At 34.2% G+C, this 144,179-nt stretch overlaps 1 pseudogene; it reads left to right on the top strand.

Annotated features, from left to right (window-relative positions):
* The first annotated feature begins 57,148 nt into the window (after nt 1-57,148).
* Nucleotides 57,149-140,956, top strand: LOC127538607 (ribonucleoside-diphosphate reductase subunit M2-like; annotated as a pseudogene).
* The last annotated feature ends 3,223 nt before the right edge of the window (nt 140,957-144,179 follow it).

The raw sequence follows: 144,179 nt of genomic DNA, 5'->3' as shown, positions 1-144,179 counted from the left end.
TGTTGAAATTGGGAAACTGGGATAGTATTACATGGTTGGTGGAATTGTGAACTGATCCAACTATTTGTACAGCAATTTGGAACTATGCCCAAAGGATTATCAAAATGTGCATACCCTTTGATTTGGCAGCGTTTCTATCCCAAAGAGATTTTAAAGAAGGACAGAGACCCACATGTGCAAAAATGTTTGTGGCAGCCCTTTTTGTAGTGGCAAGAAAATGGAAACTGAATGGATGCCCATCAGTTGAAGAATAGCTGAATAAGTTATGGTATATGAATGTTATAGAATATTATTGTTCTATAAGAAACAATCAGCAGGATGATTTCAGAGAGGTCTGAAGAGACCTACATGAACTGAAGCTGAATAAAATGAGCAGAACCAGAAGATCATTATAGATAGCAACAACAAGATTATACAATGATCAATTCTGATGTATGTGGCTCTTTTCAACAATGAGACAATTTCAGGCCAGTTCTAATTTATCTTGTTGTTTTATCTACACCCAAAGAGAGGACTGTGGGAACTGAGTGTGGATTACTACATAGCATTTTCACTTTTTTTGTTGTTGTTATTTACTTGTATTTTGTTTTCTTTCTCATTTTTTCCCTTTTTGATCTGATTTTTCTTGTGCAGCAAAATAATTCTATAAATATGTATGCATATATTGGATGTAACTTTTTTTTAACATGTATTGGATTACTTGCCATCTAGGGGAGGGGATAGGGGAAATGGGGAGAAAATTTGGAACACAAGGTTTTGCAAGAGTCAGTGTTAAAAAATTATCTTTGCATGTTTAGAAAATAAAAAGATTTAATATGAAAAAAGAAAAATGAAATTAAAGCAATTTATAATCATATGAAAAATACTCTAAATCACTATTGATTAGAAAAATGCCAATTAAAACAACTCTGAGGTACCACCTCATAGCTTTCAGATTGACTAAGATGACAGGAAAAGAGAATGATAAATGTTGAAGGGAATGTGGGAAAATTGGGACACTAATGTATTGTTGGTGGAGTTGTAAAATGATCCAACTATTCTGGAGAGTAATCTGGAACCATGCCCAAAGGGCTATAAAATGTTTGATGTATATCCTTTGACACAGTAATGCCATTACTGGGAAATCATTAACAAGGGGAAAGGACCCACACTTGCAAAAATGTTTGTAGTAGCTCTTTTTGTGGTGGCAAAAAATTAGAAAATGAGTAGATGCTCATCAATTGGAGAATGGTTGAAAAGTTGTGGTACATGAAGGTAATAGAATATTATTGTTCTATTAAAAAATCATGAACAAGTTGATTATAAAAAGGTCTGGAAAGATTTACAGGAACTGATGCTGAGTGAAACAAGCAGAACCAGGAATACATTGTACACAATAATAACAAGAATATGCGATGATCAACTATGGAAGACTTGGTTCTTAGTGGTTCAGTGATTCAAAACAATGCCAATAAACTTCATCCAGAAAAAGAACTGAGGAGATTGAATGTCAATCAACACATGTTATGTTCACTTCTTTTTCCCTTTTTATTTTTTTAATCTTCCCTATGGTTTTCCCCATTTGCTCTGATATTTGTCTCCCAACATGATTCATAAAGCAATGTGAATGAAAAATAAATAAACTTACTACAATAAAAATAATTGCTTCATCATAAAAAAAAAAGTTTAGTTTTAAATACTTATCTTTAATTTGAAAAGAGGCTTTACTGATATTCAAATGATGCTTTGAAATATACAAAAAATGTTGTTAAATCATTTTTATAATAACTGTGTTAGAAATATTTATGGGCATTATGACTGAAGATGACCAAATATCCCACAAAATGATCTTTCCTATGGTAATAAAACCAACTTCACCTATTTCTTTATTTACTTCTCCAAGATTAAGAAGAACCTATAAATCATTTTATTTTAACTAGAGTCCTTTTCACTACTAGTTTCCAATAGAATAAGAATGCCAAGATTTATTTAATTCAGTTCCTCCAGTTTGAGAAATTATTATTTTGATAATGTTATTAATCAATTATTAAATTAGGATTCAGATTTTTTTCCTTTTATTTTCTCATTTGAGACTCAATTCCTGTAAAAGGTCAGTCAATCTTTGAAGGGCATGACTGCTAATGAGACATGCTCTTCCATCTTGGCCTGGATCCCATCCAACTAGAGATCTTACTTCTGTTTGGAGTATAAAAAGAATCCCGTCTGAGTGAGCTCTTGCCTCAAGGTTATGAGGCCCTGTCTTTGCATCCCTTCATTGGAATTTAGGGTGACAGAACTCATGAAGGAAAATTCCATCCAGAAGGGTATGGAGATGGAGTCATCTATCTAGCTTGCTGGAGGCAACTGAGTCTCATAATTAAGACATGTTCCCAGAAAGAAGATCTGAAAACTTCTAGCCCACCTGCTCATTAAATGTCCCACAAACAAAGTTGCTTTTCACTTATCAGGGGCATCCCTTTTTCCAAAAGCTACTATCTTTGGTCATCATGAGAAACCATTGATAATCAATTTATTGATTATTAGCTTGACTACTTAATAAATTATAAATTTGCCAGAAACTCTATGTCTTGGGGTTTTTCATTTGTAACAAGTAAGTATATTCAGTCATTGTTAATAGTTTAAAATTGGTGTGAATCTTAGCAGTTTTGCTGAGAGGTATCAAAATAATGATCGAGTTAGAGACAGATCTCTTTTTTTTTTTTTTGAAAACATGTATATTTTTATTACACTTATCATAATTTTCTTTTTCTTTTTTTTTTTTAAATTTTTTATTTAATAATTACATTATATTGACACTCATTTCTGTTCCGATTTTTTTTTCCCCTCCCTCCCTCCACCCCCTCCCCTAGATGGCAAGCAGTCCTTTATATGTTGGATATGTTGCAGTATATCCTAGATACAATATATGTTTGCAGAACCGAACAGTTCTCTTGTTGCGTAGGGAGAGTTGGATTCAGAAGGTATAAATAATCCGGGAAGAAAAACAAAAATGCAGATAGTTCACATTCGTTTCCCAGTGTTCTTTCTTTGGGTGTAGCTGCTTTTGTCCGTCATTTATCAATTGAAACTCAGGTCTCTTTGTCAAAGAAATCCACTTCCATCAAAATATGTCCTCATACAATATCGTTGTCGAAGTGTATAATGATCTCCTGGTTCTGCTCATTTCACTTAGCATCAGTTCATGTAGGTCTCTCCAAGCCTCTCTGTATTCATCCTGCTGGTCATTTCTTACAGAACAATAATATTCCATAACATTCATATACCACAATTTACCCAGCCATTCTCCAATTGATGGGCATCCATTCATTTTCCAGTTTCTAGCCACTACAAACAGGGCTGCTACAAACATTTTGGCACATACAGGTCCCTTTCCCTTCTTTAGTATTTCTTTGGGATATAAGCCCAATAGAAACACTGCTGGATCAAAGGATATGCACATTTTGATAATTTTTTGGGCATAATTCCAGATTGCTCGTTAGAGACAGATCTCAATGTGATCACCACCAAACAACAGAAGATCAGAAAAGTTACTTAAAGATTTAGCAATTTCAAAAAAAGAAATTTAAAAAAAATTTTAATTCCCAATTGGCATTAGATGATAGTTAATAAACTGACTAACCACAAGGAGTTAATGGGAAATGGGAATTAAAATTTTTTTTAAATTTCTTTCCCAATTGGCATTAGATGATAGTTAATAAACTGACTAACCACAAGGAGTTAATGGGAAATGGGAATTATACTATTTTTTTTAATTTATAATTAAATACGAATAAGAAAAAACAATAGAAAAGACAGAAAATAAAAACAAAACATTGTCATGTGCCCAGCATACATTAAAAAGGATTCAAAATATGTAACAATAAATTTCCATTTCAAGAAAGTATATATAATAATAAAAGAAATGATATATTCATGATTGTTCCTTTTTTCCTCTTTTTTTTTTTTTTTGGCTTCCCTACAGGTTATTATTTTGTTCTGTGCGGTGCACTTTTTACTCTATTCTTTTTTTCTCTTTTCGTGCTCCCATCCCCCGAGCAGGCTATAGTTAAGCATAGGTAGTTTTATAAACCTATAAATATATATGTATATATATATATATATATATATATATATATACATATACATATATATTTATACATTATATGTAAATATATACATGTTTTATATGTATTTTTCACACACACACATATATGTACATACATATATACCCCTACATACAGGCACACATAATATACATATACATTTACATATATGCAGACATGCATCTTAAATAATATTAATATGGTTATGTATAATATAGATTTCTCTCTTGGTTTTATCTTTAAATTTGATCAATAATTACCACTAGTCCTACCTTTTTCCTAATTAATTTATTTTCTAATTAATTTGAATTAATTTTTTATTAATACTCCTAGTCCTTGTTATAATGCTTGTGCTATCCCTGCTAAATCTTCTACTTTAATTCTGCCCCTTAATTTGCCTTGCTATTATTTAACCCCCGCTACTCATGGATCCCTGACTTATCTTCTTCCCTGACCTTTTCCCTCCCTCTTTACCTGAAATCTATTTATCTACAGACCTTATAAAAGTCTTTCTGTGCCCTATATTATCCTATGCCATCCTTTCCCTCCCTCTTTATCCCTTTCCCATTAATCTATGTAACTTGTCCCACTGCCATAAATCTATACACACATCTATAACTGACCTTATTCTATTTCTTCCCCTCATATCTTTATGAGTGCTAAACTCATCATAGTGTATTATGTATATACACACCTATGTATATATGTATACATGTATTCCCTATTTAATCCATTCCCAATATGAGTAGGTTTTCAGAACTACCAAATGATTCCCTCTAATGATTCTGAGTTGGCTCATTTTCTGTACTTCATTCTATAGCATGATTACTATTTTTACCTTTTCCTAGACAGTTTTTCTTTTTTAGAATCAGATCATAGACAGCTCTGCCCCAATCTTTCTTTTGAGCTACCCAATTACTGATGTCAGTCTTAAATAAATGGTATATATTCCTATGTAAAAAAACATAATTTATTGAGTCTCTTGAAACTAATTTTTGATATTGAATCTTATATGTTGAATTTTCTGCAATTTTGGTTGAGTTCAAATTTGGTTGAGACCAAAGTCCTGAAAATCTGTTTGTTGAATGTCCCTTTTTGTTTGTTTAATATTGTGGTTAATTTTGTGGGATATATTTTTGGTCACAGGCCTAATTCTTTGATTGTTAATATATATTACTTAAGGATCTGTGGTATTTTATTATATCTGTTGATAAATCCTGTACAATTATAATTGTAACTCCAGCATATTTGAATTGGATTTTGTTGTTGTTTGTTTTATTTTGTTTCTTGTAGAATTTTCTCTTTGTTCTGGATATTTCAAAATTTTGCAATATTTCTGTGTATTTTTCCATGTAGGATCTCTTTGAGATGGTAATCAGTGGAATTTTTGCTGTTTCTATTTTTCCCCTGATATTCTATCACTCCAGGACAAATATTTTTTGGCTTGCTTTTTGCATTATTCTGCCAATTTGTTATTGTTGTTGTTGTTGTTGTTGTTGTTGTTGTTGTTGACAGTATCAGGTAATCCAATTATTCTTACATGCTATCTTCTTCCTCTATTCTCCAGATCTATTGTTTTTCTTAAGGAGATTCACATTCTGTTCTATTTTTTTTCATTCTTCATATTTTATTTTGTTATGTCTTGGTTTCTTGTAGCTTCCCTGGTTTCCCCTTGCCCAACTTTAATTTTCTTCTTTAAGATTCTGTATCTGCTTTTCTAGTTGGTTAACATTTTTTTCAGAATTCTCTTATTTTTATTGTATGGTTCTTATTATTTTTAGCTTTTCTCAATCTTTCTCATTTGATTTTTGAACTCTTTTTTTTTTTTGAGTTCTTCTATAAATTCTTTCTGGGCAAGTAGCCATTTAACATTACTCTTTGGAATAGAAGCTTTTTTTACTCCACTGTCCTCTTCTGAATATGAACCTCACTCTTCCCTATTTTTATTATAAGTTTCTATGATTGCTGGCTAAGATGACAGGAAAAGATAACAATAAATGTTGTAAGAGATGTGGGAAAACTGTGACACTAATCCATTGTTGCTGAGGTTGTAAAATGATCCGACCATTCTGAAGAGCAATTTGGAACTATGCTCAAGAGCTATCAAACTGAACATACCCTTTTTCAAAGGGCACTAGTTCTGTTTGTATACCAAGGAAATCAGAAAGAAAGGAAAAGGACCTGCATGTGCAGAAATGTTTGTAGCATTTCTTTTTGTGATAGCAAAGAATTGGAAAATGAGTAGATATCCATCAATTGGGGAGTGGCTGAACAAGCTGTGGCACATGAAAGTAATGGAATATTATTGTTTTATAAGAAATGATTAACAAGCTGATTACAAGAAAGCCTGAAAGATTTACATGAACTGATACTGAGCAAAACAAGCAGCACCAGGAATACATTGTGCACAATAACAGCAAGAATGTGCGATGATTAACTATGAAAGACCTGATTCTTCTCAATGGTTCAGTGATCCAAAGTAATTCCAATAGACTTTGGACAAAAAATTCCATCTGTATCCAGAAAAAGAATTGAGATTAAATGTATATCAATACATGCTATATTCACTTAATTTTTCTGTGTTTTTCTCTCCCCCATGGTTTTTCCATTTTATGCTAATTTTTCTCCCCTCCCCCCCAACATGATTCATAAAGCAATGTGTTAAAAGTAAATAAACAAACAAACAAAAGAAGTTTCTATGATTGGCTTCTTTCTTCTTTGCCTGTTCCTTTTGTTTGTTTTTAATGAGAATTTTAATTCTCTAATACTTCTAATTGTAGAAGGTGGGAATAAGAGGGAATGGTGCCTCTAGTTTTACTTAGCTCTCCCTACTGACCTGTTACCCCAGATTGAAAAGTCCCCCCTCCTGCAAGAGATTGCAATAGCTTCCCTGTCCCACTGCTTCTGCACTCACCCCAAGGGTGCTGTACCTTCTCCCCTAGGGCACCATCTCAGAAGCGAAGCAGGGCCTGGTATTCCTGATCAGCAGAGGTTCCCTCAGTCTTCCCAAACTCAGACCCAGGACTCCGCATTGTCAGGGAGGTAAAAGTTTCTGTAGCTCAAGCTGACACTACCTCTGAATCCAGCTGGTCCCAGGGATCCCCATTACTGTTTCTGCTGAGATAGCCTGGAAGTATTTACAATTTATACTAATTAACCTGGGTCCTGGGATGTCTTGGGTTTTTTGGCCCCAGGAGGGCCACTGTTCTGCCCCATCTTATTACATTATTTAAAAAAAAAATTATAATTAAATACAAAGAAGAAAAAACAAAATAGAAAAGACAGAAAAGAAAAAGAAAAACAAAACATTGTTATATAGTAAATGACAAAGCATTAAGAACAATAAGGGAATTACCATCTCAACTCCCCTCTTTGTGCTCACAATTTCTAGATCTTAAAACTTCAAAGCCATTTTCTACTGAGCCCTCTTTTATCTCCAACATTAGCATCCTAGACCCGGTTCTTCCCAATCCTCTCCCTACCATTATCCACCCCTGAGCCAAGGAATGGAAGTCTCTCTTGGAGAAGGGTGGCTGAGGAAGAGCTTAGAGATGTCCGTTTGCATCCCACGCGAGCTCATACAACCACAGCCCCTTGCCACATCCGGTTCCTTTTGTTAGGCTTCCTTTAAGTGTTCTGCCTCAGTTTCCCTGAATTGTTCTACTTGTTTCCCTGAATCGTTGTGCCTCAATGGCAACCCTGCTTCCCGACCATGAGAACTGATATACATTAGGACAGAGATAACTAGCCCTGACTACTAACATTCCACACAGCCCTACAATGCAGCTGGCGGGAACCTGAGGAGACATCCTGGCTCCCGGCCTTCCAGCTTATCAGGATTTAGGATCCTTCCCCCCAGTGTGTCAGAACTGAATCATGGTCCCTTCCTGGAAGTTCCCGCTGGCCGGAGCTCTAACCCCAGCCTGCTTCCTTCCCTGATCAGGGGAGCCTTAGAAAAGTCCCTAGAATCTTCACTCTCTGCTGGATCCTTCGAGACAAGAGTCTTATTCAGCCCTGGGGGCCACGTGGATCCTCTTTTGCCCCCAGCACAATCTCTCCCTCTCAGATAAAATATCAAAAACTCTCTACTCTCTATCTTGCCTCAGTTTCTCTGGCATTACTTCCCCCACTCTCAGTACTGAATGGAACTGATTGATCCCTACTCCCAGAGCCAGAAGATGAGATTTCCAACACTGTTTTGCAGGGAGTCACGTGGTTTCTAAAAGTCAGACCCTCAGAAAGTTACCGGAAGTGATGTGACCCCAGGAAGCAAACAACATTGGTGACCCTTGGTCAAAGATGGCTACTTCCTTTTAGTCTATCCAATGAAAAGGCTTGGGTCTTTTCCCATTTAACCAGGTGTTCTACTTCCTGCTGGTCAGGTTGACCCCATGGCAGGACCTGGGATGCCACCTGGGTGCTGGGCCTCTCCCTGCAGGAATTACATAAATGCTTTCTTTTTTGTACCTGAAGATGTCTCTGATTAGCTAATTTAGGAAAAGGGGCCTAGTTCCTGTTCCACAGAGTACTGAATGGAACCAGGTGAAGGTTCCTCGAGTCTATGACATAGATTAGGTCAGGCCTTAGGCCTGAGTTGTAGGAAGTCATGTGATCCCTATTCCCAGGAGTCTATAGGGCAGGAAAGGTCAGACCCTAGGCCTAAGTCTCGGGAAGTCACGTGATCCCTATTCTTAGGGGTCTGTAGGACAGAAGAGGTTAGACCCTAGGCCTAAACTGCAGGAAGTTACATGACCCACAGGAAATATACAACATCGCTGACCATTGGTCAATAACGGTTACTTCCTTTTCAGTCCATGCACTGAAAAGTCTTGGGTCTTTTGCTATTTAACCCAATTCACTATTTCCAGCTCACTAGGCCAGACACAGTGCTGGAGTTGAGAGCTGAGAGGCTCTGAGTCTGTCAGGTTTGCTCGGGCCTCTCCTTGCAAGGACAGAATAAATGCTTCCTCTTTGTATCAGAAATGCCTCTGAGTAGTCAATTTGGGATAAGGGGATCTAGCACCATCCCACACAGTACCATCTCTTTACATGTGGGTCCTCTGTCATTAGGAATATTATTTTTGGTTGCCTATTTTTTAAAAACATATATTTTAAGGTTTGGGAGCTGGATTTTTTTTCTAAAAACTGGCACAATTTACTTTTTCTCCACAGTTGCTTCAGTATATTCTCCCTTCTCCGCCACCAAGCCAATAGGGTTCAAATACAGCTACTAGATGAAATCTTTAAATCCAAATCACTCAGACTTTTCTTGAATAGTCATAATAGGCCCCAAGGCAAGCCTCAGAGTGTTGAGGTCTAGCTTTGGGGTACCTAAATGAAATTAGGGTTAAGGTCTAGTAGCAGGTTTGGGGTACAGATTTGGTGCAAGGGGGTCTAGTAGCGGCGCGAGTTCCCAATAAAAGCATTTATTGGCCCAGAGAGCTAGATTGATAAAAGAGGTTTATTATTAGATAAGCAAAGTTAAAGTATAGGCGAAGGTAGAGATAAGGAGGGCATTGGACAGAGGGTCCAGTGGACAGAGGGTCCTCATGTGGCTGCCATGTTTGGAATCTCTGCAAAGAGGGGTTCCCAGCGTGGACTTTTTATAATAGGAGACTTAGCTCGAGGGGCTTTCGGGTGTAGCCCCAAAGTTGGCTCATATCCGGTGGGGCTGGGAACAGGTCAGATCTTCTATTGGAATTCAAAGGGACCAGGATTTGTGAGTTAAAGGGCAATTTACATTATTAACTAGGAGAGGGTGGGAATCTAGAAAGGAATCTTTCCCGAATCAAGAGGCTCAAAGTTTTGATGGCCTAAAATGAGTGTAAATAGCAATTGTTTTCTCTTTAGTCTAGAAACTTTCTTTCCCAGATTGCTATTTATGTGAGGATAAATTAGACCATCTTTTGTCTCAATTCTGGCTTAGCCAGCTTAGTCATTGAATGGGCTTTTCCTCCTAGTAACAGGCATGAGAAATGACCTTCATTTATTTATTTTTTATTTTCAAAACATATGGAAGGATAAATTTTCAACACTGACCCTTGTATAGCTTTGTGTTCCAAATTTTCCCCTCTTTCCTCCCAACCTCTCTCCCAAATGGCAATCCAATATATGCCATACATGTCAAAATATGTTAAATCCAATAAATGTAAACATATGTATATAATTATCCTGCTGTATAAGAAAAACCACATCAAAAAGGAAAGAAAATAAGAAAAGAAAATGCAAACAAATAACAAAAAGAGTGAGAATGTCATGTTGACATTCACACTCAGTTTCCACAATCCCCTCTCTGAGTGTAGATGGTTCTCTTCATCACAAGATCATTGCAACTGGCCTCGATCATTTCATTGCTGGAAAGAGTAACATCTATGAGAATTGAGTGTCATATAATATTATTGTTGCCATATGCAATATGATCTCCTGGTTCTGCTCATCTCACTTAGCATCAGTTCATGTCAATCTCTCCAGACCTCTCAAATCATCCTGCTAATCATTTCTTATAGAACAATAATATTCCATAATTCATATACCATAATTTATTGAATCATTCTCCAATTGATGAGCATCCACTAAGTTTCCAGTTTCTTGCCACTACAAACAGGGCTACCACAAACATTTTGGCACATACAGGTCCCTTTCCCTTCTATAAGATCTCTTTGGGATATAAGCCCAGTAGAAACACTGTTGGATAAAAGAGTATGTGCACAATTTGATAGCCCTTTGGGCATAGTTCTAAATTGTTCTCCAGAATGGTTGCATGTGTTCACAATTCCACCAACAATGTATTAGTGTCCCAGTTTTCCCACATCCCCTCCAACATTCATCCTGAGACGAATCTGAGAGGTAGATAATGATATCTCAGACTTGTCTTAATTCACATTTCTCTGATTAATAGTGATTTAGAGTATATTTTCATATGACTAGAAAAGATTTTAATTTCTTCATCTGAAAATTGTCTGTTCGTATCCTTTGACCAACATGACCTTCATTTAAAAAGACTAAGGTCATTCACTGCATTGCATGTTGCCAGTCACCTTGACTTTTATCTTGCCACTGTACTTCTAAAATTCTGAAAGGGAGATTGCAACTTGGCACAAGTCTGACTCACTTCAACTCACCTTTGAAGTCTCTGTTCCTCTTTGAAAACAAAGGCCTAAGCCCTGTTTATAGTGGCTAGAAGCTGGAATATGAATGGATGCCCATCAACTGGAGAATGGCTGGGTAAATTGTGGTATATGAACGTTATGGAATATTATTGTTCTGTAAGAAATGACCAGCAGGATAAATACAGAGAGGACTGGAGAGACTTACATGAACTGATGCTAAGTGAAATGAGCAGAACCAGGAGATCATTATATACCTCAACAACGATACTGTTTGAGGATGTGTTCTGATGGAAGTGGATCTCTTTGATAAAGAGAGCTAATTCAGTTTCAATTGATCAAGGAAGGACAGAAGTAGCTACACCCAAAGAAAGAACACTGGGAGATGAATATAAACTGCTTGTATTTTTGTTTTTCTTCCCGAGTTATTTATACCTTATGACTCCAATTCTCCCTGTGCAACAAGAGAACTGTTCGATTATGCACACATATATTGTATCCAGGATATACTGTAACCTATTTAACATGTAAAGGACTGCTTGCCTTCTGGGGGAGGGGGTGGAGGAAGGGAGGGGAAAAATCGGAACAGAAGTGAGTGCAAGGGATAATGCTGTAAAAAATGACCCTGGCATGGGTTCTATCAATAAAAAGTTATTATAAAAAAAAAAAAAGAAAGAAAGAAAAAGAAAACAAAGGCCTAGTAACAACAATCACTCAGCACACTAACTACTTCTTGTGGCCCAGAGTCTCCCTGTCTTTAAACCTTCAGGATCCCAAAGAAATCAACTATCAAAATGCAGAGAGTTCAGAAAAGAATTAAATTTGAGGAAATGGAATTGGACTACAATTTGGCAGCAAGAGAAAGAGAGAGAGAGAGAGAGAGAGAGAGAGAGAGAGAGAAATGAAAGAACAGGTTGGAAAAAGAAAAACGAATATTCTGGAAAAAGACAAAATAATGTAGAAGAAAATTAAGTCATGAGGATATAAAATCTCAAATAAAAAGTTTAAAGGGGAATGCCTCTTACTCTGAGTAGAGAGAGAATGGATGATTATATAAAGAAATAATTATCTATTGATATGAACATGAAGAAAGGTCACTTATTTCATATAATCTCAGTATTTTTTCCAAAGGAATAGGTTTGATTTGACAACAGAAGAGAACAGGTAAAGGAGTTGTAGTTTTTGAAGAAATCATAGCACATATCCATTTTCAAAGCTCATTTTATTTACATGTGTTTTTAAAGTTATAAGCTTATATAACTTTTTTGTCATTATAAACTTATAAAAAGCAAATTGTACAAATTGTCAAAGTCCAGAGCTTCAGCATTAAAAAAGAGATTCTGAAAATAGCTAAAAATTTTATTTATCAAGGTACCCCAATTAACTAGATAAGATTACTTAACAATCTCAAGAAAATAAAGTAATATAGCTCAAAACTCAAGGAGAAATTATTAGGCTTTACTCTAGAATCACTCATCCAGCAAATTTAGGAATAATATTTTTAAATTTAAAACTATGTTTTTAGTTTCCACAGCATTTCCAAGCATATCTACAGGGAAAAGAGTAATTTGAGCAGGTCTTTGAAATGCAAATCAACCCAAATACACGTCTCTAGGTAATTACTGGAGAGGTCATGCTAGCTGGGGACATTAGTTATGTAAATCAATGGTGAACTTCAAGTAAAGATAGATTTAAAATTCTGAATCACCAAATTACTGAGAGATTTAATATAAATGTTGTTTGAGGTTAGCAAAACAATAGTGGGGGGAGGGGGGATCTGAAGACTAGAGATTGTATCTGGGTGGAGTATGTAGAAAGAGGAATGATCAAGTTATATATATTCCTTAGGATGAGGAAAACTTCAACATGATTTGCTATTGGTCCGAAGGAATAGAGGGAATAGCTAGTTGCAATGGCCAGTAACTATCTAGAGTTGGAATGCCAGAAGAGAGCCCAGAGTAACAGTAAATTTAAGTATGATTTCCTTAATTGGAGCCAACATAAGTGAATTTGGATATTTCTGTTGACAACTAAAGGTTTGAAGATAAAAGGAAGAGATAAAGAAAATGATGAGTTACAACAGAAAAAGAAAGGAAGGGAAGAGTGGGAAAATATTATTTTACAATTATGAATTAGTAATATTGAATAAATATTGGAAAATTAGGCAAAAAAAGAAAAAAGAGTAGGTAATCTGAAAACAGAACTCATTTCATAAAGGTAGGAAAATGGAAAGTATAAACACTAAAATGAACTAAAGAGTAAGCAAACAAAAATATTTAGTTCTCTAGATATAGACAAGTATATATGGAAATAAGGCTGGGAATAAAACTGCATCTTATTGCTAGGATTGCAGGTTTATATTAACTTCTCTTTGTAAAAGACCTTGGGGATTGTACTAAAGGAAGTAAAGTCAATCATTCATTTTCTTGATAGAATAAAAAATATTTAAACATGAAAATAAATAATATAATTAAGTATGAGGTAGTAGAAACCTAATATAATAAATAAAATCTTACCATGAGCCATTCATTAAATTAAATATAAAGAAAATTGGTAATAGTATAATTTTTTTAAAAAAGAAAAGACCATATAATATATTGCCTGCATGAAAGGATCAAGACAGAAAGAACTTACAGGTTCAAAATGAAAGGTTGGAAAACATACATTATGTCTCAGCCAGAAAAATTAGTTGTTGCAGTTAAGATTTCAGGTAAATCTGATTGTAAGATAGAAATCAATGAGAGTAAAGTATAGCAACTCTACCATTATTAGCAGCACCATTGGCAGCAAAAGTATTTCTATCCACATGCATACCTAATGAAATAGCAAATGAAGTATTAAAGGAAAAGCCTGAATTGGCTGAGGAGAGGAGGGGAGGGAAAGAGTCTATGTGGAAGAACAAGAATATGCAGAACAAAAATGAGTTTATTTTTTTAAAAAATCTATTTTAAAAATATATTATATTTTAGGGCATAAAAATTTTAGAAATGCAGAAAAGCAGAAATTTTAATTAATATTTTACAATTTATAACATAATTAAAGTAGTAATTATTTGAGAAGGATAAACAGAAGGTACAGGCCTAAAGGAAAACTAAAAATTATTTGCTTAAGCATGATTTAGTATATAAAAAAGAATAGAAAGAAGTTCAAAAGAAGACACCAACAAAGAAGGCATTTTTGATGCTGTCATATTGAATTTAATGTATACTTCACATTGACTAAGTTATTCTCAGAATACAGTGATCCAAGATAATCCCAAAGGACTAGTGATGAAGCATACTATCCTCCTTCACAGAAATAACTGATGTTGTCTGAATATAGACTGAAGCATGCTATTTTTCATTTTCTTTTATTTGAGCCTCCTTGTACAAAATTACTAATATGGAAATGGTTTATATGATTAGACATATATGTGATTGTTTACCTATATCCGATTGCATACCATCTCAGGGAGATGGGAGAGAAAGAAGGACAGAATTTGAAAATCAAAAACTTTATATACATATGTACATATAGACAGGTAGATATACACATGTGTATATTTACATACATATGTTTCACAAATAAATTATATATGAATAAACTGTGAACATAAACTTTATAAACATACACGTAAATATTTACATACATATTTTGCAAAAAGATAAACTATATAGTAGAAATTCAAAGAACATATGGGAGTAATTTTAAATTGCAATAAAGATAATAGCAGTGCTAAAAACATATCAAAACTTATGGGATGGAGCTAAATTTTATTTCCTTTAATGTTTATAGTAAGAAAAGAGAACATGAATGAGTGGCTTATAATTTAAATAATTGTGTAACCAAAAAATTAATGACCCCTAAATAATAAAAAGAAATGGCCAAAATCAAGGGATAAATTAACAGAATTTTCAAAATATAAAAACTAAAATAAAAAAAAATTAAGAGTAATAAAGTAGCGAAACTTCTCATTTGATAAATAGAAGAAAAAAGGCATATCAAAACCATGAAATTTTTAGGGTGAAATTTATAACAATTAATAAAGCAATAAAGAAAATGAATATACTATAGCTGGGAAGAATAAGACCCCAGCAAAAGACTATGTCCCTGCTAGCCTCTAGGTGAGCCTTAGAAAGGAATATTGATAAAAGAAGGCTTTTGTTAAATTTAAGTGAAATTTAAATGTATCTTTCTTGCAAAGAGCCCTACCTAGTTGAATTCCCATAGCTATTCCCTAAGGCAAACAGAGAAGAGCAATGACAGGATTATTTTTTAATTCCTCTTTAATTCCTTGCATTGAGAAAAAATCATTTGACCCTATAATCATTGTAGCCAATCAGAAGGGCAAGTTATGATGTCAACTCCTGAGGTTTATTCTTTTTGATAGAAGAACCTACCTATATCCCAATCCCTAGCTAAGTCCTTTTAGGTTTAGCCCATCCTTGTAATGCTCTCCTCCTTCAAATCCTTTTACCCCAAATACAATGACTAACTCCTTTTCTGATTAGCCCACTTATTCCCCAACATTTGGTGGATTGTACAGTGTCCTAAAATCCTAAAAATTTGGGGCGTTCAGCTTTTATACCCTTGTATCCATCACTATTACATGAAATAAAATTCCAACAAAGTAAAAAAATTCAAAAAGACTTAATATATAATAAATGTATAAAATACACAAAGTAACAAAACTAGATATTAAGAAGCAAATCAATTATTTCAGAAAAACAAGTTGAAGTCATTAATGCATTTCCATGTTAAACATATGATACAGTAGAAAAAAACCCAGATCTGTGTAATGTCCAGTCTCCTTTCTGGAGGTCCTCTGGAAGGGCTTTGGTCTCAGCAGGATAGACACCATGAGAATGATCAAGAATAGAGTATAGATTCTTTATTCTGGCCCAGTCTTGATCTTAGTGCAGGAGGCTTGAGAGCCACCAAGAGGCTGGTCAAAGATAGAATGTCTCATTTCCAGTCCTCTTAGCCCTTGTATATCTCAGTATAATTATATCACTACAGCACACTGAGTATGTGTGAACTAGAGAACCATTGCATTACCATATTAAGTATATATAAACTAGAAAACCATTATCTCATCAATTCCACTGAGTTAACACCTTGTTGTAAGTATCCTTGTTTCAAGTATACTTCTCCAGAATTCTGGCCCTCTACAGACCTGGAATCTAAAAATGCTAGCCATATCAATAAACAAGAAAATTTTAATTCAACCAGCATTTATGAAATGTTCCAGAGATTGTCCTCGGTTTTCGAGATACAAATATAAAAGGAATAGCATCTCTCTTTAAGAAGCTTGTTTCTACAAAAACAGGAATTTTTTAAAAGCCTCAAATCTGTGAATTTTTTTTATTTCAATATTTTGATGATTGTATTTCTGTATGATTGGTTTCCTTTATAATTTTATGAATTTAAAAACCATTATTCTGAAAAGCATTCAAGAGGTTTTACCAATGTGTGGTTAAGAAATGGTGAGGGGCACCATTTAATAAAAAAAGGCTGGAGAGATCTCTAGAAGCAAAGCAAAGTTTATTATACATTCTCAAGAGAATTGGGCGTCCCACCCTTGGAGCAGACAATGGGAGGGAGGAAGCCCCCTAGGGGGCAGGGTCAATATTTTTAATCCCTGACACAAATATCCCCTATCACCACTGACCCTCATCTTTATTGGCTGAGGATCTTACATTCTAAATGTGGAAACTACCCAAGAAATTGAACTTGACCAATAAATACATAGTTGTCCAAATTTAACTGAAATGGGGAGAAAATGATGTCATGGGAAGATAGCAGGAAGGGGACTTAAGTATGCCCTTGACTCAATGCTCTAAAGTCCTTCAGGCCTACTCAAACTCTGAAGTAGATGAAGCCTTACTCAATTTTCACAACTATCTTGAAAGATTTCACCTCATCTTGTTCACCAGACTATTGAAGGGATCTATGACTCAAAAACGATTAAAAATTCCTAAGGTAGGTGATAGTAACATGTATTTGGATAAATAAATTCAAAATATATACAAAATAAATATGGTGAGGGATGGTTTGCTAAAAACAAGTAAAAGAATCAAGAAAGGCCTCTTTAAAAATAGTACTCAACCTATGCCTTGATAGAATCTAGGGGCAATTAGAAAGAGAAAAAGACATGTAAAAAGTAAGGATAGCTGATAGATAGTTTGAACATTTTTATTTGTGAATAATGTAATGATTTACATAGAAAACCCAAGAAAAGCAACAAAAAATGTTAATTTAAAAAATTAAGCTTTGAAAAAAAAAAAAGACAGAATAATAAATCTACCAAAAATATTAGCAGTACTGCACATTGCCATAAAGATTTAAAAAAAAAAAAAAAAGGTGGTAGAAAAAAATCTATTTAAGATTATTAGAAAATGCATTAACCATCTCTACCTGTCTAATATAGGTCGCTATCATCTCACACTTGGACTAATACAATAGCCTGCTGTCAGGTCTTTTTTTCCTCAAGTCTCTCCCTAGTCCAGTCCTTTCTTCATTTAATTACCAAATGATTTTTCTAAAGGTCTGATCTCATCATCTTCCCTACTCAATAAATCCCAGTGTCTCCTTATCCTTATTTGTAAAAAAAAAAAAAAAAAAAAAAAAAAAAATTATAAAATCCTCTCTTTGACATTCAAAGTCCTTTATAGCCCACCTCCATTTTACCTTTACAATTTTCTTTCTTCTCACTCCCTGCTACATATGCTTCCATCCACTGACATTGGCCTCCTGGTTGTTTTATGAGCAAAACATTCCTTTTCTTTACTCCAGGCACTCTCTGGCTGACCCTCATGCCAGGAATGTTCTCCCTTCTCCACTTTAATTACTGACCTCCCTGGCTTTCACTAAGTCCCAAATAAATTCTCATCTTTTACAAGAAGGCTTTTACAACCCTACTTCATTTTATTGCCTTCTCTTCTAATTATTTCCTATTTATCTTTCTGTAATCTGCTTGTATCCATGTTTGCCTATCATCTCATCTATTAGACTAGGAGTTCCTTGAGGGCAGAGATCAACTTTTACATTTTTTTTAATCCAAAATGATTAACATAGTGTCTGGAATTTTGTAGCTGTCTAAGAAATGCTTGTTGACTGGCGAATCCATAGATTCATACTAAATTATGAAAAAAAAAATGACTATTTCATATATTAATAATAAATTATTGAATTTAGAACCAGAACTTTTCCCCCCAGAAGTACGTTATTCTGTCTCTGAAGAGCATTGTTGATAGATGAGATTATCCAAATCCCCAGATACAAGCTTTTGTCCTGGTTTGGAAACTCAATCTTAAAAAGAATTTAATCTAGGTGAAATCTAATCTATTGTGTTCTACTCAGCTAGGTCTGAAAGAGGTGGACCCCCTTTTGTCTAAATGTCTCTGAGCAAGGTAGTCTGGATTAGAGATTAGATTCTATGTCCAAACCTGAAGGTTCAGAGTCACATCCCCTAGCCCCTCATTAAAATAAACCCACCTTTCATAATATTCATTGTTCTCGTTGTTAATTTATCAGAATTAATTGCCACTCAGAAACAACTACTCTTTTTTTTTCTAAATAATAGCTTTTTATTTTCAAAACATATGCAAAAACAGTTTTCAATATTCACCCTTGCAAAATCTTGAGGAATATCCAAGAGCATACAAGCATTGAGTAGGTTCCATAAGGGGCATTCAAGAGAACAATTAAATGATTAATTACCCAGAAACCTTATTTCTCAAACCTTTTATATGTCACAACCAATCAGAATTATAATAGCACACTATATAAAATTGGGTAAAATTATGACAAAATTTATTAAAGTAGAAGTAAAAGTTTTTAAAAGGTAATATCAAGGTGTGAAAATATTAAAAATATCATTTTTATTTCTACTGAAGCATGGACAGATATTTCTCTATTCTAGTTATCCTTTTGGCTTTTCTTTTTAGGAAAGTATGAGAAATATCGAAAAACAAAAACTAAGGAAAATCAATTATTTTAAGAGCAATAACAAAATTTAGCACATAAAACTAACTCTTTTCAAATTGAGATGATCCTTTTTTATCCCTGGAAGGATGATATTTATGACCCATTCATCGATAATACATCTTTTCCCACTCTAAAGGGATTAGGGTACAGATCACAGGGAAGGGGGATCTTTGTACCCTTTGAAATGGCCAAAAAGGGGAGTTAAGAAGGCTTAATTATTTTATTAGATCAGAAGTTCTTAATTTTCTTTTATGTCATAGTCTGATGAAGCTTATGAATTCTTTATCGGAATATTGTTTTAAAATGTATAAATGACATTAAATACAAAAGAAAAGAATTATGTTGAAATATTATTTATAAACATGTTCATGGACTATAGGTTAAGAAACCTTATATTAGATGAAATACCATGTTATTTTTAAAACTATTTCAATCATACTGCGAACTTATCCTTGTACAAATTACCTAAAAACATTATATTATACTATAGTGTATACAATTATATTGTAGCACAAAGATGTCTGGAGGCATAAGAGACTATCCCAGTTTAGAAATTTCTCTCTAAACTAGAAATACTTGGATTTAAAGAGAGTATTAAATTGCTTTTAAATATTTCTGGTAGACTTCATGTGGTCAAAACAGAAAATACAGTATTTTTATTCCAGAAAAAGAAATTATAAAAAAAAGAAAAAAATAAGATGACGAATTTGGATTTTGCAAATGTTAAAATGCTTCATAAGTACAAATTATTATTATTAACAATCTCATTTTTCTTTCATTTTGTTTGTACATTTTCTCAAATAAATATATTTATCACTGGAAATTAGAATAAAGAATATACATACCTATATTAGATATATAACACATAATACAATTAATATGTATATATATTTTTATGTGTTTGTATAGACATGCGTACACATACACATATCCCTAGTGTTTGATGCTGTGAAAGAATTGCTTTTACATTTATAATTCCTAAGTTTAAAAATCAAAAGTTGGTTCAATACAAGTTGATCATTAACTACTATGGGTTAAACCAACAATTCTTCTAGCAATCTTCAAATAAAATATGGTGCCCTGTTAGTCAACAGTCAACAAGATTTCTTACAAAACTATGCTAAAACTTGGGAATACAAACACAAGCAAAACACAATGATTCTAATGAGTAAGATAATACATAAGAAGGCAGCTGAAAAGGGAATGGACCAAGTCGGTCAGTCTATATCCAGGACCATGGTCAGTCACCGGATCTAAATTTTGCCACATGTATTAGATGGCTCTGGAGGACATAGTGAGGTTGGTGACTTTGCACAGCCATCCCTCACGTAAGTGATGGTGTCATGGTCTTCCACAAGAACATAGGACAAAAAAACAAAGACCGCAACATTAAGTATTTACTATGTTCTAAGTAGGGGCAACTAGGTGGTTCAGTGAAGAGAGCATCAGGCTTGGAATCAGGAAACACTGAGTTCAAATCCAGACTCAGATATATACAAGCTGTGTGACTCTGAGCAAGTCACTTAATCCCTATTTGCCTCAGTTCATCCTCTGTAAAATGGGATTACACTGAAACAGGAAATGATAAATCATTCCAAGAAAACCCAATGGACAAGTACATAGGGTCACAAAAAATCAGATATGACCGAATAAAGGAACAAAAAAGTTTGTATTAGGCACCATGGGCATACAAAGAACGGCAAAAGATGATCTCTGCCCTTGAAATGATCACTAATTTAGGTCTAACATGCAAACAAGTTATGGGGAATTCCTCAAGAAAAGGGGAGAAAAGGGAATTTTCATTTTTATAGCATCTACTATATCCATGTTAAGTGCTTTCTACAAATACTGTCTCATTTGATCTTTACTGGCAAGGTAGGTACTATTATTATCCCAATTTTACAATTGTGGGAACTGAGGCAAACAGAAGTTGTGACTTACCCAGGACTACATAGCTAGAGTCTCAACCTGTATTTAAATTCATTTTTTTTTCTACCTCTGTCGAGTTCTATCCATTATTGCTACCTAGCTATCTGTACCCAAAAATCCTAAGACCCTCCCACTGACTTATTTCTTTCACCTTGCTCCACTTGACTGGTGGTCAAATAAAGTGATGCAAGGTTTGAAGATTAAAAAGTTGAATTAACATCAATTGATGGTAAGTGGAAGACAAGGGGCAGACCAAGAGAGGCACATCTCTATAAGGTTCTATAAAGCTTTAGAGCTACATTACAAGTGGCAAAAGATAGCCATCTGCCACTTCCTTTCTTGGGAAATTGAGTAACAGAGAAAAGATGTTAGGTGATTTGGATGAAAGTGTTTTCACTTTGGGTTACAACAAGTCATCCTTGGGGTCTTGGGAAGACCATCAGTAGGATGTTTTCTCTGAAGTTAATCTTATCAGATATTCCCTCAGGAAATGTATAAGATAATGAAGACTCCTTCAAGACAGAAATCTGTAAGATTTATCCAGACCTTGCCAGGAAGTTCTCTATTTATAAATAACCCCATGGCCCTGTTTTGACCTCCAAGATTACTTTTTTCTAGGGAGAAGATATTTCCTCTCAGGAACTCACAGGATATAGTTCTTATCCATATCTTCCCCATAAAATAAACAGAGGGAAAGCGTTAACATCAAGAGATCTTAGGAAGGGCTTTTTAGAGGAGGGATTGTAGCTAGGATTTGAAAGAAGCAGGGAAATGAGACAATGAACAGGATTGAAGAGAGAAAGCATTCCAGGTGTGGGAAATCATCATCAAAAATACCCCAGACAAGAAGTACCATATTCTAGGAACAGCAAAGAGGCTAATGTTACTGACTGAAGAATAGATAATGGGGTGTAAGTGTAAGAAGAGTAAAAAGGTAGGGAGAAGTTGTGCCTTATAAAATTCAGTACATATCAGTTATCAGAAATATGAAAAAAAAATTCCCCTTCTCATCTCTAAAATTCTAGTTTACCAATTTGTTGAGTTTCTTCTAATGAAGACATATAGAAATTTAGAATACTTTTAAGAAGATAATATTCCTACAGAACTTCTGAATAAAGTCGGTCCCATTTTGTTAACAATTTTCTCTTTGTCTTCATGTGAATTTGTGTGCCTTACCCAGTTCAGAGGCTTTAAAAGGTTTCAGCCCTTGATCCAGGACTGGGTTGTCTTATCTGTTTTCTGAAAGAACAGAGTTCCATTGTGAAAACCCACTAATCTCTCTGTGATACCAAGGGTAGCTTGCAGGAGTCTCTCTTTGAAGTCACCAAGCATCTCAATTTGTCCTTAGGAACCCACCTTAGAAAAGAATAACAGAGTAGTTAATAATTAAATAACTTCATAGATCATTAGCAAATTCTATTTATTACCTTCAGTTTATTGTTTGAAATAAAAATGCTATATAGAACAAGATTTAAAGAAATACAATATGTCTACATAAAATTATCAGCTTCTCTCACTAAACTTCAATTACTTTTAGTCATTATGTAAAATAAATCCGGATTCATTTTTCAGGCCTAAGTATAATTTGCCCTAATCTTGCACATATGGTTAGAGACTTTCATTACTGTACTAATTTAGACATTCTCATAAAAGCTTTTCTCTCAGACTTGCTTCAAGTACCTGACAATTGTAAGTAAAAATCAAAACCTTTTGTTCTGTCAGAGGCAATACATAAGCCTCCCACTGCAAACTCTAATCATTTAATGTCCAAAAGAGGAATTTGATCTTTCATTTTACTACTCTGCCTAGTTTAACTCTAAATGGACATTTCAATCTTCTTAACTTGTAGTCAACCATATCTCAAATACATTTGTGTTATAAAAAGAATAGCAAGAACATAAGGCCTTTCAATACAAAGGGACCTTACAGGCTATTTAATCTAATTCTTATTTTAAAAGAAAATTAATCATAAATGTAAAATAACTTGCCAAAGGTCAAACAACTAATATGCTTTATTTTACAAAGACCCCATCATTTCCCAATATGTAAAGAAAATGGTGTTGGCACTTATTCTAGTTAATGCTTGGCCCATCCTTTATTCCTCTCCCCAACCCTATCAAGTCCTCCAATTAATCTATTGACTATGGGGTTAGTTGTTTTGCACATTTTATCTACTAAGTGGACTATCAATCAGGTAACCAATGATTTGTTTCCCCTACCACCACCTTTTTAAAACCCTTATGAAAAACCCATACTGATTTGTCTCCTGAACATTTAAAAACACTATTTGAGCAGTGCTAAACAATTTTAAATAGACATGTTCAATGTTTTCTTCAGAGTTCATAAAGGATTACAAATTAAGCCACCAATATCTAGGTATTATATACTTGAAGCAATAGAATACATTAAAAGCTAGCTGCAGGGAGATAAATGGTTGGAAGTGAAGCACAATATTCCTGCAACATCATACTTGAGTAAAAATTTTTGCTTTCCTATGTGACAAAATTAAGACACAAAAGAATGGTGGGATTTTCTAGCAGATTAGCAATATTAGGAAAATTAAATAAAGCCAAATTTCATGGCTATGATATGTCAATCAAAAATTTAAAGGAATTTGCCATCAATGATTTGCATGCCCAGTTGGCCTGATTCACCCAGGACAGCAGAGAAGATAAATGTCTGACATCAATTAACTTTTAGTGAGGGAAGTATGTAGTTCATAGGATCATATTTCTTAAAAATCCTTAGACTGAAGATTAAGAAGCCCTGTCCTAAAGTGTGTCTTTGAATAAAGTCAATAAGTAAAAGTTTATACATAATTTTAATAATGAGTTTTAAAAGATTTTTTTTTAAATAAAATAATAAAGTGAAAAAACATGCTATAATTCTTCTGTTTTCTAGCTATTTAGACAAATAAAATTTATGTGGCAGAGTAGGCTGGAAAATTCCAAGTTCTCCAGATCTTTTCCATAAATCAGACAAAACTGTGCCTCCAGCAAATGTAGAGGAGTAAAAATAAATAAAAGTTGGGATATAACTGTAGTCTTCCTGAGATAACCTCAGAAGATCTGAAGAAAGACCCTAAACCTCAGGACTGAGGTTTGACCTGTGTGAAGTATAAATACCTCCAGGCCATTTCCACTGAAATAGAAAACTGTACACCCTGGGGCTAGCTGGATTGTGAGACAGCTTCATGCCCCAGACATAGAAATTTTCGCCTTCTTGTTAGTGTAGGGGAGTCCAATGTTATAGTCTGCTAATATTGAAGGAACATCTGCCAGTAAGGAACATCAGGTACAGCTGTGTTTCTGAGACATGATCCTAGGTGAGAAGGATCCAGCCCATTCCTGGAGAATATATAAGCAGGTGCAGACTACTTCTACCTGTGGGCACTTACTAGAGAGTGAAGTACTGGTAGAGTCTAAACCAGAGGGGAGAACTGAATGAGGACCTGAGACCAGAGCCACCATCCCCCATACCCAGTACTAGAGATGATTAAAATAGTTCCTATTAAAAAAAAAAATTTAAAAGAGGAGAAATAATCCAATCATAGAAAGTGGCTATGGGACTAGAAAAAAACTTGAGTTCATCATCATCAGAGGATACTGAAGCAAAAACCTTCTATCCCAAAGAGTACCATCAAATGGTCACTTGGCCAAAAAGAACTCATAGAATTCAAAAAAGACTTTAAAAATCAAATGAGAGCCACTGAAGAAAAAACTTTTTTTTAAATAAGAACAATCCAAGAAAAACAATTAAAGTCAATCAACTGGAAAGGAGATCCAGAATTTTAAAAATTATAAGGAATAAAACAACTTCTTGAAAATTAGAATTAGGCAAGGGGAAGCCAGCAAAATTATAAGGGGCAAAGAAATGATAATATAAAATATAAAGAATGAAAAAATAGAAAAGAACATGAAACATAAGAAAAACAACAAATCTGGAGCATTGTGAAAACATAAGAAAAATCAGCCTACCTGAAAACTGTAATATATCTCTAGATGCTTACTTGCACAAAATAGAAAAAGAGAAAATCAATGAATTAGGCTTCCAACTAAAAAAGCTAGAAAAAGAGAACTTTCCACTAAAAAAGAGAAAATTAGAGCACTAATTAGGAGTCATTTTGCCCAACTATATGTCAATAAATTTTGATAATCTAAGTGAAATGGAGGAATACCTATAAAAATATAGATTGCCCAGATTAACAGAAAAGAAAATAAATTATTTAAATAGTCCCATTATAGAAAAAGAAGTAGAACAAACTATTAATCAACTCCCTAAAAAAAAGTCATGTGAATTCTACCAAACATTTGAAAAACAATTAATTCCATGATTTCAGAAAGGCCTGGAAAGACTTACATGAACTGCTGCTGAGTGAAATGAGCAGGACCAGGAGATCATTATATACTTCAACAACAATACTATATGATGATCAATTCTGATGAACATCTACAGCAATGAGATGAACCAAATCAGCTCCAATAGAGCAGTAAGAATTGAACCAGCTACGCCCAGCAGAAAACTCTGGGAGATGATATGAATCACTACACAGAATTCCGAATCCCTCTATTTTTGTCCACCTGCATATTTTATTTCCTTCGCAGGCTAATAGTACACTATTTCAAAGTCTGATTCTTTTTATACCGCAAAACAACTGTTTGGATATGTATACTTATATTGAATTTAATTTATACTTAAACATATTTAACATGTATTGGTCAACCTGCCATCTGTGGGAGGAGATGGGGGAAGGAGGGGAAAAATTGGAACAAAAGGTTTGGCAATTGTCAATGCTGTAAAATTACCCATGCATATAACTTGTAAATAAAAAGCTATCATTAAAAAAAAGGAAAAAAAATAATTCCAATACTATACAAACTATTTGAAAAAAATACAGAAAGGAGTCCTACCAAATTCCTTTTATGACACAGATATAGTGCTGATGCCTAAACCAGGCAGAGTAAAAACAGAGGGAAAAAAATTATTGACCAATTTCCCTATTTTGATAGCTTTTTTATTTACAAGTTATATGCATGGGTAATTTTACAGCATTGACAATTGCCAACCTTTTGTTCCAATTTTTCCCCTTCTTCTCCCCACCCCCTTCCCTAGTTGGTAGGATGACCAGTCTAAATCACTATTTATCAGAAAAATGTAAATTAAGACAACTCTGAGACACCACTACATATCTCTCAGATAGTCTACAATGACAGGAAAAGATAATGATGAATGTTGGAGGGGATGTGGGAAAACTGGGACACTGATACACTGTTGGTGGAATTGTGAACTGATCCAAACATTCTGGAGAGCAATTTGGAACTATGCTCAAAAAATTTATCAAACTGTGCATACCCTTTGACCCAGCAGTATTACTATTGGGCTTATATCCCAAAGAGATATTAAAGAAGAGAAAGGGACCTGTATGTGCAAGAATGTTTGTGGCAGCCCTCTTTGTAGTGGCCAGAAACTGGAAACTGAATGGATGCCCATCAATTGGAGAATGGCTGAATAAATTGTGGTATATGAATATTATGGAATAGTATTGTTCTGTAAGAAATGACCAGCAGGATGACTTCAGAAAGGCCTAGGGAGACTTACACGAAACGAGCAGGACCAGGAGATCATTATATACTTCAACAACAATACTATATGATGATCAATTCTGTGTGGCCCTCTTCAACAATAAGATCAACCAAATCAGTTCCAATTGTTCAATAATGAATAGAACCAGCTACATCCAGTGAAAGAACTATGGGAAATGAGTGTGAACCACAGCATAGCATTTCCACTCCTTTTGTTTTTGTCCTTCTGCATTTTTTATTTCCTTCACAGGCTAATTGTACATTATTTCAAAGTCCGATTCTTTTTGTGCAGCAAAATAACTGTTTGGACATGTATACATATATTGTATTTAACATATACTTTAACATATTTAACATGTATTGGTCTACCTGCTATCTGGGGGAGGGGGTGGAGGGAAGGAAGGGAAAAGTTGGAACAAAAGGTTTTGCAATTGTCAATGCTGAAAAATTACCCATGCATATCTCTTGTAAATAAAAAGCAAAAATAAAAAAATTTATATATATATATATATATATATATATATGTATATATATAATGTGTGTGTGTGTGTGTGTGTGTGTGTGTGTGTGTGTTTGTGTGTATAGAATTACTTGCCATCTAGGAGAGAAGATGAGGAGAAAGGAGGGAAAAATTGGAACACAACATTTTGCAAGGGTAAATGTTGAAAAATTATCCTTGCATATGTTTTGAAAATAAAAAGTTTCAATTAAAAAAATAGTTTAAAAAATTGTCCTCTGGCTCTCTTCAACAATGAGATGATCCAAATCAGTTCCAAATGTTCAGTAATGAAGAGAACAAGCTACACCCTGTGAGAGAACATTGGGAAATGAGTGTGGACCATAACATAGCATTTCTATTCTTTCTATTATTGTCTACTTGCATTTTTGTTTTCCTACTCAGGTTATTTTCACCTTTCTAATCCAATTTTTCTTGGGCAGCAAGATAATTGTATAAATATGTATACATATATTTTATTTAACATATACTTTAACACATTTAACATGTATTGGACTGCCTGCTATCTAGGGGAGGGTGTGGAGGAAGGAAGGGGAAAAGTTGGAACAAGGTTTTGCAAGGGTCAATGTTGAAAAATTGCCTATGCATATGTTGCATATGTTTTGTGACTAAAAAGCTACAATAAAAACAAAAAATTGTCCTGAAGTGTTAGAACAAGAGGAAAAAGTAAAGTAGAAAAAAAAAAAATCCACTAATCACCACCTGAAAGAAAACGTAGGAAAAAAACTTACAGGAACATTATAGCTAAGTTCTGAAAACCCCTTATAATATAAGCAACAAGAAAAAAAAAAAAAAAACAATTCAAATAGGGTAGAGTCACAATTAGAATCACACAGTGGCTACATTAAAAAGACCACAGGTCTTGGAACACTATGAATCAGAGAGTAAAAGAACTGGGGTTGTGGCCAAAAATATTATATCTAGCAAATTTAAGGATAATCTTGAATTTAAAATTAAATAGATAAATACATAAAAGGAATATTTAATCAACTGCCAGACTTTCAAGATTTTGTTACAAAAAGACCTGAAAGAAGAGAAAATTGGACATATAAGATCCAAGAGAAATATATGGTAAACATCAAAGACTAATTTCAAGGAATTCAATAAGAACAACCTGTTTATATTTTATATGTGGAAATATAAACCATATGTCTAAGATTGTCATTAGTAATTGTGTAGTTCAAAAGAAAGTTTGAGATAGAACTGAGTATGATATGATTCTAAAAAGCAAAACTGTGTAGGAAAAGGTAAAGGGAGTAAATTATCTTATACAAATGAGGTACAAGAGAAAGAACTGACACAGATGCATTAGATGGGAGAGGAAAGTTGATAGTTCTGCAACCCTACTCTAATTGGAAACAGGTTAAAGAGGGAACAATACACACATCAGAACTGGGTAAAAGAGAAGGCAACATATACATTTAGTAGAGAATAAAAATCTAAATTTATAAAGAAATAAGAAGGTGAGGGAATAGGATAAGGAGGGCAGGGTTAGAAAGGTATATGGATTAATGAGAATGGGATAAAAAGGGGCCAACATATTACTAGAAGATTATAATAAAAGTCTTCTAAATTCAGAATAAAAACAAAAGGGCAAGGGGAAAGGGTGGAGGGAAAGGATAAGGAAGGGATCCTGGAGATGGAACGGTGAAGGGATAGGGATAGAAGTAATAAAAGGGCAAGACAGCAAATAGAAATAAAGCAGGAGAGACAGATGGGATAGGAAATAAGAAATGCAAACATAAAATCAAGATCAAGAATAAAATTTATTATGTAAAAAAAACACAGGTAGTAATTATGATCTCAAAGTTAGAGCTAAAATAAATTTACTTAAAGGAGAAAATTAGGCAAATACCAGTATATGTCAACCATATTAATCAACATTGTTTTTAGATTATTTAAAATAAGTAAACAGTATAATGTTAGAATATTGCTGTAGTATAGAAAATAAATAGTTGGAGTTAGAAAAATAGGGAAAGATTTGAACTTATGAAGGAAGATTTTATTCACCTTCAAAGAAACAGAGGACAAACAAATATAGTAAGATCTTACATGACACTTGTGAATGTATATATTTTATGATTATTGATATCTCTCTATATATATTGTACTAGTCTCTCTAAATGTAATGTTCTCTGTTGAGGTTTTCTTGGGGCCTCGGAGCAGTCTTTGTTTTAGTTGAGTAATCACCACATGAGTAGCCAGGGTTAAAGTTCGAATCCTTTATTGTCTCCTTCAAAGTCTTTTCTCCTTCACTTGAGGCTCCGTTAGTTTTTCTGGAGGCCTATCTCTCTCCTTGGTCCTGAGAGCTTGAGCTCCCACCTGCCTTCTCTGCCCTCTGAATATCTCCGAATTCAAAGGTTTGTGCTTCAGCCTCCAGCCATAACAAAGGTGGATGATGGAATGAATCTCTCTCTGCCTCCGAGAGCTTCTAGTGCGCCTGTCTTTTCTGACCCTGAGAGCTTTTCCTTGTATGCTCCATGTTGAGAACAAACCAATCATTATATCACTAGGAAATCATTATTTGTTGTAGGATTAAATCAGTGCTAAACTAGATTTAACCATTGTCTCTTCAATTCCACTTAGTATCTTGTTTCAAGTTCTGGCCCATAACATCTCCTTGTAGGATTAAATCAATCATACTGAACCATGCTAAATTAGTTAACTATTGTCTGTATCAATTTCACTGACTTAGTACCTTGTAAGAATCCTTGTCTGTATGTATCTATTTACATGTATGTTTTTATCTGTATCTATCTTTCTATCTATATACATATAAATATGTGTGTAAATGTGTGTGTGTTTACTTAATTGTAGCCTTTTTAGATATGAAGAAAAAGGAAGGAATAAAGTAAAAAGTGAACAGCAGAGAACAAAGAAAAACCTACAAGGAAACAAAGAAATGATGGACCTTTGAACACAATGTGCAGTATTTATTATATAGGCTTTCATGAAATGGAAATTTATTGCTTTATATTTTGAATCCTCTCGTATTCTGCTGTACATAGAGCAATTTTTTTCTTTTCCTATTTTGTATTTAAGTTTAAAATAATATTTTTAAAAACTAAAAAGAAAATTAAAAAATTACAAATGTTGTAAGTGGTAGAGCATCAATTGAAGCCAAACTTCCTATAATTCTCTCACTTATCTTCTCCAGGTTATTCTGGGGAACCACTAGTACTTCATTATTTAAATCTGTTTTAAAAAATAATGTGACTCTTAAGGATTATGGTTAAAGAATCTTAAAACTTTTCAACATAATTTTTTTTTTATGGAATGGGTTAGGTTAAGGAGTAGAACATAGTCACAGTGCTTTTTAGATATACTATAAACAAACCAGGCCTGGAATCACACTTGATTACAAATCCTACCTCAGGCACTTCTAGGTGTGTTATCCAGGGCAAGTTACTTAACTGTTTGCCTCAGTTTCCTCATCTATAAAGTAATCTAGAGAAGAAAATAATAAATCACTTCCAAAGGGAGTCAGGAAGAGTAAGATACTACTGAAAAAATGACTAAATACAACAAAGCAAAACAAGTTGATTGATTGAATTTTTTACTTTTTAACCAATTTGTGGTATTCTATGGCCCAATTATATGTAAAACTCCCAGCTTCCATAGTGCTATTAACCCACTAAAAGAGAGTAGTTACCAGTACAGTGATGAATTCCTTTTTTTTTTATTTTCAAAATATATGCATAGATAATTTTTGACATTCACCCTTGCAAAACCTTGTATACCAAAATTTTTTCTCTCTCCCTTCTCCCCACCCCTTCCCCAAGGAGGCAAATAATCCAATATTCTTCTGATATATTTTCACAATTATCATTCTACACAAGAAAAATCAGATCACATAGAGGAAAAAATGAGAAAGAAAACAAAATGCAAAGAACAACAAAAAAAAGTGAAAATTCTATGTTGTGATCTGCTGTCCCCACAGTCCCCTCTCTAGGTGAAGATGGCTCTCTCTATTATAAGATCACTGGAACTGGCCTCAATCACCCTATTGTTGAAAAGAGCCATGTCCATCAGAATTGACCAAGTGATAAAATTTCTAGAGATTTTATACAAGGGAGCACAATCATGAAGTTGTGTTTATAGGTGTCAAATTTAAAAGATGCCAAGTGGTCAGAGATTTTATTTCTTTTAGAATGACACCTGGAATGAATGAAAAACCCAGGAGAATGATAGTTTCTAGGCAATTAGTAATTAATTTATTAATTAACCTAGCTAATAATCAGTAAATTGAGGGTCACTGGTTTCTCTAACCAAAGACAAAAACATAGAGAGCCTGAAACCCTTAAATATTTTTTTTAAAAAGAAATGCCTCTGGTTGGTGGATATTTAATGAGGAAGGCTAAAAGTTAGATGAAAGTGTAGTTTGATCTTAAGACTCAATCACCTACAGCAATTTGAAAAGGGACTCCATCTCTACCCAGACAATTCTAATAGATTTTTGCCATGAGGTGTACTACCCTAAATTCTTTTTGGAGGGGTTTCCTTGGGGCAAAAATTTGCCTAGATTAGATTCTATTTGCTCTCTAAATAGAAGTAAATCTGGCTAACTGGTAGAAAAAGATAATGATAAATGTTGCCACATATCCCCCAATATTTATCATTATCTTTTTCTGTCACTTAGTCAATCTGAGAGGTGTGAGGTGATACCTCAGAGTTGTTTTAATTTGAATTTCTTTAATCAATAGAGATTTTGAGTATTTTGTCATATAATTGTAAATGACTTTAATTTCCTGATCTGAAAATTGTTTTCATGTCCTTTGACTTTTTATCCATTGGGGAATGATGGGTATTCTTATGAATTTAATACAGTTCATTATATATTTTAGAAATGAGACCTTTATCAGAAATACTGAATATAAAGATTTTTTCCCAGATTTGTACTTCCCTTTTAATCTTGTTTATGTTGGATATGTTTGTGCACAATATTTTTAATTTATTGTAATCAAAGTTGTCCATTTTGCCTTTCATAATGTTCTCTAGTTCTGTGAGCATAAATTCCTCCCTTCTGCAAAGATCTGATAGATTAATTATCCCTTATTCTCCTAATTTGTTTATGATATCATGTATCCATTTTGAACTTATTTTGGTATGGAGTGTGAGATATAAGTCTATGCCAAGGTTTCTGACATATTATTTTCCAGTTTTTCCAGCAATTTTTATCAAATAGTGAGTTCTTTTTCCAGAAGCTAGAGTTTGGGGATTTATCAAATACTAGATTACTTTAGACCTTGATTATTGTTTTGTATGTATCTAATCTATTCCATTGATCCATCACTCTATTTCTTAGCCAGTACCAAAAGGTGTTGATGACTGTTGTTTATAATATAGTTTTAGGTTTGGTATTGCTAAGCTACTATCTTTTGTATTTTTTAAAATTAATTCCCTTGATATTCTTGACCTTTTGTTCTTCCAAATGAATTTTATTATTTTTTCTAGTTCTATAAAATAATATTTTGGCAGTTTGATTGATATAGCACTGAACAAGTAGAATTGTAATTTTTATTATGTTATCTTGGCCTAGCCATAAACAATTGATATTTTCCCAAATGTTTAGATCTGATTTTATTTGTGTAAAAAAAATTTTGTAATTGTGTTCATATAGTTCTTGGGTTTGTCTTGGCAGACAGACCCCCGAATATTTTATTTTGTCTACAGGAATTTTAAGTGCAATTTCTCTTTCTAATCTTGCTCATGGGCTTTGTCAGTAATTTATAGAAATGTCAATGATTTTATATCCTGAAACTTTGGTAAAGCTGTGAAGTATTTCCAGTAGTTTTTGAATGATTGCCAGGATTCTCTAAGTATACTATCATATATCTGCAAAGAGTGATAATTTTATTTCCTCGTTGCCTGTTCTAATTCCATTAATTTCTTTTTCTTTTCTTATTGCTAAAGCCAACATTGGTAATACAATGTTGAATAATAGTGGTGATAATGGGCACACTTGTTTCACCCCTGATCTTACTGGGAATGTGTCCAGTTTCTCTCTATTACAATAATGCTTGCTGTACATATTAGAAAGATACTGTTTATTATTTTAAGGAAAGCTCCCTTTATCCCTATGTTTTCTAGTGTTTCTAATAGGAATGGATACTGTATTTTGTCAAAGGCTTTTTTTGCATTTATTGAAATTATCATATGATTTCTGTTAGTTTTGTTATTAATATGGTTGATTATGTAATAGTTTTCCTGATATTGAATCAGCCCTGCATTTCTCTTTTTCTATTTTATTTATGTAGCTATATAGAGATATAAAATTTCCCCTAAGAACTGCTTGGCTGCTTCCCATAAATTTTGGTATATTGTCTTATTAGAGTCATTTTCTTGGATGAAATTATGCAGTTTCAGTAATTTCTTGTTTGACCCACTCATTCTTTAGAATTAGATTATTTAATTTCCAATTGGTTTTTAGTCTACCTTTCCCTGGCCCTTTATTGAATATTATTTTTATAGCATTGTGGTCTGAAAAAGAAACATTTAGTATTTCTGCTTTTTTGCATTTGATTGTGAGGTTTTTATGCCTAATACACGATCAGTTTTTGGGTAGGTACCATGTACTACTGAGGAAAAGGTTTATTACTTTCTGTCCCTATTTCTTCAGAGGTCTATCATATCTAGATTTTCTAGGATCCTATTAACTTTCCTAGTTTCTTTCTTGTTATTTTGTTAGATTTATCTGATTCTGAGAGGTAAAGGTTGAGGTCTCCCATTAGAATAGTTTTGCTGTCTATTTCTTCCTGTAACTGCCTTCTCCAGGAATTTGCCTGTTCTACCATTTAATGCATATACATTTATATTGTTACTACTTCATTATTTACTGTCCCCTTTATCAAGATGTACTTTCCCTCCTTATCTCTTTTGAGAAAATGTATTTTTACTTTTGCTTTATCTGAGATCAGAATTACCATCCCTTTTTTTTTTAATTCAGCAGAAGCATAATAAATTCTCTTCCAGCCTTTTACCTTTACTCTGTATGTGTATCTATGTGTCAAATGTGTTTCTTGTAAACAACATATTGTAGGATTTTGTTTCTTAATCCACTCTTCTATTTGCTTCAAATTTATGGGAGAATTCATCCCATTCACATTAACAGTTATGATTACCAACTCTGTACTTCCCTCCATCCTATTTTCTCCCCTGTATTTATTTTTGTTCTCTCTTTCCCACCTGTCATTAGTTGAGTTTTTTAAACTCACCTCAACCACTATCTTAGCTCCTAACATCCTTCCTCCCTTCTCTTACCTTTTCCCTTTATGTTTCTGCCTTCCCTTCTATCCTGTACCTTCTCTTTTCATCTTTCTCTTCCTACTCTTCTATAGGATTAAATAAATTCTATACCCAACTGAATGATTAAGTTATTCCCCCTTAGAGCCAAAACTGGTGAGATCAAGCTTCAGACAATGCTCATCCTCCTCCTTTCTTTCACTCCATTGTAATAGGTCTTTTGATTCTCTTCATGTGACCTTTGTATGTCCCTTTGTATCTCCCCTTTCCTCTTTTTCTAGTACAGACCTTTTTCTACTCCTTAATGTCTTTTCCTTTGATTTTATCACATCAGGAACCATTCACAAATACACAATCAGTCCATGTGATGACTCCCTCTGTCTGCCCCAGTGATAGATATGGTTGTTCCTGTAGTTCCAGTAATTTATGCATTATGCAAATATATCCAAGAGTTACAAATATTGTTTTCTCCTTTAGGGATATAAACAGTTTGACTTTTAAATATATATCTTTTCCTGTTTACCTTTTTATATTTCTCTTGAGTCCTGTGTTTGTAGATTAAATTTTCTGTTTAGTTCTGTTTTTTTTTTTTTCAATAGAAATGACTGAATGTCATTTTCTTGACAGATGATGTTGAATCCCTTTGGGTAGTTAATTCCTGGTTTTAACCCCAGGTCCTTTGCCTTCTGGAATAAGTTATTCCAGGCCTTCCAATCCTTTATTGTAAAAGCTTCCAGATGCTGGGTAATCCTGACTATTGCTCCTTGATATTTGAATTGATTTTGTCTAGCTGTGTACGTATTTTTTTCCTTGAGATTATAGTTCTGAAGTTTTGCAACAATATTTGTTGGGGTTTTCCTTGTGGGCTCTCTTCCAGAGGTGATGGATGTATTCTTTCAATGAGTATTTTCCCCTCTGTTTTCAGAATATTGGGGCATTTTCCTTTATGATCTTTTGTAAAATGCTATTCAGGCTCTTTTTTTGGTCATGGCCTTTCAGGTAGGCCAATAATTTTTAAACTGTCTCATCTGGATTTATTTTCCAGGTCAGCTGTTTTGCCAATGAGGTATTTCGCATTTCCTTCCATTTTTTCATTCTTTTTAATTAGTTTGACTGATTCTTGCTGTCTCATAAGGTCATTAATTTCCATTTACCCTGTTCTAGTTTATGATGTGTGACCTTCTTCAGTTATCTTTTGTATATCTTTTTCCATTTGGACTAGTCTACTGTTTAAGGAGTTGTTTTCTTCAGACAATTTTCTTCCTTCCTTTTCCAAACTGTTGACCCTCTCAAGCCTACTTCTCATTTCCTCTCTTATTTTTTTCTTCTGCCTCCCTTATTTGCCTTTTGACATTTTTTATGAGCACTTTCAAGAAGCCTCTTTGGGCTTGAGACCAATTCGTGTCACTCTTTGAGATGTCTTCTGTGGACATTCTGTCCTCATCTAAGTCTGTCTTTTGGTCTGCCCTGTCCCCAAAGTAGCTTAAGGTTCTTTTCTGTTTCTTGCTTCTTTTCTTTCCTTTTCTTTTGGTATTTCCTGTTTTTTGTTTTTTGTTTTTTTTACTTTTAAAGTGGAGCTGTGCTTCTGAGGAAAAGAAGGCACTGTCCCAAGCTTCCTATGCAGCTCTGAGCCTTGGCTTTGAGCACAGGAGACCCTTGTGTTTGTAGAGGTTTGCTTTTTTCAGGAAATAGCCTGATTTCCCACTTTACCTTCTGAGCTGGGATTGGGGGCTGCCCCACTGGTCTGCACCTCTACTGAGCCAGAACTAAGGGTCTTAGTTGCTGATCTGCTGTCATTAAGACCCTCTTACTGGCTTTCCCAGAGTCTATCTGACCTAGGCTGAACACCCTTTTCACCCCAGTAAGTCTGACCTTTCTAGAAGGTCTTGACTGTCTTTTTCAGTCTGTAGTTAGAGTTCTTTCATTCCATCAGAGTCTGTCCAGAGGGTTAGTTTCATGTGCTTTTAGAGGGAAACTGAGAGAACTCAAGCAGCTTCTTAATTTTATTCTGCCATCTTGGCTAATAATTAGTTGTTAATACAATAACAAAATAATAATTTCTCTCACAGTTAATTTTAAATGTGCCCAACATTAGGAAAACAATTAGTATAACTAATAAGGAAGCCAAAATAAAAAGATTAATACATTGGACCTTACCATGAATCTTCATTTTTTTCACCATTTTACCACATACTATTTGGTTCCTTATTGTAAAATTCAAACATTGAATTCTGTAAATAAGTCTTTAATTTTTATAACTACCTGAGAATCAGTTCAAAAAACAGAAAGGCTAGATGTTCTTTGATGAAAATGGCAGACTAGTTCCAAGATTATAACACATTCCTCAAGACTGCCAAATGTAAGAGTATTTCAAACCAATTCCAGTGAAAACAGAGAGTGACCAGAGTGATTATCCCTCTGACAGCAATAAAGATTCATATACCAACTAGCTTAATTAAACTAGCTGCTCTTATCTCTAAAATATTTTCAGTTTTCATTCTCTTGACATTCTACCTACCCTTAATGGTCAAATACCCCAAATAGGTAGGACATATGTAGCCTCCATTTCCTTGCCATTCTTTACCCTTTTTGACTTATTCCATAGCTAGCTGTGGAACGTAATTTCTCTGGTTCTAATATTCACAGCAATCTTCTTGTCAAAACCATAGTGGTCTTTTGTCATTTCACCCCTTCTACATTTCTATATTATATTTTAAAATTTGTCAATGAGTCTCCTTCTTTTGAAACTTACTCCTTCCTCTGGTTTTCTTCATACTTTATTTGCCTACGTCTACATCACTATCTACTTATGCCTCCTTCATGAATTCTTCCTTGTTCTCAAGAGTAATCCATGTAATCAGAATAAGCATTACCTACAACAAAGCTTCTAAACTGTTGGTCACAATCCCATATGGGATTCTATAATTGTCTGTGGGGAGGTTGTGAAAAATTTGACAGCAGCAAAATGCATCAAATATTCTGCCAAGACTTAATTCTTTGTGTAAAAATAAACAAAAACATCCATCTCATTAATATACAAATTGCTTTAATAAATAGTAAAATTCTGTGTATACCAAAGAATTGTTTTAAAACATTTTTTTTATGATTTCTTATCAATAAATGTTTGATTTGTATGCCTATTTTATATACCTATATACCCAGGCTCTCATAAAAATTTCTCAGTTAAAACAGCATAGTGAATGGGAAAAGTGTTATAATAAGTAAACTGGCAAAGGATTATGTTAAAGATCTAGAAAAATAATTACAAAATTAATCTGGAAGGAATAAAGTTTTAAAATCAAGAGAAATCATGAAAAAAAATTGTCTAAAGAGACCCTAGAAAGTTCTAGAAGTTTTCTCTGATGCTTGCCTAGCAGAATATAGTGGTCAACTGTGGCAAGGGAACTGCATTCACCTGAATCAATCTGGAGAGTCCTCAAAATGCTCTCCATTTGTGTCCATGTACATCTCCTTTTGTTAATTGCTAAGTGGTCTCTGCCTAAAATAATTCCAGTGTTTGCAAGGCTATGGGATTTAAACTATTGGGTAATAGATTTAAATCAAGTCACAGCCAGAACAAAAAATATTTACAGCAACTCTTTTTATAGAGGTGAAACTGGAGAAGGGGAGGAAGAGAACTTCCCTATCAATTGAGAAGGGCTGAATAAATTGTGGTATATAAATGTAATGGGATATTGTTGTTCTATAAGAAATGTTGAAAGTAATGGTTTCAGACAAATATTGGAAGGCTTGGATGAAATGATAGAGTGTAATAAGTATAACCTGAAGAAAAATTTAAATAAGAATATAGTGGAAAGTCACATACATGTGAATTTGCCCTTTTCCCCAGGTTTTTCCAAGTATTTGCATTATTCCCTAACTGGCTTCAGTCTAACAGGTAGGAGATTGGGGGACCATTTCTGGCCAAGGGATAGGGGAAAGGGCTTCTTTTATATTTATTCTTTCCTAATCATAGAGAATATGTCTCATTCTTCACTCGAGTCATTCACCTCCAGTATGTAGGTTGCATGTTTTATCATTAATGTTATGGAATCCTAGATAGACATCACATATCAGAGTTCCTCTCTTTCCAAATTGTTTGTCTTTACAATATTGTTGTCAATACTCTCCTTGTTCTATTCAATTAAATCTCCATCAGGTTATGTCTTCCAGGTTTCTCTAAAACAATGCCCTTCTTTATTTCTTATATTAAGATAGCATTCCATCATATTTTGCATACTGTAGCTTCTTTAGCCACTCCCTCCCACCTCCTTGGATTCTCAATAAAGCTTATGTTGATACAGTCACCTCAATAAATCTCTAAATATTTTCACATATCCTTAGAGTTTGTTTTGCTGAGGACTATTCCCTTCCTTAATCTATCTACTATCGAATTTCTCCTTCCCTTGTCTCTCCTGTTTTCCTATTAAGTAAAATATTTTTCTCTACCCATCTGTGTGTATGTATATTTTTTCCTCCTTTGATCAGTTCAAATGAGAGTGAGGTTCAAATGTCAGCCACTGGCTCCACCCCTACTTCTTGTTTGGAGAGATATTTTCTTGGGCACTCTGAATATGCAAGATAATTTTCTCCTAACCTTTATCTCTATCTTCAGTGTATTTCTCTTATCCTCTCTTTCCATTCTTGTTTTATAAATAAGATATAACAGAACCTCTCCCAGACCTTGTCTAATTAGACTCTTTTCTATGACCCTTGATGAACATAGGATTGATGAGAAGGAATATATGTATTATCTCTCTATATTAGAATGTAAGCAGTTTATCCCTGTTTAGTCTCTAAATGATTTTTTTCATTCATGTTTACTTTTTTATGTTTAATTCCAGTGTTTGAACTTTAAAGTTTCTTTACAGCTCTCGTCTTTTCATCAGAAATACTTGAAGTCCTTTATTTTATTAAAATTCTATTTTTTCCCCTGTAGGATTATACTCTTTTTCTGGGTAAGCTATTTTTGGCTGTAAGCCTATATCCTCTACCTTCTGGAATATCATATAACATGCTCCCCACTCCTTTAATTTGGTAGTTGATAAATCATTCGTGATCCTGATTGTGGAATCTCAGTATTTTAATTCTTTCTTTAGGGCTGCTTACAGTATTTTTTCTTAAGCATGCAAATTCTGGATTTTGACTATAATGTTTATAAAAGTTTTCATTTCAAAGTTTCTTTTAGAAGGTGATTAGGGTGAGGAGTTTTTTTGTGTCTTTTTTTTCCCCTATTTCCATTTTTTCCCTCTAGTTCTAGGAAATATGTGCAGGGTTTTTTTTTTTTTTTCCTCCTAAAGATTTCTTGAAATATGATACCTAGGTTCTTTTTTGTTGTTGTTCATGGCTTTCAGATATTATTTTTTTTTCCTCCTTGATCTGTTTTTTCAGGTCAGTTTCTTTGTACTATGAAATACTTTACAATTTTTTCTTATTTTTCAGTCTTTTAACTTTGATATCTCTTGATATCTCATGAAAAGACTGGCTTATTTTTAAATCATTTAATCATTTCTTTATGATTCCCATGGATCATGATATGCCAAACTTTTCTGTCCCCCAATATCTACCAAAATCTGTCCAAATTCATATTCTTGCTTTCATAACACTATCCATATCACCTTTTGCCATTCCCTTCTCCTATTGCTTTCAGACTTTCCTAACATGAGAGTCTTTTCCAATGAGGGCTATCTTTTCATTATGTGGACAAAACATTAAAGTTTCCACTTCAGTATTTGGCGTCTCAGTAAATAGTCTGAATTAATTTCTTTAAGTATTGACTGATTCTCTCTCCTTGCTATCCAGAGGACTCTCAAAAGTCTTCTTCAGCCACTGCAATCCAAAAAATGTTGATCTGCAGCAATCATTTTTTCTTATATTCCATCTCTCATAGCCATACATAGCTACTGGAAAACATAGCTTACAGTACATAGACTTTTGTTAGCAAAATGATGTATTTGTTATTTAAGTATGCTATTCAGATTTGCTGTGGTTTTATTTTTTATTTTTTCTTATTAAATGTATTTATTTAAAACTTATAGGAAAAATAAGAAAAAAAATAGAAAAAGACAGAAAAAGAAAACAAAACATTGCCATGTGCCCAACCAAACATAAAGAGAGAATTCAAAATATATAATACATATTTATAATAGCAGAAGGCATTGTATTCACTAACTGTCCATCTTTTCTTTGCTTCCTTGTAGGTTTTCTATTTGTTCTCTTTTGTTTTTTCCCCTTTCCTTCTCCCTACCTCCCCCAAGTAAGCTACAGTTAAACACAGTTATATTTATGTATGCATGTTTATATACCAGTGTGTGTGTGTATATATATATATATATATATATATATAATACATATATGTATACCTACCTACATATATATATATGCATGCACATGCATGGAAAATAATATTATTATAACTGACATATAATGTAGATTTCTTTTTTGATTTAATCTTTTTAAGGTATGACTGTAAATCAGTGATTAATATTCCTACTTTTTTTTCTAATAAATTCTACTCCTGATCATTATTACTGTGTTTATTTATATCTCATTTCCTATCTCTACTTCTACTACTTATTAACTTGCCTTCCTATTATTTAATCACCCCACAACTATACCTCACCCTGCATGGATCCCTCTTTTATCTTCTCCCCCAATCCTCCCACTTTATCCCATTCCCATAAATCTATTCACCTTATTCCATTCCAATTAATGTACACATTCTTCTATATCAGTCTTATTCTATTCTCTCCATCTCTTATTTCTTTGTAGATTTTGGAGGGTGTTATATCCTAATGTGAGTAGGATTTCAGAACTACCAACCTTCCTCTCTCATCCAATTCCCGTTTGTCAGTTGTTGCTCTTACACCTCATTTGTATGCATAATTACTGTTTTTAATTTTTCTATATAGTTTTAACTTTTAAGAGTCACTTCATACTCAGCTCTACCCCAATCTTTCTTTTGGACTACCCAATTACTAATGACAATTTTAGACATATGGTTTCCATTTTCATGTATAAAACATAAGCAGTTTGTCCTTATTGAGTCCCTCTAACTTTGTCTTTGATGTTGGCTTTAATATGTTAAATTTTCTATTGAGTTCAGGTTTTTTGGAGAAAAACTCATGGAAATCTGACAGTTCATTAAATGTCCATTTTAAAAAATTCAATATTATATTTAATTTTTCTGGATGTAATATTTTCAGCCACAATCCTAGTTCTTTTGATTATTGATAAATGGTATTCCTACAGTCTTTTACTGTAGCCACTGATAGATCTCATGCAATTCTAATTGTAGCTCTAGTATATTTAAATTGTTTGGGGATAGGTTTTTTGGTTTGTTTTTGTTACATGTGAAATTTTCTCTTTGATCTAGAGGTTTTGAAATTTAGCAGTAATGTTCCTGTATGTTTTCCTTGTAGAGTCTCTTTGAAGTGATAATTGGTGGATTTTTTCTATTTTTACCTTCCCCTCTTGTCCCATCATTTCACGACAATTTTCTTTATTATTTCTTATATTATTGTGCCAGAGCTCTTTTTTCATTACAGCTTTCATGTTGACCAATTATTCTTGTTTTCTCAAAATTCTTGATCTGTTCCCAGAGCTGTTGTTTTTCTTTTGAGATATCTCACATTCTCTTCTATTTTTTTCAGTTTTTATATTTTGTTTTATTATTTCTTGGTCTCATACTGGCTTCCCTTGCCCAATTCTAATTTTCAGAGAGTTTTTTTTTGTTTTGTTTGTTTTTGTTTTTTTAAGATTCTGGATCTTCTTTTTCTATAGGTTGATTTTCTTTTCATAATCTTGTTTTTCTTGGATTTTTTAAAAGTTTTTCCTCAACCTTTCTCATTGACTGTTGAAGTTATTTTTGAGTTCTTCTCCAAATTATTTTTGGGAAAGCAACATTTAAGATGACTCTTTCTAGTTGGAGGAGCCTTTTTTATTTCAATCTCCTCTAAAGCAGAACCATAGTTTCCTTATTCCCACAGGGATTTAGGTTGGGTATTTTCTCCTTTGACTGCTCATTTTTTTTATATAATAACTTGTTAGTATATTTAATTTATATAGGACTGCTTGCCATCTAGGGGAGGGGGTAGAGGGAGGGAGGGGAAAAAATCGGAACAAAAGCAAGTGCAAGGGATAATGTTGTAAAAAAATTACCCTGGCATGGATTCTGTCAATAAAAAGTTATTATAAAATAAAAAAAACAACAAAAAACAAACAAACAAACAACAAAAAAGAACTTGTTAGTGTAATCACCTCTAGTCCTGAAGTTGGAAACATGTTGCTTCTGGCTTCACTTCAATTCTCTCATCTAACCTGGAACCCAAAACAAAGAACTCTATCCTCCTGCCAACAGCTACCTGGGCCCACTACTTCTGTACTCACCAGCTTGTATGGTGATGATCCTTTTCTCCCAGGGTCATGTCTAAGTATTCCTTATCAGCAAAGATTTTGTCAGTTTTCCTTCATTCAAATTTCCAACTCCCCTCACTTTAAGGTAAAATAGTTGGGACTGAGGCTCCCTCTGAACCCAGCTTGTATCAGGTTCCCATTTGCTATTTCAGTGAAACTAGCTTAGAGGTGTTTGTACTTCAAGCCATCCAAACCTCTGTCCTGAAGTCTTCCTTAGGGTCTTCTCAGATTGGCCCAGGAGGATCATCATTCTGCCTCAACTCTTATTTGTTTTTCACCAATCTACATTCACCTTGAGGTGTAATTTTGTTTTGTTTGTGGGGAAAAACTGGAGAACTTAGAATTTTCTGACATTTTATTCTGCCATCTTCCCAGAAACCTTCCCCATAGCTTTCCTTCCAAGTAGTAAACATCTTTTAATTTTTGCTGAAAGTAGTAATTTTTACTGCCTGAAATGAGCTTTGAGCCCAAAATCTGACATTATTTCTATTGTTTTTCTCTATCTACATGGCAGGAAGTGATTGGACCAGTTGTCATGATCTTAGTTATGGTATATGAATGTTTTGGAATATTACTGTTCTATAAGAAACGATCAGCAGGATGATTTCAGAGAGGCCTGGAGAGACTTGCATGAACTAATGCTGAGTGAAGTGAGCAGAACCCAGGAGCTCATTATACATGGTAACAACAAGATTATACGATACTCAATTCTGATAGATATGGCTCTCATCAACAATGAGATGAATGAGAACAGTTGCAATGGTCTTGTGATGAAGAGAACCATCTATACCCAGAGAGGGGATTTTAGGAACTGATGGTGGACCCACATATAGCATTCTCACTCTTTTGCTGTTTGCTTGCATTTTGTTTTCTTTCTCATTTTTTTCTTTTTTGATCTGATTTTTCTTGTTCTTGTTTCTTGTGCTGAACACATTTAACATATATTGGATCACTTGACATCTGGAGGAATAGGTGGGGGGAAGAGAGGGAAAAAATTGGAACACAAGGTTTTGTAGGGGTAAATATTGAAAATTACCCATGTATATATTTTAAAAATAAAAAGCTTTAATTAAAAAAATTAAAATATTATGGGAGAAAAGAAAAAAAAAGAGGTTTCTTAATTCTTCTCCATTTTCTGGCTTCAAAATGCCATCAACTATATATCTGAGATAGTGGCTACTTCTCCCAGCAACCTTAATTTCAGTTTTTGATTCATTCAGCCTGGCATTTTGCATGATGTATTCTACGTATAAATTAAATAAATAGGGGGACAATATACAGGTCTTGTCATACTCTTATTCCATTTTTAACTGATCAGTTTTGGTTCTGATTGTTGCTTCTTGATCACATACAGTTTCCTTAGGAGACAAGTTAGATCATCTGATACTTGAATCTTTTTAAGGATTTGCCACATTTTGTTGTGATCTCCAACAAATAAAGTAGAAATGGTATTTTTCTAGAATTGCCTTGCTTTGACCATAATAAGAAGAAATGTTTGTAATTTGATGTCCAGTTCCTCTGACTCTTCAAAAACCAGCCTGTTCTTCTGGTAATTCTATTCTCACTTCACATATTGCTCAAGCTTAGCTTGTAGAATTTTAAGAACCTTGCTGACATGTGAAATGAGTGCAGCTGTTCAGTAATTTGAACCTTCTTTGGCTTTGTCCTTTTTTAGGAATGGGGCAGAAACTGATCTTTTCCAGTCCAATGGTCACCACTGAGTTTTCCAACTTGCATAATGAGTGCAACACTTCAAAAGGACCATCTTTTAGCATTTTAAATAGCTCAGCTGGAATTCTATCACTTCTACTAGCCTTATTATTAACAATAAGGCTAGACTAGATTTTCTTCTCTAGAATATCTGTTCTAGATCAGTAACCATACCATCATGGTTATGAGTGACATTAAGCTCTTTCTTACATTGTTTTTCTTTATATTTTTGCTAACTCTTTATTTTTTCTGCTTCTCTTAATTCCCTATCATTTGTCTTTTATCATGTTTATTTTTACATGAAATATTCCCTTGATAACTCTAATTTTTTTTATTATAACTTTTTATTGACAGTACATATGCATGGGTAATTTTTTACAACATTATCCCTTGAACTCAGTTCTGTTCTGAGTTTTCCCTTCCCTTCCTCCATCCCCTCTCTTAGATGGCAGGCAGTCTTATACATGTTAAATATGTTATAGTATATCCTAGATACAATATATGTGTACAGAACCGAACAGATCTCTTGTTGCACAAGAAGATTTGGATTTAGAAAGTAAATATAACCTGAGAAGGAAAAACAAAAATGCAAGTAGTCCATGTTCACTTCCCAGTGTTCTTTCTGATTCTGTCCATCATTGATCAATTGGAACAGAATTATATCTTCTCTTTGTCAAAGAAATCCACTTCCATCAGAATACATCCTCAAACAGTATCGTTGTTGAGGTATATAATGATCTCCTGGTCCTGCTCATTTCACTTAGCATCAGTTCATGTGAGTCTCTCCAAGCCTCTCTATATTCATCTTGCTGGTCATTTCTTACAGAACAATAATATTCCATAACATTCATATACCACAATTTACCCAGCCATTCTCCAATTGATGGGCATCCATTCAATTTCCAGCTTCTAGCCACTACAAACAGGGCTGCCACAAACATTTTGACACATACAGGTCCCTTTCCCTTCTGTAGTATCTTTTTGGGATATGAGCCCAGTAGTAACACTGCTGGATCAAAGGGTTTGGATATCTCTTAATTTTCTTGAAGAAATCTCTTATCTTTCCCATTCTACTGTTTTCTTCTATTTCTTTGCATTCCTCATTTAAGAAAGCTGTCTTATTTTTTTTGCTATTCTTTGAAATTCTTCATGCAGTTGAATGTATCTTTCCCTTTCTCCTTTCCCTCTTACTTTCTGTCTTTCCTCATTTGTAAAGTGAATTAGACAGTCATTTTGTTTTCTTGCTCTTTTTTTTTTCCTTGGAATGATTTGGTGGTGGTGGTGGTGGTGGTTTTTTGTTTTTTGGTTTTGTTTTTTGCTGCTCCTTTATAGCATAGCAAACCTCTGTCTATAGTTCTTTGGACATTCTATCTTCTAGAGCTAATCTCTTAAATCTGTTCACCACTTCTACTTCCTATTCTTAAGGAGTAATTTAGATCATACCTAGATGGTCTAATGGTTTTCCCTACTTTATTCAATTTAAGTCTGAATTTTGCAATAAGAATGTCATGATCTGAACTATAGTCAGCTCCACGTCTGGTTTTAACAAACTTTATAGAGCTTTTTCACCTTTGGCTGCAAAATATATAATCATTATAATTTCAATATTGACCATCTGGTGATGTTCATATATACAGTCACTTTTGTTTTATTGGCATGTAACTGCACAAAGTAATTTCTAATAATTTTCTTTCTTTTCTCCTATGAATGATCCTTTTTCATTTTTGAAACTTTTTTACTTTTTTTTAAATTGGATTAGTTAATTGTCAAAATGATGCCTTTTAGTGGAAATCTCTGGGCCAATCAGCCCTGACCCAGCCTTTTAGGCTTTCAATACTTTTAAAAAGGCTTTGGCTTCATTGTGGTAAATAAGTAACTTCAAACTCATCATTAGGAGAATGTTCTAAGTCAGATAGAGATAACATTTTCAGAGTTATTAAGGATAATATTCTCAACCCCATCCTAACCTTTCTTCTTTGAGTAATTAAGTTTTTTCTAAACATTTACTCCCTTAGAGGTGATATAACAGAATGTTAGATGGGGACTCTGACAAAAAAACCATATTTTTTAGGATACATTTTATATGTTTAATTCAATTAAAAAAGTGTAATAAGAGCACCACCAGTTTTGTTTAGAGTGCCGTGGTTTCCTTTTAAGGAAAGATATTGCCCTGAGGACTTGGTTTATCTAGGTGACTAGAAAGGAACAGAAGTATAATCTATATGGAATTCAGTTTCCCAGAGGCTTTAGAGGAATTTCTGTTGTCATGCAGGGATTAAGGATAGTTTACCTGATTCAATACTGGTTAATTGTTATGGTAAAAATGCAAAGGAAGTAGGAAGTAGCAGTTTATTTGAATTGAATTAAGACTTGTATCTTTTAAAATACTATTGCCAGTAAATTTGTTTTCTTGGCATTTATATGACCCAGGAATATATCATTGCTTCCTAATCTTAAATCTGAATTATTGGATTAACCTATGTTAGGTCTGGCCCAAAATAACAAAAATAGTCATGTATTTGCTATATGCAAGTCATTAAGCAAGGAACTAGAAATACAATCCAAATGAACATGTATCAAAAAATTCATGAACTAATGAGAATGGGGGAGTTGTACAGAGGAACAGAGGACAAGTACTCTAACTGTAATGCCGGAGAAACTGAGGCAGGAAAGAGATTAGAGAGTTTTTAATATTTTATTAATGGGAGAGTAAGATTGACTGGACAGGACTCTCGTCTCAGATTATCCAGTCAGACAGAGATAAGTACACTGGGACCAAGGAATCCATATTGGTCCCAGGGCTGGAGGACTCAAAGAATCCAGCATCCAGCATACAGCTGCCAGATGCCATCTCCAGCAATGAATGGAAGAACCCCAACTTCTTAAATACCTTTTTGGAGACAAAGAAGAAAAAGGGAGGGAAAGTTTTTATCAGGGAGGGGAAGCCATAAAACCCTAAAAAATCCGGAGACAAAGAAGTAAAGATATCGTGGGTTATCTTGGAATATTCTAAAGGAATATTGTAAATCCATAAAAGAGTCAGGAGATCTACTCTTTTATCTTGCTAATTTATAACCCGAGAGTGAATAATCCTTAGTTTTACTGGGTCAGAGACAGAACAGTTAAGGAAACTGAGACAGGGAAACTGAGTCAGGACAGTTAAAGAGAACTGGCATAACATAACAACTATGATAAAATAGAGAAAGTAAGAAAAGGATAAATGAGAGATCCAAGGGAAAAAAAGGAATAAAAGAAATTAGAAAAGGAATCCAAAGAGGAAAAGAATATAAGAATTAGAAAAAGCTTTCAGGCTTTGAAAAAAACTTCTTCAAAAGATAAAACAGAAGTTACTTGGAAAGGATGGTGGGGAGAAGACAAGAAGGGGTTTATTCCAGGGTGTTACTTTGAGGCTACTTTCCCAATTCTCACTTATTCTAGGTAGTTGATCCCCGGAGCATGACTACGGCTTCCTTTCAGAGTTTACACAGGTTTGAGCAAAGGCATGGAGAACTTGCAGGAGAGAGTAGTCCAGTTTGTTAAAACATAGACAGTCTGAAGGAGGAATATGAAATACAGGAGGCTAATTAGGCAATTATTTTAGAAACAAATTACCGAGGACCTTGAATGTCACACATTTCCCTAAGTCTTTATCCAAGCCAGTGATAATCTTCCAATCAGGATTAGTGATTATTCAATAGGGAAATAAATGATAGCAATGACAGAACTAATGACAGCTGAAGGAGAGGGTTACAGATCAGCAGATATGTTACAACAGAAATCAGTTTTTCCTCCTTATGGGGAGAGAGGAGGCAAAAAACCTCAATTATTGCTTCATTCATGGGAGTCTGATTCAGTAGCCGGAGGAAAGGGGATTGTCTTTTAGGGGATTCTTAGATTAACTGCTCAACAACTGTCCATATTAACACCCCCACTGGCAATGGCTTCAGGGACGGCAATGGAGCTCTGCACAGCCCCTTAACAGGGAAAAGTTGGGAGCAAAATGGCAGGGTCCCCATATTCCCAAAGTGGAGGGAAGATTCACTTTCCATAAACTTTTCCTTCCCAGTTCTTTATCTTCTAGCTTCTTTTCCCCAGAAATCTTGGAAAAAGCCTCCCAGAATTCCAAATTACAAAATGTCTCTAATTGGTAGACTTCTGGGACAAGGCTGCTTGGGCCTCTCATCTCCATGGCAACCCAGGGTTATGCACACAATCCAGTCACTTTCACTGCTTCTATAAAGACAGACTGCCATAAAATAATAAACATGAATATTATTTACTCTTTGATTACTAAAACTTGCATACATATTTAGATTAGGAACCTATGCAATTTTATATGTAATAATGAAAGTTAAATTCTATTTAAATCACTGCAAACTCTCTCTTAACCTTTCTTAGTCAATATACATATGGCTTTGCCTAGCTGAGTATACATATATAAATAGCACAATTTTCTATTCAAATTAATATTCAAGTAATTTTTTTGTGATTCTATTATGAATTCCTTTAAAGAAACAACTTTCTAATCAAATGAGATAATGTATGTAAAGAGATTTGCAAATATTAAGACACTATATAAATTTTAGCTATTTTTATCTAAGAATAAATTATAAAGCAGGGGCCAATCTGCATTGATAAAGGGAGTTTTCTCAAAAAGCATTCTCATTGCTAATGAAATCACAAATCAAGTAAAAAATAAGTGAATTAAATGGTCCTTTTGCATTGTGTTTTCTATCTGTAGATTACTATTATGTTGAAATACTATTGTGAATTTATCTTATATCTCAGATTTAAAGAACTCATTATCATAACTAGCAATTTGGGGGGATTATTTTAATGGTTTATTTGTATAAAAATGTGAGGATAGTTGCTCTTTGATACTCAACTCTGGTCATGAATTATTACTGTTACCTTGTTATCCCTTTATGAAATGGGAACACATTTCTCTGATTAAATCAGAAGGAACATAACTATTAATAAGGCTGAAAACTAGCCAACTTCCTGAAGGTCTTGAAATAGTTAAGCCAGGAATCATTCATTGAAGTATGAGAGTTCAGATCAGTCCAGGCCAGACATGGAGAAGATGAGTAATGGAGAGAGGGATTGTATATGAGTCTGGATGCAACAAAAGTGTGCCTGTGTATAAGGGAATTTTTCTCTTCTCTCTCAGTCCCATCTTTAATCATGATGCCCTGAATCAGAGCAATATGATGAATAGAAGATATCACATCCAGAAGGGAGCAGGGACACACATGAAAATAGAAAGGCAGAATTCTAGTAGCTTCAAGCTATGCATTCAAGAGAAAACCAACCTTAGAAATCGATTTTTAAGCAACAGAAAAAAATAGACCCTAGAAGCCCAACTAAGCTATGCATCCAGGGAAAGATATTGTGCCTTGAATAACAGGGAAAAAAGGACATCAAGAATCTATAGTTCTAGAGAGGAGTTGCCTTCCCATGTTTGTCCCTATTCTTCCCAATGATATTGTATATTTTGGAAAGAGTATGTCCCGGATTTGGGATTAGGGGAGAGAGGGTAAATATTTTTTTTATTTACTGTTCTTACTCTACTATCTTTAAAAATGTCTTTGCTATGAGATATTGTTGTGTCTACTGAGTAAGTATGGAAGGGGAAATAACTGATGGGAATTCATAAGCAATGATAATTAGAATCCCATATCCCCAGATTCTAACCTAGAACCTGAGAATTAGTAGTTACTAACTGAGAACTTTACTCACAAAAGCTAATGTAAGTCATGCAGAAAGCGCTGAAAGGTACACAGTATAAATAGAAACCCTAAGTAAATAAACTCTTATCAACTCCTGCTTAATTTAACTATGACACTCTCAGATCTAAATAGAAAATTTGTGCTCATATTTCTTTTAAAATTAAAAGTTCTGGGGATAAATTCACTGTAATTAACCCTCTGGCTTTACTATAATAGGATTTTAGGCAGATCAGAATTAAAATGTCAGTTATAATTTGCCTTTTTGTTTTCTTAACATTAGTCTTTAAATGCCTTAAGGGAAACTTGACTTGGGACCTAGTCTGCCAATTCCTGGAAAGGCTTCAGGATCTTTAAGACCTTTGAATAGCATTCTATGTACTTTTTTCATTCACATTCCATAAAAAAAATTTTTGTTCTACATAACTATTTTATTCCAAATTGCTTTTAAAAATGTACCTTATGGGGCAGCTAGTTGGTGCAGTGGATACAGTCCCACTCTTGAAGTCAGGAGGACCTGAGTTTAAATCTGATCCCAGACACTTAACACTTAAAAAAAAGTAAGAAATAAAATATACCTTATCCCATTCTTTGGTCTTCCCAAATGAAAGCAATGAAGAATGTAGCTATACCAGATATAAGGGAATAATCTGTAATTAAGCTTTTCCAATCAGGAGAAAGTTTTCCAAGCAAGCATTCAATTTATAGCCCTGATTCTTCATATAACAGATTACTTTGAGAGGAAGAATATTTTCAGATAACATAATCAGATTCTCAGCTGTTCACTGAACTTGGATCGCCATGGACTACTCCCAATGTGAAATATACCTGACTGTGAAATGGGTAAATAGGATGGCTGTAGATTGAAAAAGAACTTCAGGTGCCAGAATTCCAGGCAGCACTACCCCCTGCTTGCTACTAGAATTATAGAGTGAGGCATTCAGCAGAATAACCAGACTGAGTGTCCTTTTGCATGAGGACATGCATAGAAAACTGATTTCATTGCTCAACCACATCCGAGAATTCTATCTGGATTTTCTTCTCACTCATTTTGGATACCATCTCTATAACTGCCTAACTGGGAAGGCTGACCAAATGACATAACTGGCAATGTTTGTATTACCTCCTTTTGGTAAATAAGCTTGGAAATACATTATTAGACTAAATTGTCTTTGCTAACCTTCTCCACCCTTAAAGACTATGTAACACTTTCTCATGCTTCTGAAGTCACCAAGTTATTATTTATTATTATTGTCATTATTACAAATAATGACTGATATAATCTTCATATATACAATAATAAAATAACCAAAGTTTTTAGCAGTCCTTAGAATTATTGGAGTTCCTCAAAAGATGCAGCCTTCTTGGAAGGAAGCAAACAACCAATGTAGGTACTTCCTATAAGGCCTTTATTTTTTTAAACTAAAACCCATCCACTTTCATGAAGTGGTATTTGGAGCATTTGGAGGAGCTCCTGTGCCTGCTCTGTAGGAGCATGTTTCAGGAATATGCATAGGAATCTAGGCATAAAACACTACAAAATCCTCTACTCCCAGAGGCTTGTCATTGTATGCAGTTTTAATTTGATGCAAATCTGTAGGCAAGTAGATGGTAAAGGATAAAGCATTGGGCTGGCAATCAGGAAAACCTAAATTCAAATTCTGAACGGGACACTTATTAAAGGCATGACACTGAACAATTCACTTTTCCTCTGTCTGCCTTTAGTTTTCTCACCTGTAAAACAAGGATCATAATAGTAACTACCTTACAGTGATGAGATCCTGAATATTGTTTTGGACCAAGAGAAACTAAAGAATTGATCCCTGAGGCAAGCAGACAGAAAGCTCTGATAGAGATCAGTTCAGCACGTGGTCCCTCTCTAGGGAGGTGATCCAATCTGAAATCCAAGTTATGTCAGAACCCTGAGGCTCACCCTCTGTAAAGATCTCCAGTAGCCTCACCTTGCAGTGCCCTGTCAGGAATCCTAGTCATGTCCCTGAGGTTAAATTTTCCCTATAAAACCTATTTATGGGCTATCCCAGGACTGTTGCCTTTCTTTGGGTCAGCACACTCTGTCTCCTGGTGTCTTTCCCCTTCCCCTTCTCCATGCCACGGGATATCTCCCCTAACTGCACAAGGCTTCCCAATCCCCTTCTCCTCCTTACAGCTAACTAACTTTTAGGGTGCTAAGTTCTTTTCAGCATTTCTACTGGGTAATGTGAGTTCTGCTGAGAAACTTGTCTTTCCTGGAGTCTATTGTATTCCTTCATTTTGTCTGTAACCTATTCCCCTAAAAAAATTCTATCTTTTGCCCAAGAAAATGGCCGTTGAGAATTCTTCACATGACTGAACCCCAAATTTTGGTGACTGCCATCATCTGGTGACAAACCCACATCATAGATCACATCAACAGGGCTGTTGTGAGAATCAAATGAAGTAATATTTGTAAAGTATTTAGCACAGTGCCTGGAATAAGTAGATGCTTCATAAACTTTCTCTCTAGCTTACCTCCCTTCCTAATAGTTTACACTCCAACAAGGAGCTTCACAGGATAACACTTAGCCCATGCCCTGAATATAAGTATTCAAATATATTCATATTCAATATTCAAATACTCATAAATATCAAATAAAATATTGCATCTAAAAGAACTTTGAAAAATATAAAACGTTAGACTGCAAAAATGGCAATATCATCATCATCATTGTCATCATCATTACAAGTTTCACAGAGGTATCCTTGAAGAACAAAATGCAGTGCCATTTAGCAGCTGAAATATCTTACTCTAACCCTTATGTGGGAAAAGGAAAAGCAGGATTTATTGCTAATTTATTAATCTCCACCTCACATATTCTATTTTTAAATTTTTTTTATTAAAACTTTTTATTTTCTATTATTGTTCTGTAAGAAATGACCAGCAGAATGAGGCTTGGAAAGACTTACATGAACTGATGCTAAGTGAAATGAGCAGAACCAGGAGATCATTATACACTTCGACAACGATATTGTATGAGGACATATTCTGATGGAAGTGGATTTCTTTGACAAAGAGACCTAACTCAGTTTCAACTGATAAATGATGGACAGAAGCAGCTACACCCAAAAAAAGAACACTGGGAAACGAATGTGAACTATTTGCATTTTGGTTTTTCTTCCCGGGTTATTTTTACCTTCTGAATCCAATTCTCCCTGTGCAACAAAAGAACTGTTCGGTTCTGCACACATATATTGTATCTAGGATATACTGCAACATATCTAACATATATAGGATTGCTTGCCATCTAGGGGAGGGGGTGGAGGGAGGGAGGGGAAAAATCGGAACAGAAGCGAGTACAAGGGATAATGCTGTAAAAAAATTACCCTGGCATGGAATCTGTCAATATAAAGTTCTTATAAAATAAAATAAAATATATAAATAAGAAAAAAACCTTTTTATTTTCAAAACATGCATGAATAATTTTACAAGGATCCTTGCATAGCCTTGTGTTCCAAACTTTTCCCTCCTTCCTTCCACCCCTCCCTCAGATGGCAAGTGATCCAATATTTATTATATATGTTAAAATATATGTTAAATCTAATATATATAAACATATTTTTACAATTATGCTGCACAAGAAAAGTCAAATCAAAGAAGAAAGAAAATGAATAAGGCAACAAAATGCAAGTGAACAACAAAAAAGAATGAGAATATTAGGTTGTAATCCACACTGTGTTCCCACAGTCCTCTCTCTGGGTGCAGATGGCTCTCTTCGTCACTGAACAAGTGGAACTAATTTGAATCATCCCATTGTTGAAAAGAGCCACATCCATCAGAATTGATCATCATATAAACTTGTCATGTACAATGATCTCCTGGTTCTGCTCACTTCACTCAGCATCAGTTCATTAAAGTCTCTCCAAGCCTCTTTGTATTCATCCTGCTGGTCGTTCCTTACAGAACAATAATATTCCATAACATTCATATACCATAACTTACTCAGCCATTCTCCAACTGATGGGCATCCACTCAGTTTCCAGTTTCTTACCACTACAAACAGGGCTGCCACAAACATTTTTGCACATATGGGGACTTTTCCCTTCTTTAAGATCTCTTTGGGATATAAGCCCCGTAGAAACACTGCTGGATCAAAGGGTATGCACAGTAAGTTTGATAACTTTTTGGGCATAATTCCAGATTGCTCTCCAGAATGGTTGGATTCATTCACAATTCCACCAACAAGGTATCAGTGTCCCAATTTTCCCATATCCCCTCCAACATTCGTCATTGTCTTTTCCTGTCATCCTAGCTAATCTGACAGGTGTGTAGTGATACCTCAGAATTGTTTTAATTTGCATTTCTCTGATCAATAGTGATTTAGAACACTTTTTCAGATGATTAGAAATGGTTTAATTTCTTCATATGAAAATTATCTATCATATCTTCTGGCCATTTATCAATTAGAGAATGGCTTGAATTCTTATAAATTTGAGTCAATTCTCTATATATTTTAGAAATGCACCTCATACATTCTAAAGACAAAATTCTGTTTAAGCTGTGATCAACTTTTGGATCCCTATCAGTTTCATAAAAGCTGTATTTGCTAAGGCTGGAGAAGATCCTCAAGAGATACCAAACTGTGTAGGTCAAAAGTAAAGAAATCAGTTGGAATCTTTGTGTCCAAGATTGTTCCTATGCCCTACAGTTTTGGCATCCACAATGTTGTACCACAATTCCCTTTTATTGTTCTGCCTCAGTTTCCCTAAATTGTTCTGCCTCAGTTCCTTAAATTGTTCTGCCTCAATCCCCCTGGTTGTAACTCCCCTTTCTGACCATTAGGACTGAGATAATTAGAGCTGGGAGCCCTGACCATTAGCATTCCATAGAGCCATAAATTGCAGGTGCGCTACTGGGAGATATGCTTACATATCTCTAAATTCCAGACTTTCTGTCTCTAGTCAGACTACCCCCTTCACTCCCAGTTTATCTTATCCCCAACCTATCAGAAGGGAATTGAAGATCCCTGCCTGGAAAATTCTCCCCTCATCAATACTTGGTCTCCATCCCTTGCCTTTGTCTTCCCTGATCTTAGAACCACACACAAAAATCATTGGAATCTTCACAATAGATGCTGGATTCTTTGAGAAGAAAGTTCAGTTCAGCCCTGGAGAAAGAATGGATTCTGCTCTGCCTCCAGACTATTTCTCCCTCTCAGAAACTCAAATAAAATATTAAAAACTCTCTGATCTCTATCTTGCCTCATTTTCTCTGACATTACATCCAGAGTCCCACTCTTGGGGGCATTAAATTGACAAGAAAGCTTCCCTTCAAAGACAGACCAATATATTTCAGAAAACAACAAGCTGTAGAACTGGAGGCAAGAAGTTCTTCTGTAAGACACAAAGGCAATTCTTAAGGACAATGATAAGAGCAGATATTTGGAGATAGCATCTCATTTTTGTAAAGCTTTTAAGCTGTGTGAAGTGAGTAGTATAATCATCATTAGCTCCATTTTATAGATGAGGAAGCCGACACTGTGAAGTGCTAAATGTTCATTATGACACAGTTAATAAGTGTCTGAGCACTTGAATCCTGATTTCCCAACCCAAGTTCAGTTATCTAGCTGGTATACTATGTTGTGATAGGTGTAGTGATGCAATGGGATGCATTCTCACCAACTTTTTTTTTTTTTTTCCCTTGAAAGCAATCTTGCTAGACTACAAAATCCACAGTAGTAATACGTTGCTGGTGATCTGATCTGACCTGTTAGTCTCTTACCTTGGCACTAAGCAAGTCACTGTTGCAGGAAAACAATTTTTTTTTTTTAAATAACAACTCATTCAAAATTGATGGGAAGCAGGAAAAAAAAAAAAAAAAAAAAAACTATAGTGTAGCCTGAGTTAGTAGAATTGCTTAAGTAGACAACAGAGAATAAATGTTAAAAAAAAAAAAAATCAGAGAAGCAAGTCATTTGACTTAGGGGAACAAGAAGATGCTGTCAAAGAAATATACATCAGAGTCTCTAAGAATTGTATTTTAGTGCCCAATTAAAGGGTATATATTTTATTAATATTTCAAGCAATGGCAAGGAACATCATCAATAAGAATTCCCTTACATCAGCCAAGAATCATAACTTAAAGGAAATCTAGAGGTTTACATACTTGATGGAGTTCTAGAGATTTCTAAGTAATTATCTTTACACATCTTATGTTATAGTTATAAATCAAGAACAGTGTTTATCCAGCAGAAAAGAAAAATAATTCAAAGATCTATCTGTAGTGTTGTCATATCAGTAACATATAATATCAGGAACTAAAGGATAAAATCAAGAAATTTCCATTACAAGAAATTATGTAAATTATTAGAAGGGGAGGTCTTTATGTAAGACTACTAAAATATTCTAGTATATTACAATCAATTGTAAGAAAGCAATCAATTTTGATTCTGCCATTAATGACCTAAGTGAGAGGCCTATTTTATACAGCTACACCATGAATACCTTTTAATTCTATTTTACCTATACTTGTGAGACTTTAATAATCTGTTTCTCCAACCATTCTCTTTGACCAAGAGCCATAATAAGGACATCTGCCTCTTTCCTTTATTCACAGTTTTCCCCTTCTCACATCTGGGATGTTACTCATGTTGCAGCTACTTGTTTGCCTTAAGAAGAAGAACAAGTGTTAAGCCACAGCTCTCTTTTATTGTCCTGATTCAGTTTCCCTAATTATCCTGACTCGGTTTCTCTAATTGTTCTGCTTCAGTTAATAATTGTCACCTCAAAGCTCAGTCCTGCAAACCCTCCCCTCCTTCTTTATCAGATTATTTGATAAAGATAAAAGATCTTATGTTTTAGAATATCAGAATGCTTCTCCCCATCCCAAGCTATCAGAATGTCAGATACCTCTCCCCATGTCCGGGTGCCTCCCCCTGGTTATGTCATCCCATCTCCGGAGGCTCATCCCACCCTGTCAGAGTCTCATTCCCGCTCTCAGCACCCTGACTCCTCCCCTGCCTCAGCATACCCCCTGCATCTGAGCCACGGGTATATAGGTCATTGAGCACTCACATTGTTGGCTGGATTCTTGGAGACAATAGTCTCACTCAGCCCTGGGACCAAACCATGGATCCATCTGGTCCCAGTAAATCTCTCCCATTTAAATAAATTATTAAATACTCTTTAATCTCTATCTTACCTCAGTTTCTCCAGCATTACATAAGGAACCTCGTTGAGACCTCTTAGAGGCACAGCAACATGGCTTCAGGAGGATCTGGTCTTGTGGTAGCTTTCTCGGTTGTTTCTATGTTTGTGTTCCCCTACAATGTAGACTAGACTTGTCTTTGGAAAAATCTTTTTTTTTTTTTTCCCCCCTTTGGGGAAATTTTAAGCAGCCAAATATCCTGCATAGTTATATCTCTTTGTTACAAAGTCAGCAAGAACTGACCATACTTTCTAGATATTTCCATATTGTCTTTATTAAAAGTCATAGCTCTCAGGCAGTGAATTGTGACCCCAGCTATATGTGATCCTCTCTTTACTTGGGGTGCCATATTCTTTCATGTGAATACAATCCACAGGAATAATTTTAGGTTACTTATATTTTGTAAGATATTTTGGGGCTTGGGGGATAGATTTTTTTTTTTCTAAAAGCTGTGGCAATTTACTTTTTATCTGGAGCTGCTTCAGTACATTTTCTCTGGATCAGCCCATTGTTTTTCAAATGGGGCTATTTAACTACACTTTAAAACCTTAATCACTCTAGCTTTCATTGAATGGCCAATAATAGCCCCCAGTCCAAACCTCTAAGGCTCATTGTTTTAAGTTTTGATGGCTTAGCATGAATGTAAATAACAATTATTTTCTGTTCTGGTTGGAAACTTCAGGGTCTTCCTCTCCCAGATTGCTATTTTTGTGATGATGAATTAGGCCATCTTTTGTCTCAACTCCAGCCTAATCCTGGATCACTGAATGGGCTTGGCCACTGCTGACAGAGGACTGAGAAATGAACTTGCTTTAGAAAGGCCAAGGTCATCCTTTATCCCAGGCCATCCTTCTGTCATCTTGATTTTTTCTGGATTTTTATGACTGGGGGAGAGAGTGAGTTCATTTTAATGAACCAAGTTAAGACATCAGCCTCATAAAGTTTTTGGTCAAATTACAAAGACACCAGCAATACTTTTCCACATTCTTGAAAATTTGACTTTTTCATCACTTACTTGTGACTTATTTAATTGACATCTTTTAACACCCCATTGCCCAAGCATACTTACATGAACTTGAACAGAACAAACAAGTCCACAAAAAGTGGAGTGACTGAAAACTGATCACCTATTTCAGGAGACTAAGACTGTAAGAGGAAGACAAAGGAACTCAGAGGATTTTAGGGGAAATGTGGGGTCAGGATAGCTTCTATATTTCAGCAGAATTAAATCATATACTTTTGTTCTAGCACTTAAACATTCTATTTTATTTTTTTAATTTAATTTTATTCTTTTTTATTATTAAATTTTATTTAATTCTTTTGTTACTTAAATCCCTAGGACTTTAAGTTGAAGAGATCTTATCTGGTTCTATTCTCTTTTTTTTATTGATAAGAAAACTAAAGACTAGAAAGATAATGATTTGGTTACACAGATAATAAGTAGTATAATGCTGGAGAAACTGTGGTAAGATAGAGGTTAGAGAATTTTAATATTTTATTTGAAAGGGAGAGATTTACTGGGACCAAAAGGATCCATGATTTGGTCCCAGGGCTGAATGAGACTATTGTCTCCAAGAATCCAGGAAACAATGTGAGTTCTCAATGACCTACATACACATGGCTCAGACTCAGGGGGTAAAGTGAGGCAGGGGCGGAGTCAGGGTGCTGAGAGCGGAACAGGACTCTGACAACCTGGTTCTGACAGAGTAAGGGGTGGCATGGGGGACATCTGATAATTGGGATTATGGAATGGGGAGAGGCAGTCAACATTCTGATGATGTCTACGATAGAAGGTGTTTCTTCTTATCTGGATCATCATGATTAGGAGGGAAGAGTAGTTGAGCAGAATAATTATAAACTGAGGCAGAATAATTCAGAGTAACCTAGGTAGAAGAATTTAGGGAAACTGAGTCAGGACAATAAAAGATAACTGTGGCACAACAGGAGGAGTGGTGTTGCAGGATGGAACAGAACAATTAGGAATTGAGGCAGAACAATTCAGGGAAACTGAGTCAGGACAATTAGGGAAACTGAGTCAGGAAAATAAAAGGGAACTGTGGCACAACAGTAGCAGAGTCAGAAATTTTAAATTCAGATCCACTAATTTCATTGCACTTTCAACTATATTCCTCCATGCACAGTTGTCTTATAATCTGATGTTTTTGTTTTTGTTTTGTTTTGTTTTAAATAGGTACAACTTAGCCCCTTTCTATAATGTGTCCATTTAAAGGACAAAATGACATGAAATAATGCCTCAGGGATATCTAGAAACTGATCCAAGAATGTGAGGCTAATGAATGGAAAAACAATAATCTTCATAAAACATAGAAAATGAGTACTGTTTAATTTATGTTACCCTAGCCCAGTAGTTCTCAAAGTATGGTCTAGAGAATCCTGGGAATCTCTGAAATCCTTTTAAAGGGTCTACAAATTCAAAAATAGTTTTTATTTCCAATATGGTAAATATCTATAAATATAATCCAGATTTTAAAAAATGCTTTGGAGATATCCTCAATAATTTTTAATAGGATAAAGATACTGAAAACAAAAGTTTGAGAACCACTGCCCTAGCCACTGTCTCAGATTTTATCAATAATCCGAATTGACTTCATCTTTTTTTTTTTTTTTGCACTGAGGCAATTGGGGTTAAGTGACTTGCCCAGGGTCACACAGCTAGGATGTGTTAAGTGTCTAAGACCAGATTTGAACTCAGTTCCTCCTGACTTCAGGGTTGGTGTTCTATCCACTGGGCCACTCAGCTGCTCCTGGGAGGTTGACTTCTTGAAATAGTTCATTATGACCTTTCTGGATGACAATTTAACATTTGTCATCTAAATTGTATTTATATTTGTCATGAATGAGAACTTAGGAAAAATAACTGGGAGATGAAGATGGAATTTTAAAAAAATCCTAATCAAGTAAGAACTATGAGAATATATTAATAATTTTTGTTAATTTTTATGAAAATTACTCATAAAATCATCAAGAAAATAAACAAATGAGCATACAAGAAGAAATCTCCAATAGTAGCAGCAGAACATCTGATTAAAATTATTCCAACCAATGAGGAAAATTAATATTGGATTGTATTACGTATTACCAACATTTCTATGTGAATCTATGAGTTTTCTCAGATCCCTAATCTCTGAAGGTCAGACAACTTTTGAAGGGTGAAAAAAAGTGAGGTAATCCACTCCCAGCCTGGAAGGTATCTATCTACCTGCACTGGACCCTTACTTTTGTTTACCCAGTAAAACCAGGAGATAGCTCCTCCCTCAGGAAATGTCCTTTTGTCCTTACTATCTCTTGCATGATTTGGAGGTGACTTATTCTAGAAAAGGGAGACCAAGCCAGTAAAAACCTGAATGAGATGGTTTATGTTTTTCTGGCCAAGTTTGCTAGAGGCAAGCTGGGTTTCATAAATCAGCTAACATTCCATCCTTTAAATGCCAGAGAAGGGCGGGTTAGCCACATTTGAAGACTCTTTTCCCTAGTTATAGATCAATTTGTCCAAGTCCTCTCTCTCCCAATTTGAAGTGATGGGGCGGAACCCCTTAGGACTCTGGCCCACCTCCTCATTAAGCTATTCTCCAATTAGGATTGCCAGGGTAAGTCCCAATGATCTATGGTCAGGCCAATCAGAAGAAGGATCCACAAGGTATAAAATGCATGATGGGCCTTTTCTCTGGGTCTTTGGCACAAATGAATTCTTGCCATTAACTTGTTCTTTATTAATAGATCATATGCCTTATTATCAAATGATATTATAGTTGGAGAAATGGCCTCATTTTATTTATTAATTAAATTTTACTTTCTATATTAGAATGAATCAATTTAATTCAATTCAACAAATACTTATTCATTCTCTACTATGTACAAAATACTCCATTACATATGAAACATAAAAAAAAACACAGAGGTTAAGTTAGTTGGGATATTCCTTATCAATTGATTCCTTATCCCCATCCCAATTGATGTAATCACAAAAGGGGCAAGTGACAGAGACAAGGCGTTAATATGAAGTGTAAAAACAGTTCTATAATATTACTCTCCCTCCTTTACAAGATGGAATAAATTCTCCCTGATATAATTAGGAGGTTTTTTTATCCTTTTTTAAAAATTTTTTGATGTTTTGAATAATATCACAGGGTGATACTTTGACTCATGAGTAGATTGCATGTAAGTGAGGTAGAATTGCACAAAATCATCAGCCTTCCTGTCTCTTATAGCATCCAGTGGCTAGGAAGAAGTCAAGATGATTGGCGATGGCCCAGGATGCAATGGATGATCTTGGTGTCTTTGATGTCTGACTAAGTTTCATCTGTCTTCATGCCTTATCAGTAAGGAGTCAGTCTACAGAAAAGAGTAGTCTCTGAGTAGAACTCTGAGTGGTTCCTCTGATGAGGAACCTACAGCTGAGCAACCTACCCAGGAGAGATGCTATCCTTAGAGGAATACCATCAGAAAACAAATAATATTAAGGTATTGTGTAGGAATTTTTAATTGCTTTGATCACATGTATTCTTTATGTGTGTACCTCACTACCGCTTTTCCTACTGACGTTACATGTATTAGTGGGAGAGTATATCCCAAGTTATGGGGCAAATATTTTGTAGCTATCGTTCTTACTATGTCATTTTAATAAACACCTTTGATTGAGCTGATTGAGTAAACTGGCTGACTATTAAAGATAAACATACCAATGGGGGCTCCAAAGCTATAGATTTAGGAATATAGACCTGTATAGGACTTTGAATCTGGAATATTTGCCATCTGAAGATCTAACTCCAATGTGAATTAGGGTAATGTCCTCAGAAAGGGTGCTACAAAACACCCCCTTAAAGAGATTACATTCTTTTAGCTGGAGGGAGGAACATAAATTGTGCATAAAGCAATATAATATAAATGAAAGTGAGGAGGGAGAGAATACTAAAAAAGAGAAGGGAGAAGAAAAAGTACAAAAGGGACTATATCTAACCTGAGAATTTCCAGAAGACAAAATTCCTTGGGATAGGAAGGAAATAAAGTATATTCTAGGCCAGAATGGGGAACATCAGCCCAAAGTCCATATAAGGCCTGTGAAATCATTCAGTCTGGCCCTGTCAAAACAATTACAGGGGATAATAACCTCCCACTGCTTGAGTTCTTTAAGTTGATAATTTTGTACGGCCCACAAATGATGTTTTAAATATCCAAATACCCCTTGGCAGAAAAAAAAAAAGTTCCCCATCCCTGTTCTAGGCAAAAGGGATGATTTGTGTGACTATGTAGAGGTTGACAATCATGTGTTAAGTTCTGGAAATCTTGATAGTTCATTTTCGCTAAAACAGAGATCATAAAGAAGAAAACCAGATTGTGGAGGGCCTTCATTGACAGAATAAGTTCATATTTTATACAATAGACAGTGGAAAGCCACTAAATTCTTTTTTTTTTTTTTTTTTAGAAATAGAATGATGAATTCAGACTTGTACCATAGTGATATTATTTTTCCAATTGTATGAAGGATATATTTGAAAGGTGAAAGACTGGAAATAATAATAGAAAAATTAAGAAAAAAAAAAAGAAATAATTCAGATCAGAGGTTATAAAGGCCTGAACTAAATTGGTGGCCTTGTGAGTATAAAGAAAGGGATGGATACAAGAAAAGTTTAGAGAAAGAATCATTCTTAGAAACTTGAGAAGGAAGAAGAAATAGATACAGAAAGGGAGAAAAAAAAATGAATGATCAATGGAAATTAAGTATTTTGAATAAGAATTTTGTTTTTGTATATAACCAGTGTGTGGACTATGTTTCTTAGTTACAAGGGAGGTATTGTTTTTGTTTTAATGGAAAGAAGAGCCAGAGCTGGGTGTGGAGGTAGAGGGCAGGACTATAGCAATGCTTAAAAAAAAAGAAAAGGGAAAAAAAAAGGTTTGCTGAAATAAATTTTAAATATATAAAAGAGAACAGAAGGAAATTCAGAAAAACACAATCATAATAGCATTGATATCAACAAGTAGAATTTTATCTTTTTTTTAAGGCAGCTGTTTATAATAGATTTACTATTTCATATGCAATCCTTTGTGCTCTTTGTGTACATAAAAATGTTCATTTAAGTTCAGATTTTTAAAAATTATTTAAAAAAAAAGAATGGCCTTATGAAATCCAAAAAAAAATTTTTTTTTTAAATGGAAAAGGATCTATACATACAAAAATATAGTAGCTCTTTTCTCAGGGTAAAAAATGGGAAACTGAGGGATTGCCCATCAATGGGAAATGGCTGAATAAATTATGGCATGTGATTATGATAGAATTATTATTCTATAAGAAATGATGAGCAGAATGCTCTCAGAAAAATCTGGAAAATCTTCCATGAATACAAGCAAAGTGAAATGTACTGTGTGTGGAATAATAGGGGATGATCTGGGATGATCAGCTGCAAAAGACTTTGCTACTCTCAGTTAAGTAATGTGGGAGGGGTGCTAGAACCCCTTTCCCTAAATTAACTAATCAGACATCTTCAGGTACAAAGAGAAAGCATTTATTTAGTCCCCAAAGGGAGAGACCCAACACACCCAGGAAACATCCCAGATCCTGCCATATGATCAACCAGACCAGCAGGAAGTATAACAACGTTAAATAGCAAAAGCCCCAAGCTTTTTCAATGGACAGTGTCTGCTTCCTGTGGGTTCAGTCACTTCCTGTAACTTCTTTGACTGAGGGTTTGACCTTCAGCTCTGGGAATAGGGATCATATGATTTAGGCTTAGTCTCAGACTTCTTGAGGAAACTTCCCCCAATCAGTCGCATTCAGTGATAATCCACAACTATCCTGAAGGATTTATAATGGAAAATCCTAATGAGAATAAAGGAGAGAATCTGGAACTCAAAGTCATAAACAAATATAAAAAAAAAAAAATTGTTTTGAATGTAACTAGAAAAAAATAAAAAATCCCCCCCCCACCAAAAAAAGAATGGCCATTTTTTCTCTAGAGACAGAAATAGAAAAGAATATGTAAATTTTGATTTTGATTTTTAAAGCAAAAGAGGGATTTTGCTACTCTTTAATAAAAATGGCAGCTCCTAAGCTTTATATTATTTGGGTTTGTTATGGAACTTCCTTTTCTGGGGGAAAGAAGATTAAATATTGAATGTACACTCTAAATGCCCTGTGCTTGTTGGGTTTTTTTTAAAAGTACTTTCAAGTGGACCCAAAATGGGGGCTTGATAGTAAAAATTAGTCTAGCCAGCTTATCTGAGTCATTAATTCGGTAGTATTTATCAAGTACTTATTATATACCCAATATCTAAATACTGTGGATACAAAGGAAAGCAAAAACAGCTCCTGTCTTCAAGAAGTTTACATTCAATAATAAATATTGGATAAGACTATATACACTACTAATATATTGTTGGTGGAGTTGTAAACTGATCCAACTATTCTGTAGAGCAATTTGGAACTATACCCAAAGAGCAATCAAATTGTGTATATCCTTCAATCAAGCAATATCACTACTAGATCTCATCCCAAAGAGATCATTAAAAAGGGAAAAGGAGCAATTTGTACAAATTTATTTATAGTGGTTCTCTTTCTGGTGGCAGAAAAATTGGAAATTGAGGGGATGCCCATCAATTAGGTAATAGGTCAATATGTTGTGGTATATGAATGTAATAGAATACTATCATGCCACAAGAATTTATGGGCAGATTTCAGAAAAAAACCTTGAAAGATTGCAAGAGCTAATACAAAGTGAAATGAACAGAACCAGGAGAACATTGTACAAAGTAACAACAATATTAGGTGATGATCAGCAAGTTCACATTTGAATGGAGGAGATAAAATGCAAACAACTAAACACATATAGGATTTGTATAGTATAAATGAGAGGTAATCTCTAAGGTAAGGAATTAGCAGAGAGGGTAAAGGAAAGGTTTCTTGCAGAAGATGGGATTTTGGTTGAGATTTAAAGAAACCAGGGAAACCAGGAGGAAGAATATGAAGAGCATTCCAAATTTAATAGGAAACCAATGAAAAGGCATGGGAGGGACTATCTAATGTGAAGAGCTGGGAGCCAGTGGTGTCAATGGCTAAAAAGAGTATATGGAGTGGTATAAAATCTAAAAAGACTGAGAAGATAGGAAGGGGCCAACTTATGAACAGCAGTGGTCAAATCTGTGCTTTAGGAACATCACTTTGATAGTTAGTGGAAAATGGACTAGATTAGGAAGAAACTAGAAACAGGAGACCAAGCAGAATATCTTTATAGATTGTAGGTACGCAAGAAAAGGTTTGCCTGCTGGCCTAGAAACCCCAACTAAGAAACACTATTTAATGTCTTTGAGGGATTTTCTAAGTATATTTCCTCTGAATTTTCTTTCTTTGCTGTCCTAGTGAAAGAAATAACTTTAAAACTCCATTTGGGCTCTATGGGATATGGACTTCCCAAGCTAAATTTTAGTGTATACTATATAGTCTTGTCTGGATACCAGTTGTCATGACCCCATGTGTTGAGAAAATCATGGAAGAGTGTCACCTAGGACCATTGGGTTTCTCACTTGAAAGGGGGCAAATTCCAGTCAACCTAAGATTACTAATCCTTGAGGGGAAAGGTCCCATGCATTCTTTCTTCTAAAACAGGAAACTATTCCTTTGTCAGTCTGATTAAACCCTGTGTGCAGTGGGGGTGGGGATGCTGGGGGTGAGGGGGCAGTTAGAATAGAGGAATCTCTTATTGGGAAAGAAAGAGGGTAATACTTTAGTCCCTCCTAACCTCAGTGCCTATTTTGTTATAACACTTAGTATTCACTTTAGGTCACAAAAGAAGTCTTCTGAGTATACATCTATTTCCCAAACTGATATCTCAGTTAAAGTCAAAACTGAAAAATCACTGAACAAATTTATCTCTGTAGGGTCCTTTCATATAGACCTGACAGATATTTTTTCTAAAGAGAGACTTCAAAGCTGTATTTTACTTTTTTGAACCAATTTTTTTCCCCTTAAAATCAATAAGCAATAAACACAGCAGGACTTATATTCTTTACACTTCTCAGGCAATTCATTATATGAACACAAAGATACGGTTGACTGTTTAAAAAAATACTTAAGAAAGACTACTTATTTCCTTGTCATATTTTTGTCCAGGCTATATAAACTACTTTGGTAAATATTTTATAGAGTTTAGAAAGCTGACAAATGATTTGTAGCTGATAATATTTTCTCAATAGCCTTTTTACTTTTTATTTGTTTATTTAGTGGAAAGAGAGAATGGAAAAGCCTTCATTTCTAGTGTTTGGAATTTTTTTCCCTTTTGAGATATCTTGAGAACCCATCCCTTAATGCTTTTTAGAATTGTGCCATCTCCAGCAAGTATTTCTTCTGTGTGCAATCAGTTAGATTAAGATTTTTAAAAAGCTCATTTGCAAAGCAAAGAGAAAGAGACTATTTCACAAGACAGCAAAATAATCTGAAGCCATATTACCTTTCTATTCTTGTCTCCATTAATCCATTTATGAAAAGACACATTCTCTTTGGAGGATATATTTCTCTTTAAGTCTAGGCAGAGTTCAGAATACTACAATATGCACCCTGGATGGTATCAGAGGAAATCATGGGAAAGGAATTGAAGTAGGAGAAGAATATTATAGCCAGGAAGCTTCTCTTTTATTCAGCTAATTCCTATCTCTACAAATAGGATTCCCTTAATCATATACCGTTTGGAACAGTAAGGCAGCAGACAGTATCTCTTAGATATTTTCAGTTCTTGTCTTCCTCTCTTATAATGGAAATTTCATGAAAGCAAGATCTTTTATTGTATCTATCTTTGTACCTCTAGTACTTTACATAGTGCTTTTATCATACTTTGATACTTAAATGAATCCAGGATTCAATATGGTTATTCTCCCTCTGTGCAAACTAAAATTTTCTATGCTTGTCTGTATTTCCTTAGATATTCAATAAAGCATTAATAAACCTTCCTCTAGGTTTTTTTTTTTGACTACTTAGAATTTTTAAAAATCAATAAAGTAATTTTATTTCCAGTTCCAAATTCCCTCCACTCAGCCCCTCCCCCACCTCTTGATAAGGCAAGAAATACAATACTCATTATGCATAGAAAGTAATGCAAAATATATTTCCACATTATCCATGTTGAAAAAAAAAAAGAGAAAGAGAGAGAGAAATATGCACAAGCATACATACATATGTACTTATATTTCAAACTGCCCTCAGAGTCTATCTCTTCACTCTGAAGGAGGATAACATTTTTCATCATGAATCCTTTGGAATTGTCATGGAACATTGTATTGAGCAAAATTGCTAAGTCTTTCACAGTTGATTATCTTTAAATTATTCTTGTTACAATACAAAAAGTTCTCTTGGTTATTTTCATTTTGCATCAATTCATAAAGTCTTCCAACATATTTCTGAAGTGCTCCTGCTCATCATTTCTTACCACACAATAGTTTTCTATCACAATCATGTCATAATTTTTCAGTTATGGGCATCTTCTCAGTTTCCAAATCTTTGCCTCACATAAGGGACTACTGTATAAATATTTTTATAATTTTCTTCTTTTTTTTTGATCTTTTTTGGATACAGACCTACCAGCAGTATTGCTGGGTCAAAGGGTATGCACAGTTTTATAGTCCTTTGGGCATAGTTCTAAATTATTCTCCAGAGTGGTTGGATCAGTTTGCAACTCCATCAACAATGAATTACTATGTCTATTTTCCCCATCCCCAGTAGTATTTGTCATTTCTTTTTTCTGTCAAGATAATTAACCATGGGAATGAGGTGCTACCCCAGAATTGTTTCAATGTGTGTTTCTCTAATTATTAGAGAGTTAGAGCATTTTTTCCTATGACTACTGGTAGCTTTGATTTCTTCTTCTGAAAACTACCTGTTAATATCCTTTGGCCACTAATCAATTAGGGAATGACTCTTATTTTTATTAACTTGGATCGGTTCCCTATATATTTGAGAAATGAGAACTGAGACAGATTGGGTGCAAGACCCCCTTCCCAATCAACTAATCTGAGACATCATCAGGTACAAAGAGAAAGCATTTATTTAATCCCTGCAGGGAGAGGTCCAGACACACCTGGGAGCCATCCCAATTCCCCGGCTTGTCCAGGGTTTAAAAGCAAAAGACTGGAGCCTTCTCATTGGATAGATTAAAAGGACATAACCATCCTTGACCAATAGTCACCAATTTTGGCTGCCTCCCACAAGTCGGGCCACTTCCTGCAACTTCCTGTATCTCAGGGTTCAAAATTCATCTTTCCAGAGATCAAATGATCTCTCCAGGGTCCTAGTTCTGGGAACAGGAATCATGTGACTCAATACTGAGAAATACTTCATCCAGTCAGTCCCATTCAGTAGTAACGTGCTGTAAATTTTTTTCTGTTTTCTCCTTTCCTCTAATTTTGGCTTCATTAGTTTTGTTTGTACAAAAGCTTATAGATTTAATGTAATCAGAATTATCCATTTTACCTCCTCTGATCTTCTCTATCTCTTGTTTAATATTTTCTTTTCATAGATTTGACAGGTAAATTTTTTTCTGTGCTCCCCTAATTTGCTTATGAGGTCACTCTTTATATTTAAATCATGTATCCATTTTGAGTTTATCTTGTTATACAATGTGAGATATAAATCTGTGCCTACCTTCTGCCAAAGTAGTTGCCAGTTTTTTTAGTTCTTACTTCAGTGTATGAAATCTTTAGGCTGATCAAAAAACAAGATTCTGTTCTCATTTTGCTTTATATGTTGTGTACCTAATCTATTTTATTAATCAACCACAATATTTCTTATCCAGTGATAGATTGCTTTGATGATTACTATTTTGTAATATAATTTGAAATCTGATACTGCTGGGCTCCCTTCCTTCACTTTTTAAAAAAATTAATTCTCTAGAGGAACAAAACTTCTTCCAGATAAATCTGTTAGTTTTTTCTAGCTCTACAAATAATTCTTTGGTTGTTTGACATGGCATTGAATAACTAAATTAATTTAGAGTAGTATTGTCATTTTTATTATATTGACTTGACCTACCTTTAAGCAATTAATATTTTTTCAAATGTTTAGATTCATCTTTATTCACATGCAGAGTATTTTGTAACTGGGTTCCTATAGTTCATTTGTGTGTCTTGACAAGTAGACTCCCAAGTATTTTATAGTATCAACATCTATTTTAAATAAAATTTTTCTTGTTATCCCTTCCTGCTCAATTTTGTTGGTGAGATATAGAAATACTGATAATTTATATAGGTTTATTTTATATCCTATAATTTTACTTAAGTTGTTTATTGCATTTATTAATTTTTAAATTTTTTCTCTGAGTTTACTAATCACAAATCATATTATCTGCAAAAAGTTATTGTTTTGTCTTTTATTGTCTAGTGTCATTACTTCAATTTCTTATTTTATTGCTATAACTAACCTTTCTAGTATAATGTTGAATAATAGTGATAATGTACATACCTATTTCAACCCGATTTTATAGGAAAGGCTTCTGGTTTTGCCCATTACAGAAAAAAAAAACAACAACAATCTTGGCTTTAGATATTTATTATTTTAAGAAAAGCTCCATTTTGGGATATAGGGAAATATATTAATATACTTTTGGTGAAGCTGCGAACTATTCCAATCATTCTGGAAAACAATTTGGAAATATTCCCAAAGGGATATAAAACTGTCCATACCCTTTGACACAGCAATACCACTATTTAGTCTATACCCCCAAAGGGGTCAAAGTAAAAGGAAAGTGACCTATACTTGCAAAAATATTTATAGCAGCACTTTTTTTGTGGTGGCAAAGAATTGAAAAATAAGGAGATGCCTATCAATTAGGAAATGGCTGACCAAGTTATGGTATCTGATTGTAATGAAATCCTCTTATGCTCTAAAAAATGATGAGGGGGTGGTCTTATATTGTCAGAAGTCTTATATGAATTGATGCAAATTAAAGTGAGCAAAACCAGGTACACAGTACATGGCAATATTGTACACAGTAACAGCAATATAAAGATAATCAACTGTAAAAGACTGGATAACTTTGTGCAATAAAATGATTCAAGACAATTCCCAAAAAATTTTATCTCCCTTTAGGTATAGAAGCAATGGTCTGAGAGTGAATATTTTAAAATATTTTTAATTTCCTTGTTTATAAAATATTAGATGAATCCCCTAAAAGTTCCAGTTGGAATCCTTATAGCAATCTCTGGCCCTCTCATAAGGTCTCTGGGATCAGCACAACCTACCATCCTGTATATAATAGTCTAAAAAATATCTAGTCACATAAAGCTAAATTCAAACAATGTAATAAATTATTTTATTATTTTAAATTAACTGTTTTATTGTTTCTATGATTTGTTGTTTGATTTATTCAATATTCTCAATATTTATTTCAATATTTGCTCTTTTTTATCTCTTCCTTTAGCTCTTCTAGTTATTACTTTGGGGCTTATATACAATCTGCAATTTTTCTTTGGAGGCTTTGCTTGAAAATATTTCCAAGTCATTATCTTCTTTTGAGTTTGTCTTAAACTTCCCTGTCACCATAATAGTTTTTTATAATCAGGTTCTTTTTGTTTTTGTTACTTGTTGATTTTTCCAATCTACTCCTTGACTATGGACTTGATGTTAGAGTATATTCTGCTCACTTCAGGGGAGGGGAGCAGAGAGAGAGGGAGGTGGAAGACTAGCCCAAATTTCGATCTTTTATGTCCTGCTATTTTCACAACCCATTTTGGGGATCTATAGGTTTTGGTGGTTCCAAAATAATGTGATCCAGAGAAAGGTTTGGTCACTACACTTTTGCTCTACCCTCTCTCTGCTTTTTATACTCAGTTAGGGCCTCTGTCTCCTCATGACTGTGATCACTTCTCTCCACTATGGTGACCTTGAATTGAATAGTGGGTGACATAGCAGCCAAATCGCACCCAGTCCTGGGCCTATAATGTTCCTGATCAGGTATTTAGTCCCTTTACTTTCCCTGGCTATAGCCAGTACTGCTGTGTCTCATCATTAGTTCTTCCTCTAAAATCATGGTCTCAAAAAGTCCCCATCTCAATGTTCATAGACTTTTCTTTGTCTTTCTAAACTGCCCATTACTTTCAATATGATTCAATGTGACTTTTTCTTATCTTTCCCACTCAGAATTCTTTTTGGTGTTTTCTGTTGCCATTTTGTAAAAGATGATATGGGAGAAGTTGTGACCTTTCACTCTACCATCTTAACTCTGCTTTCCTTTTTAAAATAGTTGAATTCACAAATATCTTACTCAGGCTGTTTACCTCTGCATAAAGAATTTCCTTACCCCTCCTTTTCTATTAGTAATACCTCACTTTAAAAAATTATTTATTTAGATTATACATGTGCATTCACTTTTTATATATTTCCATATGAGTCCTGTTGAGAGAGAGAAATCAGAACAAAAGAGAAAAACCAGAAGAAAAAAAAAATAGAAGGAAAAAAAAAAAGTGAAAATATGAGTTAGATTTACATTCAGTCTCCATAGTTCTCTCTCTGGATGAAAATGATGTTTTCCATCCAAAGTTTATGGGAATTGCCTTAGATCTCTGATTGTTGAGAAGAACTAAGTTGATCATAGTTGATTATCACACAATCTTGTTTGTAAACAATGTTTTTATGCTTCTTCTGCTTCACTCAGCATCAGATCATGTAAATTTTTTCCTGAAAATTTCTGAATCAGCCTGCTCATCATTTTTTATAGAACAATAATATTCCATTACTTTCATATACCATAACTTATTCAACCATTCCCTAATCAATGGGCATCTACTCATTTTCAGTTCCTTGGCACTACAAATAGAGTTGCTACAAACATTTTGCATATGTGGGTCTTGTTTCCTCTTTTATGATTTATTTGGGATACAGACCTAGTATTGGTACTGCTGGATCAAAGGATACGCACAGTTTTATAGGGTGTAGAGAAACTTACATTCTAATGAGAAGTCAGTACATTTAAAAATATATAGTTCACTTTTACAAGTAGTTTGTCTATTTGTCCTCAGTCATATGTAGCCTAAGAAATAATATTATGCCAATTATGATCCTAGATTTAGAGTTGGAAGAGACCTTAGAGAACATCAAGTCCAAACTTCATTTCTCAACTATAAATCATCTTTGACAATACACTGCAATCTACTTTTATCCCCCAAGCACATTTCCATTTTACTGTGGGCCAATTGCCATTTTTATTCTTCAGAGATAGTAGTAACTGATAATTCAAAATATATTGTTTTGCAATTTTCCAAACTTGATAAAATATAATCCCATCTTCCTATTCAATTCTGGTGTTGTCAAGTTAAGTAAATGTTTCATAAATATTTGTAGAATTAAATGCAGATGTAGTCAAAATTTTGCCAACAGGAATGTAGGACAAAAATAATCAACTCTTCTGTACTCTTTAATCTTGCTAACTGAAGCTCCAACATAATATACATGGCCCTGCCATTAATGACCAAAGGGATAAAGAAAACAAAAAGGAATTTTTCTCACTCCAATTCAAATAATAGGCAAAGCAATTTACAATAGAGAACTAAAGGCGTTTGGGGGATGGAGGTTTCTTCTCAGGTAGAAAGGGTGTGGTTGTAGATTTGACTCAAAAAAGAGCTAAAATGGCCATTAAAATGTGGTAGAAAGATATCTATGATAATTTGCCCAGAGAAGAGTTCTCCTTGGAGCTTCAATTCCATGTATTACTAGAAATGGCAGAGGGGAGAACAAGTAGATAGTAATTAAAATAGAGAAAACAGCCCAATATATTATGCCAGAAATATAGTTCAACAGAGTTCAACAGAGAAAATAACTCATAGCTTAGTAAAGAAAGATACATGTGACATCAACAATCAAAGCTTTCAAAGTAGGGGTAGGGTTCCCCTGAGTTCTGCTCCAACGTTGTGAGTTGCCTTGGCTATGTATATTCCTTCATACCTGTGTCCCTATCTTCACATGTTTCTTCTGAGAATCTGTGCAAGGATATGCCTTTATGTATGAGTGGATTTTTCTGGTGATCTATTCTATTATTTTGTTCACTTATCTGCCATTGGTTTGAATTAATGTGTCTACTACTTTGATTTGTCAAAAATGAAATATCAGCTAGGGCTCATGAGCTATGGATTTGGATACTAACTCAAAATATGCCTGGAACTTGGACCCTCGGACTTATATTTAAAGAGGCCTTGGGCTATATGAAAATAAAATTGGTATTTTTACAATGATCTATTCTCAGCAATAATATTAGTAGAATAAATAATAACGTATGACATAATCTACAAATGTATACTAAATAATATGTATTATAATATAATATATAATATAAAATGTACTTTATGTCTTCAATGCACTACGTGAAAAGGTGACATTTTCTGACCATTTCTGAAAGCATAGCTCAAACATCAAAAAACTTTAGTCTTCCATTGTACCTTGTCAATAATCTATTCCTCCAATATCATTTTTTTAATTATATTTTTTTCAATCAGGAATAATCTGCTTTTTCTCCTTCCCAATCTAGCTGCTTGATTCCAATTAAGAATAAAACAAAAATAAAATGCCTACTAGAAACATACATAATAATAAAATGAAACAAATTTCCTCATTAGCTATATCTAATAATAATAATGTGTCACATTCTGCATTTTGAATCCTCTACCTCTTAATCAAGAGATAGGTATTATTATTTCATTATTAGTCCCCTGGATTCATTAGTGATCATTATACTTCTCAGAGTTCAAAATTGTTTGTCTTTGCCACATTTTTGTATTATATAAATTCTTTTCTTTTTCAGTTTATTGAATTCTGCATCCTTACATAACATCTTCCCAGTTTTTTGAAACCATTCCCTTAATCACTTCTTACAGCATAATGATATTTATCACAATACAATATCATAACTTGTTCAGCTTAATTCCCCAATTGATGGGCTGGAGATACCTTGGCACCTCCTCTTACTCCAGTGGTCAGTATCTCCCTTGTACTGGAGGATTCCCCGTATTCTCCATGTCAGGACTCTTCATAGGGACAGCATCCCCAATGTCTATGGACCTCTTGGTCTCGCTATGCCCAACTGGGTTTGTCAGAAGACCCACTGTCATTTTCCACCCAGTTGCTTTCCTGCACTTCATGATCTTATCATTGAGCAAGATGAAATCATCTCTAAAACTCTGACCTCCTCAAATTGTCTCCTTCACCAACTGTAAGCCTTCATTATGTAAGCCCTGCTTTTTTACTTCTTTCTCTGTGTTATCTCCTCCCCACCCTTACCCCTTTGGATTCTAAATCCTATAGGGAAGAGACTGCCATGCCTTTCTTTGTAAATTTTAAATTGTAAATTTGTGAAATTTTAAACACCAAATTAATTTAAAACATAAATTTAATTTTAAACCCTAAATTTGTCTGGGGGCTACTTAGTAGAGCAGATTTTTGTTGTTGTTGTTGTTGTTGTTTTTTAAAACTTTAATCCCTGTGTTATGCCACAGTTCTCTTTTATTGCCCTGCCTCAGTTTCCCTAATTGTTCTGCCTCGGTTTATAATTGTTCTGTTCAGTCTTGAGAAACCTCGCCTCCCTCTTAATCAGAATATTTGATAAGGATAAAAGATCTTATATTTTAGAATATCAGAATGCCTCTCCCCATCCCAAGCTATTAGAATATCATATACTGTTTTATCAAGATGCCTCTCCCCATCTCCAGAGTGCCTCCCCCCATTATGTCATCCCATCTCCAGTGGCTCATCCCACTCTGTCAGAGTCCTGTTCCTGCTCTCAGCACCCTGACTCTGCCCCTGTCATTGAGAACTCACATTGTTTCCTGGATTCTTGGAGACAATAACCTCATTCAGTCCTGGGACCAAACCATGGATCCATTTGGTCCCAGTAAATCTCTCCCTTTCAAATAAATTGTTAAATATTCTCTAAGCTCTATCTTGCCTCAGTTTCTCTGGCATTACACCTGTGCACTTAATCATTAAATCAACAAATACTTATTAAAAGTCTAATATACTTACCCTTTTTAATGGATTGGGAAGAGGAGGTGTACAGGATTTAAAGTTAGGACTGCTTCTCACAGTTTAGCACAGTGCCTGACACATATTAAGCCTTAATAAATACTTACTGACTCAGACTCTAACTGACATTTTTGGATTTTCTCATCCAGATTTGCATTTAGGCATTTTCTAGATCAGTTTGGAGGAGTGTTAGAAAGGAAACTACTTATTTCTGCTTCTCCACCATGTTCTCAGATTTCAAACAGCACTTTCCTTTGTGCTTATATATTATTTAGTGATATAAATGCATGTAACACACATATATGCTCTTAATAAGTGTTTGACAAATTGAATTGATTTAAATTGAGAAGAAGAAATCCGGAAGAAAAATCAGATTAGACCAATCGCAAATTTGAAAAAAAAAAATCTGTGCTGGAGAGAATAGAATTATAAAAGCATTTGCCTAATTTATTTTAAACTGTTTTCATCATGCCCCTCGCTAATTTCCAAGGCCTCCTTTTTCCTTGTACTTTTTGGGGGAAGGGATAACAACCCTCAGATTTATAAGTACATCCCTGGAATTGGGCCTGGGGTGAAGAACTCCTGGGTCAATGCAAAGTGCAACTTTCTTTGCAATTAATAGTATTAGAAAATAGGCCAGGGTCATACAGCCATCTGAGGTAGAATTTGAATCCAGTTCGTGACAATTTCTTAATATTCCCAGTGTTGCATATAAATTCTTACTATTTCAAATTTCACCTTTTCTATGAATGCTCTTCAGACCGCACAATTTAATATTCAGTTTTGTACTGTAACTTTAGATGACTTATCTTCTGAAATAAGTAGAAGCATTTCTTTCTATCCCTCCTCCCTTCCCCATCACCCCTTTCATTTTCAGGCATGTTAAAGTCATGTCCATCTCTCTTTCCCCCCATTTAGGGTTTTCTTGGCAAAGATACTGGAGTGGTTTGCCTTTTCCCTCTTCAGCTCATTTTACAGATGAGGAAATTAAGGCAATTATCCAGCCTGCAAGTATCCAAAGCAGAATTTGTACTCAGGTGTACTGGTTATCTACATACTACCTAGTTGCCCTTCCCCGCAGCTTTTAGCATATCTAAAACCAATCTTCAAGCTTTCGAAATCTTCTCCTTCCTTCTAATCTCTCCCTACTCTCAATTCCTATATAGCTTTGAAATGCGAAAATGTCCATACCATATAATTTGCATTTAAATATATGCTCTCAGCTCGATTCTCTAATTAATGAGTATTATTTTAGGATCCAGATAGGTGGGAAATCCCTCTACTCTCAATGTTATTATTGTGTAGGCATTATTTCTGTCTTTCCAGTTTTCTTGGCAAAGATACTAGAGTGGTTTTCCAGCTCGTTTTACAGATGAAAAAACTGAGGTAGATAGAGTTAAGTAACCTGTTCAGGGTCAAATACCTAATCAGCATCTAAGGTCAGATTTGAGCTCAGTATCGCCCTTAGTGCTATATTCACTGGATCTCCTAGTTATCCAACAGTCAATTAGTACCAAACACTAATAGAGTTAGATTTAGGTGAAAACTAATGAGGCTAGTTTTTTTGTTTTTTTTTTTTTAAGCTAGTTTTATTAAACAAACATTAAGCTCCACTAACTAGAAGACTTAGTTTGTGGTGTCCTTAAGAAGTTAGGATTTCAAAAAAGCCTCTTTCTACTACTTCATCTTGGAATCAGACTTTGCCTTGTCTAAGATGGCAAAATGTTTTCCAGGGAAAGTTTACTTTCCGATTGAATTCTGAAAGTTTTGCAATATGTTATAAAGGGTAGACTGAGCTTTCACATTTTCAGACTTAAAGGTTTACATACTCCTGATTTTATTTGATACCATTCATATTCAAAATTGGTCTAATTATGTTCCATATATGCTATATATGATATAGACAATGTGGGAATTGTTTTGGTTTGACTATGCATATTTGTTACAAACATTCTGTTTTGTTTTATTTTTTTCTTCTCAATGGGAGGGATGGTAGGAGAGAGAGAAATTTGTTTATTGGAAATTTTTAATTTAATTAAAAACAATTTAAACCCAAAATGTCTGGGGGCTATTAAGTAGAACAGTTTTATTTGCTTGCATCCCTCTGTGCTTGATCATTAAATCAACAAATACTTATTAAATGCCTATTATACTTACTCTACTAAATGCTGTGGGAACACCAAGAATTATAACCAATATTGCTCCTCACTTTGGGGACAAGGAATATGTAGGCAATTTAGTACGATGTGAAGGGGACTTTGGAATTGGAATCAGGGGACCTAGAAACAAATCTTCTCTCTGATAACTTACTATGCAGCTTCTGATGCATATCTCTTCTCTGAATTTTAATTTCCATATCTATAAATTGCAATAATAATACTTCACTACCTCACAGGGATATGAAGAAAGATCTTTATAAAGTTAAAACTATGTATACATACATGTATTTATATACATAATAAATCTATTGGCAAATTATCAATATTTAAATTCAACATAAGGTAGCTCAAAACACTCCAAAATATGGCATAAGAATTTGAGAAGCTTTAGTCCATCCACATTCCTGTGAATTCAGCATCCTTTATGATTGAGCACTGAACCCTTCTTTCAAATAAAATCCTATCCACCCAGCAGCAGTCAGGGTCAGGTGAAAGGATTGGGGGCAGGGCCTCAGCATCTGAATCTGGGCCCTTCTCAGAGAAAGCTCTCTTTTCTATTCTCTCTGCCTTCTTTATCTTTTTTTTTTTCAATCCCTCAGAGCTTTCTCTTTCTTTATCCTACTCACCCATATCTTATCTTTCTTCCTCTCAGGAAAAAAGTGTATTTATTCCCATTTCCTTTCTTTTTCCTTTATTTATCTTCTTCCTCTTTCTCCTTGCTTTCTCCCAAACCTCACATCCTATCTCTCCTTGCTTTCCCTATTGCCTGTTCTCCCTTTCTCCAATCTTTGTGTTCCTCTGTCCCCTTTTATTCCTCTTCCATTCCCTTTTCTCACTCTTAATTTGATGTATGGTACTGTCGCATCTAATTTTAAAGCTTTTGTGTTTCTGTATCAACTCAGTATGAAAATAATAAGTTCCTTTCTTTTTAAATGCATAGGGCTCTTGTTACACTTGACATAAAGCCTCAGAATGCCTTTTGTGTGCTTCTCAGCCGCACTGAGCTCTTGGATACAAGTAGTTGCTCAATAAATATTTGCTGATGGATTGATTGATCTGTTTCTTTTGTATCCCTCATAGCACTGTGCACGCAGGCCTCCAATAAATGCTTATTGAGTTAATTCATGACACCGAACTACCCATTGAATATTTTGCAGCTATTTCTCCTATAGGTACAGTCACAGATTGATGTCTTTATCCCATACAGACATAATTTAATACTATGTACATAATGAAGAGGGATAAAACGTGGTCTCCCCCTCATACAGACTACCAGGCTGATCAGCTTTTACTTAGGCAAGATTACAGAGGAAAAAAATTTCTAATATATCTGTCCCCAGCATTTCAGTTTGTTATAAGCTGTTCCACTGAATCTCAGGAGCACCTAACCACATTTTCTGATGAATAATGGGGGTGATTAGAGGGGCTGATCTCCTTCACACTATCCACTAATTGGCTCCTTTCTATTATACTTTAAGTGGCCAATATAATCTTAATAAGCTCATCTAAAATGCAGCTTTTGAAAAATCATCCAGCCTTTGTGAAAGACATACAATTTATCAGTGTTTCTTTGTGTAGTGATCCAGAGCAAGCTGTTACATCTCCCACTCAGGTTTCTAAGATACCCCTAAGAGGTCAGGGAGTGCCCCAATGCTTTCAGCTTAAACCTGCATTGCAGTGTGTTAACAGTTTGTGATTAGTACCCCAGTTCCATCTAACCAAGTAATATCAATTAGCTTTTGTAAAAGGATAGTGACTGCATGGATATAGCAAGAACAGAAATGACAACTAGGGTCACATTTTTCTTTATACCATTTGGGTCCCTGGGGAGAGTGGATTCAGACTTAATGTAATTTCTACCTAGCATTTATCCCACTAAGTTCATCTCCAAATATTGTATGATAGATGATAGTTTGATGGAGCTGCATCTCTGCTTCTGATGAACTGGATAATGCAAATATATAGGAATTTCTCTCTTCCTCATCTAACTTCTAAACAAATCCCAGCATGGATTTTTGTTTCTGACCCACTCTTCTGATTTTTGGGGAGTTCACAAGCCATCTACAGTATCCATATAAAATCAAGAAGAATAAACACAAAGAAACCAAGAAAAGAAGCCAATATTCATCCACATGGGGCAGTCAGCCTTAGATGGGCAAGGGTCAAGGCCTTTCCCCATTCAGAGACTTCCAACATATTTCTCTTTAAATGTTGCCAAGCAGGAAAAGAACAAGAGCTAGCTTTTACTTTGGCTGATTAGTGCCTCCTCATTTCTAATTCCACAGCCATTTAAAAAAGACCCAGAACCAGTTATACAGTGTGTGCATGCTCCAAAGTCCATTTAGGACTTCCATCAGCTGAACACTCTACATGTGTTAAGGACTGAGCTCTCCCATCTCCTGTCATTGCAATTACAAAGCAATATGTACGCAGGAAAATACAACTCAAACTCAATTGAATTTTATTCTTTATATTATCCTTTTTTCCAAATAGAATTCATATTTCCATAGTAAAATGGAATTTCTAAGCCATCAATAATTTCCTTTTATAGTACTTTTTTTTTTGATATTTTTCTTAATGATCATAATGTGATAATGTACTGATTCTTCTTCATCTAGTAAATGTGCACATTCTCCAGGGCTCTGTGATCTCTGCTCTTCTCTTCACTCTATATATTCTCCCTCATCAATCTCTTCTACATGGGTGACTTCAAGAATCATCTCTAATTAGGTAACTTTTAAATCTATTATCCCAATCTCCCTTCTGAACTTTAGATTGACCTTTCCAATTGACTAATGGACATTTCCATTTAGATGCATTATTGGCACCTTAAACTCAATATAACCACACATAACCCAAACCATCTCCTTATTTTAATTTCCCTATTTCTGTTGATGGCACCTCCATTTTCCCAATCATCCAGATTCAAAACATAGAAATGGTCTTTTGATTCCTTCCTCTCCCTGTCTTGTCTGGATTATTGACAATAAATGTTGGCACTCCAGCTCAAAATAGAGATGTTTTACTTAAATATTTTAATAAACAAGGCTGGTGTAAAGCACTGATGACCAACATGCTGATTTTTATTTGAAGAATGGACCTTTCCAAATACCTTACAGCTAAAATGCTCCTGACCTTGGCAAAGTGCCTGGTACATGGTGAGTATTTAATAAATCCTTGGACTATTGAAATAGCCTTGTCTAGTTTCTCTATATTCTAGTACACTGAGATTAATTTCCTAATACACAGGACTGATTACAAATCCTCTGCTCTAAAACTTTCAATGGTTCCTCATTGCCTACCAGATTAAATCCAAAGTCCTTGATTTAGCATTCAAGGTCATCAAATATCTACCCCTAATCTATCGACAGATCTTTATTCAATAAAATACAAGCTCTTCAAAAACTGCCTAGGACTGCTTAGATTTTATTTTTGTAGTTCCATGACCTAAGACTATACTTTGTTCCTAATAGGTACTTAAAAAACAAGTATTGAATTAAATTGTCTTCTACTACCATATTTAACACATCCTCTGTGCTATTCAAACCATATATTACCACAGTAAAGGAAGCTGGCCAAATAGCTGTGGAGCAAAAAGGCAGTACCTATTGAAAATAACCCAGAGAGAAGGGAACCAGTCTTTTTTCCCTATGAGGCCATTTGTGGTAAGCCTATAAAAACAGAGCTCTCAAAGTTACATAACTTGTTTGCCAAAGTTATATAAGTTGTTTATCAAAATTACATAAGTTTGTCAAAACAACAGGTGTTTTTCATCTAAGCTACTTATACCTAAAATGAATTCCAGTTATAAAATGAAGTTATATTTACATCAATTTTTATCAAATATCACAGTGAGATATATATAGTTAGGTCAGTATTCATTTTGGAACTTTTTTTTTTGGTATGAGATGTTGGTCTAAATCTAATTTTTTCCATTCAATTGTTGTTCATTGTTTTTCTATCATGTACAATCCTTTGTGACCCTATTTGGGGTTTTCTTGGTGAAGATATTGGAGTGATTTGCCATTTCTTTCTCTAGTTCATTTACTATATGAGGAAACAGAGGCAGACATGATAAAGTGACTTCCTTGTGGTCACACAGCTAATTAATGTCTGAGGCTAAGTTAGATTTCAAGCGGATGAGTCTTCCTGTCTTCAAGCTTGGTGTTTTATCTACTGTGCCATTCAGCTGCCCCAATTTCTTCCATACTGATATGATTATTTAATCTCCAATTGGTTTTTAATCTATCTTTCCCTGGTCCTTTGCCGAATAGAATTTTTATTGCATTATGGTCTGAAAAGAAAGCATTTACTATTTCTGCCTTTCTGCATTTGATTGTGAGTTTTTATGCCCTAATGTGTGGTCAGTTTTTGTGTGAGTGCCACAAACTGCTGAGAAAAAGGTGTATTCCTTTCTATCTCTTTCAATTTTCTCCAGTCTTCCATACTGATATGAAATGTGACATTCAGGGCCTCAAATAACTCAAGTCCAGTCCAACATGATGCTCAACACATGATATATGATAAAGGATGGTCTTGCTAAGCTACCCACAAAGTCAGCTCACTGCTCCTCCTGGGTGGAGTTTGCTCCAGAGGAGGGAGAGTCACAGGTTGTACAACAAAGACATTGAGATCATCCTGTTAAAAGTATTGGCAATCTCTCTCTCTCTCTCTCTCTCTCTGTTTCTCTCTCTCTCTCTCTCTCTCTCTCTCTCTCTCTCTCTCTCTCTCTCTCTCTCTCTCTCTCTTTCACACACACACACACACACACACACACACACACACACACACACACACCCACAGTGAACTCAGCTGGTGCCTTAGTCTTAGCTGAGCTTATTTACAATAATCCCTTCCATAGAGGAGGATGTTAGGGGCATGGTGCCCTGTAATGTGCATAAATTTTTTTTTGGCTCTCCCTTCTTACCAGAGAAGTCTGAATCATTAGAGTATTATAAGGTAAAATGTGGATATTATACAATACTATAAATATAATTTATGCATTTCTGAATTTCTAAAGTTTCTGTATGTTGTCTGTGTCTTGCACAAAACTAAAAAACAACTTTCCCATTTAATTTCTTATGCCTTTCTGTGATATATCAAAATTGCAATGGGCTAAGTCACAATGTGGAAGGAATAACTATATAAAATTTATGCCTATGAGGGTGTAACTATGTTTTGAGGGTACAACTCTGCTAAATTTATATGCTCCTATATATTTAAAAAGGATGTTATTTTGCTAAGCTGTAGGCGCATAACTTGTGGTTTCACATGCATATAACATGGGGGTTTAGGAATATAACAGTTATGAATAGAATTGACAGGCAATGTCCTCTGTTGTACCTATTGCTCCACTTTCCACCTCCATAGTTCTGGTTGTCCGTTCATTTAGGGAGAGGGGGTTATAGGTTCGACACTGATATCCAATTTTCCCAATAGTTTTTATCAAATAGCAAGTTCTTATTCCAGTAGCTGTTCTTTGTATATATAGAACTCTAGGTTGCTAGTCAGCTTCTATATGCTGTGTGCCTAATCTATGCCATTAAGCAATCTCAAATTTTTAACTAGTACCAAATGATTTTTAAAACATTATTTTATTTTAAATATATGATAAAAAATAAGCATTTCCATAACAAAGTACAATTTAAAAAATGATTTCACATGAAACTGCAAATCTACTAGGAACAATTTGCTATTCCTTTCAAATATGCAACAAAATTATAATGTAAATTTCTTTTCCCCCTTCTTTTTCTTCCCTTCTCTTGTTCCCCTACTCCCCCTGCCCTAGAGATGTCTGACAATCATTAGACACAACAGACATATGTGTGCGTGTGTGTATATATACATATATATGTATATATACACACACAGAGATGCATATATAATATATATGTAAAGTTATTCTATAAATACTTCTATTTATTAATAACAAATTATTTTAAGAATTATTGTTTTATTGTATGGTATGCAAGTAATCCTCTTTCTTTACCACTTTTTTCATTTTTTTCTTGAGATTATTGATCATTTATTTATATAAATTTTGTTATTATTTTTCCAATTCTATAAAGTAATTCTTTGGTAGTTTAATTGGTATGGTAATAAATAAATAAAGATCATGAAGGTTGTCAAATGAGACAGAAGACCTAGAAGTAGTTTTATTATGTTTTGGTGATACTGAAAAAAGAGAGTGTGTGTATATATAGAGGTAGGGGTGGGATGGAGTAAATCCCACTAGGGGAAAATATGGGAGAAAGAAAAGTGGGTTTAATTTTATATAAATAGAAATGTATGCAGAAATGGAAAGAGTGGATAGTATTTGAGTTTCACTTTCATCTAAACTGATCAAAAGAGGACAGAACACAGTTTGATGTAGGAATATGTTAACCTCAACAGGGATATGAGAAGAAATAGGAAGAAGGAAAGGGGTTGGGGGAAGGGTTAAGGGGAGGATTGGTAACAAGCAAAACAAATCCCAAGCTTGCAGAGGAGAGAGTGAAGAAAGGTATAAACAGAAAAAGAGAAAAATTAGGTATCTACATTAAAGAGTAGTTGGGGAGTAAACAGAAAAAAAAAAAGGTATAAGAGAATAGGTTGAGGAAAAATAAAGAAATTAATGCTCATCACTGTGAATGTAAATGGGTAAAATTATCCCCCAAAAAAGAGGAGAAAAAAAAAAAGATTAGAAAGCAGAATTCAACATATGTTTTTTATAAGAAACATACTTGCAAGATAAAGACTGTTAAAATAAGGAGTTAGAGCAAAATTATTACACAAAAAAATATGATTTAAGACAAAGCAACAGCAAAAAATAGAATTAATTTAAAAAGACAAATGGGAAAAATATATTTTGCTTAAAGGCAGAATTTTGTTGCTGTTCAGTCATGTTTCCAGTCAAGTCTGATTCCTCATTACCCCATTTGGTTTCTTGGGAAAGATAAAGGAGTAGTTTTTCATTTCCTTCTCCAATTCATCTTACAGATAAGGAATTGAGATAAATAGGGTGAAGTGATTCTCCAAAAGTCACATAGCTAGTAAATGTCTTCTTCAATTTAAGAAATATTTATTAAATGCAAGATAATGAGCTACTTTTGAGGATACAAAGACAAAAACCAAATAGTTCCTGTGCTCCAAAAGATTACATTCTCCCAGAAAAATATAATGTGTTCTCAAAGTAATTTTAACAGTAAGGGATAGGCAGCTAGATTGCTTGTGGATAGAGCACTGATCCTGAAGTCAGGAGTTCAAATTCAGCTTCAGACACATACTAGATAAACAAGTTACTTAAGCCCAATTGCCTCTTTAAAAAATATAGTGAATGGGTACTTATAGTTGGGTCAGGAGAGAGAAGAGAGATCAGGAAAGACTTTGTGGGGAAGGTAACATCTGATGTTGATGGAGATGAAGAAGAAGTACATTTTAGATTTGGGCAAAAACAAGGAAATAAGAGATAAAATGTCATATCCAAAGAAACCTTTAACTAGAATGGAGGTTGTCTAAAGAGAGATAATATGAAATAAGATAGAAAAGATAAGTGGGAACCAAATTGTGAAAGGTTTTAAATGCCACACTGATTATTTGAGATTTCATTTTTAGAAAGAACAGAAAGGCATTAAAATTTTTGAGTTCAGGGTTACATGGTGGGACACCTTTGCTTCAGGAATATTAATTTGACATCTTGTGTAGATGAACTGATTGGGGAAGGAAAGTATTTGAGGCAGGAGAAGTTTTGTGATTGTTGAAATAGTCCAGGAAAGCGTGAGAAAGAACTGACCAGCTTAAAGTTTGTATGAATGGAGGGAGAAATAAAGAGCAACACTTGACAAGCTCATTGTATATAGACCAGAGGAGAAAGGCTATGTAAGGTAGAGGAATAAAATGAAAGATTTACTTGGGGTTTGTAAATTGGAGTGATTAGAAGGATGAAACTGGCATCAACAGAAATGGGTGTTGTAATTGAAATGTGTGAAGAAAACAGTCTGAGGCAAAAGAATACCAGTATCACTTTATTGACAAATATAGCAAATGTCAATAAATGTGATGATCTAGGGCTCCTTAGAAACCAAGAATGCCTCTGAGGTTTTACAGAGTTCTTTTATAGTCAATAAAGAGGAACATAAAAAAGATGAAAAGTTACAGAGTTTTGGTTAACACAGAAGTTAGCAAATTGTGATTGGTGTAGCATCCTAGACAATAATTGGGTATATGGAACTAAAAATGGGAAGCCATTCAGGGGACAGCTGATTTGTAATAATAAACTATGAGGCATGTTAGGAGAATGGCAGTATTAAGAAGTAAACACTCTTTCCTATTGGTTAGAAGATTAGAAAGGTTATAACAAGTGGGAGATTTGATGTCATAGAAATCTGTGTCATACAAAGAAACTGGTTAGATCTAGTCAAAGAAAGGAACTTATCCTTTAAGAAAAGGGAATGGGACTAGTATAAGATTGACCACAGAAGTAGGGAATTTAAATTCTTATTCTAAAACCTATAAATCCTACTTTGAAAGCTAGCTTAATTATTCCTTATGCACTAATCTACTTAAATCTTCTTAAAGCTTTTAGAATTTATAATGATACAAGATAATAGTCTGATTCTAAATTGTTTCTTTCACAAGGAAGTTTGAAGATAGGGGAGGGAGAAATAAAATGGATTCCATTTTGTTCATGCTGAGTTTGAGATATATATGAGATGAGATGCAGCATCAATCTCCAATTTTTATACTTTTACATTCACTGCCCCCATCCCTAGAATGTGCTAAATCTTCATAGCCACCTCATGAAATTTCTCATTTCCTTCAAGATTTAGCTCAAGTATCATCTTCTTCATAATGTCTTTCCAGATCCCTCTAAATGTTAGTGTCCTCTATACCCAAGAATCATATATTTAATGTATATTTATACCTATTTGACATATTTTCATTCTGCATATACTTATGCAAAAGTGAGACTTCACTGATTATTTACTTAAAAGTAATAACTTTTGTTAGGTTAGAATTCTTCTTGATTGAATCACTCAGTTAAAATTTAGTATGAGTTAGAATCTGAATAGCTCCTTGCATTGATTAAAGCCACTGCATGAAAAACTTCTCAGGAGTCTTGAGGAACTTGGCATAAAGGATTCTGTTGGGTTTTTACAGGAATGCAGGACTGATTCGACATTAGGAAAATCATAAATATAATGGACCATATTAAAGGAAGATAAAACAAATCCCATGATTATATTAATGGATGAAAAAAACATGATAAAATGCAACATGCATTTAAAAATAATATAACATTAGACAGCAGAGGAATGAATAAAATTTTCCTTAATATGGTAAGTGTGATCTATCAAAATCCACTAACTTGTATCATCTTCAGAAAAGAGCTATAAGGGAACTTACTAATGATATCTGAAGTAAAGCAATGACATAAATTGTCACTACTTTTTAACCAGGCTCTAGGAATACTGGTTGTAGCAATAATATAAGAAAAAGAAATTGAAGGAATAAACAAAAGCAAAGAGGAAACAAAATTATCACTATTTGCAGATTTGCCTTTATAATTTCCTTGGAAGGCCCTAAAGATTCAACTCCAAAATTAATTGAAACAATAAATAACTTGAAACCCACCAATATTATTAGCATTTCTCCATATTAGCACTAAAACCCAGCTAATAAAGCCCATTTATAATAGCTACAGAATATGTAAATATGAATCTATTTATCAACATACAGTCAAGACTTATTGAATGCAACCATAATATATTCCTTGTGGAAATAAATGAAAACCGTCAATAAATATTTGGAACTGTGCTAAGCACTGGGGTATAAAAAAAGTCAAGAGACCATCCCTCTTCACAAGTAGTTTGTGATGGGGAATTTGTAATGAAAGAGACATGTAAGCAATTATGTACAAATTAGCTGTATAGAGGATAAATTCAAAATAACCCCTACAGGGAAGACATCAAAATTAAGGGGGATAAAGAAAAGCTTCCTACAGAAGATGGGATATTAGTTGGAACTTGAAGTAAGCAAGGAAAGCCAGAAGGTAAATATGAGAATAGAGAGTATTTCAGGAATGGGAACAGTTAATGGGATGGAAGATGAAGCATCCTATTTGAAGAATAGCAAAGAGCTGAATGTCACTAGCCCAGAATTTATGGGGAGGTAGGGAGGAAGAAAGTAGTATAAGCTATGAAGAGGCTGAAAAGGTAACCAAGAAACCAGGTTATAAAGGACTTTGAATGCCAAAGGATTTTGTATTTGATCTTGCTCACTGGAATTAATAAGTTGGAAAGTGACACAGCACAACTAGACTTTAGTAAGATTTAATAAGAAAAGTGGAAGATTGGCTGTGAGGAGTGGGGAGAGACATGGCAGGAGACCAACTAGCAGATCATTGAAATATACTAAGTATGTGGTGATGAGAACCTCTCTGCCTGAAAAACTTAATAGCTTAAATTTAAAATATACAAAATAGAACCCATTATCTTTCCCTCTAAATCTACCCCCCTAAACTTTTCTATTTCTGTTGAAAGTAACCAGAGGCAGGTAGGTGGTGCTGTGGATAGAGCACCACCCCTGAAATCAGGAAGACCTGAGTTCAAATCTAGCTGCAGACATTTAACACTTCCTGGCTGTGACCCTGAGCAAGTCACTTAACCCCAATTGTCTCAGTAATAATAATAATAATAATAATAATAATAAAGAGCATCCTTCTAAACTTAAGTATCACAACTCCAGCATTATACTGTATTCTTTCCTCCCTCTTGGTCCCCATTTACAATCAATTGTCAAGTCTTATCAATTCTATTTCACAATATCTCTCATATCTATCTCCACTACAAATCCACAAGTACAATCCTTGTTCATGCCCTTAACATTTCTGTCCTGGAATATTATAATAACCTCATTTTGTTCTCTCTGTTTCCAGTCTCTCTACAACCCATCTTTCCAAAGCTGCCAAATAAATAAACACAGTAGCCAATATCATTCCCTGTATTGGACTGGGAAGAGAGGTTAGGGATCTAGTGAAGGTAAAAGATCCTCCTGTTCATTTGCTCCATTATTTAGCAGCAAATGCTTTCTAAATGTCTGAATGTTGTGGTTAAGTCAACAATTAAACCCAAAGTATTAAAAATAGCACCTGAATAAAGCTTTTGTAGTCCAAAGCTTATGTAGTATCCTTTATCGAAAGGATATGTTGTATTTAACATGTATTAGTCAACCTGCCATCTAGGGGAAGGGGTGAGGGGAAGGAGGGAAAATGTTTTGCAACAAAATGTTTTGCAATTGTCAATGCTGAAAAATTATCCATGCATATATCTTGTAAACAAAAAGCTATAACAAAATTAAAAAATAAATAAATAAATCATAAAAAACAAGAAAGGATATGTTGGAGAAGTAGAAGTTCCTAAATCTAACAGTACAACAAATAGCTACTGAGGAGGCACCCAAATATTTCGAAGCATAGATTCTCCCAAGCTTTAGTTTCAGGACTGCTCATCCCACTAATTTAACTAATCCCACAGTTTAAATGAAGGTCTAAGAAAACAGCAGCCCTCAAATGGAAATCCTTGGCTTCCTTCATGTGTCTAAAAATATGTCCTAAAATATGCTGTGACAGTCCTAAAAGTTTTCTCTACTTTTTGATCTTACTTTGAGCTTACCAGTATTTTAATTAGTGGCAACAAAAGTTATCCATATCGTTTTCAAATCTGTACTTTGAAGAAATTATCTGCCCTGTGGCCTAAAGGAATAAAGAGGATCCTAAAGTTGGCTACCATATCTATGGACTCATAAATCCTGTGGTTAAAGAGAGCTTCCCTTAGTTTTTAGGTATGCTAAGCCTTGATAAACAAAAAGGATAGTAGGACATTTTTAAGCTAAATCAGTATATTAAAAGTAGATTTTTATATATATGCATACTATCTATACATATGTGTGTACATGCACATATATGCATTATTATAAAAACATGTTTATTAAACCTTCCTATTCTAATATTGCTTTACTTAAAGTTTCCAAAGTAAAAAAAAAAAAAAATTTGTATAGCAAATATATCAAACAAGAATTCATTGATACAATGCTTTGCAAAGAATTACTTTGTTGACAACAGTCTCTAGTAAGACATACTTTTAGGAAGGGGAAAGCTTATAGTCTTGTCCCTTTTGTACTAGAGAAATTTCTATCAAGGTTGGAAGAGCATAAAACAGGAAGCACTGAGAGCTTTACACATACTTTAATATATTTTAACAAACTTTAAATCTCAGAATGGAAATTTACATTTGCATTGCATAGTAAAAATAATTTTAAATTAAAACAATCTACATATTTAATAAAAGACAGTACTATTATTGATTTACAAGGAAAGTCACAATGATAGATATTTCTAATTGTTAAGAAGGATCCCTCTTTCATTCTTAATAAAGGGAAACAATTTTTGGACCTCTAAGAAATACAATAATTACCTGTCTCTGTAATCTCTGTACAGATTACATTTTCAGTTCTTTCCAAAGTGAACCAACAGCAAAGAGGCTAAAAAGAAAAAGTGAAGGTTTTGTAACTTATATAAAATGACCTGGAATACTCTTTTAATTACCCTCATGTTTCAAATTAGGATAATGGGTGAATATAGGACACAATTTTAAAAATGTACTTTTTGCTGCTTTCCCTGAGAAAAAGAATGAATACAATTAGGAAGGACTTTTATTTACAAATATTTATGAATTTTTTTTTATAAAGGAAAGTTAGTGAGAATCCTTCCAACTTAAATATTGAGCCACTATTCCTTTTTTTTTTTTTTTTTAAGATTCCCAAGGAATATTTCTGCCCCATAATAATCACCCAAAACATGGAGTTGAAGTTGGTTGGATCTGTAATTCAAAGTTGGAGGGTTATTTTAGGATTTTAACATCCTAAATATAAATAAGCAGGAAAGAGCAAAAGGAGTTTTTTTTTACCATGGTCACTACAAAAGATCTGTTTTTGATTTTTGTCACCCTGGAAACCTATTTCTTCAGGTTCCACCCCTTCCCTGACAGAATCTGGACTTTAAACCATATAAGAAAATTAATTGCCAATTTCTATATGACTTTATTCCATATTGGACAAGGCATTTCCAATTCTGAAGATCTTACCTCTATGAAGTCAATCATTGAGCTAAATAAACAAGACACTCTCTAAGCTTCCCAACTCAAAAATCTTCTGAAACTATCACCTCTGAGATGAGACATACATCTCAGCATGTCATTTAAAGTCCTCAATAATCTATCTCTCTCTTATCTTTCCTGACATTTCATATCACTTCTTTGCCCAAGCTCAAAGGCCTTTTACATGTAACAAATTGCTATAAAGCATTTATCCCAACTCCTATTCACTCAGACTCAGATAGTCAAAACATAACTATTATGTTCTCTAAGGGTTCTAGGATTACATAAAAGATAAAGAATATATTTTCTAGTGCTATACAGATCATGAGCCCCCATCAGTATACTTCCTACTAAAATTATTAGTTGAGAATCATTTTAGTCAGCTTTTAGAAAAGGATATTTATTAAAAGGGTATTATAAGAACAATTGGTAAACACAACTCCCTCGCCTCCACATTAAAAAAGTGACATAGCCTACCATTATATATAGAATCCAGAAAAAAAAAATACGTTCAAACTTAGAGAACAAATGTAACAAAGGGCTTTTGATTTCTGGGAGACTTTTTCTCCCTTTTCCAGAGAACTCAAGAAGTTCTTTTAAGGCATCAGATGGGTGTTTTGCTGGGCTCTTGGTCAAGCTATAAATCTTTATCCAGGGGTCCATGGCTGCTACCAGCCAATGAAGATTTGAGGAAGTATCTAGACTCTGAAGGAAAGAAAGAAATCTTCCATGTCCTTCTCTCCAAAGCTTTTCCTCTATCCAAGGAAGGCAAGAAAAAGGGGGAACAACAGAGAAGTCAATGCTCCACTCTTCCTCCCACAAGCAACTTCTATTCAAAGAGGTTTCCTCTGCCTTCATTCACTGCTCACTGGAATTCAAACTTCTATCAGATACTCAAATAACTTGGGTTCTGAACTGATTTTCTATTTTATAGATAACTCCAAGTTTCCTCAGCCCATCTAAACACTTTTCCTGTCAATGTCATTCCTGTTCACACAAGGATATTTCACATGTTTGATTAATTGATTGGTTGATGAAGATATTCATGGCTCATTAAGTTATCAAGGTATCTTATTACTTTAAGTGAGATGGGATGACTTTATTGATTTATCTAATCAATTCCACCTTTATATACATATGAGGAATCTAAAACCCAGAGAAGTGAAGTCACTTCTCCAAACTCACAAAGATACCAAAAGAGCTAAGATTCAAACCCCAATCCTTTAATGTCAAACCAAATACTCTTTTCACTATCATGCCACCTCCCACATGCTATATTAAAGCCAAACGGACCTACCAATCTTTAGAATCAGCATTTTTTCTCCAATTTCCATAATTTGCAGACTATCCCAATAACTATAATGGACTCCTTTCTCATCTGTACCTCTTAGAATACTCTCTCATTTCCTTAAGGTACCATGTATTTCATGAAGCTTTTCCTGATCCCCTTGTTTTTTAGTATTCTCTCCCTCTTCAAATTATTTTATATTAATTTATCTATATAATATTATGACATTCCCAGTGGAAAGTGAGGGCCTTGAGGGCACTGGTTTAATTGTGTCTGGGACGTCTTAGCAAGATTGAATGGAATACTGGCTAGAGTTCTGGCCTTGGAATTGAGTACTAGAGTTTCAAGCCTAGTGTCTAATGTATATTAGATATGTTGGGCAAGTGACTTAACACTGTGTCCCAGGTATTTATCTATATGCATTGCAAAAGGGAGTTCATAGGCTGAGACCAAGAATTTAAAAAAAAAAAAAATCCCCTGTGTACCTTGGACAAATTTGCCTTTCCTTATTGGCTTATTTGCCCCATCTGCTCCACCTCCACCAAGGCTGCCTTGACCCACCCCAACCTCCCACCCCCAGGATGACTCCATCCTGAGGCCTACTCAGTGATGCTTAGAACTTCCATATAATCAAAAGTCCCCTCTAAGATGCTTCCTTCTTTCCTAACTCACTCTCTAGTCTGCTACCCTGCACCCACCTGCACATTGTTATGTATCTTCAATGCTTAGCACAATGTCTAGAACATAGGAAGTATTCTATCTATTTAATCTAACTATCTAGATAATTAATAATTTTTTTTAATGAATTCTATCTTAAACTTTAAGAAGAGTAGTGTATGCTTGCTACCTCCTTTTTTCCTTATTCTTCTCAAGTACCTGCAATCTGACTTCTAGATTCTTTCTACTAATGAAGTTGCTTTCTTCCAGGTCACCAATGACTTTCTAATTGACATCTCCAGAGATCTTTTCCTCAATGTGTTTTTTCTTGTATAAAGTGAAGAATCTAATAGTAGAGAATTCCACTCCTAAGTAATGCATATTTTCATTTGTTAGGGGAAAACTAAGCTTATAAAGTAGAATAATTTGGAGTTTATATAATAGTCTGAGATAAAAGAAATTTCTGGAACAATCTATTCAAGTATGAAGCAAGGCTTCATATTGCACATTTATTATATTGCCAAATCTTATATGGAGAGTGATTCAATTTAAATATTTATGAGCAATGAATAATGAATTGAGTGTAATAACCAGTTATCATTTCCCTTAATAATTGATACTCCTATAAGACAAAGGAACTGTTCTCAGGGGTAAAATGATATTGACCTTCATAATCTTGACATGGTCTTCATTTTGTTTTTGTGGAATCTCAAACTGGGCAAAGATGATAGATTGAAAAAAAATTATTTTATCTTCTCTCTTTCTTTCATTATTGGGTAAATGAAAACTGAAATGCTAGAAAGCATTGATTAAGTAAAGATTAAGATTTAGATTCCAGTTCTATCATTTAATTATTTTTGTGACTTCAATCAGGCCTTTTCAATTTATAAGGGGCCTTCCACTTCCTTGTCTATAAAATGAGTGGGTTGGGGTAGATTGTATGTAAGGTAACTTCCATTTCTAAAATCTTATAGTTCTATGATTCTCTCAGGAAAGATTTTTAAAGATAGAAAAGGATGAACCAGAGTATTACAACTGTGGGGGTTTCCATTTTCTGAGAAAAGAATTCTATTATAGAGCATGACAAGTGAGAACATCGGTCCAAAATTATGACATTTGTCATAGGGCAATTGGGGTATTGCTGACATAAGGCTTTGGGTAGTTGAAGGGGAAAAGAAACATTTGCAATCAGAGACAATCCAATAAGATTACAATAAAGATAAAGTGAATTCCAGGGGACAAATCCTAAGGCAAACAGTCTATCTGGTTTGCCTCTGACTTGATTCTACCCCTCCCTTTGGACATGTATGATTGACTCAAAGAGACTCCGAGAAGTCCAAAGTGGCTTTGGGAGATCTAATGTGTTTCTGGGGCACCCTAAAGTGTTAATAGTATATGTGTTCCCAGGGAGTACCTGTGAAGGAAAAGGAAATAGGGTCTAGTTGACATGTTATAAGAGTTTGTTGATATAAATGTCAATTTAATAAGTTTATAAAATAAACATTTAGATGTGATCTGACATAATGAAAACCACTGAATTAGGAATAAGAAGACCTGGATTCAGCTAAAGCTATGCACATTTACTAGATATGTAGACTTGGTCAGGCCTCTGAACTTTAGTTTCCTTCTCTGTAAAATATGAAAAATAATATATTTCATATAATACAGTACAAGGTTTTTGTGCATTTTAAAGGAGATAACAGTTTAGGTTTGCTTATTTTCAAACTACAAAGTGCCAAATAAGTGTTAATTACTAATATTATGCAGTGTGCATATAGTTCTTCAACTGTCATATCATCATCACATACCACATACTCTGTTCATTGTATTCTTCCTATTTTCTCCTGTACACATGAGATCAGCCTATCCCTGCCCTCACTTCCTTCTTCTTCTTTTTTTTTTTTTTGGTTGAGGCAGTTGGGGTTAAGTGACTTGCCCAGGGTCACACAGCTAGAAAGTGTTAAGTGTCTGAGGTCAGATTTGAACTCAGGTCCACCTGACTTCAGGGCTGGTGCTCTATCTGCTGCTCCATCTAGTTGTCTCCTTCACTTCCTTCTCACCCACACCAAGAGCCATGTTTCTAAAGGGGTTGACCTAAATTTACCTGCTACTGCTGCCCCATCTCCAAAAAACAATAGAAATAAGGAATGTTTGTACAAATCAATTGAACAAACATTTATTAAATACTTGTTATGTCCACTTTGCTGGATGAAGTCCTTTAAAAAGTTGCTGATAACTACACCACATTTTATGCAGTTAAAAAGGGGTTCATATATGTTATTTCATTTTAACCTTAGAATGTATTGTGTATCAGGGCTAGCATTTTATTATATTTTGAAGTTTGTAAAGCACTCTTATTTTTTTTTTAATTATAGCTTTTTATTTACAAGTTATATGCATGGGCAATTTTTCAGCATTGACAATTGCCAAACCTTTTGTTCCAATTTTTCCTCTCCTTCCTCCCATCCCCTTCCCCAGATGGCAGGTTGACCAATACATGTTAAATATGTTAAAGTATAAATTAAATATAATATAAGTATACAAGGCACTCATTTTTAAAATTTAATCCTGTTTTTCCCCAATGAACAAAAATTATTATTTTTTTAGACAGATGTCTTCCTTCTTCCAATTGAATAAAAAAAGGGGGGGGGGGGAACCTTATAACAAATAGGCAAAAGCATCATCAAAATACATCTTCATACAGTATTGTTGTTGAAGTGTAATGATCTCCTGGTCCTGCTCATTTCACTCAGCATCAGTTCATGTAAGTTTCTCCAGGCCTTTCTGAAATCATCCTATTGGTTGTTTCTTATAGAACAATAATATTCCATAACATTCATATATCATGATTTATTCAGCCATTCTCCAATTGATGGGCATCCACTCAGTTTCCAGTTTCTGGACACTACAAAAAGGACTGCTACAAACATTTTGGCACATACAGGTCCCTTTCCCTTCTTTAGTATCTCTTTGGGTTATAAGCTCAGTAGTAGCACTGCTGGATCAAAGGGTATGCACAGTTTGATAACTTTGGGGCATAGTTCCAGATTGCTCTCCAGAATGGTTGGATCCATTCACAACTCCATCAACAATGCATCAGTGTCCCAGTTTTCCCACATCCCCTCCAACATTCATCATTATTTTTTCCTGTCATCTTAGCCAATCTAACAGGTGTGTAGTGGTATCTCAGAGTTGTCTTAATTTGCATTTCTTTGATCAATAGTGATTTGGAACACTCTTTCATATGAGTGGTAATAGTTTCAATTTCATCTTCTGAAAATTGTCTGTTCATATCCTTTGACCATTAAAAGATATTATTAAAAAGCATTTGTAAAGTGCTATTTCATTTGATCCTCACACCAATCCTAGGAGGGAGGTGCAAATATTTTTTGTTCTTGTATAGATGAAGAAATTGAGATGGAAAAAAAAAAAGATTAAATGACTTGCACAGGATCATACAGCTATTATCTGAGGTCTTCCTAACTCTAAGTCCAATGCTAAGACTCACTATTACAACCATTACTCTGTGTTCCTTGGCCCACCAGTGAAGACATCTTCTTCTTGAAAGCCTGATTTCAGCCAATTCCAAATTTCTGCCCCTTTAGAGATGCCTGCTGAGGAGTCTCAATGAGATGGAGTGAAAACTTCATAGGAGTAAGTAATGATTCTCCCTCTTCTTCATCCAGGAGCTTGATGTTACTGCTAAATCAGCTATGAAATACCCTTTTTGCTGAGATAGAATAGATGTTCACTAGTTTTGTAGCGACAGTTTTACCTCTACTGTGCTATCAGATAGCAAGGCATCTCCTTACAGTACGATTTCTTGGTCCTCCAAATAGTTCTAAGAAGGAATGTTCTAAATTGTCTGAGAGTAAAGGAGACCTTTCAGTTGAAGAGAACTTAAATTGTTTTCCCTGGGAATATAAGAGGCAGGGACTTCAAGGTCTAAGATATCTTGAGCCAGGGAATATATAAGAACAGACTGAAGAAGGTCAAATGAAATTAAGTCCAAAAGCAGACTTTCATTGGGTAAGTCTTCCTAGAGACTGAAGCAGAAAAACTTCTAGACCAGAGAGACTTCCTTCTTCAGGGGCCCTTAATTCATCAGGGCATGACTTCTAGGAGAATATGACAGACAGGAATATGAGGATGATGAAACTTTTGATTAGAAGGGTCAAGGCTCTTCCCCTGAGATGGGATAAGAAAACTAATTTATCAATTGGGGAAAGGATGGAGTGCCAGTGAGGGTCACATGTATTGAATGAGCATTCTAGTTTAAGAAACCTAATTGAGTAGGAATAGCTGCCTCATTTCTCATTATGGGGACCACCTGAAGCAGCTTCTATCAAAATAAGGCACCATAGCTCCGATATCCAGACTGACAACGGACATATTCCTCAACCTCTGACATACATGTGAGAACTTCAACCTAATAATTTAGTTCAGAGGTTTATGGTGTTTCTGAAGCCCCCCAATCAGCTATATGTAGTGAGAGTAATTGGCTAAATTAATGCATTAATGCCTTTTTTTCTCAAAGCCCCAGATCAGGCAAACAGATAAACAACAAGAATTTATTAAGCACTTTCTCAATGTCAGGCACTGTGCTTAAGGACTGAGGATACATATACAAGCAAAAAGAAAGAAGCCTTGTCCTCAAGGAGCTTTCAGTCTAAGGAGGGAAAATGACATATATAAGAGAAGGGAGACAGGGAAACTTGGAGAGACTATATGGCTACCATCTAAGAATCATTGTAGATAAGAGACTGTCAAACTAGGTCTAGGATTGAGCTAACTGATCCATCATTTTTATGAGGTCAGGAGGGGCAACAAGCATGGATATCATGGCTCTTTTCAATTCCCTATAGCCTACTATATATTTCTGAAATCATCCTGCTGGTCATTTCTTACAGAACAATAATATTCCACAATTCATATACCACAATTTGTTCAGCCATTCTCCAAGTATTGGGCATCCATTCATTTTCCAGCTTCTAGCCACTACAAACAGGGCTGCCACAAACATTTTTGCACATACAGGTCTCTTTCCCTTCTTTAAGTTCTCTTTGGGATATAAGCCCAGTAGTAACACTGCAGGATCAAAGGGTATGAACAGTTTGATAACTTTTTGGGCATAGTTCCAGATTGCTCTTCAGAATGGCTGGATCCATTCACAATTCCACCAACAATGTGTCAGTGTCCCAGTTTTCCCGCATCCCCTCCAACATCAGCATTATCTTTTCCTGTCATCCTAGCCAATCTGACAGGTATGTAGTGGTATCTCAGAGTTGTCTTAATTTGCATTTCTCTGATAAATAATGATTTGGAGCATCTTTTCATACGTATAGCTAACCTTCTTGAAAAGATTATTTATAACACACTTCTCTACTTTCTCTCTTCTCATTCTATTTAAGCCCTTATACTCTGGTTTCCACTTAAGCATTTTACCAAAAGTACTCTCTCCAAAGTTACTAATGATCTCTTAGCTGTCATCTCCTTGACCTCTCTGCAGCTTTTGAAACTTGATCTCTCTCTTTCTTTCTCTCTCTCTCTCTCTCTCTCTCTCTCTCTCTCTCTCTCTTTCTCTCTCTCTCTCTCTCTCTCTTTGTCTCTCTGTCTCTGTCTCTCTCTCTCTCTCTCTCTCTCTCTCTCTCTCTCTCTCTCTCTCTCTCTCTCCTTTTCTCTTCCTCCTCCATACTCTTTCTCTCTAGGTTTTTGGAACTCCACGCATTCCTGGTTTTCCTCTCACTTATCTGACCTCTCTCCTCTCTCCTTTGCTAATCATGTGCGTGAGATTCTTTCCTGGGTCCTCTTCCGTCCCCCAAATTATTTCACTTTGTAATCTCATTATTTCCCATGGATTTAGTTACTATCTTTATGCTGTTGATTCTCAAATCTACCTTTCTTACCCTAATCTCTCTACTGATCCTCATTCTCATATCTCCAACTTTCTTTCAAATACCTTGAACTGAATGTCCTGTAGACATCTTAAACCCAATGTCCAAAAAAGAACTTCTTATTTTTCTCCCTAAGTTTTCCCCTACTCTTATCTTACCTATTACTGTACAGCACAACACTATTCTCAATCCCTCTGGTTCACATCCTAGGAGTCATCTTCTACCCCTTACTATCTCTCATTTTCCAAATCCAAGCTACTGCCAAGACCTATTGATTTCACCTTTGCAACATGTCTCAAATACTCTCTTTCTCTCTGACACTCCAACTATTCTAGTGATAATTCACTTGAATTATTCACACCTTGATTACTATGATACCCATCGGTGAGTCTGCCTATCTCAAGCTTCTTGCCATTCCAAACCTTCTTCTATTTAGTTACTAAAGTTATTTTCTTAACATTCAGATATGATTATGTCACCTTCTACTCAATAAAAATCTAGTGGCTTCTTATAATTGCCTCCAGGAGCATATGAAAAATGCTGTGGAGAATTCTTATCTACATTACCATGTTGAGGGGAAGAATAGGAAGGAGAAATATAAGTAAATATCTGGAGTTATTTGATTACTCTTTGTAGAGACCATCTATAAGAAAAACTCTGAAGGAAAAAAACATCTTATATCCAAGAAATTATAATTTTAATTCATAAGTGCCATCTAGCAAGAATTGGTATAATAATGTTCACTGGAAGAAGAGATATGTAGTATGATCAGTGTACTAAGCCAATCAATTGTACACTTGACATGTATAACAGAAGTGTTCTCTACTTCTAGGGCCTATTAAACCTACTGAGCACTATTAACTTCTAGTAATTCATGTGGGGACAAATGATACAACCAGAAGGAACCTGGTAGTCATTACTGAGGGCTACAAAAAAAAAAAAATCCCAAAAAACTTCAGAAATACAAGAATCATTTTCAACAAGACTGCTCAGTAAAATTTACAGCATCTCAGAAATGGAAAAGACTTCAGATGGCATCTGGTTCAAGCCATATCAAAACAAGATCCCCTTCTACAATATTCTAAAGAAGTGGTCATTTGTAATTGATTTCATATGAGAGGTTATTCATTGCTTTTAAAGGGATTTCATTCTATTTATGGACAGTTCTTAATGTTAGGAAGTTGGTCTTTCTTTCTTTTTTTTTTTTAATAACTTTTTATTGACAGAACCCATGCCAGGGTAATTTTTTACAACATTATCCCTTATATTCACTTCTGTTCCGATTTTTCCCCTCCCTTCCTCTACCCCCTCCCTCAGATGGCAAGCAGTCCTATACATGTTAAATATGTCACAGTATATCTTAGATACAGAAGGTATAAATAACCCGGGAAGAAAAACAAAAATGCAAACAGTTTACATTCATTTCCCAGTGTTCTTTCTTTGGGTGTAGCTACTTCTGTCCATCATTGATCAATTGAAACTGAGTTAGATCTCTTTGTCAAAGAAATCCACTTCCATCAGAATACATCCTCATACAGTATCGTTGTTGAGGTATATAATGATCTCCTGGTTCTGCTCATTTTACTTAGCATCAGTTCATGTAAGTCTCTCCAAGCCTCTCTGTATTCATCCTGCTCATCATTTCTTACAGAATAATAATATTCCATAACATTCATATACCACAATTTATACAACCATTCTCCAATTGATGGGCATCCATTCAATTTCCAGTTTCTAGCCACTATAAACAGGGCTGCCACAAACATTTTGATACATACAGGTCCCTTTCCTTCTTTAGTACCTCTTTGGGGTATAAGCCCAGTAGTAGCACTGCTGGATCAAAGGGTAAGCACAGTTTGATAACTTTTGGGGCATAATTCCAGATTGCTCTCCAGAATGGTTGGATTCATTCACAACTCCACCAACAATGCATCAGTATCCCAGTTTTCCTGCATCCCCTCCAACATTCATCATTATTTTTTTCTGTCATCTTAGCCAGTTAGTTCTTCCTTCAAAATGAAATTGGTCTCATTAATTTCCACCTGTTGTGCCACAGTTCTCTTTTATTATCCTGACTCAGTTTCCCTAATTGTCCTGACTCCGTTTCCCTAAATTGTCCTGCCTTGGTTTTCTTGAATTGTTTTGCCTGATTGTTCTGCTCAATCCTGCAAAACCACCTCTCCCTCTTAATCATCAGAATAAAAAAATCTTATATTTTAGAATATCAGACTGCCTTTCCCCATCCCAATCTATCAGAATTCTTATCAAGATGCCTCTCCCTATGTCCGGGTTGCCTCCCCCTGATTATGTCATCCCATCTCCAGTGGCTCACCCCACCCTGTCAGAGTCTCTTTCCGGCTCTCAGTACTCTGACTCTGCTCCTGCCTCAGTCTACCCCTTGCATCTGAGCTATGTGTATATATGTCATTGAGAACTAATGTTTGCTGGATTTTTTGGAGACAAGAGTCTCATTCAGCCCTGGGACCAAATCATGGACCCATTGGTTCCAATATATCTCTCCATTTAATAAAATATTAAATACTCTCTACTCTCAATCTTGCTCAGTTTCTCTGGCATTACACGTCAATTCAGATATTTTAAAGACAGTTATCATGGCCCTTGTAAGTCTTTTCTTCTCCAGGAGAAATCTGAGTTTCTCCAGATAATTCCTATATGTCATGATTTCAATGTCCTTTACCATTTGGGCCACCTCTCTAACTCTTAAAGTTATTTGTAAAATATGATGCCTATCAATTGAGAAGAAACTCTAATCTGAAATTTTTTTTTAGAAAGTTCATTAAGTCAACAGCAGAGGGAAGAGCCAAAGAAGGAGGAAAAAAAAAAAAAAAAACCTGTTCCCCCATGCATCCATATAAGTTTTATATTATATAAAGTTCAAACAAAGGCACAAGGAAATAGCTGCTGCATGTAGGTACTTTCCATACAAGGTACATCCAGACAATAGTGTTTGAGATATATATCAACATTTCAATGAGTTTTGGGTTAAGTCCAAGCATTCCAATAAAGATTGTCACAATAAAAGGTTATTACAAGATAAAATTATAAAAGATTATTACAATGACATATCCTCCACAATTTCCTTTCTTGGAGCTTCAAAACCCCAACACCTCAATCATAGAAGCAAAGAGCTAGGTTAAGGTTTAAAAGGAAATTCATTAAAATAATCTGTCAGTGGAGACACCCTCCTAACTACTTATCTAGATCTTGAAAAAAATTTTTAAGGAGAGATGGGGGTCATAATCAGGACAATCAAATCAAGTAAGCATCACGACTGTAAATTAAGGGATTTAGAATTATACCAAAAAGTAAAATCTATACAGTATAGAAAGATGTCCAAGTCAATGAAAGCTATAACAGAGAAAAGAAAAATGCATATGGCTAAATTAATGCAAAAAAAAAATTTAAATAAAAGATTTATAACCCCATGCTTCCTTTAACGTCATAAAAGAGTACCAAAATCTCGTAAGTCTCCTAAGGAAATAAACCTAGTTAAATAGACTCTATAAGTAAATTAAATCAGGTTATAGATTAAATGACATTTAGAGGGCTCATAATGAACTGTCTGAGAAGGGAGATTAACATATCACCAAAATAACTCAAAAACTCCATCACAGAAATCTTCCCTTACATGGTTAGCTAATGGAGCTAACAATCAATATTAACAGAAGATGGACTTTTAGTTAATCAAAAGTTGTAAAGAAATGGCCTGATGCTTCCTTCCCTCCCCAAATAAAATTAGTAAAAGGGAATCAAAGATGAAAAATTACTTGCTATACTTTAATTTAATCACACATTATAAATTGATGTATCAACATTAAAATTGGGCCATATACTTTTGCAGAAATACATAAACATCACAAAACATTAACACAAAAGTAATATTAAACTGGTCTTCAATATTAAGTAACAAAATTTCATTGTTCCTGATGTTGTGCCACTTATAATATTACAATATAACATAATGCTGATAACTCACTTCAAATTTCTATTTAATCAGCATATTTCATTCTTAGTCTTTGCCATCCCATATAGCCATCTGATGTTGGGAAACATATTTCCTTGGAAATTCTGAAATAGGTTTCATTTCCAAGGTAGTTTTGAAAGTATCCTTCACCTAGTAGATCCAGTTTCCTGATGCCAAGTTATTTGCAGAAATTCTTTGTGTAATATCATTAGATCTGCTATTGAAAAGACTTAATATGATAAATTACTATTATAACATTATATAATATAATATATTAACACTATATTATTAATATATCATATCATAATATATCAATCATATTAATAGATATCATTACAATATATTAATTGTGTATTATATATTAATCATATTAATATATTAATATTATGTATTGTGTAGTATATTATATTGTTATTACATAATATATTAATTTAATCATAATATATTGCAATATTATGTGCTAATTAATAGATATTAATAGTATAATATAATATAATAATATAAATTGATAAGGCTTGATACAATCTCTTAAATTTGGTCTTCTAATAAAATTCATATAATTTTGAAATAATTTTGAAACATAAACTAGTTTAAATATCACAAAGTTAATTTTATTAACAATAGCGCTATAGGAAGAATATCAAATTAGGAATTCATAATTTCCTGAAAGTTCAGGGAATTTTTTTTACATACCATTTTCTCTTTCTATCTTTACCTTAACTATCTACATATGTGTGTGTGTTTGTACAGATCTGAAACTAAACATAAATGTATAATAATTTAAAAGGAGATGGATGGGAAGCCTAAAAACTCATTTATCTTTCAGTTGGTTATGATAGAAAGATAACCACAAATTTAGGATAGTGGAATTAAAAACAGCAAAGGCTTTCATGCTTGCATTGCATTATAGTAACTCTGATACATTTTAGTATTATAACAAACAGATTCATCATACATTTTTTAAAAAATCTTTTACAATTCACCTAATTTATTTATAGAAATTTTCTATGAATACAAGGAGGGACATAAGTATAATTATAGCAAGACTGCCCATTCAAATGTATAAAATAAATTGTCATAAGCATAAAAGGGGAAAACTTCTTTGGGTGTAGCTGCTTCCATCCATCATTGATCAATTGAAACTGAGTTAGATCTCTTTGTCAAAGAAATCCACTTCCATCAGAATACATCCTCATAGCAATCTTTCCAGTTAAGAGTCATAGCAATCTTTATTTTGGAATAGCCAATCATATAGAAAAGTTCCAAATTATTCACAGGATATAATAACCAAGTTTAAAAATTAACTAGATGGCAAATTTTTCTGTTCAGAAAAGAAATAGCACAATGGGAAAACTGAGTCAAGAGGATCCTTCCATCCCCTCTGCAACACCATCCCTCAACCTTCTTAGGCACATATTACTTCTCAGATCATACTCCCTTTGATTTACACTTGGTATTTCCCTTGAATGGTAAATTATTGATGTAATAACACTTCAGCCAATCATACCTGAAATCAAAACTCAAAAATATAAATTACAGACTTTAGATCTTTTACCTCAAATAGCAAGTTTCATTAATCACAGATTAGGGCTAGGTATAATACCGTGTTTCCCCGATAATAAGACCTATCCCTAAAATAAGCCCTCCCCTACTGTGTAAGATTCCTCTAAAATAAGCCCTCCCCCGAAAATAAGCTCTATTGAGATTGCTGCTATAGTGAAGGTGATCCCCTGCGCTACACGCTACATTACGGTACCCTCTGTATGCACCATTCCCCCCCCCCCCGTCTTCCCTTCCCCCCTTCTCTCCCCCTCCCTCCGTGAAACACACACCGCACTCTGAGCTGCATCCAATTAGAGGTGCAGCAGTGAGCACGTCATCCTGTTCTTCCCCAGTGATTTGCTTGCTGGCGCCATTGAGAGCAGTGCCACCGAAGAGAGCTGAGGCAGGACAACATAAAAACCCAGTATGTAAGTGGGAGTGAGGGGGCATGATGGAGGATAAAAGAAGAACTCAGCAGGCATGATGGAGGATAAAAGAAGAACTCAGGAGGCATCATGGAGGATAGAAGGAGCACTCAGGGAGCATGATGGGGTTAAAACATTATTGAGGGACATGATTGAGTGAAAAGAAGGACTGATGGTCATAATTTTATTATTCTGTCTGCACGGGTCACCCGTGTTTTGGCAATTCGTTTGGATAGAAAGAAAGCCACATCTCTAATCATCAGTAAGGGCAAGAAAGATAAGATTGAATGTGTATCAAACATTTACGTTCTTGAAACCGAAAAAGCCTGGTGTACACAAGCCCTTATAAGAAAGTGGGTTGATTTAATGCTGCCACTTGTTATGCGAGGTAACCAAAGAGGTCTGATAATCTGGGATTCAGCCAGCACTCACTGCGCTAAAGAAATGAAGAACTTCCTTGCAGAGAGAAGAATAGATCAAGTAATGATTCCTGCAGGAATGACTGCCTATCTCCAGACCCTTGATATTGCAATAAACAAACAAAAAGGACCATTTGCGTATGGAAGTTAATGACTACATTGAAAATAGAATGGAAAGAAATCAGCGTGGAAACTTTGTGAAGCCCTGTCTGCAAGAAGTCCTGACTTGGGTGAAGAAGTCATGGGATAAAATTACTGACAGCTGTGTCGCCAAGGCACTATGAGCAGGTTATCTGGACAAGACATGTTCATTAAATAGAGCTATATTGTTGGACATGACAGATTGGGTCCACTTCTTCTGAAGGAAATAGAGGTGCAAGACATCCAGGATGGAATTCAGGGTATGGACACTTATGACGATGTTGTTGAAGAAGATGACATGATCATTATTGAATAAAGGTACTTTTTTTTGTTCACATTTACCTGTTTATTAAAATTGCTGTCAATGTTCATTAAAATAAGCCCTCCCCTGAAAATAAGCCCTCTGGTGTTTTTCTATCAAAAAAAAAAATTAAGACAGTGTCTTATTATCGGGGAAACATGGTATATATTTTTTTCATGTTATTGTAATAATAGTGAACCATAAGCCTATAGAATCCCTTATCTTAATCATTCTTTCTAATATAAATCCATACTAGAGCAAAATCAATCATGAAGAATGAAAAATTCTTCATTTAATAATTTAATTTAATTCATTAAAAATTAAGAAAATTATCACCTTTTGTGAATACATACATATATTTAATATATGATAATTCCCTCAAAACCCAGAAAAACACTGGTTACTTACTGTAAACCTCCAGAATAACAGAAATCAGTATCTGCAGATATTGCATATTGATCTTTAAGGTAAAAACAAAATCTTTAGATATACATTTTATCAATAATAAGTTGGGTCAAAGGTCAACTTCAATAGATACAAGTCCAGGTACACTTTCATAATTTCCATAAACAATTATCAAACTATCTATTAGATAAATATTCTTTATAAAATAAACTTGCAAGCCTTCCCCCTCTTTGCCTGTGAGTGTTTGTAATATAGAAGAGGATCTCCATTTTTCAATAAACCATTATTTGAGAACTTCATAATGTTTATTCAGCAATTTCTATCCCAGATTGTATAAGATCCTATGAATCTGCCCAAATAGAAGGTCCCAAAGAACATATAAATAAGGACAATTTGCAAAGTCTGTCATACTTTTACCAAATAGTAACTAGTTATTATTCTTTTTAAATCAAAATATTCTGGAACAACACTGGACAGGCTTTTTAATCATTATAATAATAATCTCTAAGTAAGTGATAGCTTAAATTCATAATTTCACAGCATTCTAACAAAAAGAGGAGTTTTTTTTTTTAATGCTATAATTGCATCACCCTTTGGTGATACATTTTTCAAGTTAACAGAATGTCTTATACAATGATTTCTTAAAAATCAAAATACAAAAATTAGAAGCCTAACAGTAACATAAGCAATATTATTGAGTTTAAAGGCATAATACCACTCAGATAATATCAATTCAGTTGAATGTGTTTTCAAATCATCTTACATAGAAAATACATTTATCAATTTGACATTCTGTAGTAATTGCATTCAAAAACCACTATAGAATAATTATGAAGGTAAATCACACTTTTAATTTTTTCATGCAGTCTCTAACCATAACAACTTAATGCCAATATGAAATGTATTTTATTATGATCTTTAAAAAGCATAATCTTATTAAGCTATACTCAAATAATTCCATGCTGAAAAACTATTTTTGTTGCTTCCATTACATAAACAGTGTCACTGGTTAGAACATTTTCTATCTTAAATTGCTAACAGGTATTATTACTCCAACTGTTATTCACAAATTTATAGGCACAGAACGCTTCTTTATTTTTCTTATCTTAATGAGATTTAAAAACAAAAACAAGACAAAACAATTAAACAAATAAAAAAACTCCTCTAACCTCTCCTTTCAAAACTCCAAATACTAACTTCTAAAATCTCTATTCACATAGTCAGTGAAAATGGACTCCATCTTTCTTTCTTTCTTTATTTCTTGTCTAAAGACCTTTATTCTTTTATGTGGTTGTTGTTTACTTGTTTAATATTTGATTTTTCCTAGTTATATGTAAGATTTTTTTTCTTTTTTCTTTTTTTTGCTGAGGAAATTGGGGTTAAGTTCCTTGCCCAGGGTCACATAGCTAGGAAGTGTTAAGTGTCTGAGGCCAGATTTGAACTCAGGTACTCCTGACTTCAGGATTGGTGCTCTATCTATTGAACCACCTAGTTGCCCCATATAAGATAATTGTTAACATTTGTTTTTAAAACTTTGAGTTCCAGATTTTCTTCTCCTCTCTCCCCTCTCACTGAGAAGGCATATGTGAAGTTATGTAAAACATTTCATAAAAGCCATGTTGTGAAAGAAAACATAAATTGTCCCCTCCCCCCAAAAAAATTCAAGAAAAACAAAGTGATTTCTTTTTTTAAGTATGCTTCAATCTATATTCAGATACAATCAATTCTTTCTTTCAGGATGGATAGGATTTTTCATCATAAGTCTTTCAGAGTAGTCCTGGATCACTCTATTTTGGTGAGAATAGTAAAGTCATTCACAGCTGATCATGCTACAACATTGCTATTATTTTGTACACAGCACATTTCACTTTTCATGTACTCATGATCGATTTTCAAAGTTTTTATGAGAGCAATGTACTTATCATTTCCCAAATAGAATTCTATCACAAGCACATCATGCAACTTACAGTCATTCCCCAACCAATAGCCATCCCTCAATTTCCAAGACTCCATCTTTCTTTTCTTTTTTTTTTTTTAATTGTAATTTTTTTAATGACAGAACATATGCCTGGGTAATTTTTGATAACATTATCCTTTGCACTCACTTCTGTTCCAACTTTTCCCTTCCCTCTCTCCACACCTTCCCCTAGATGGCAAGCAGTCTTATACATGTTAAATATGTAATATTATATCCTAGATACAATATATGTGTGCAGAACTAAACAGTTCTCTTGTTGCCCAGGAAGAATTGGATCCAGAAGGTAAAAATAACCTGGGAAGAAAAACAAAAATGAAAACAGTTTACACTCATTTCCCAGTGTTCGTTCTTTGGATATAGCTGCTTCTGTCCATTATTGATCAACTGGAACTGAATTAGATCTTCTCTTTGTCGAAGAAATCCATTTCCATCAGAATACATCCTCATACAGTATCATTGTTGAAGTATATAATGATCTCCTGGTTCTTCTCATTTCACTTAGTATCAATTCATGTAAGTCTCCCCAAGCCTCTCTGTATTCATCCTGCTGGTCATTTCTTACAAAACAATAATATTCCATAACATTCATATACCTCAATTTACCCAACCATTCTCCAATTGATGGGTATCCGTTCATTTTCCAGTTTCTAGCCACTACAAACAGGGCTGCTACAAACATTTTGGCACATACAGGTCCCATTCCCTTCTTTAGTATTTCTTTGGGATATAAGCCCAATAGCAGCACTGCTGGATCAAAGAGTATGCACAGTTTGATAACTTTTGGGGCATAATTCCAGATTGCTCTCCAGAATGGTTGGATTCATTCACAACTCCACCAACAATGCATCAATGTCCCAGTTTTCCCGCATCCTTTCCAACATTCATCATTATTTTTTCCTGTCATCTTAGCCAATCTGACGGGTGTGTAGTGGTATCTCAGAGTTGTCTTAATTTACATTTCTCTGATCAATAGTGATTTGGAATACTTTCATATGAGTGGAAATAATTTTTATTTCATCATCTGAAAATTGTCTGTTCATATCATTTGACCATTTATCAATTGGAGAATGACTTGATTTCTTATAAATTAGAGTCAATTCTTTATATATTTTGGAAATGAGTCCTTTATCAGAACCTTTGACTGTAAAAATGTTTTCCCAGTTTGTTGCTTCCCTTCTAATTTTGTTTGCATTAGTTTTGTTTGTACAAAGGCTTTTTAATTTGATGTAATCAAAATTTTCTATTTGTGATCAATAATGATCTCTAGTTCTTCTTTGGTCACAAATTCCTTCCTCCTCCACAAGTCGGAGAGGTAAACTATCCTATGTTCCTCTAATTTAATTATGATCTCATTCTTTACGCCTAAATCATGGACCTATTTTGATTCTTATCTTGGTATATGGTGTTAAGTGTGGCTCCATGCCTAATTTCTGCCATACTAATTTCCAATTTTACCATCAGTTTTTGTCAAATAATGAATTCTTATCCCAAAAGTTGGGATCTTTGGGTTTGTCAAACACTAAATTGCTATAGTTATTGACTATTTTGTCTTGTGAACCTAACCTATTCCACTGATCAACTCATGTATTTCTTAGCCAATACCAAATGGTTTTGGTGACTACTGCTTTATAACATAGTTTTAGATCAGGTACAGCTAGGCCACTTTCATTTGATTTTTTTTTTCATTATTTGCCTTGAAATTCTTGACCTTTTGTTCTTCCATATGAATTTTGTTGTTATTTTTTCTAGATCATTAAAATAGTTTCTTGGGAGTCTGATTGGTATGCCCTAAATAAATAGATTAGTTTAGGGAGTGTTGTCATCTTTATTATATTTGCTTTGCCTATCCAAGAGCACTTAATATTTTTCCAATTGTTTAGATCTGACTTTATTTGTGTAGAAAGTGTTTTGTAATTTTGCTCATATAATTCCTGACTTTCCTTTGGTAGATAGATTCTCAAATATTTTATGCTATTGATAGTTATTTTCAATGGAATTTCTCTTTGAATATCTTGCTGTTTGATTTTGTTGGTGATGTATACAAATGCTGAGATTTATGTGGATTTATTTTGTATCCTGCAACTTTGCTAAAGTTATGAATTGTTTGTAATAGCTTTTTAGTAGAATCTTTGAGGTTCTTTAAGTATACAATCATATCATCTACAAAAAGTGATAATTTGGTTTCCTCATTACCTACTCTAATTCCTTTAATCTCTTTCTCAACTCTTACTGCCAAGGCTAGCATTTCTAATACAATATTGAATAATAATGGTGATCATTGGCAACCTTGTTTCACTCCTGATCTTACTGGGAAAGGTTCCAGTTTTTCTCCATTATATATGATGCTTACTGACGGTTTTAAATATATACTCCTGACTATTTTAAGGAAAAGTCCATTTATTCCTATCCTCTCAAGTGTTTTTATTAGGGATGGATGTTGGATTTTATCTAATGCTTTTTCTTCATCTATTGAGATGATCATATGGTTTTTGTTAATTTGGTTATTGATATAGTAAATTATGCTAATAGTTTTCCTAATATTGAGCTAGCTCTGCATTTCTGGTATAAATCCTATTAGGTCATAGTGTATTAGCTTGCGGATGATTTTCTGTAATCTTTTTGCTAATATTTTATTTAAGATTTTAGCATCAATATTCATTAGGGAGATTGGTCTATAATTTTCTTTCTCTCTTTTCAACCTACTTGGTTTAGGTATCAGTACCATGTCTGTGTCATAAAAGGAATTTAATAGGACTCCTTCAATCCCTATTTTTTCAAATAGTTTATATAGCATTGGAGTTAATTGTTCTTTAAATGTTTGGTAGAATTCACAGGTAAATCCATCTGGTCCTGAGGATTTTTTCTTAGAGAATTGGTTAATAGCTTGTTCTATTTCTTTTTCTAAAATGGGACTCTTTAGTCTATTTACTTCTTCCTCTGTTAATCTGGGCAAGCGATATTTTTGAAGGTATTCTTCCATTTCATTTAAGTTATCAAATTTATTGGCATAAAGTTGGGCAAAGTAACTCCTAATTATTGCTCTAATTTCCTCTTCATTAGTGGCGAGTTCTTCCTTTTCATTTTTAAGACTAACAATTTGATTTTACTCTTTCCTTTTTTTAATCAGATTTACTAAGGGTTTGTCTATTTTGTTGGTTTTTTCATAGAACCAACTCTTAGTTTTATTAATTAATTCAATAGTTTTTTTTTTTTTTTTACTTTCAACTTTATTGATCTCTTCTTTTATTTTTAGAATTTCAAGTTTAGTGTTTGACTGGGGGTTTTAAATTTATTCCTTTTCTAGCATTTTTAATTGCAAGCCCAATTCATTGACCTTTTCTTTCTCTATTTTATGCAACTAGGCCTCTAGAGATATGAAATTTCCTCTTATTACTGCTTTGGCTGCATCCCACACATTTTGGTATGACGTCTCATTGGATAAAGTTATTAATTATGTCTATGATTTGCTGTTTCACCCCATCATTCTTTAGTATAAGATTATTTAGTTTCCAATTATTTTTTGGTCTACTTGCCCCTGGCTTTTTGTTGAATGTAATTTTCATTGCATCGTGGTCTGAAAAGGATGCATTTACTATTTCTGCCTTACTGCACTTGAGTTTGAGGTTTTTATGTCCTAATATAGGGTAAATTTTTGTATAGGTTCCATGAACTGTTGAGAAGAAAGTGTACTCCTTTCTGTCTACATTTAGTTTTCTCCAAAGATCTATCATATCTAATTTTTCTAGTATTCCATTTATCTGTTTGATTCCTTTCTTATTTATTTTGTGGTTTCATTTATCTAATTCTGAGAGTTCAAGGTTGAGATCTCCCACTATTATAATTTTGCTGTCTATTTCTTTTTGCAGCTGTCTTAATTTTTCTTTTAAGAATTTAAATGCTATACCACTTGGTGCATATATGTTTAATATTGGGTATTATTATTAGATAATATTATATATTCTACCCTTTAGCAAGATATAGTGCCCTTCCTTATCTCTTTTAATGAGATCAATTTTTGCTATTGCTTGGTCTGAGATCAGGATGGCTACCCCTGCTTTTTTGACATCACCTGAAGCTTCGTAGATTCTGCTCCAACCTTTTACCTTTACTCTGTATGTGTCACCCTGCTTTGGGTGTGTCTTCAAAATGTCAACATATTGTAGGATTCTGACTTTTAATTCATTCTGCTAATCACTTCCTCTTTATGGGGAAGTTTACCACATTCACATTTATGGTTAAAATGATCAATTCTGTATTACTTGTCATCTTGTTAATCTCTGTTTATGCTTTTCTCTTTTCCTTCCCCCTTACTCCCCTCCCCAGTATTAAACTTGTGAGCACTACTTGCTTCTCACAGCCCTCCCTTTTTTAGTATCCCTCCTCCCACCTTAGAGTTCCTCCTCTATCTTACTCCTTTTCCTTACAATTTCTGTATTCTTTTCTGCTTAGCTTACTTCTTCCCTTTTCACTTTTTCCCCTCCTGCTTTTCAATGAGGTGGGAGAAGTTTCACCATAAATCAAATACGTCTAATATTTTTCTCTTTAAGTCAGTGCTGATGGCAGTAAGATACACACTATGTTCATCGCCCTCCATTCTTTCTCTCAGAAATAATAGGTTTCCTTTGCCTCTTCTTGAGATGTAGTACCCCCATTTTACCTTTTCAGGGTACAATTTCCTTTCCACCTCTAGTTTCTAGAAAAAAGTATACATGTGTTCTTTATATATCTTTATAGCAGAAATATAGTTCCCAAGATTTCTTTTTATTTTTTTAGATTTCTCTTGAGTTCTATATTTGTAGATCAAACTTTTTTTTAAGTTCTGTTTTTTTCATCAAAAACAGTGAAATTTACTTATTTCATTGAATGTCCATCTTCTTCCCTGGAAAAAGATGTTCATTTTGGCTGGGTAAGTTATTTTTGGCTGCATACCAAGTTCCTTGGACTTTCGGAATATCATATTCCAGGCCCTTTGATCCTTTACTGTGGATCCTAAGTAATCCTTATTGTGGCTCCTCTATATTTTAATTGATTTTTGTAGCAATGTGAAGTATTTTTTTCCTTCATCTGATAGTTCTGGTATTTGGCCACTATATTTCTTGGTGTTTTGATGTTAGGATCCCTTTCAGTAGGTGATAGGTGAATTCTTTCAATTTCTATTTTACCCTCTGTTTCTATGACTTCTGGGCAGTTCTCTTTGATAATTTCCTGGAAAATAGTGTCCAGGCTCTTTTTTTCATCATATTTTTCAGGGAGACCAATAATTCTCAGATTGTCTCTCCTAGACCTATTTTCCAAGTCTCTTGTTTTCCCAGGAAGATATTTGACATTTTTTCCCATTGCTTCATTTTTTTGGTTTTGCTTGACTGATTCTTGGTGTCAATTCCATTTGTTCAATTCTGATTTTCAATGAAGTATTTTCTTCACCCACTTTTTAATATCTTCTTCTAATTGTCCAATTGAGTTTTTAAGAGCATTGTTTTGTTCTATGGAATTTTTTTCCATTTCACCAATTTTATTTTTTAGAAAGCTATTTTCTTTTTTCAGTTCATTAATTCTGTTTTTCAAGGATTTGATTTTTTTATCCACTCTGTCTTAAATGAGTGGCATGACTTATCCATACTCTCTTGCCAAGCTTCCGTTCCCTTTTCCCATTTTTCTTCTAGCTCTCTTGTGAGAACCTGTGATGACCACGTATTTAAAATCAGCCGGAGTCAGAAATTCAGATTAGGGGAAAATCATTGATCTTTATTTTTAGTAGAGGTGAAGAAGGATCGAAGGTGAAGGGGAATCAGAGGTGAAGGGGAGTCACAATAGCAATGTGAGCAGCTGTGTCAAGATGCCAGCCAGCAGTCTCTCTGCTTCCCTCTCTGCCCCTCTGCCTCCACCCACCAAAATCATCATTTCCTATACAACACATTAGGACTTGCACAAAGAGTGGGTGGGGACCATTCTTTCTCCAAGTATATATATTAATGGAGTATGGTCCAATTACTATTTAGCCTCACGTGCTTGGGACCTCAGTGCATCAACTCGAGCCTCAGCCCATTACAAGAACCTTTTTTAATTTTTTCTATGAGAGTCTTGTGTGTTGAGGATCAGATCATCTCCCCCTTTGGGGATTCATCTGGAGACAGTCTGTTTTTAGTCTCCTCAGGGTTTAAAGTCTGTTACCTATCCATATAGAAGCTATCAATTGTTAAGGTCCATTTAAATTTTTTGCTCATTTTGTCAGAGAAGAATCAAAGAAGACAAACTAGAAAAAAAAATACAGTCTGCTTTTTTTTTTTTGGGGGGGGGGGGCTGGATGGTGTTACTGAGCTTCCTCTACAGACTGTGGGGGGCAGCAGCAAGGCACTAGCAGGACAGTAATGGCTGTGCTGGGTCTATACTCTGAGACTCTGAGAACATGCTGAGGCACTCTGGATGGGTGTGGCCAGGTCCTGAGAGACCCTAGCTTTTCAGGGTTATAGTCTTCACTCCCTGTGTTTTTAGCTTCTCTGCTTGTTTAATGGATTGCTGCTAGGGCAAAGTAGCCGATACTGTATTAAAGTTCTCCCTGCAGAGATGGCTGAGATCACACCCCACCCCTTTCTGGTCTGCGCAGTGTGAGCAGCCTACTCTCTATCCATATAGATTTGGATAATTCTTGATTCTTTACCTGATACATTTGGATAAACAAAAAGATAGCACATTTATCAAATGAGCTTACTGCTCGTTTAGGCTGCCGCTGCTTCCCCTCAGCCTCTACCTGGTCTAACAGTCCCCACCCTCAAGCAAAAACAGACCTTTTCTGGTGAATTTTAAGGATGTCTTCTGTTGTAATTATTTGTTGTTGTTGTTGTTGTTGTTGTTTTTTCAGTCAAGCTCTAATTCCAAGGCTTATCATGAAATTGACTCCATCTTTCTTTAACTTCTAGCCATTCTCCTCTCACTTCTACTTAAACTTTCTTTTTCTTGTTTGTGTGTGTGGTTTTTTGTTTTTACCCTAAGGGTAAAAAAAAAAAAAAAAAGTCTACAACCTTCAGTCTACTTTATTTAACAATCATATTTCCAATCTAGGATTCCACTGAATCTCTTTTGTACAGATTTCCTTACTGGATTGATTAATTGTAAAGCTTTTACTTCTCTAGTTACATAATCTATTTCAATTTCTTTCCGTGACTTTGCTTCAATTTATCTAAATAATTACATTTTCTTTAGTCAAGCACAAAAGAAAATGCAGTGATAAGGTAAAGCAAACTTCTAAGAGTAAATTTTCATCTGATAATTCTATTCTGCCCCTTCCTTTCCTCATACACATGCCTTGTTGCTTAGTATTTTCTAGAAGATGAAATCACCTTCTACTAAAAAAGTGAATCTTTTTCCTAAGAAAAGGCTGATAAGGAGGAAAAAAAGGTCTTGAGAGCTGTTTGAACATAATTTCAGTCCTAGGGAGTTACAAACCTTCCAAAAAATTCAAATACAATATTTCAGCACTTATATAAGCATTCAAACTATCATTTAGAATTTAGAGTAAAGATATTACATTTCAATTACCAATTTATAATCTCTAATTAGTTTATAATGCCAGGAATTTCTACGAGCCAGGAAAAAGTTTTCCTTCCTTTTTTATGTCTTTATTTCTACAATTTCTACCAGGCCAGAATTGAGAGGACAGAGATAGTATCTCACAGTTTCTCCTAACTGTTCTATAACTCTGTCTCTCAGCGAGAGTTTGAGCAAAAAGTTAATGGAAGTAAATCTCTACTTATTGAGGAGAGTATAGCATCAGAATTGTAGTCTCCACCACCATTCTACACTCCCTATCTACATTTTTTTACAGCAATCTTTATAGCTTACCTAGATGTTTCCCTTAAAAATTTCCAAGGTAAATATGTTACTTTGTGCTTGTAGAATAACTGCAATAAAAGCCTCAGTTTTTTCCAATCTTAATGCCTTGTCTGATATCTAATAATTATAGGAATGTTGAGAGGAAAAACACAAATAAAGAGAGAGAAAAATCTGTCAAAAGACTAGTTGGATTCTAACCATTTTCTCCAGAGCTGTCAGGTGATTGGTCCAGATTCAGGTAGCTAGATCCTTCTGAATTATTCCCTAGGCTAAAGCTAAGCAGAGTTTTCTAGACATTTGGAGTCTTTAGTCCTGAGATCTAATCCAAAACTTTAAATTTTTTTGAATTGAACTCTCGGCTACTCACCAGGTTCTCACCAGGCTCAATCTGATCCCAAATAATTTGGTTCTGCCCAAATCCAGTCCTGAGATCATGGAGACTTACTTAGTTTATGAGATCCAGGAGGAACTTGAAGTTTACTTGGGCTATCAGGGATATCATTTATAATACCAAAAAGAAAAAAAAAAGAAAAGAAAAAAAAAAAAGAAAGAAAAAAGAAAACATGGCCAAACCTGAAAAAGTTTTAGAAAAAAAGTTGGTCATTTGACAAAGGGTAGAGCAGGGGAAAAAAGGCATCCCATTCCCCCAAGTCTCTATAATGTTTATAGAGTTTAAACAAGGGCACAGAAACATAATCACTTCATGTAGGCTTTTTCCAGGGAGCAAGGATGCATCCACAATATATATGCAATTTCCAGCTAAGGCATTATTTTGGGTTATATTGGGCTGTTTGAGATATATAGTAACAGATGAACCCAGCATTTTAATGAGCTTTGGGAAAGATCCTATCATTCTAATTAAAAAATCACAATAAAAGGTATCACAATAACAATGTTACAAAAAGTTATCACAATGAAATTTTTCTCATTCACAATGCAATATTCCAGACATAGTCTGAGTTGGGCAGTATACAGTGGATAATTACCTCCTTAATCCTGATCACTATGTCTCTTATTGACATATTCTTTTGACTGACTTTTCCACTATTTACTTATATTGAACTTTAAGTCCATTGAAACTAGTAGAAATACTACTATCCAATCATGGTTCCACATATAGCTCTTGTAAGATTGATTCTTTTTTTTACCTAAGTAAATATTTTACGTATTTCTGTTTTAAATTTCATGTAGACCAGTATTACAATGTTTGAAATCCAGTGTGGTAGCTATCCTTCCTAAATGAGCAGTAAGCTCATTTGATAAATGTGCTTTTTCTTTATCCAAATTTATCAGGTAAAGAATCAAGGATTATCCAATATGGTGCCTGTAGCAGAGATCTTTATGTAAGGTTCAATGATGTCACTCATTTCTATTTGATTTTCATACCATTAATCTAAATCATTAGTAACAATATTAAGCAGTATAGGGTCAAGAACAGGCTGTTTGGCATTCCATTAGAGTCTTCCATACTTGAGACAGAAAATTAACAACTCTTTGGATCTACCCATTCAACCAGTCTCAAGCCTACCTGCTCTACTTTCATCTAGCTTACATTTCTCCTTCTTTTGCATAAGAAGTGTATGAGAGCTTTGATAAAATCTAGATAAGTTATATCTACAGTAAAGCCCTGATCTGCCAGTAGAGTTACTCTGTCAAAAAAAAGGAATTGAAGTTAATCTGGCATGACCTGTTCTTGATAAAAAAAAAAAAAAAAAAAAAAAAAAGCTGGCTCTTTGCAATCTCTGCTTCCTTTTCAACTGTTCACCAAACATCTGAGTAATAATATATTCTAGAGGTTTGTTTGTTTTTCCCCCCAGAAATTGAAGTCAGTCTCACTGGACTCTTCCACTCAACCCTTTTTTAAAAATCAGAACAATGTTTTCCTTTCTCTGAATTCCTGTTCTGTTCTCCATACTCTTTTAAAGATTACTGACAGTGGTTTAGAAATCACATCTACTTAATAATCACATTCAGGACCTTGGAATGTGGTTCATCTAGACTTGATGATTTTTATTCATATAAGGCAGACAGGTACTCTTTTACTCTCTCTCTCTACTTATCTGGAGTTCCAACTCCCTATAAATCTTTTTTTTTCTTGTAGTCCAAAGATCAATCTTTTTAAGCAGAAAAAATAGCAAAATCAGAGGTAAACAGACCCACCTTTTCTTCCTTATCTATTATCATTGTTCCATCCTTCTCTTTTTTGAGATTCTTCTTTCCCTCAATATAGCATTTTTAAAACTTCAGCTTATTTTGAGCTTTAGTATCCTATACCACTCTTTTTTGGGGGAAGGGGGATTTGTTAAAAATTTTTTTATAGATATTTATTTCATTCTCCCACTACCCACCCACCCATTGAATAATTTCTTCCTTGTTGTTTTCTTTTTTTCTGGTTATACATGTACATAATTTTTTTAAAAATACGCATTTCTTTATGAATATGTTGGGGAAAAAAATCAGGACAAAAGGGAAAAACCACTAGAGAAAAAAAAGGAAAAAAGTGAACATGGTATGTGCTGATTTATATCCATTCTCCGTAGTTCTCTCTCTGGATGCAGATAGTGTTTTCTTTCCAAAATTTAGTGAGATTGCTTTGGATAACAAAACCACTGAAAAGAACCAAGTCTTTCATAGATGATTATTGCATTATCTTGCTGTTACTGTGTACATTGTATTCCTGGTTCCACTTATTTCACTCTGCATCAATTTGTGGAAATCTTTCCTGGCCTTTATAAAATCAGGCTTGTTCATCACTTTTTATAGAATAATAACATTCTATTACTTTCATATACCATAACTTATTCAGTCATTCCCCAATTGATGAGCATCTATTCATTTTCCAGTTCTTTGCCAAAAGCTGCTACAAATATTTTTGCACATGTGGATCTGAAAGAACATAGCTTCTAAGGGAGACAGCACTAGGGAGGTCCCCTAACCTTAGAGTACTTCTGTTCTAATAATCTGTTAATGATTATAAAGTCTTCTGGCTTTGGAATCTGGGATCCTAAGGTCCTCCCTCTCCAACTTTGAAGTGCTATTATTCTGGCAATGTGTCACTCAATGATTATAAAAGTGCTCTGGACTAGGAATATAATATTTCTTCCCTTAGATTTTAGGGAAGATATATTAGTGATCTTGAGGCCCTCTGACCTAAGAATGCTATTGTTCTGACAAACTTGTCTGTCAATGATTCTAAAATCTTCTGGCCTTAGGATAGTCCTAGATCTATTGGTCAGTGATAACCAAATTCCTGAAACCACGCCTTAGTTCTAACTCTAGGCCACAAAATTAGCATATAATGACAAGAACAACTGGATAAATGTGTCTCCTTGCTTCTGTTTTTTTGCTAAATTCTTTTGGAACTTAGCCTGCTACTATTGGCGTTTACAATTACAATAAACTTTGCCCCTTGACTTGGATATGGGTTTAAGCCTACAAATTCTTTTGAGACATCTCATGATATAGGTCTGCAACCCCAATCTTTGGGGTCCCTTTTCAACCTCAACAGATCCTTTCCCCTCCTTTATGATTTCCTTGGGATACAGATTCAATATTAGCACTACTGGATCAAAGGATTTGTTCCTACACTACTCATACAGAATCATGTGGCACTTGCATTTATCTTCTGCTGCCAGCCTTTAACTATAACTTTAATAAATGTATGTTTTTAAATTAATTTCATTCAAGTACATGCATTCAAATAGATGAAAAGGAACATTTGATTGGGGATAAAAAAGGTTACATATCTAGGATTTCATCAAGTATATGGAACTTCAGATATATAAACCTTCTCCACCAATGAAGATAAACACCTTTTCTGTTAGTTGATATAGCCCAGGGCCCTTGCCTATGTTGATACAGTCAATGTATGTGTCAAGGATCAATCTTTCTAATTTCATGGCTTACCCTCTATCCACTAAGCCATGTTATCTATTTAAGAAAAGGGAAAAAAAAAGTATTCAAATTAAAATCAAATGCAGGCATTTGTGATTATTCATATGTTTATCATTTACATTATTTATTGTTGTTGTTATTCAGTCATTTCATGGTGTCTGCTTCTTCAAGCAAAACCCTCATTTGGGATCACTATATTGACTCAAAATAATAATAAAAGAATATAACAGATTGTCCACTGATTGTCTTACACAATATGCGATCAGGGCAGCCAGGTGGTACAGTGGATAGGGTACCAGCCCTGAAGTCAGGAGGACCTGAGTTCAAATCTGCCCTCAGTCATTTAACACTTCCTAGCTGTGTGACCCCTGAACAAGTCACTTAACTCCAATTGCCTTAGCAAAAACCTTCCCCCCCCCAAAAAAAAAAACACAGCAACAACAACAATATGTGATCATCTAATAATAATGATATAATAATAGCTAACATTTCTAGAGTTTCACAATGTGCCAATAACAAAAATTTCAGAATTTTATAATTATTATCTCCTCATCTCATTTTTTTTTTATGGTCCCATGTTTCTCTAACATCCTTAACACTTTTCTGATCATATGATTCCTCTTTTGTAATTCACTGGAGTCTGCTTACTTCTCACTAAGTGACACTCAGTTACCCTTTGGGTAGTATTCAACTTCAGTTGAGTTAAAGAACAGATTAAACATATACTTAAATAATGAAAATGAAAGTAAAGAAATGGTATGACTTAAGGGCTTTGTTTATGAATAGTCTAAACACCAGAAAGTTAAGGATTAAAGAAAGACTCCATATACAACAAAATGTGAAGTAATGTTTGTAGCAGCAAAGAATTGAAAACAGAGATTCCCGTTAATTGAGGAAGGGCTAAACAAGTTGTGGTGTACTAATATAATGGAATATTATTACAATTTAAGTGTCGAAGACTTGGGAAGACTTATCTAACAAGCCCAAAGTAAAGTAAACAAAACCATAAAGATTTTCTATATAGAGAATGAAAACAGTGTGAATGGAAAAAGCAACAATAAAAACCATTTGAAATTGAATGTTGTAAAATTATAATGGCCAAATTTGGTCCAAAACAACAGTGGTAACAACTTTATGTAAGACTTTGAGGTTTGCAAAGTATTTTATATAAGATTAAATTAAAAAAAAAAAGAAATAAGATTAAATTTGATTCTCACGACTATTTGGAGGGAGTTGGTCAATAGGAAAATCAGGGGAGAGATAGGGAATAAAAGGCTGTGCTTTTGCCTCTTGCAAGAGGGTAAAATAAACTTTTTTTCTTGGATTCATCTGTGAATCAGTGGAATTTTTTACAAGACATTCTATCTCTTAAACTAGCCATAAGTTGAAGAAGAGGTAGCTCTTTAGTAGCTGAAAAGAAGTAATTGAAGTCTGTTATTTTCAAAATTTTTGAAGTAAATTATCCCTTGTAAAAACAAACTGATGATCCAAAGATACCAGCTTCTGAGATAAAAACTCACTATTTGACAAAAATTGACCCCCCCCCCAAATTGCTGAAAAATAGTAAGCAGAAACTAGGCATTGACCAACATGTAACACTCTATGCCAAAATAAGGTCAAAATGGATTTGTTATTTAGCCATAAAAGATGATAGTATAAGCAAATTAATAAAGGAAGGAATACTCTAACTGTCAGATCTGTTGAGAAGGGAGAAAATTATGGCCAAAGAAGAGCCAGAAGAAATTATGAAATGCAAAATGGATAATTTTGATTACATTAATTTAAAAGTCATTGCACAAACAAAAGCCATGCAGCCAAGATTAGCAGGGAAGAAAATTTTTACAGCCAGTGTTTCTAAAAATAAAGGCTAAAATGTAGAAAGAATTGATTCAGATTAAGAATACAAGTAATTTTTTTTCCTGAGGCAATTGGGGTTAAGTTGATGGGGGGAACCCTGAAACTGTCTTCCCTGACTTGGAAGCCATGGGGATAAACTTTGAGAAACTCTCCTCTGGGAGAGGCCGCCTTAGGGGAATCAAGATAAAATAGCTTCATTCTGTTAAATTGGTGGGACTAGCTGCACCTTCTATTGAGCTGAAAATTAGTCCAGAACCACTCCTAGAAGCTGGAACTTAAGTGGTCTGATTCAATTGGAAATCTAGGCGTGGGGACAGTGACAACATTGAAGGAATTACATTCAATTGAAGCCTCAGTCTCAGATTTTCTATTAAAAAAGAAAAAACAATTTTAACTCATAACTTGTAGAAGTCCAGAGTAAGAATTATGCCATACAAAGGGACCCCTCCCTTTGGCATAGCTGCCCACCAGGACTCCTGCTTGCTGTGAAGAGACTTCTTCTCCATGAAAACCTCTTGTTATTTCTCTGCCAGGATCTTGCCACTGAGGAAGTCAGTCGTCCTAGCAAAGCTGACTTCTCAGTGCCTATAAAATTTCCTTTTTGCTATTAATATTTCAGGTTCTTGAATTCTTCACATTGGACCTGTGCCTTCAACCAAAAAGGTGATTCCCACAAATCTCTGCACTGGCACTAACCGCATCAAAGTGACTTTTCCAGGGTCACACAGCTAGGGAGTATTAAGTGTCTGAGGCCAGATACTTAATTCATGTCCTCCTGACTTCAGGGCTGGTGCTCTACCCACTGAACCACCTAGCTGCTCCTACAAGTAATTTTCCTGTTGATAAATGGTTAAAAGATATGAATAAACATTTTCAATTGAAGAAATTAAAACCATTAATAGTCATATGAATGCTCTAAATCACTATTAATTAGAGAAATGCAAATAAGAACAACTCTGAAATATCACTTCCTACCTATCTTCCAGTCAATAGCCTAAGACTTTTATATTTCTAACTAATAACTCCTCTGGCTAACTAACTCTCCAAGAGAACTACTTTAGCAGCTCTGGCATGACTAGACATAGCCAAGTACATTTTAGGAAATGGATAGACAAACTAAAGTATATCAAAAAAGGATTACCAAGATGGCAAGATAAGTGGAGATCATGACAAATAAGATTTAATTAAAGAGTTAGAGATCACTAATCTGAAACAGGAAGGATTTAAGAGGAACATGATAATCATTTTCATGTATTTTTAGGCTATCAAGCGAAAAAGTTAATTATATTTATTCTGCTTATCCCCTGAGGACAGAACTAGAAACAATACCTAGAAGTTTCATAGAGTTTAGATTTGATGTAAATCTAATGTGAAGAAACCTCTTAGAGGAGCCAACAGGGACTGGGACATTTATCCACTCACTCAGGCCCATCTTTGTATATGTGAACATATTTCAGTGTTGCAGAGCATGGCTTTTAATGAGTGTGGCGCCTTTTCTTCATACTAATTAGATCATTAACAACTCAACCTTCAACCCCAGTACCCCAGGTACAATGCTAATTATAGTAAATTATAATACCACCACCACAAAAGGGCAGGATATGAATCAAGTATGGGACAGGAAGTTTATTCTTACTCAAAAAAGGGAATAGTAATCACAAAATAATCAGCTCAAATTGAGAGAATGATTAGAACAGAAATCAGTAATAATTTGTAACTATAGTTAAAATCTGTTAAGACTCTAATTAAGTTTCATCAGCGCATAAAGAAATTTTGCAAGACCAGTAATTGGGAATTTTATATTTCACCTTGACATTGTACTGTCCTAAGTACAATTTCTAGCACTAATGTGCTTTTAACATGGACCATACTTGGGCCAATTCTTTTATCAGCAAGCAGACTTTCTGCCTCTGCCCCTACTGTTAATCACCAGCAAGTTTTGGGGACCTCTATCTTGCCATTATTCTGTTCCAACAATAATGTGGCCACCAAATCTTTTGAACTCACAAAATCTTCAGGATATACTGTTTGAAGTACTCAGTAATCTAAGATCAGGAAAGAACAAGCACAGAAGGGGCAAAAGCAACCCCAAGCCCTGGTGAAATCTTTCCTAGCTGAGTTTATATTTCATGCAGAGCCAGCAGCAGAGAGGAGAAAGAGCACCTCTGATCCCCTACCCTTCCTTACTAGAGAGCCAAAGCAGAGATCACAGTACTGGCCACTTGGCCACTTGGGAGAGTCAGAGCCCGGAGGATCGAACCAGAAACTTTTTCTATTAACAGACATAGCACCTTGCTGTCCCTTTCTGCTGTGGCCACAAGAGAAGGAAAGGACTAATAGATAACTCAGATTTTTCCACATATTTTTAAATGGCCATATCCTTTTAATGTACCACGTGGCTGAAAGCATCCAGGAAGTCTGTCATCCCTAAAGATCCAAGCAGTGAATCACTATGTCCTTAAAGTCTTCAAAAGTTTCCAGGGGATGGCTGGGTGAATATTGCTATGATGCTCCCTATAAGCCCATTCAGTCCTAACTTCTTTTGGAGAATTTCTTTCCCAAAAAACAACTTATATATATCCAAAATAGAAACAGGCTGCAAAGGGAGATAAGTTTTCCCTCATTTTATATCTTTATGAATACGTAGCTACTTGTATGAGATGATATAATAAGGCTTAATGAAAACACGGAAATAGGAGTTTACAGCCAAGAATAATTTACCCAAGAAGAAAAAGTATGCTTCAGGGGGAAAAAATGGATTTTTAATGAAATAGAGGACTTCCAAGTATTCCTGATGAAAAGACCAGAGCTTCAGAGAAACTTTGAAGTTCAAACACAGGAGTTCAGAGGAACATAAAAAGGTAAACTTGAATGAGCAATGATAAAAGCCTAGACAATGATAAATTGCTTACATTAAAATATGGGGAGATTATATATGTGATCCCTCTGAACTTTAACATAATTAAAGTTCATAGATAGAGTTCATTAGACAAGTGTAATGATTTTGTTATGTTTCTGTTATGTTTTGATAATCTCTCTCTCTTTTTTTTCCCCTGAGGCAATTGGGGTCAAGTGACTTGCCTAGGGTCACACATCTAGGAAATATTAAGTATCTGAGGTCAGATTTGAACTCAAGCCCCCTGACTTCAGGACTAGTACTCTTGATAATCTTTTTTTTTTTTTTTAATGGAAAGAGAGGGGAAGAAAATACATTACAGATAGAGAGAGAAGAGGGAAGGAAGATTTGGAAAATTATCTCATATAAGTGTTGGAGAGGAAACAAAGAGCCAAGAAGAATGTGACTACCTGTGCATAAACTCTGATACGGTTAGCTAAAACCTTATTGTGAACAAACAATACCTCCTAAATTCCTGAGACAAGATAATGTGTGTCCCAGGAAATTGGCCATATCCGCCCAGGAACTAGATAACGAGTATGCCCCAGGATGTCAGCCACACCTGTGGTCTGACATTCTTCTCTTTACATTGCAACCCCCCACTCAGAAAACGCAGGCAGTCAAATAATATATAACTAAGCCCCTCCTTTTAATAAATGAGACTTTTTCCACCGCAATGTAGTCTCCCTCCTCCTTCTCGCCCGTTTCTCTTGCAGGTCTTAAGTCATTTTCCTCGACACCCCACTAATGACGAGATCCTGGTGGATGGGACACATAAGCAAGGCACACAAACATTTATACAAATAAGGAAGAAGGGGTAGGAGAGAGTAGCTGATAACTTGAACCCCATTCTCATGTGATATCTCATCTGGTCAAAAGAAGGGAGAATATATATACATACAGTTGAATACAGAAATACATTTCACTCAACAGGAAAATAGAAGGGAAAGGGAAGAAAGGAGAAGGGGAAATTTGGCAGAGTCTAGATTAAGAGAGGGATTAGTTCTAAGTAGAACAAAGTTTAAAGATGTATGAAAGATTATGAAAATTAAAGATTAAATTGATTATCAAATTAAATTATTTATAGCTCTTTTTCATGTGGCAAATAATGGGAAACTGAGAGGATGCCTATAAATTGGGGAATATATAAAAAAGGTATGGTGTTTAAATGTTATGGAATATTATTTTGTTTCATGATGATCAACAACATTTCCAAAGGACTAATGATGAAATATGTTACCAAATTCCAGTGTCCTGTAGCTCAAAGAGAGGGAAGAACAAATACACTCTAGCATCTCTTCCTCTTCTTATCCAAGGGAGAGTTTAATTCCTTCCAGGTGTGGAAGGAGAAAGTGGAAACAGTAACTGGCTAATCTGCTTTCTCAGAGAGGGGGAATACTAAGCTAGAATTATATCTATCTGCTTCATTAAATATTATTAGCCTAGGGAATATTGTTTTCAGGTTCAAGCTATACTCTTAATTGCCATTTCTTAGTGGAGGAATGAACCAAGTTCTATATGCAGAACTTGACCTCTTTCCTACTAAATACCAATTCCATAATGAACATATGAAACAAAAAACAAAGAAACTCATTTATCCAACTCACTAAGCAAAACAAAAATCAGAGAAAATATACATATGAAAACAGAGAGGTAAAGGACTCAGAATGGAGATAAATTTGGGGAAAGCATGGCCAGTGTGGAAATCTGCTCTGATTGACTATATCTATTAATAAAGAATTTTGTTTTTCTTGTGTTTTCAATTGAGGTACAGCATTAGTTCAAGGGGTGAGAAAGCAAAGCATGGCTAATTAAAACAAATTAAATACTTTTCAAAAAAGAAGAAAGGATTCATTACAAAATCTATGAATAAGACATATGATCTCTGAGTCACTTCCAACTTTGGGACTCTGATGATCTTCTAATTCAAATCCTGTGATTTTGGCACTTAATGTTGTTCCCAACTTTTCCATTTTTATGGATGATACCACGATCCTACTATTCACCCCAGATCAAAACCTAATTCATCATAGTCTCTTTTCTCTTCCATACTCTGCATATCTAATCAGATGACTGACTGCAGTCCTATCACAGACTTCTTGTCTATTCTAATAGTTTCAAGTGTCAACTTTAAGTTCATAGTTCTGAAATCAACTTAGAAAAATGGAAGGAGAGAATGGAAGTCATTTTGGACTGTTTTAGTCTAATTAAAAATATAACACTAAAGCGTTTCAAAAAAAAAAAAAGATATGATATTCATATCAAGTCTATCTTAATTCCTGACTGGATTCACAATCCAATTAAATCTTATATGCATTTCAATTGATAAATGTCGGACAGAAGCAGCTACACCCAAAGAAAGAACACTGGGAAACGAATGTGAACTATCTGCATTTTTGTTTTTCTTCCCGGGTTATTTATACCTTCTGAATCCAATTCTCCCTGTGCAGCAAGAGAACTGTTTGGTTCTGCAAACATATATTGTATCTAGGATATACTGCAACATATCCAACATATATAGGACTGCTTGCCATCTAGGGGAGGGGGTGGAGAGAGAGAGGGGAAAAATCGGAACAGAAACAAGTGCAAGGGATAATATTGTAAAAAAATTACCCTGGCATGGATTCTGTCAATATAGTTATTATTAAATAAAAATTAAAAAAAAAAAAAGAAAGAAAACTACCTTTGCACATATTTTGAAAAATAAAAAGCTATTATTATAAAAATTAATGCACATGTTATAAGGGAATTGATAGGATGGAAAAATATTTTCACATTAAAATTTTCTCCTAAGAGTTTGATATTTCATTGATATATAAACAATTAAATATATAAATATATTTTAAAACAAACAAACAAACAAATAAATAAATAAATCTTATATGCAACATGGTTTAATGGACAGAGATCTAGCCTTAAACCAGGGAGATCTGAGTTCAAGTCCCACATCTTAACATATACTAGCTGTGTTAACCCTAGACAAGTTATTTAATGCGGTTCACAACTGTGAGAAACTTTCTAAGACTACAAACTGAAAAGAAAGTGGTAGCCAGCAATGGTAAAAGGAGCTTCTTAATCCAGGGAGTTTTCTAGGCCAAAGAAATTACAGGTCCAGTCCCTATCCTTATACACAACATATTTATATCCTCTTAGCCTTGCCTCTCAAGTACTATTTAATTTGAGACATCTAGCTTTGGAGTACTCTCATTATGTTCTAAAAGGCAGAATAGGAAACCTATGTTAAAAAGTGATATTCTTAGAGCTTTATTTCCTTATAACACTAATCAAATAGTCACTTTCATTCCCATGAGCAATTGGTTACCTGTGGAATTGGGATAATCAGATATACCCATGCTTACTGGGTACATTATAAATTAGTGTTATCCAGTTTCAATTGAGCTTTCAATGAAACAATGAAATCCTTTTATTCCTTTTAATTGTTTCCCTACCTCAGTACCCACAGAATCTTTTCCAAATCTTTTTTTTTCCTCCTCAAGCCTCCCACAACTTCTCACCCTACATTTCCATCAGGTAAGAACCAAGCTACTTAACCTTATTGAGAAAGTTGATACCATTCCCCAAGAGCTTTCTCTTTGCCCCTTCTCTTTATCTCTAAACATCTTGAAATTGGCCCCCATTTTCTCCTCCTTGCTTTTGTCTCTGAAAATGAAGTAATCTTTCTCTTTGCAAAGGTTCTACATATCACCCTTGATCCTCTTCTCATCTTTCCTCAATCATCTAACCTCAATCATAATCTCTCTCTAATCTTTATTGCTTTTCTACTTACAAATTCCTTTACTATTTTCTTCAAATATGTCCAACTATTCTCTGTCCTTTCAAAAAACTAAAAAAACTAAAAAACTAAAACTTTTAAGTTTTTCAGTCCTCTAAAGTTGTTATTTTGTCTTATTCCATTCCCAGATAAAACCTTAGGGGAAAAAAACTGTTTATATTCATTGTCTTTAATATTTGCTTTTCACTCATCTCTCACCATTTCCAATTCTCAACTTTCTGGTTTCAGACCTCATCACTTAACAAATTGCCCTCTTCAAAGTTAACAAGATACTTTTTAATTGCCATTGATGACATTTGCTTACATCATAAAACTTCTCTACTAGCTGCTGCATTTGACCCTGCTAATTTCTCTTAACTATGGATATTCCCTCCTTATCAAGTTTTTGTCACCATTTCTCCTCTTAACAGCTTCTTCTCCATAGATTTTTGTGGCTCATCATCCTTGTCAATTCTCCTATCTGTGGGAGTTCTGCAAGATTGATAGAATATTCTTTCTTCTCTCTCTCCTTTCTATCCTGGTGACCTCTTCTGTTCCCAATTGTTTAATTATCATCTCTATACATATGACTCACAGTTCTACATATCAAATTCCAGTCTCTCCCCTGAACATCTGTCTTGAAAGACCAGTTGTCTATTGACATTTTGGTCTGTTGTTTTTCCTTTGTTCTCAAAGAAGAACGTGACATTGGGGAGATGATGCCATGACATGGAAATGAAATGAATTTAAGTGGGGGAGGGCTGGACATTCCCCTCCAAAGGCATCTGGGTCCAGTGGCCAGATACAGATCAGGATGATTTGAGATACAGTATAAATACAGTATAAACCTTGGCCCTTTTAACTAAGGTCTTTAACAGGTCTTAGTTTGACTTGTTATGCCACAGTTCTCTTTTATTGTCTGAATCAGTCTCCCTAATTATCCTGACCCAGGCCTGACTCAGTTTCCTTGCTTCTCGGTTCTAGTCCTACAAAACCTCCCCCCCTCTTTATCAGAATATTTGATGAGGATAAAAATGCCTCTCCCCATCCCAAGCTATGGAAATTTCAGATACCCTATTATCAAGATATCTCTCCCCATCTCTGGGGTTCCTACCCCTATTATGTCATCCCATCTCCGGAGGCTCACCCCACCCTGTCAGAGTCCCATTCTGTTCTCAGTACCCTGACTCCACCCCTGCCTCAGTCTACCCCCTGGGTCTGAGCCATGTGTATATAGGTTATTGAGAAACTCACATTATTTGCTAGATTCTTGGAGACAATAGTCTCATTCAGTCCTGGGACCAAACCATGGATCAATTTGGTCCCAGTAAATCTCTTCCATTTAATAAATTAGTAAATACTCTCTAATCTCTATCTTGCCTCAATTTCTCTGGCATTATAGACTAAGGCAACATTTAATCAGTGATTAAAGTTAAGTAAGAAGTGAATGAGAAAAGGCCTCTTTTACCTAATCCAAATATTTATGAATACATATATGTATATAAATATATATATTTATTTATATCTATCAATCTGGGAGGAAAAGACCTCAGGGTTTCTGACCCAAACAAAAACAATTGTTATTTCTATCCACTCTGAGGAAAATCAGGGCCCAGTGACCAAGGTGGACCTTGACCTGGGATTTATTTATTATTGGTTAATCAATGAGAATGAGAGTGATTTGGTTTAAGGTATGGTCCTAGCGCATAAACTCTAAGATCTCTTTCAAGGTTTCAGTGATCAAAATTTACGGGCAGAGCACCTACATGCTATAAGAGCCCCTTATAATAATAAGGATAAGATATGCTGGGTGGACAGAAAGAAGGGAAAGGAAAGAAGAAAAAAAAGAAAAGAAAAAGAAAGCAAAGGAAAGGAAAAGAGAAAAGAAAGAGAAAGCAGAGAAGAGAAGGAGCTGTGTTGCCCAACTAGTTAGTTCCAGCGGGGTCTCCATTGGGATGAATGTAATAGAAATACTGTAAACTCAGTATATCCAAAACAAAATCCCACTATTTCTACAGTTCCATTCACCCCCTCTTCAAAAACTCTATTTCTTTTTTAAATGTTTTATTCTTAACATAATTAATAATTCCCCTAAACTCACATTTCCACATACAAAACAGAACAGAAAAGAGGGATAATATATGAAGTCATAAATCTATAGATGGATAGTTTGTTAAAAAAAAAAAACAAAAAAAAAAAAAAACTTGTCCTCTTTGTTTCCTTTAAATTTCCTTCTGTCCTCTTCAATGCATTATTGAAATATTTCATCACCTCTGTTTTTTCTTAGTTTTTTGGCAACAGAATTGCTAACTCCCCTCTCCTTCCCAAGTCCAATCTCTAAAATCTAGAAAAAAGCTAAAACCCCTGTATTTTTAAAAAATGCATATTCAAGAAAAACAAATCTACACATTTGCCATTTGTTTTTTCAAAATATAAGTATGATAGTACACCTTGAGGTTAATTCTCTTCTTTCTGGAGGTGAGTATCAAAAGACAATACTGATTCTCTGGGGTCCTGGTTGGTTATTGAATTAATCAGAAGCCTGATTAAGTCTTTTTTTTCCCTTTATTTTTTCAAATTGCATGTAAAAACAATTTTTAACATTCATTTTTGAAAACTTTGGGTTCCAAGTTTTCTCTTTTCCTGCTACTCATTCCAGGAAGCAATCAATTTGTTTTCTTGTAATTATTTTTATTTTAAACTTAAATACAAAATGATAAAAAGTGGGGGAGGGAGTTACCATGCGCACAGCATAACTTAAGAGAAGATTCAATATAAAACAATAAATTTCTATTTCCAGAAAATCTATGTAATAATTACTTATGAGGTTTAGATTTTGGGATTCCCTTTAGTAAGGAACCAAATGATAAGGTCTAGATTTATGGAACCAAAATAAGATTAGGATTTCTGGTGGTCAGGGAGTTAAATGATAAGGTCTGTGGCAGGTTTGGGGTTCAGGGAACCAAATGGAGAGGTTTGGCTTCCCTACACACCCTTGGGGTTTGGGTGGGGAGTTTTGGGGACCCCTTCTGGTGGCACAGAGATTCTCAGTAAAGGAATTTACAGACCCCAAAACCTAGACTGATAAAAGAGGTTTAATTATAGTGATTGGGAAATAAGGTTAGGGAAATAGGTGAGGGTAAAGAGAGGGTGGCACTGGAAAAGAATATTCCAGTGTGCAGAGGCCTCCTTGGCATGGCATGCCATGGCATAGCCTATCACGGCATAGCTGGCATGTTTGGAACCTCTGCAAAGAGAGGATTTTAGTTTGGCTCTTTTGTAATAGGAGCTTTGGCTACAAGCTAAAGGGAACTCATGGGTGGAGTCCCAAATTGGCTTATCTACTCACTGGGTTTCAGCTTGAGTTGGAATTCAATACATTTCTTCAATTCAATAAGATCGGAATTCTTTTTGCTACATAATAGAAAGAAACTATCTTGTTTGTTTTCCTCCAGGGGCAGGATCCCTCACTGAGGCAGAATTGAAGGAAATTTTTCTCCATCAAGGATTTTTAGGTTTGGGGGTCTCTTCTTCAATACTACACTTTTCAAAACTGGCCAAGTTTTTTTTTTTTTTTTGCTTCTTTGTAGATTGTTTTTTGTTCTTTGCTGTGTATTTTTACTTTATTTTTTCCTCCTCTCACCCCCCACCACCCTAAAGAAAACTATAATTTAGCAAAGATATACACATATACATAGATATCTATAAATATACACATATATACTCATGTGTGTATAATAAGTACATTATACTATGCTTACTTCCTTCTATCATCTTTTTCTGAAGATGGATGCATCTTCCTTCATAAGTACAAGTCTTTCCATGTTTTTATAAATCAACCAACTCTTCATTTCCTACACTACAGTAATATTCCAATACAATCATATCTTCTATGAAAGGCTGTCTATGAAAATTTTTTCCCCAATTTTCTTCATTCCTTCTATTCTTGGCTACATCAGTTTTATTTTAACAAAAAAAAAATTTAATTCAAAATAACTTAAATTATCCTTTTTTATATTTCAACAATGCTCTTATCTTATAGTTTAAGATCTGATATTGCTGATTCTACTTCCTTTATATCTTTGAAGTTCTTCACCATTTTTTCGTCCATATAAACTTTGTTATTATTTTTCTAACAGTAATATAGTTTTTAAGCAATTCAATTGAGATGACATTGAATAAAAAGTTTAGGTAAAATTGTCATTTAAAAAATTATGATGGTTTTATCTACACATAAACAATAAAACTTCATTTTTTTTTTTAGATTTGGGTTTGTATAAAAAATGCTTTATGCTGCTTATGTTTCTGTGCCTGTTTTGTCAGGTATACACCCAGATATTTTATATTGTCTAGGTATTTTAAATTGTCTAAACAATATTGAATGATATTGCTAACACAATGTACTTTAAGTCTATTTTAAATTTAACTATGTCTGAGGTCATGATTACGATTCCTGTGTATTTTGTTTGTTTCTTTTTTGTTTTACATATGAAATTCTTCTTCTGGCCTTTATTTTATCTTTGTGTGTATCTCTCATTTTTTAATGTTTACTCAAAGCAACACATTGTTGAATTGAAATTTTTAATCTGCTATTCATTTCTATTTTATAAGTAAAGTTATCCCATTCATGATCTAAGCCACAATTACTTATTGTGTATTTTACTTGTTTCTATTTTTCCTTGCCTTCCTATTCCTTAACATATTTACTCCTTGAATCTCTCCCCACCTTATCCCTTTACCCTTTTATTTCCTTCGGAACTTAGAGGACTTTTAAACTTTTCTAAATATATACTCCTCTTTTAGCCATTCCCAATGAGAGTAAGTTCCAGAACTCTTCAATTTCCTTCTTCAAGAATTTATTTTGTATCAGTTTTTCCTTTCATGCTTCATTTGTGTGAAATAATTACTCCTTTTTATCCTATACATTTTTAAGAATCATCCCATCAAATTCAGCTCAACCCATACCATTTTTTAATTTCATAATTTAAAAAAAGATAATAAGAGATTGCTAATATTTCCACATTGAAATAATTTGACCTTATTGACTCCCTTATAATTATTCTTTAATGCTTATCCTATATTTCTCCCGGATATTATATATCTAAATTTCCCATAAGTTCTGGAGATTTTGTCATAAAAAGCTGAAAATCTTTGAGTTCATTAAATATCCTTTTTTTTTTCATCCAGGATCATAAACAGAAAGCAATTTGATATAAGTTATATTTATGCACAGATCAAAAAGCAAACAAATCTAAGAAAAGTAAGTTGTTTTTTTTTTTTTTAATATGCTTTGATCTTTATTTAGACCCCATTAATTTTTTATCTGGAAGAGGACTCTATTAAACTAGAAACTAAATGGATGCCCATCAGTTGGAGAATGACTGAATAAGTTATGGTATATGAATGTTTTGGAATATTATTGTTCTATAAGAAATGATCAAGAGGATGATTTCAGAAAGGCCTGGAGAGACTTACATGAAATGATGCTGAGTGAAATGAGCAGAACCAGGAGATTATTGTACATGGCAACAGCAATATTATACAATGATCAATTCTGATGAATGTGATTCTTTCCAACAATTGAGGCCAGTTCCAATGATCTTGTGATGAAGAGAAGCAACTACACCCAGAAAGAGAACAGTGGAAACCGAGTGTGAATCACAACATAACATTCTCTGGGTGGAACTGTGAACAAATCCAATCATTCTGAGAGCAATCTGAAATCATACTCAAAAAGTTATCAAACTGCATATACTCTTTGACCCAGCAGTACTACTACTGGTTTGATGTGAGTGAACTCTGTATTACCTGAATGAACTCTGTAAAATTATGTAAAATAACAAAAACCATGTCCCCTTTGATCTGCAAAAAAAAAATAATAATAATAATAAAAAATCCAGGCTCCAAATGCTTTCACATCCTTTCAGAGTGAGATAAGGAAAACCATTCAAAGGCAACTCAAACTATTGAAATCACATCCTCAGGAAAAATTTTACATTCCATAGAGAAATCCTGGATTTACCCATAAAATAGGTCTTCAGCAAACCTTTTCTTTACAGATTTTCTCCATTTAGAAAAATATGCTCATTAGTAAAAAAAATAAATAAATAAAATAAAACCCTACTTTTTGTCACAGCTTCTGGGGTTAGTGAATTCTTTCAGCTTTCGAATCTGTGCCTCCAAGTAAAAGGAATAGCGTTCATTCACACACCTTATCAGGCTTATATGTCAAAGAGATCTTAAAAGAGGCAAAGGGATCCACCTATGCAAAAATGTTTGTGGCAGACCTTTTTGTAATGGCAAGAAAATGGAAACTGAGTGAATGCCCATCAGTTGGAGAATGGCTGAATAAGTTATGGTTTATGAATGCTATGGAATATTATGGTTCTATAAGAAACAACCAACAGGATGGTTTCAGAAAGGCCTGAAGAGATTTACATGAACTGATGCTAAGTGAAGTGAGCAGAACCAGGAGATCATTATACATAGCAACAAGATTATGTGATGATCAATTCTAATGGACATGGCTCTCTTCAACAATGAGATGATTCAAACCATTTCCAATTGTTCAGGGATGAAGAGAGCCATATACACCCAGAGAAAAGCCTGTGGGAATTGAATTTGGACCACAACATAGCATTTTCATGCTTTCTATTGATGTTAGCTTGCATTTTGTTTTTCTTCTCAGGTTTTTTTTTTCTTTCTAGATCTGATTTTTCTTGTGCAGCAAGATAACTATATAAATATGTATCCATATAAAGGATTTAACATATATTTTAACATATCTAACATGTATTGGACTACCCGCCATCTAGAGGAGAGGATGGGGGAATGAGGTAAAAATTTGGAACAGAAAGTTTTGCAAGGGTCAGTGTTGAAAAACTGCCCATGCATATGTTTTGTAAATAAAAAGCTTCAATAAAAAATAAATAAAATGTAATAAAAAATTAAAACTAGAAAAACAATATAATTCTCTTTTTTGTTGTTGTTGTTCACTTACATTTTGTTTTCTTACTCGTTTTCTTTCCTTATAGATCTGATTTTTCCTGTGCAGCAAGATAATTGTATAAATATGTTTATATATTTTAGATTTATCATATACTTTAACATGTATAACACATATTGGATTGCTTGCCATCTAGAGGAGAAGGTGGGGGGGAAGAAGAGGAAAATTTGGAACACAAGGTTATGCAAGGGTCAATGTTGAAAAATTATCCCTGCATATGTTTTGAAAATGAAAAGTTTTAATTAAAAAAAAAAAAGGAAGAGGACACTATTTTTTATCATAAATCCTTTAGAATTGTCTTGAATCAGTGCTTTGCTGAGAATAGCTAAGCCATTCACAGCTGAACATTGTTTAATATTGCTTTTATTATTCTCTTCTCTTTGCATAGTTCATTCAAGGTTTTTCTAAAAGTGTTCTGTCCATCAGCACTAGCTCATTAATATTCCATCATAACCATAACTTATTCAGTCATTTCCCAATTGGTAGGCAATGCATCAATTCCCAGTTCTTTGCCACCAGAAAAAGACTTGCTAAAAATATTTTTGTAGATACAGGTTCTTTTCCTTTATGTTTTTTCCTCTTGTTGGGAATTACATGTGCTGGCATTTTTGCTGGATCAAAAGGCATGTGTGGTTGTGTACTCCCATGGGCATAGTTCCAAAATGTTCTTGAGAATGGTTGAATCCCTATACAACTACACAAAGAGTGTTTTAGTTTCCAATTTTTTTCATTTTAGGTTTTCTGTCATATTAGTCAATCTGAGGTGATAACTCAAAATTGTTTTAATTTGCATTTCTCTAATCAATAGTGAGTTTAAACATTTTTTCAAATTATTATAGATGCCTTGATTTCTTCATTTGAAAATTGTAAAAAATCTTTTGACCATATATCAATTGGAGAATGATTTGAATTCTTAAAAATTTAACTCAATTGTCTATTTCAGAAATGAGGTCTTTATCAAGGAAAGCTTACTGTAATTTTTTTTTTTTTACAGTTATAATTACAATGTATTCTACTCTATCCAGTTTTTCTTGTTTAACCTTTTCTTTCTTCTTTCACCCTATCCCTCCTCATGTGTTTTGTCTTTGGCTACCCCCTCCTCCAACTTGCCCTCTCTATTATTGCTTTCTCTCCACTTCTCTTATCCTTTTCTTCTCTTACTTTCCAGTAGGGCAAAATAGATTTTTATAACCAAACTCAATGTGTATGTTGTTCTTTCTTTGAGCCAGTTTTGATAAGAATAAGTAAGGTTTGGCCTAAAAACTCTTTTAAGCCTCTTTTGAGATAATTTACCCCAATTGACCTCTCCCTTCCCCCTTCTCCAAATACATTCCTCTTTCTTAACCCTCAATTTTGTTTTTTTAGATATCATTCGATAATAGTCAATTCATACCTGTGCCCTCTGTCTACATATATTCCTGCTAACTGCCCCAATAATGTTCTTAGGAATTATAATTATCATCTTCCCATGTAGGAATATAAAGAGTTTAATCTCATTGAATTCCTTATGATTTCTCTTTCCTGTTTACCTTTTCATGAGACATATCTGAAAGTCAAATTTTCTCTTCAGCTGTGTTCTTTTCATCAGTAATGCCTGAAAGTACTCTAGTTCATTTAATATCTATCTCCTGCATTCTCCCCTCTCTGACCATTATACTCAGCTTAACTTAGTTGATTCTTGATTGTAATGCTAGTTCATCTGCCCTTCAGTATGGCATATTCTAAGCTTTTCAATACTTTAGTATGGATACTGCTAATTCTTGTGTTATCTGGACTGTGGCACTAAAATATTTGAATTATTTCTTTATTGCTGCTTTCAATAATTTCTCCTAGACCTGGGAGCTCTGGACTTCAGTTATAACACTCTTGAGAGTTTTTATTTTGGGATCTTTTCCAGAAAGTGATTGGTGAATTCTTTTAATTTCTGCTTTATGCTTTCATTCTAGGAAATTGAGGCAATTTTCCTTGATAATTTATTGAAAGATGATGTCTATGCTTTTTTTTTTTTTTTTGATCTGGGGCTTTTAGTTTGTGTAATAATTTTTAAATTACCTCTCCTCAATCTATTTTCTAGATCAATTATTTTTCCAATGAGATATTTCACATTCTATTTTATTTAATTTTTTGATTGCTTCTTGATAATATTGATAGCACATACTTTCTTTATAAATAATAGATTATTAATTTGTTGACAGTGTTGATCTCACATAATTTTTTCAAATAATAAACTATTAATTTGACTTTTGATATTGTTACTATCACACTGTTTGATTGTTTCTTGATGTCTCATGGAATCATTAGTCTCCAGTTGTCCCACTCTGATTTTTAAAAAATTATTTTCTTCAATGAGTTTTTGATTCTCCTTCCCCATTTGTCAAATTCTACTTTTTATTCTTTTCTTCAGTGAATTTTCATACATCTCTTTTGCATTTGTCCAAATATACTTTTATGAGTAAATAATAGCAATAAAAACAATAGGTAGCCTAGAGTTGTATACTTAGCAAAAGTGTAGGAACAGAAACAAATACTAGGTAACCTAAAGTTGTATACTGAGCACAGAGTAAGAACAAAAAAACAAACAGTAGATAGCCTAAGATTGCATACTGAGTAAAGAATAGGAATAGAAATGAACAGTAGGTCATGTACTTTAACCTAGGAGCAAAATCATAGTTCCAGTCCACAAACCTAGGGCAAGGAGATGAGACCAAAGTGAAAAAGGACAGAATGAATGAGAAAGGGAGAGAGGCCTTTATATCACTTTGCACCAATAGTATCTTCCAACTAACACTTAAGGGCTAGTGCCATTAGAAGGTTTTTTGTTGTTGTTTTTCAGTTATTTCTGACACTTCATAACCCCATTTGGGGTTTTCTTGACAAAGATACTAGAACAGTTCGTCATTTCCTTCTCCAGCTCATTTTATATATATGGAAACTGAGACAAACAGAGTTAAGTGACTTGTTCAGGGTCACACAGCTGATAAGTGTCTGAGGTCAGCTTTGAACTGAGGAAGATTAGCTTTCCTCATAGAGGAGGAGGCTACCTCAATAGCAGTTTATAGGAGTTTTAACCAGAGATTCTCTAATTATGGCACTCAGACCCAAAAGCAAAACAGGATTAAGAGCTTATAAAGATGGACAGCAATCAGACTTGACCTTAGATCAGAGCACTTAAAAAGCACTGCAAATTTGCATATTTCCACTCCTGACATCTTTGAAAAACAGAACATTCCCTAGTTGGAGACAAAAGCAGCAGGACCCCAGGAATACAAATCGGGATCAAACAATGCCCTGTCATTTTCCCTAGAAATGAATTGATACTGGGCTTAAAACAAAGTTCTATTTTGAGAAGCTCAGAGATTGGAAAAATGAATAATTTTTAAAAGATCCTACAATAATCACTACAATCCTAGGGATGCCCAGGACATAAATCCAGAAGAGAATAAATCCAAACTATCTACAAAGTGAAACACAGTTTAGAAGGACAACTAGAATTCTTGGAAGAAAAAGAGTCATATGAGGTTTTTTTAAAGAGTTTAAAATTATATTATAGATTTTTTAAAAGCCCTAGAGAAAAGAATTAGATAATAATGAAAACTTTGGAGTAAAGACTTAGAATTAACATCATAGTACAAGAGATGTAAAACCTTTCTCAAGTAATAGACTCCATGAAAATTAGATTGAACCAAATGGATTAAAGACTAAGACAACATGAAATATTAAAAATAAAACCAAAAGACTAGAAAAATGGAAGAAAATGGATACCTCATTTTTTTTAAACTGCCTTGGAAATCAGATTAAGGAGCTATAATTTTAAAATTATTCGATTTTCCAATTCTTCCTGTGCAACAAGAGAACTGTTCGGTTCTGCACACATATATTGTATCAAGGATATACTATAACATATTTAACATGTATAAGATTGCTTGCTATCTAGAGGACGGGGTGGAGGGAAGGAAGGGAAAAGTCTTAACAGAAGTGAGTGTAAGGGATAATATTGTAAAAAAAAAAATTACCCAGGCATATGTTCTGTCAATAAAAAGTTATAATTTTTTTTAAAATGTATTTGATTTTTTGAAAGCCACAACCAGAAAGAAAGAGAGAGAGAGAAAGAGCATAGATATCATATTTAGAGAATTTGTGAAAGTATTTTAGACTCTTCAGCTTGGATTTGTCTCTTAGTTTACCTCTCCTTTGGTTTGCCCAGCCCGCTTCTTTTGTACCTATTCTTACCTCACATACCTGAATCATTCTTGCTCTTCTCAAAAAGCTTTGCCTTCCATCCTGGGGATCAAGTTCATAGACTAAAAGAGTGCTATTCTCTTCCCTTAATCTCACTGCAGCCAGCATCATTAAAACAGTGCAAACAATTTTAGGGATTCTCAGAGCTGGTAAAAGCCAAAGTAGTGACTTGGTCAGGCTTCACCAGTTTGGAAAATGGAACCTTCCTGAAGGAGAATCCTAACTACTGCGTCATCTTCCTCATTTAGCACTACTATATTTGACAAATTAAAAAAAAAAAAAACACAAGGCTCCTTCGACATAGCTGGGGATTTGTAGAAGGATATTCAGTACAGGGAAGTTCTGAATCTTAAGGGAAAATATTTTATATTTCATGTATTGGCCTTCTTTGCAGCATGTGATGGTGAAGAAAATGCAAACTTGGGGCAGCAATGAACCAACAAATCCAGATAACATAAGCCTGCTGCTTCTATGTCTTCCAAATTACTATGGAAAACACATTCTGAAATATACAATCTCCTTATTGACATTCATATTAAAGACTCAAAGGAAATGGAATTTCTCTTCAATGGCATTGAAACACACTACCTTATGTTAAAAAGAAAGCTGGACTGTGCTGGATTGGGGACAAAGAAGCAACATATGGTGAATGTGTAGTAGCCTTTGCAGCTGTTGAAGGAATTTTTTCTGATTCTTTTGCATCAATATTCTGGTTCAAGAAAGATTTAATGCTTGGATCAGCTTTTTCCTTATTAGTGGAACTTATTAGTAGAGATGAGAGGTTATACTGTGACTACCTGCTCAGTGTTCAAACAATTAGTAAGTAAACCTTCAGAGGAAAAAATAAAATGAATAATCATCAGTGCTGTTAGAACAGGAGTTTCTAATTGTAACTTTGACTATGTTGATCAGAATGAATTGCATTTTAATGACACAGTATATTATTTTGTAGCAGAAAGATATGTTGAAACTAACTGATCTTTTGCAAGATTTTAAAAAAATAAACTTTATTGATATCTTTTGTTTTTATATTTCTGAATTTTTCACAGAATCCTTTTTTCTTCCCCTCCCAGAGAGTTATCTCATATAAGGATTTTTTTTTAAGAAAAACAAAACAAAAAAGAGGGGGAAATAAGAGAATAAAATAAGCAAAACTAACACATTGAAAAGTCTGAAAACATATGCAATTTCCTTCACTTGTGAATCTCCTTCCTTGGCAGAGGAGTGAGGTGTGAGTGTCTTTTTATAAATCTTCTTTAAGGTCATGCTTACCGCTATAATTTTGCAAGATTAATTTTATTTTGTAGTTGTTTTCATATACATTGTTGATGTCATTTTGTATATACTTTTCTTAGTTCTGCTTATTTATTCTATCAGTTCATGTAAGTTTTTCCATGTTTCTTTGTGTTTATCATGTTCATCATTTCTATATAGCATAGTAATTACCTCAATGTGCCACAATTTGCTTAGCTATTTCCCAATCAATGGGTTTCTTTATTTCTAGTTATCTATTTAGCAAAATCTTTAAAGTAGAAAATTCATTTGATTATATGGAGAATATCACATTAGAAGGGCAAATTAATTTCTTTGAGAAGAGAGTAGGAGATATCAGAGGATGAGAGGGATTTGTCAAATCTAGCTGAAGATTCTTTTACTTTAGATGAGGACTTCTAGATGAACTGAAGATGTTATTATTTAACTGGGTTTGTTTTTCCTTAACCAGAAAAAATACTTATGTTACTTCCTTGGTCATTTGTTTTTGTTTTTAGCATTTAAATTTTTAAAATTTTGATTATTTGATTCAACTACTTTTAAAAAAAATTTTGAGTTCGAAATTCTCTCCTTTTCCCCTTTCTCTCATCCACTGAGAAGGCAAGCAATATGATGTAAACTAAACATGTGAAATCAGAAAAAAAAATTTTTTAAATAAATTTTACCTATGTTTTTACATCTCCAAAATTGTTCCCAGTATCACTCTTCTTTCTCTTTTTGTCCCTTCTACTGCCTTGTAAATCCCACTGAGATTCTCTTAGAGATACACAGTGAAATATCTTTTAAATATTTGAGACAGTTATGTAGCTACTTTAGGAAAATTTTGTTTTATGTTGAAAGTAACACTACTTAGGATTTGATGGTATGTGGGACATAAGCTACCAGGATTTTATAATATATCCAGTACCATCCTGAATAATAGTGGGAATAATAGGCATCCTTGTTTCACCCATGATTTTATTCCAAATACTTCTAGCTTATTCTCATTTATATATAATGCTTGCTGATGGTTTTAGATAGATGTTGTTTATCATTAAAAAAAAAAAACTCCCTTTATTCATATGTTCTCTAGTGTTTTTAATAGGAATAGGTGCTATATTTTGTGAATGACTTTTTCTGCATCTATTGAGATTATCATATGATTTCTGTCAGTTTTGTTATTGATGTAGTCAATCATATTAATAGTTTACCTTACATTGAATTAGTCCTGAATTCCTAGTATCAATATCATAGTATATTATCTTGCTGATATGTTGTTGTAATCTCTTTGCTAATATTTTATTTAATTTTTTTGCATAAATATTCATTAGGGACATTGGTCTATAATTTTCTTTCTCTGTGGTGGTGCTTTCTAATTTAGGCATCAGCACCATATTTGTGTCATAAAAGAAATTTGGCAGGATTCCTTCTTCCCCTATTTTCCCAGATAGTTTATATAGTATTAAAATTAATTCTTCTTTAAATATTTTATAGAATTCACTAATAAATTCATCTGACCCTGGAAATTTTTTCTTAGGGAATTCAATTTTTTTTCTAAAATGGGGTTAAATATTTTATTTCCTTTTCTGTTATACTGGATAATTTATATATTTGCAAATATTCATCCATTTCAATTAGGTCATCAGATTTGTTGGCATACAATTAGACAAAATAACTCCTAATTATTGTTTTAATTTATTTTTCATTGGTGGTAAGTTCATCCTTTTCATTTTTGATGCTAGAAATTTGGGGGTTTTTATTTTGTTTAATCAAATTAATTGAACGGTTATCTATTTTGTTGGTTTTTTCCCATAAAACCAATTCTCAGTTTTGTTTATTAATTCAATAGCTTTTTATTTTTAATTTTATTAATCTCTCCTTTGATTTTCAGAATTTCTAATTTGATATTTAATTGGAAAGTTTTAATTTGTTGTTTTTCTAGCTTTTTTAGTTGCATGCCCAATTTATCGATTTCCTCTTTCTCTATTTTATTCATGTAAGCATTTAGATATAAGCATCTCCTAAATTTTGGTATGTTATCTCATCATTTGGATGAAATTATAGATTGTTTCTATGATTTGTTGTCTGATCCATTTAGGATTAGATTATTTAATTTCCAATTAGCTTTTAGTCTATCTTTCCCTGGCTTTTTATTGAATGTAATTTTTATTACATCATGATCTGAAAAGGATACATTTACTATTTCTGCCTTTTTTCATTTGACTGTGAAAATTAATAAAAATCGAATGCTTTCATAAGAAGATATCTCAGATAACTTTCTTTTTTAATTAGCAAAATTTTATTTTTTCTCCCTCCAATTAAAAAAATAACAAAATTTGTAACAAATATGTGTAGGCAAACTAAAAAAATTCTCCCACTGACCTTGTTCAGAAAAACATATCTCAACTGATACCCTGAATCCTTTATTTCTCTTTTACAGGTAAGTAGTATGTTTTATCACCAGTTCTCTAAAATTACCATTTGTCACTTTTTAAAATCAGAATTTAGATGACTTTCTGTAGCTTTAATGTCTTAGCCTTTTTGGATTTAAAATGGGGTGATCCTTTAAGCTGGTTTAATAAGATTAAATGCTAAATTTAATCCATCCAAATTAGAAAATGGCAACCTCCCTGATTACTCCAAAAGAGATTTTTAAAATTCATTTTAAAAATAATTTAAAGTTTTATGCTTGCACTTTGCATAAATTTTAAGCCTTTTTTTTTTTAATATTAACAAACTAAATTATGAAAGAAAGCTGTCTGGAACTATTAGTATCAGATGACAAAGTGAAAATAGGAAAATCTAATTCACCCCCTGAAAACAACTACAAAACAAAAATTCAAGAACATCACAGGCAAAAGCCAGTGCTTCTGGGTCAAAGAGAAGAAGCTAAAAAGATCCAAAAAGAGAGAATTCAAGAATAGAGGAGACATGGTTAGAATTACACAAGGTTTGGCAGCTAGCTAACACTATGAAGGATAAGAAAGCTTGGCATATGATATATTAAATTTCAAAAGACTTAGTCTTATAACCAAGAATAACAACCAGAAAACTAAATCTAGTATTATGACAAGTAGAAGAGTAGGAGGTGGGGAGTGGGAAGGTGTTAGAAATGGATCTTTAATGAAATAGAGGACTTCCAAAAATTACTAATGAAAAGACCAGAGCTGAGTAGGAACTTTGATATATTATAGGAGCAAAGAGAAACATAATGAAGTAAAATATAAATGAGCAATTGTAAGAGAGTATAAAAGGATGAAATGTTTATATTCTGATGGGAAAGATGATACAAGTGTGTCCCCAGTTAGATGAAAATTTTAAATTCTCGAGGATAGGAATTGTTTTATTTCATTATATTTGAATCTGCAGTTCCTAGTATGGTACCTGGCTAAGCACATGCAAGGTGTTTGATCCATGTTTGTTGATTGATTTATGAAAGAGATCAAAATCATGTGTACCAAAGAGAAATAAAGCAAAAGAAACTTGAGGATATAAGATGGAACAATACTAGGGCAAGGAATTAATAAACTGATTATCTTAATTATCACTTTATGAAATAGATATGTTCCTGAAAAAAAATTGTTCATAAATAGTTTGTATGAATAGAATGATGTTCTAAATCCCATTCAATTTAGCCAATTTATTA

This window comes from Antechinus flavipes, chromosome 5 (assembly GCF_016432865.1).
Source record: "Antechinus flavipes isolate AdamAnt ecotype Samford, QLD, Australia chromosome 5, AdamAnt_v2, whole genome shotgun sequence".
In the NCBI taxonomy this organism is placed as follows: domain Eukaryota; kingdom Metazoa; phylum Chordata; class Mammalia; order Dasyuromorphia; family Dasyuridae; genus Antechinus; species Antechinus flavipes.
This window is presented reverse-complemented; position numbering and strand designations above follow the sequence as displayed.